This window comes from Stylophora pistillata, chromosome 4, assembly GCF_964205215.1.
Source record: "Stylophora pistillata chromosome 4, jaStyPist1.2, whole genome shotgun sequence".
Classification (NCBI taxonomy): domain Eukaryota; kingdom Metazoa; phylum Cnidaria; class Anthozoa; order Scleractinia; family Pocilloporidae; genus Stylophora; species Stylophora pistillata.
The window spans coordinates 11,114,937-11,259,115 of record NC_142522.1 but is presented as its reverse complement, the minus strand read 5'-3'; the positions used below and the strand labels follow the sequence as shown (position 1 = coordinate 11,259,115).

General features: G+C 38.1%; 9 protein-coding genes, 2 long non-coding RNA genes and 1 pseudogene across 12 annotated transcripts; 6 read left to right on the top strand and 6 right to left on the bottom strand.

Annotated features, from left to right (window-relative positions):
* Positions 1–40,390: 40,390 nt before the first annotated feature.
* LOC148732475 (uncharacterized) lies at positions 40,391–41,870 on the top strand. The gene has a single exon (XM_088758691.1). It carries the CDS (start codon positions 40,521–40,523, stop codon positions 41,868–41,870), a length of 1,350 nt encoding a protein of 449 aa, XP_088614817.1. The 5' UTR covers positions 40,391–40,520.
* Positions 41,871–47,803: 5,933 nt separating this feature from the next.
* LOC111333042 (uncharacterized) lies at positions 47,804–49,219 on the bottom strand. The gene is made up of 2 exons (XM_022938565.2): positions 49,064–49,219; positions 47,804–48,717 (listed from the first exon to the last, which is right to left on the bottom strand). The coding sequence occupies exons 1-2, from the start codon at positions 49,091–49,093 to the stop codon at positions 48,307–48,309; spliced, it is 441 nt and encodes a 146-aa protein (XP_022794300.1). The 5' UTR covers positions 49,094–49,219; the 3' UTR covers positions 47,804–48,306.
* Positions 49,220–50,204: 985 nt separating this feature from the next.
* On the top strand, positions 50,205–56,223 carry LOC111333075 (uncharacterized). Its single transcript, XR_015999695.1, has 3 exons — positions 50,205–50,331; positions 54,850–54,953; positions 55,761–56,223. It is a non-coding gene; the product is annotated as an uncharacterized LOC111333075 (long non-coding RNA).
* On the bottom strand, positions 50,737–61,635 carry LOC111333074 (uncharacterized). The gene is made up of 6 exons (XM_022938595.2): positions 61,183–61,635; positions 59,158–59,294; positions 57,902–58,001; positions 54,312–54,449; positions 53,841–53,972; positions 50,737–51,914 (listed from the first exon to the last, which is right to left on the bottom strand). Exons 1-6 carry the CDS (start codon positions 61,307–61,309, stop codon positions 51,592–51,594), a joined length of 957 nt encoding a protein of 318 aa, XP_022794330.1. The 5' UTR covers positions 61,310–61,635; the 3' UTR covers positions 50,737–51,591.
* On the top strand, positions 59,281–62,899 carry LOC111333076 (uncharacterized). Its single transcript, XR_002695113.2, has 2 exons — positions 59,281–59,467; positions 61,675–62,899. It is a non-coding gene; the product is annotated as an uncharacterized LOC111333076 (long non-coding RNA).
* Positions 62,900–63,592: 693 nt separating this feature from the next.
* Positions 63,593–69,489, bottom strand: LOC111333073 (uncharacterized). The gene is made up of 5 exons (XM_022938594.2): positions 69,330–69,489; positions 69,169–69,253; positions 66,040–66,121; positions 65,380–65,610; positions 63,593–65,099 (listed from the first exon to the last, which is right to left on the bottom strand). Exons 1-5 carry the CDS (start codon positions 69,374–69,376, stop codon positions 65,035–65,037), a joined length of 510 nt encoding a protein of 169 aa, XP_022794329.2. The 5' UTR covers positions 69,377–69,489; the 3' UTR covers positions 63,593–65,034.
* A 980-nt stretch (positions 69,490–70,469) lies between these two features.
* On the top strand, positions 70,470–75,858 carry LOC111333039 (tektin-like protein 1). Its single transcript, XM_022938560.2, has 4 exons — positions 70,470–70,926; positions 73,413–73,850; positions 74,352–74,447; positions 74,854–75,858. The coding sequence occupies exons 1-4, from the start codon at positions 70,558–70,560 to the stop codon at positions 75,154–75,156; spliced, it is 1,206 nt and encodes a 401-aa protein (XP_022794295.1). The 5' UTR covers positions 70,470–70,557; the 3' UTR covers positions 75,157–75,858.
* Positions 75,707–78,061, bottom strand: LOC111333040 (F-box/LRR-repeat protein 8). The gene has a single exon (XM_022938561.2). The coding sequence runs from the start codon at positions 77,966–77,968 to the stop codon at positions 76,838–76,840; it is 1,131 nt and encodes a 376-aa protein (XP_022794296.1). The 5' UTR covers positions 77,969–78,061; the 3' UTR covers positions 75,707–76,837.
* Positions 78,062–78,175: 114 nt separating this feature from the next.
* LOC111333071 (uncharacterized) lies at positions 78,176–97,956 on the bottom strand. Its single transcript, XM_088757851.1, has 8 exons — positions 92,211–97,956; positions 91,963–92,108; positions 83,714–87,500; positions 82,550–83,314; positions 81,733–81,909; positions 80,797–80,949; positions 79,681–79,809; positions 78,176–79,455 (listed from the first exon to the last, which is right to left on the bottom strand). The coding sequence occupies exons 1-8, from the start codon at positions 97,299–97,301 to the stop codon at positions 79,198–79,200; spliced, it is 10,506 nt and encodes a 3,501-aa protein (XP_088613977.1). The 5' UTR covers positions 97,302–97,956; the 3' UTR covers positions 78,176–79,197.
* A 9,176-nt stretch (positions 97,957–107,132) lies between these two features.
* LOC148732474 (melanocyte-stimulating hormone receptor-like) lies at positions 107,133–113,544 on the top strand (annotated as a pseudogene). Its single transcript, XR_015999694.1, has 2 exons — positions 107,133–107,633; positions 112,090–113,544. The product of XR_015999694.1 is annotated as a melanocyte-stimulating hormone receptor-like (transcript).
* A 1,437-nt stretch (positions 113,545–114,981) lies between these two features.
* LOC111333055 (uncharacterized) lies at positions 114,982–116,538 on the bottom strand. Its single transcript, XM_088756049.1, has 2 exons — positions 116,411–116,538; positions 114,982–115,803 (listed from the first exon to the last, which is right to left on the bottom strand). The coding sequence occupies exon 2, from the start codon at positions 115,798–115,800 to the stop codon at positions 115,486–115,488; it is 315 nt and encodes a 104-aa protein (XP_088612175.1). The 5' UTR covers positions 115,801–115,803; positions 116,411–116,538; the 3' UTR covers positions 114,982–115,485.
* Positions 116,539–124,422: 7,884 nt separating this feature from the next.
* On the top strand, positions 124,423–131,409 carry LOC111333070 (uncharacterized). The gene is made up of 3 exons (XM_088758975.1): positions 124,423–128,125; positions 128,579–128,734; positions 128,925–131,409. Exons 1-3 carry the CDS (start codon positions 124,424–124,426, stop codon positions 130,017–130,019), a joined length of 4,953 nt encoding a protein of 1,650 aa, XP_088615101.1. The 5' UTR covers position 124,423; the 3' UTR covers positions 130,020–131,409.
* The last annotated feature ends 12,770 nt before the right edge of the window (positions 131,410–144,179 follow it).

Here is a 144,179-nt window from a genome sequence, read left to right as displayed (position 1 = left end):
CACATTCAAAGCTTCTTTCTTGATAATTCTTATTTCAAGCAGATAGAACCTTAGTTTGTCAAGCGTAAATTCAAATGTAATACAGGATAGTCTCGACCACGGTATGCCATCACGATCATATTCATGCTCTTAAAGCCTAAGGACGGCGCTTTCCCTTGTATCTTACTCTAGATGCAACATCAAGGCTTGTTTTTGATTTTCTACAATGAGGCCATTTAATATCTGACAAGCAAGGTCGAGATTTTCTGTTGTTATGGGCTCAAATAAATAGGATCATAAGCTTAAAATTCATATGAATTAACTTATCTAAGTAAAGACCAAAACTAAGATATCAGAAGACAGTTTAGATGAAGATGCATGATAGATAGAGTGTCAATAATTCTATTTGGGTCCATATCTATAAAAGGATATTTCATAAGTAACTATTTTTGATGTGAACTCTATGAATATGGAAGCGATTGATAGCTTGAAGAAATCTTATTTTTCTAGGCCTTTGAAGAATTTAAGCGTGTCATTTCCAGACAAACAACCTGCGTTGGTTAAACGTCAATCGTGTTTTTCTTAGCTTCAAGTTCGGGCTACTGTAGCCTGACTTTTACCATTCCATCTAACATAGCTATAAAAAGCGGTATTTCCCTAATGCCCTTTCCACGGTTCTACATAATTTCAATGATAGATGTATTGATATATATATATTTTTAGGGAAAGGGTTTCATCTCTTTTCAGAAGGTTTCAGTATTCTTTCACACCCATGAATTGTCTACGAAAATGTTTTTCAAATATTATCAACGATTCAGCAATATACATAACAAACATAGTGCATACAGTAATGCTTATCAGTTATTTCGGTGCACATTAAACTACTTTGATCTCAGTTTGTTAATCTGTGCATATTTTTTCGATCTCTTCAAGTTTGTTACAAATTTCTAGCTTGTTGTTTTAGCTTTATGAGGTTAGGATATAACGAACGCTGTCATCGGTTGAAAGAGCTTGTTTTAGAGTACAAAATACTAAGGCGGATTGAGGCTGTCACGTGATCTCGGCTGCCCATTTGTACACTGTCCCAACATTTTTCGAACTCATCTTTTTAGCATTTCTTTTTTTCCTTAATCTAAAGTGAGATTTTAGAACAAGCGAGCCAGAGACGAAAAGACGAAAGGGATTGTCCGGGTTTTAAAGGTTTTTCCCTCTCAGTTAGATTGTAAGCTTACGTAGGTAAATAAAACTCAAACACCGCTAAAATCCAAAAACAAAACAGAACAAAACTCGACTACGGCTCGTGTTCCCCTACACTGACTTCTTTCGTGCTTTAGCCGCTTCCAGTGTGCTTTAGAACAAGTAAGTTTCAAAAAAGTATGACGTCATAAAGTTACGTATGGAGATTTCATCGAATGGCTTTCCAGCGAGAAGCTGTTTGTAATTTGCTTTTGGCTCAGAGGGGAAAATCCTATTTTGAACTGACGGCATCAATTTAGGCTGATTTTAATTTAAACTGAATTTATTATGATATGCATATCTGTACTTTGTTTACTATGCACAAATGTGGGTGATATTTGTTTAAAGCTCTTTTTCTTTAGGAATTCATACCAATGTTAGAAGGTTGTGACTCTCTAAAGGCAGATAAAGCCTACCTTTTCGAATGAAAATATAATAAAGAGAAAATAAAATGTGATAGTGGTTTCTGTGAAACAGGAGGGTTGAGGTCTTGCTTGCTACGCTTGAAATGAATGGTGCAAAAGTCGTTAGAGATTGTGGTGATATCAGTGAAGACATCGTTTAAGATATGCCCCAGGCTTCAACACGAGATGCATGATTACCGCCTTTTTAACACTTCTAAGATGGACAAAGACACTTGTAATACTGGTTAGGGGTCGAGAGATAATATTCGTAGCGGCAGAAACAAAGCAAAGCAAGGAAGAAATGGCTTGTTATACCCATATATGAAAGGAGAGTCAGAACATCGAGTGTGTTTGCATTAATGCCTCTGCTACTGCAGCAGATCAAATTATGTTGGATAAGGAATTATTAAACCTTTAACCGGCATGTTGTGTGTCATTTTGGTTTACAAGACAAATCCACGATGTTTGAAAAACGGTTTGGAAACAGTAGAAAAACAATATTAATAACCACATACTCCGACATGCTTGTTTAATTTTGCAGTTTTGTGATACTTTAGATGTGGCTCATGGTATCAAACCTATTAAAGGTACATGAACGTTTAGGTTTTTGTTCTATTTCTTCATTAGCTGAACACTTAAGGCCACTCAGGGTTCACTGGTGTTGCCTGATCTTGTAATATTAGCAGATACAGATCAGTTAAAAAAACTGATGGAAAACAATCCTTCTCGGAATATCATGTAAACATGTTTTGAGTATCGCAGAATCTATAGCTTGAAATATAGATCGACTAAGAGTGCTTATAGTTTTGATATTACATCTTTCTTACATTTAGAAATAACATCATTCTATCAAAAAATTCCACTCTGACTGGAACGCCGTTTCAGCGCTGCCTCGAAACTAATTAAAGGCTGTATAAGCTATAAAAGCAGTGCTCAGCTTAACCAGATGTCACTTGCAAGTCTTTGTCAACAAACAAAGAAATAGTTATGACAATGTACAAACTTGCGGTAAGTTGGCTCATACTTAAATCTATACAATGGTTTAGATATGGGAGCTGATTTTTTCTAGATCTAACTTTTTCGTTTTGATTTGTATCTCTCTAAATTTCCGCGAATAACCTTAGATGCATTCAAAGTCAAACGGTTCAGCACATTTTATTCTCTGGTTCAAAATGTATTAAGATTACGTTTCATGGCTGGCCATGTTTAGCAGGTGGTTCTTCGTCCTTCAGAACATGCAAAGTTCTTGAAAATTCTCTTATTTCATTATCACAAAATTTTTCATTGTTTCACAAGCACCCTGATTAAGTGTTCACTTTAACCTGTTGAGCTCTAGATGAGAGGATAATACAACAATGTAGAAAGCTGAGATAATACGGCTTAGAATGTATGAGGTGATCAGCATTAAAGTCTGCAACGCAGAAAGCTTTTTGAAAAGCGGCAGAAAACTGAAACTAGAGCAACTGGAATCACCACTCGAGAGAGGAAGACGTTGATGGAGAACTTCAAATAATACGCGTTAAGAGCAGGTGGTAGTTGAGTAGTTGAATATGTCATGAGTTCCTACAGCCAATCAGAAAGTGAAGTGAACCAACATCAAAGATATCGCCTATTACTTTCGAAACTCACAAGTTATATGGGAATCGCTCTATCGGCGGGGAGTCGGGTTAAACAGTACTGCGACGTTACATTTTGATATTCTGAAGCTTTCCGGCTGAGTATAAAAGCATAGCAATAATACCAACACGTTCCTTTGAGAGCTCAAACTTCTGTTGGATGGGGTAGTAGTTTTAAACTCGGTTTACGTGTCCTTATCATTTTTTTCGAATTTTTAGGTTTTTGTCTTGCTGACATCCTATATGGCTGCATGCAGTTTGCCATGCAGTCAAAATTGGAGCAGCCTTGCCACTTGCCTTAACATGGATTCAAGCAAAAGTTCATCGTGTGACATACTCCGGTTCATTCACCGACGTGGTTATATGATCGTTCCTCCATCCAACCCTCCAAGTCAAAACCGTGGTCGACGTTCCGATACTAAGAGGTCGATTTACTCTGGAAAATGTCCCTTCAAGTACATATTGATAGATTTCATAGACACAGTCCCGAGGTTTGTCGCCAATGCCACATGCAGTGGCTGTGACGTCCGTTGCAAGGCGGTCCCCTACACCGTGCGTCTACTTCGCAAGAAATGCGACGATTATTGGCTATGGGAGGAGCGAGACATTCAAGCTGCATATTCTTTAGAAATGTGAAATGCAGGGACAAAAGTAACGGAACTAGGCAGTAGTTAATGGCTCTAAGGGGTCTGACTTGCTAGTTATCAGGGTAAAACTGTCTTACGACAAACTGTTTCTTGACTGTAATTGAGTTCAGGCTTTCTCATTGTTTAGCCTGTCTCGATAAATAGTGCCTATATAATATTCCTTATCAGAGAAAGGCTTGATACACCTATTGTATTTTGAGCTTTGTTCTTTTTCACTCAAGGTAATATAATCTCTTTATTAATCTTTCAATAAGGATTGCGTTGGATACAGTTTGTCTGTTTGTTTGTTTGTTTGTTGCTAATGTCGCACTTGTGTGTATTAGTTTGGTGTACGTTCTGAATCGCTAGAGCTGGAATCATTGTTGGAGAAAGAGTTTCTTTTCATCACCCTTTGTCTTATAGGATGGCCAGCAAAATATGATTTCAGTCATGATCTGAGTTTCAACGCGATTTTTTAGAGAAATTCTGTAACCTGGGATATTTTTCTAAGCAGTAAGGTTTAGAATCGTAATTCAGCTCATATGAATGCGTAAGAGGAAGTTTATCTCGCTGTTAAAATGATAAATTAAACTGCTTCAAAGTTGTGAAGTTTAGTGCTCTCCACGTGTTATTATTTACATCCAACTCGTTCTAATTTCTAATATGAAATTTAGATCTTTTACACCTGTCCTCAGCAGTGAAAAAAAGGCTTAAATGTAAAAGCAGCAAATTCATTTTCTCACATCAAAATATGCATTTTTTTCGTTTCCAGTGGAACAAAGATTAGGGCGCAAAGTCAAGAAAACCAATTTGGGTTGAAACCGACGTTTTTTTAAGGTACTGAACGGTGAAAGAAGAACAAATATTGAATCATTATCCCCCCCCCCCCCCCCCATCGTGAGATTTTTATGCTTTTCTATAAGTTAGAGGGAAAACATATGAAAATAGTTCAGGAGATGAATTCACATAAGCTTTTATTGGTAAACAATGAAGAGTGGGTTGCATGTTATTGATGCATAGCCTATACAATTTGATCCAATTTTTTTTCAAAAGATCAATCGATAACACATGTTGATGCTAGGTATTCTTTTCAAAACTGGTCATGTTATCTGATGCGAACGACAAATTTTTAAAATGATGACGAAAAAAGTTTGACAATGAAAAACTGCGATAAAATATTATAAAGCATGACACGACGTTTCGACGTTTCCAGAACGTCATTATCAAGTAAACTAAAATAATAAAATCGAGCATACATATAATGAAGCGGTGAATAAATTACAAAACGTTAAAAGCTAAACAAAGAGTTTAGCCCTAATGGAATCGCTCTGGGTGTTTAAATTGGGCCTTATTGTTCTTATGTACAACATTTCATAAACAAGACAATCCCATTTCGTGCTGCATTTTTTAAGCATTCTAAACTGGCTCTCATTGAGTATGTCAATGTTCCCATGGGCATCCCTCAGGTGGCGACCAATGGCAGAGTATCGATGATCAGCAATGCGTTGAAACAGATGGCGCGTCGTATATCCGACGTAATTTGAATCACACAAATCACATTTAAAACAGTAAACAACACTATGCTGATTTACGATGCGTGGCTTGATTTCTTTAAGCTTTAGGTCCTGCTCAAGTTTCTTACTGGTGTAGACTGGTTGTACATCAATGCCAATTTTTGAACTGAGATCGCGCATTTGTCTTTTGGCAATGTTCACTGAGATTTGATCTTTGAAAGGAATACTGACTCTTAAAGTTTCAACAGATTTTGTCTTAGTATCTGGTGTAGAGGAATAATCACATTTGTCGATAATGAAGTTCACTAAAGAACTAGGGTAACCAAGGCGATGAAACATAGATTTTAGATGCCTACACTCATCGACGAGTGCTTGATGCGTAGAGGACAATTCCTTTGCACGATGAACCATTGTTTTGATAAGACACTTCTTGTAGCGCAAATCGGTGTGACTTTGAAAGTGAAGTAAAAGGCCCGTGTTCGTAGGTTTACGATAGACCTGAGTCTCCAGCTTGTTGCCGTTCTTTGTTATCAACGTTCCAATAAAAGGAATTGAATCGTTGTTGGAAAGTTCCATAGTGAAATGAATACTAGGGTGGAGTCCATTGAGTACATTGAGGAAACTTACAGCTACATCGAGTCCAGGCATTATTGCAAGCGTATCGTCGACATAACGCCTGTAATAAGAAAGAATTAAGTCATCGTCAGATAGTCTTTCTTCCAGATGGCACATAATGGCACTTATTAGACGAATAAATAAATCATTGGTGAACGGATGCTGCATAATTTTTAGGCTTTAAGAGCCACTAAGTATGCTTCAGTAAGAGTTCATCTGGTAGACCATAGGGGGGAGTAGGCTGCTTTATCAGTTATCAATTCAAAAGCTATGAAAACACGCCGTATGTATCCGAAACTCAGTTCAGGTTGTTTTTTAAGGCTTGATGGCCGGGAAGGTATAGAGTCTGCGGGTAATAGATGAAGCAATGAAGGCTCTGGAATTCGTCATTCCTTTCTCGAATAGGATGGATGTTTCAATTTGAAAACGAACCATTCGCTCCGACGAAAGGCTAACGCTCGAAACGTCAGCTTTTGTAATCGTTACGGTGGCCAATTTACCATTTCAACTTTGTTGATATATCCAAATTATTTCGTTACTCCCACCGACGCAGCCCCAAACAGTTTCTTTCAAAACTATCAGCCTTTATCAATTACTGTGTTAATCAGACAGCGGTATAACCTCGCTGACCCGAACTCTTAAAGGAAGCAAAATTGGTAGAAACTTCGGGTGGCCTTAGTAGGCTCACAGTTCGCAGCAGGCGGGCTCGGGAATAAAACGAAATATTTATAGATTTTGAGAGGGTATATTTAACAATTATTCCATGAGCGTGCGTTGGATATGAGATGGCGCGTAGCGCCAAGTTGGCTATAATTATCTCGTATCCAACTAGCGCGAGTGGAATAATTGTTTTATTAAAAAAAAACGCCACCAAGATATTAGAAAAATCTTCTCGACTTTATTTTGTAAGGAGAAACCGGCTGTTACAATGTACAGACATTAGATTGTGGTATACTGGCTCATATACCAATAAAAAGTCTTGAATTGCATTATCCAATGATCCAGTTTTTAATAAATGCAATGATCTGGGATAATCACAAAGAAACCTTAGCAACATTCAACAATGATTTAGCTTAAAATGAATGATAAGAAAACGATGAGAAATTTTCTCATTGTTTTCTTATCATTCATTTTACCCGTTGAAGACTGCAGTTCGGGCAGTCGAAAGCTCGTAGTTTTTATTCATTTTAGCCAGAGATCGTTTTTATTTTCAAGTATGTATCATCCTGGCTGCGGCCCTTCGATATTTTCACAGCTATAAGTGTTTGAGCGATAATTTATGCCTATATTGCTTCATTGCTGCCTATATTGTTGTTTTGTTTTGTGTGCTTACAATAACACTTTAGCTCAAAGCATAGAGCCTGTTATCTTTATCACTGGATAAATTTTTTCCGATACAGCCTCGGCAGTTTTGTATATGATCTAAGGTGTAAGCTAATGCTAATTTTATCTGGAGCTGACCAGAGAATGCAAGTAGGAAGGACTAATCACATTCAAATTTTGATTGTAGTTAATTTCAGAGCGACATTAAACAATTTAAGCCTCCTTTGTCAGTATTTTAAGGCAATTTTCTTCCTTTATTTCATAACTTGGCTATCCTTCCTTTCTCTAGACTACGCGCTACCCAATTTGATGTTCAGTGTACTTCTATGTCAATGTTTGATCGTAGAATCCTTTCAGTTACGAAATTGCTTATCTTTAAGTAACGAGGTATTTCATCGACAATTTGTCTAAGAACACCAATAGTTTGATCGAAAAAACTGATGAAACTGTTCTACTTCAAACCAATGAAGCATATCTCGATTTGTCAACGGCGACCATAACTCGTTCCTGAAAAACCAAAATCATTTGCATTATTGTGGCGATCCGAGGATAAACGATTGTTACAATTTTTGTCGAATTTTTATTGTTACCAGCAAAAGATATAAACCAAGACGTTCGATACTTGTAATCAAGTGATCTTTCAAGTTGCTACATTCAATCTTTAAGTGGAGCTACATTTCATTGAAAACCATGTATATAGAATATCAAAGTAAACTTTCTCAATTCGCATATATATGTCACAAAAATACATATCAGTGTATGACAGTCAGTTATCTCCACATTTGAGCTTGTGTTTAAATAAGTTTCAATTTCATTTTTCGTCACTTCTGTAATATATTATCAGGAAATTTGTTTATTCATTTGATATAATCTTTTTAGCAACAGCTAATGGGAAACGCACAATTCAGTCCTGCGTTGCCGTTGTTTGGAAAACAGTTGGTGAAGTCGTGCAGCAGTAGTTTTGCCCTCGATCCACAGCTTTTCCCACATGTATGGTATGATATGATTTTTTGAGCAATAGTGAAAATCAGACCTGAAAAAAATTTCAGGCCTGTACGGGATTCGAACCACTGACCTCTGCGATACTAGTGCAGCGCTCTACCAATTGAGCTAACAAGCCAACTGGGAGCAGGCCATCAAATTAATTCGACATAAACCCGTAGATGATAAATCAAACAACAACAAACATATGAAACATATCGAACAACAACAAACATATGAAACATATGAGTGAACTGCGGTTATGAGACGTATATAAGAACGATCCTTCGCAGTAAAGCACTATTTAAGCAATAGTGGAAATCAGACCTGAAAAAAATTTCAGGCCTGTACGGGATTCGAACCACTGACCTCTGCGATACTAGTGCAGCGCTCTACCAATTGAGCTAACAAGCCAACTGGGAGCAGGCCATCAAATTAATTCGTTATAAACCCGTAGATGATAAATCGAACAACAACAAACATATGAAACATATGAGTGAACTGCGGTTATGAGACGTATATAAGAACGATCCTTCGCAGTAAAGCACTATTTAAGCAATAGTGGAAATCAGACCTGAAAAAAATTTCAGGCCTGTACGGGATTCGAACCACTGACCTCTGCGATACTAGTGCAGCGCTCTACCAATTGAGCTAACAAGCCAACTGGGAGCAGGCCATCAAATTAATTCGTTATAAACCCGTAGATGATAAATCGAACAACAACAAACATATGAAACATATGAGTGAACTGCGGTTATGAGACGTATATAAGAACGATCCTTCGCAGTAAAGCACTATTTAAGCAATAGTGGAAATCAGACCTGAAAAAAATTTCAGGCCTGTACGGGATTCGAACCACTGACCTCTGCGATACTAGTGCAGCGCTCTACCAATTGAGCTAACAAGCCAACTGGGAGCAGGCCATCAAATTAATTCGTTATAAACCCGTAGATGATAAATCGAACAACAACAAACATATGAAACATATGAGTGAACTGCGGTTATGAGACGTATATAAGAACGATCCTTCGCAGTAAAGCACTATTTAAGCAATAGTGGAAATCAGACCTGAAAAAAATTTCAGGCCTGTACGGGATTCGAACCACTGACCTCTGCGATACTAGTGCAGCGCTCTACCAATTGAGCTAACAAGCCAACTGGGAGCAGGCCATCAAATTAATTCGTTATAAACCCGTAGATGATAAATCGAACAACAACAAACATATGAAACATATGAGTGAACTGCGGTTATGAGACGTATATAAGAACGATCCTTCGCAGTAAAGCACTATTTAAGCAATAGTTCACTCATATGTTTCATATGTTTGTTGTTGTTCGATTTATCATCTACGGGTTTATAACGAATTAATTTGATGGCCTGCTCCCAGTTGGCTTGTTAGCTCAATTGGTAGAGCGCTGCACTAGTATCGCAGAGGTCAGTGGTTCGAATCCCGTACAGGCCTGAAATTTTTTTCAGGTCTGATTTCCACTATTGCTTAAATAGTGCTTTACTGCGAAGGATCGTTCTTATATACATATGAAACATATGTATGAACTGCGGTTATGAGACGTATATAAGAACGATCCTTCGCAGTAAAGCACTATTTGAGCAATAGTGAAAATCAGACCTGAAAAAAATTTCAGGCCTGTACGGGATTCGAACCGCTGACCTCTGCGATACTAGTGCAGCGCTCTACCAATTGAGCTAACAAGCCAGCTGGGAGCAGGCCATCAAATTAATTCGACATAAACCCGTAGATGATAAATCAAACAACAACAAACATATGAAACATATGTATGAACTGCGGTTATGAGACGTATATGTGAACGATCCTTCGCAGTAAAGCACTATTTGAGCAATAGTGAAAATCAGACCTGAAAAAAATTTCAGGCCTGTACGGGATTCGAACCACTGACCTCTGCGATACTAGTGCAGCGCTCTACCAATTGAGCTAACAAGCCAACTGGGAGCAGGCCATCAAATTAATTCGACATAAACCCGTAGATGATAAATCAAACAACAACAAACATATGAAACATATGTATGAACTGCGGTTATGAGACGTATATGTGAACGATCCTTCGCAGTAAAGCACTATTTGAGCAATAGTGAAAATCAGACCTGAAAAAAATTTCAGGCCTGTACGGGATTCGAACCACTGACCTCTGCGATACTAGTGCAGCGCTCTACCAATTGAGCTAACAAGCCAACTGGGAGCAGGCCATCAAATTAATTCGACATAAACCCTACGGATTATGTCATCTACGGGTTTATGTCGAATTAATCTGATGGCCTGCTCCCAGTTGGCTTGTTAGCTCAATTGGTAGAGCGCTGCACTAGTATCGCAGAGGTCAGTGGTTCGAATCTCGTACAGACCTGAAATTTTTTTCAGGTCTGATTTTCACTATTGCTCAAATAGTGCTTTACTGCGAAGGATCGTTCACATATACGTCTCATAACCGCAGTTCATACATATGTTTCATATGTTTGTTGTTGTTTGATTTATCATCTACGGGTTTATGTCGAATTAATTTGATGGCCTGCTCCCAGTTGGCTTGTTAGCTCAATTGGTAGAGCGCTGCACTAGTATCGCAGAGGTCAGTGGTTCGAATCCCGTACAGGCCTGAAATTTTTTTCAGGTCTGATTTTCACTATTGCTCAAATAGTGCTTTACTGCGAAGGATCGTTCACATATACGTCTCATAACCGCAGTTCATACATATGTTTCATATGTTTGTTGTTGTATGATATGATTTTGTTGCACACAACTAGAGATCTGATGCTCTCAGTACACGATTGAGATACATTTGTAGGTTTTTGATCGTAAATTTTTGCCTGTATTGCTTTACAAGTAACCTCTCCATTTCCAGGCGAGAACGTAGGTGGGTTGGCAGCCACGAGCTTAATGGAACTAAGTGACAGAGCCAACAACATTGAGAGTGCAAAAGCACAGACGAACTGAAAAAGAGGAAAAAAAAACCGAACTCAAATGTTTTTGATTCACGTCTCATTTTTTGACATGATTTTGCTGGGAGTGTTGCACACAACTAGAAATCTGATGCTCTCAGTACACGACTGAGATACATTTATAGCTGTTTGATTTTCGATTTTTGACTGTTTCGCTTCACAAGTAACCTCTCCATTTCCAGGCGAAAACGTAGCTAGGTTGGCAGCCACGAGCTTAATGGAACTAAGTGCCAGAGCCAACAACATTGAGAGTGCAAAAGCACAGACGTTGGAGAAAAAGAGGGCATTTAAGGAAGGTTGGAATAGATACCGCAATTAAAATAACGTACTTCTTTTTATAACGCAAATAATTTACAGAAACAGCTGCATTGTAAAGACTATTTAGACAGTTAATCTTCTGGAAATGTTCTCTTGTTCAGCCATGCATTTCCTAAGATCAGTGCAAGTGTTAGATGATTAAAGTCAAAACTGAACATTTTCCATCGCAATTTTGATCACTACTCTTCGTTATAAGTAGCTCAGTAAACTTGAAATGTAACATTCCAAGGAAAAAAAAATGTAATAATCGTACCTGTTTTGAGTTTTTGTTCATTTTGTTCTTGTGTTTCTTTAGCTTCTTCTTGCCCACAGGTGTCTTTGAACCTTTCTTCGGGAACTGATGTAGAGCCTTTTCATCATTAGCTCTTATAGATCTTCCATAAACTAACAATATCTAAGTTATTCCGGTTTGGAGAAAATTGAAACCGTTATGTCTCATTACCTCATGATGCAACATCTTGTGACATCAGCACCGTTGGATTGTTTCAGAGGGTGGCATCAGTTAATTCGTTTTTGTTCATCAATTTTTAATGAAGAAATGTGTTTAAAGGAAGAAGTAGCTCTTAATAGACATTTTTGAAATAGGACAGATGTGAGAAAGTGTTCTATGAGTATAAATTTTAAAAAACCTGGTTTCAGTTACATGTTATCATAGTTTACTTCAAATGTACAACGAGATTCTCCTCTACAAGTCATTGGTCTCAGACATGGAAACTATCAATTTAGTGGAAAAAGTAATCTCAAAAGCCAAAGAGTGCTTCCTTTTTTTTTGCACTTAATTCTATTGAGTCAGTGAACCGTGGGAAGTTGAGGCAAATTTGGCATTACTCATAAAGTATATTTCAAGTCATTGGTCTCAGACATGGAAACTACTAATTTTGTGAAAAACGTAATCTCAAAAGTCGAAAAATGCGTCCTGTCTTTTACACTTACTTCTATTCAGTCCAATGCACCATAGGAAAATCGTGGGCAGCTAAGCTAGAATGGTATTACTGATTAAGTACATTTATAGGATGAAACCACTAGTACACATAGCTTTCAGTGCTTAAGCGAAAGAACCTGCTAAAAGCTTAAGTGAGCGTTCAGTGAAGACTTCAAATACGATCCATATCATTTTATTAGCATCGAATAGTGCGACAGTAAGGCATTTGTTTCCTGTAAGAGCTTAAGTATCTAGTTGATAAACTGTGAAATTACAGTAGATGAATGAGGTATTTTAAATTCGAACTGGGGACCGGGAAAATGAATATAATAAATGGAAATCAACAGACTACAACAAGTATAAAGGAGCTAAAACGTTTAAATATTTCTTACAAGAGCATTATTAATCGTAGGTATTAAAGGTATTTGAATCATGGTTATTCATATTAGCTTCCCGTATGACAAAGGAAAGGATTATACTCATGTACGTAAGTCACCTAGGTCAAAGTTTCAATTTCTGAACAGGCTAACTCGGCTATGGATATAAATTGTTGACAACTCTATTCAAGGGTTTTTGTGAATACTCAAGTTGTCTTTTGCAATTCGCACTGCTTTTCAAATGACTACGGAAAGTTTCTAACGACTCGTGCCGAAAAAAAGCTCTACCATAACAGTTTTATTTCGTTTGCCAACGACCGGAAGACAAAAGCATTTTCCGTTCCAAAAATAACGATAACATGAATAAGAACTTCTTGAACACATGCGCCGGAGGGTCGTAATAGAGTGATGGCTTTTAAGGCTAGCTGTTAAAATTTGGCCATTTTACGGCTAACGGTTAATTTCTCTCCGTTGCGTTGAAAGAAAACAAATTTATGATGAACTCTTTTCACGACTAACGGCTAAAAATTTGTACCTTTTTACGCCTAACCACTGAGTTTTTTTTTTTTTTACCGTTTCACGACTGACGGTTAAAGCTCATTGAGACTCTCGTTCCGTTGAATGCATAAAAACGAATGAACTCTGCATATTTGTGAGTGATCATTGATGACAATAGTCGACTTCCTCTCTAAAGTGGCCCAATCTGGAAGGTTTTCATATGGATGGGCCGAAATTACTTTCTTTACATAAGGCAAGTTGGGGAAGAAAGCGTCCAATGGCTACTCGGGTCGATTTAAGTGGGGCTGTTTTTGAAATGTGTCGCCTTGTTTTCTCGTGGACGTGCAAAACGATTAAAGGCAAGAATTCAGTTCTTCAGTTCTTATATGTTCTAAAAGGTCTGAAAAAACTAACTTTCGCTTGTCGAAAATATAATCGCAACGTGTACATAAATCATATTACTCATTTAACAAATAAAAAATGCTTAATTTCTCATTACACACGTTAAAATATTTCATACCGAGTTGTGTTTTTTTCGTTGGTTATGGGGGTCGCATTTTCTATTGTATTTCTGTTATTTCTTTATTTGCAAGCTTCTTTATTTCCATCATTGCTTCACGGCTAGCCTACAGAATTGTTGGTTCCGTTCAGCCAATCAGAAAGCTAGAAATTCAATAACCATGTTTCAATTTTTAATATTTAGGGAAAATTCTCTCTTGAAAATCAAAATTTATTTACTAATTTACTTCACAAAAACTGACGAGTTTAAATTCGGAATAGTAGGGAGGTAATTAAGAATGTATAGATTATTTTCAACCATCTACTCTTCCTCCACACCTCTGAATAAGGTATTGTCACGCCATCAATTTCACCTGTTTCGTCTCATAACGGGAAGTCATTTACCTAAAAAATAAAATCTTCCTGTGAGGTCATAGATACAGGAGCAATTGCCTCGACCAAAAGTGCTTATACGCAACAATCAAATCAGCTCAATAACAAGTATGGGACTGAGATAAGTTCTTTGCTCAAAGTCACCGTAGAAGAATTCAAAGCTGTTAATTTATAACCCATGGCCAAAAGTGAATGCGTATATACTTTGGTCGCTAATCAAGCATTTGATGACTGATTGATTTGATAACTCGAACAAATTGCGGGCTTTTGGAGAGTTATAGAGGATATTTTCTCTAAAAAATGCGCAAGCAAAATATTAGATACTAAACAACAAAAGAATAGGTACAAATTAAAATCAATCAGTAATTATAGAATAATATTACGTTTCACTAAAACAACTAGCTTAAAAATACTTTGTTTTACTCATTTCATTGTCTGCAACGGACAGTGAGAGAATACATTATTTCCACAACCGTTCCTTTTCGAAAGTGTTAGTTGAGGGATACTAAACCATTAACTAAATAATTTACATGTCAGAAATCATTCTCATTCTCATTGAAAAGAAGAAAGGATATATTCCGTGAGGGAAGAGTTCATAAAAGCAGTAACAGAGTTGAGTTTACAAGAACACCTTAAGTGATAAGGGAAATTTTCCGATACCTTTTTGAAAACGGAAGCTAAAGTATTTTTAAGTACAAATTGTTCAACTGGTTGCTGAAGTCATAGTTTACAGAGCTATTAGATCCAGTGGCTTTTTTCTTGTGCTTCACCGTAAATAATCGATACCAATATTTGCGGAATTGATGTCATAATATCTTAGGGTTCCACAGTCAATTCAATTGCTTGGCATCTTTTTTAATTCCGAGCTTCAAGGCTTCAAGACTTCAACATCTCCACTACCATATTTTCACTGGAAACTCTCTTCGTTATTATTTCGCTTCATTAAGTTAGAAATTTGAGAGAAAATTGCTTAAGCTGGACCTAAGTCAGTGTACAAGTTTCTGATACCAACATTTGAAAGGATAACTGGAGAAAGGCGTAGAAATTGTGTTAGGAAACGACATTACGCAATTTTCGGAGAGAATGCAATCGATAATTGTCTTTGGTTGATAAATTAGGTATGTAAAATCATAAACCAAATTGAATCTATTGTCTTCTCCATGGTTGCTTTAGTTCGAACATATGCATGGTTTTACAATCGTTAGGTTGGTGTCCCTTTCACTTAGTAGTATAGATTATTCTGACATATAAAGGGCCATCTGTACCAGTTAAGAAATGGGGTAGTTACATGTACTCTGGCAGCTTCTAATTGATTTCGCAATACGTTGACCACTACACTTTCTATCGAAACCTAATAACACAAATTATACTCTCAATTTTATCCTGGTGTTTTTCTTTTCAACCAATTAGCGGCCTTTATATTATATCATACAATGATATATCAACTTTTTAACGTTTTAAAGTTGCTGGAGGTTTCGGTGATAATTTTAACAGCGACTTTAAATGTTGCGTAATTCGCCTAAGAATTGTTGCTTCTTTTAAGTGCAAACACTGAACGCTAAAACTCCAGAGGAGCCAAATTAGTATTTGCTGCAAGATCTCTTTGAAGAAAATATATATCGATTTGTCAGTGGCGACCATATTGATGGTTTCCCAATGAGGCCATAATTAATTATTACTTCAGTAGTGTCAAAGACGCAATTGTAAAATTAATTATTCAATTACACTCTTGAATGACTATAGCCATCCTTCTCCCTATTTTCGTGCAAAAATATACTTTCTCAAAACCGTGATTTTATTAAAAAAGATATACATGCGAATATCAAAGTAATTTTTTTTTAATTTGTCGTTTATCCTTAGCAAAGTACACTAACATGTCGGCGATGTCCGTCATATCCACATTTAGATCATGCGCATATATTAATAAGTTTTATCTAACTTCTCATCATTTCTGTAATACATCATCAAGAGATTTGTCTATCCATTTTGTATGATCTGTTCAGCAACAGCTAATGGGAAACTTGCAATACAGGCTTTTCTTGCCGTTTTTTGGAAAACAATGGGTAAAGTTGTGCATTGCATACACCGGCAGTAGCCGTCCACTGCTCGTGCGTTTCCTGCAAGTATGGTGTGTTAGAATCTTGTTGCACACAACCAGAGATCGAACACTCCGTCACTATGCGACTTCGGATCAGTCACAGTGATAGATGTTTGAGCGAGGATTTGCGCCTTTATTGCTGCACAAGTAACCTTTCCATTTCCAGGCGAGAAATACGGTGTTTTGGCGTCCACGAGGTTAATAGCACTAAGTGAGAAAACCCACACCATGGCAAAAACAATCTAAAATAAATTAAAAAAAAAAAAAAAACAGAAAACACAGTGGATTAGAAAAATATTTGGCTTTTTGTTTCATGTGTATATATGATGTATTTTGTTTAGGGATGCGTAAAGTTCTGTGCTTAGTAAAGGTCTTCTTATTTAAAATGATGTTCATCTCTGAAACCGATCCGAGAAGGAAACAACATAAAGTAGACCCAATTGATAAAAAAATAAAGGGCGAATTAAGAGTTTCCCCGTATTCTATTTACTGTCTGATTACTGATGAAAGCCACCATATATGTACGGGTTATCTGCCAAGATTCAATAGGTTCCAATCAAAGTCAAAGAAAGAGATTATCATTTTTTTTACTCGCTCATCTTTTTGTGTGAAGCTTCTGCTTAACAAAAAAGAAAAAAGAGAAAAAGTAAGAGGAGAAAATCTTACCTGTCGTATAAACTCGACCATGTTTCTTTTTCTTCGGCCTCTTCTTGTAAGCAGGGACCCTTGCTTTTTTCCTAACTTCTGGTTGTTTCTAATACAAACTCCCCCTTGATAAGCTTTTTGTAATTTTGCTTTGTATCTCCGCTAAAAATACATTTATATATTTTTTCCTTGAAAAGTTTCAACACTCTTTATAAAATTTTGACGTAATTAGTTACTAAAGGTTGCTTTCAGACAACAGCAAGGCTAATTGATTCCATTTTCTCCTGAATGTAGGGAAATCAGTATCTCTGAATGAGTATTTTCGGAACGGATGCGATAAGTGACGATTCGCCATTGTCGCCTCCTAATCGTTGACATTGTTTTACATTTGGTTCTGTATAAAAAAAAAATTTATTTTGTATCTATCAAGACATTTAAAGCATTACATATTGTCCTTTTTATTAAGACGGCGATCGCCCTTGCCCATATCAAATGCAGGAGTTTTTAAGCCAGCATTGGAATAGTAAGAAGAATTCGCGCACTGAAACCATAGACTTTACAGTTCTTTAGCTGGAGGCAATAACTCAATTATATTTAAAATTATAAAAAGAAATTCAAAAATAACTTTTTACGTTATCACAACTTCACCATTTGTAAATTGATTCAGATGTCCATCTCTATTTGATAAACAATTAGTGTTGAACATCATCTTATGAAGGGTTGGGGGAACCCACGAGACAAACTAGCCCTGTTTTTTTCGAGTATTTTGTGTCTGCCACATTAACACTTTGGCTGGAGGCATGAAGCCAGTTATCCTTGACATTACAAGTACAGTATTTAAGATTTATTACTTCCTGTTTTGAAGCGAAACTCTTCATAACAAGTGCATTTTTACAAAAGTGTGGATGAATAGCGTCGCATACCTTTTTAGACTTATGGGAGGAAAAAATGGTCACAAGTGTTTTTTTCCTCTACGTTCTCGACAGTTTTGAGTATGATCTAAGGTATAAGCTATTTTAGCCGAGGCCTGTCTAAACTGGAGATGACTACAAATTGCCGGAAGAAGAAATGAGAAGAAAAGTGTGGAACGAACCATTTTGCTCTTAAAAAATGTGAACCGAAAAAAATGCCTGTGGATTTTAAACCGGGTGTAAGAAAATAAACAACCATCTCAAGCTTTTAAGAGTTTGCTTTGGCCTATCTCAGCAAGTATCAAAATGGAAAAAGGAGATAAAAGTTCATTATTTAAGACAGTTTAAAACCTGATTTTTCATACCTTGATGATTTCAGACAACTCTCACTCGCGTACCTAAAATCTCTGTGCGTTGACTATTACATTGCTCTACAGCCTAAAAAACTCTCACTTTTAATTTTGAATACTGCACCGCATCCCTGGTACAGAACAGAAACCCTAGACTAAATGCTGCCCATAATCATTTCAGTGTACTTAAATGTCATTGGGGATGGTAGATTCCTTTCAGTCGGGTTTTTTCATATGTCAGTAATGAGGTATTTCATAATCTCGAGATGTTAACGGCAACAACGAATGAAACCGTTGTACGTCAAACTAATGAAGCATATCCACTTTAGCTATTTGACTCTATACAATACGTATAAGTCTAAATTTCTGTCGAAAATTCATTAAAAAAAAATCAGATCCAGTTTTGACCAATCTCATCTTGGTGCTTTCCTTTCTCAACCAAAGTTTGACCCGTACTGCTCAGCATGCCAAGGTATATAATCTCTTCAACTTTTTCAAGAGCGCTCAAAACACTGATAATTTTCAGTGCGATTAGTAATGCATCATGATTAACCAAATATTTGTTCCGTCTTTTAAGCGCCGACTATTATAACACTAAATGAGCCATATTAAATTTTGCTTAAAGGTTTTTGTGGAGAACGTATCTCGATTTGTCAGAGGTGATCCTATCGGTATTTACTCAATGCGTCCACGATAAATCACTTATTACTTGACCATTTTATCGTTATCTCTGAGAGAGAATTAATTGATCATTTTATTATTCAAAAGTGACACTCTCTAAGATGATGCTCGAATAAGGTGTAAGGTGCTAGGGACCACGAAAACCTGTTCACAAGAGGCCTTACATTGAAAGCCAGAAAACCCTCGCTTTGGTGGCCAAATGATTGTGAAATGTTCCTCAAAATAGAATGATTGTTAACTAAAAAATGAGTTAATACGAAATTTCGATAGTTAATTGATCTTTATTTGGTACATTCGATCTAAAGTGGAGAAATCGCGGTTATCAAAGCCATCTTTCTGGTAGTTTTCGCGCAGTTGGTAGAGTTAAATGTAAAATAAGGAACAAAGGAAGTTTAAAGTACATTTTCTTAATTCGCTTATTCTTCACAAATTACACTTCCTACTATTACAGTCAGTTTACTCCATTCTTTGATATGTATTTTAAAAAGAATTTGCAATTTCATTCGTCATCATTTATGTTATATATTATCAGTACATTTGTTCATTTCCTTGATATCCCTTTTCTAGCAGCAGGTACTTGGAAATGCGCAGCTAATGACCTTCTTGCTGTTACTTGGAAAACAATCGAAATCGTGCATTACACGCACGGAATTTCCACAGCTTGTATGTTTCTTACAAGTATGGTATGTTACAATTTTGTTGCACACAATAAGAGATCTGATGCTGTCAGTATTCGAGTTGGTATGAGATAAAGCCAGAGGTGTTTGAGCGAGGATTTGTCTCTGTATTGCGTCACAATCGACTTTTCCATTTCCAGGCGAGAAAAAAGGTGGGCTGGCGTCCACGAGATCAATGGAACCAAGTAACAGAGCCAACAAGATGGCGACTGTAAAAGCGTGGACAATCTGGAAATAGAATAATTACACAGGAAAGTACAATATTAATTAAAGTCAAATAAAACCAATTCTCAATTCTTGACTCACTACAAAGTTTACATGTTATTTTGCACGGAGGAGGCTGCAGTAGATGATTTATCTCATCAAAGTTTCATTTCATCTCCTCAGTTGAATAGAAACTTGAAAGGAAACAGCGAGTTAAGAAAAAAATGATAATAACCGCACCTGTTTTGGATTGATGAACATTTTGTATTTTGTGATTCTTTTACGTCTTTTTCCGATGGCAGACAGGTATCTATGAAGGTTTCCTCAGCTACTGACGCATAATCTTCTCCTCATAAGCTCTTATATATCCTCCATAAACTAAAAATATCGAAATTTTCCCTTTCCGTAAACGATGAAATCTGCATCCTCTGGGTCCGTTTCAGATGGTGGCCAAGTTTTCGTCAATCAATTCTCGTGGTTGAATGCTTTTAAGAATGAATGCACCTGAATGCATCTGAGTGCATCTTGATGATGAAAGACATTAATGAAAGGAACATACGTGGGATTGGTATGTAGATAAAAGTAGTCTTTGAGAACGATCTCAAGAATCCTCTTTCTTATCTTATTTTAGTGAAACGTTCTAAACCATACGGAAGATTCGTCTGCATTCCTTAATTGTATCAGCTACGGAAGCGACTTATGATGCGAAAAAGATCATACCAGTTGCAGAAAAATGAGTCGCTGTATTTAGTCAGTGAACCGTAAGTGGTAAGCGAAGGTAAAAAAGGCATCATTGATTCGGATTTTACGATTAAACTACAGATACTTATACATTAGAACACCCAAGCGTGAGGACCTGCAATAGATCCAGTAATATTTCATTGCGGAAGACCTTGCACAAAATCCTTATCATTTAATTTATTTATGTGTGGCATACTATGATACTAACGCACGTGTCTGCGATGGTGACCTGAAGCATCTGTAGTTAAGCTATTGTATTAGAAACTAGTTCTTTTGAAATCGAGGAACGGGCAAATGACTACAATTTAAAGTTTGGCTAGGAAACCAGCGGACTACATCAAATACTAGGAAACTCCTTAGACCATCATCAATCGTGCCCAAGGTATTAGAACAATATTCTTTTTATGAGCTTCCATAGGATAAAAATAAATGGAAAGGCTAACGAACGTAGGTTGCCTCCTATTATTGGTCGTCGTATATTTCGTTTTTGTTTTCTGCCGGTCAGTCAAATTATGAAAGTTAAAAGTTATTCGTAACTGTTGCTGATATTTAGAAATGATTCTCTCTCCAAGATGTCATTTAATGTACCATTCAAGGAGTGAATATCACACAAACTGTCGCAAAGGGAAAAGAGTTTAGGAATTAAGGATGTTAAAAAAAGATTCCAACGACGAAATCCATCTCCACACTACTGAATGAGGTCATTTATTTCACCTGCTCCCTCATTTTCTTTCACCTGTTTCATCTCATAACGGGAAGTAAGTTATTTAAAGATGTATCTTCCTGTAATGCCACGGATAATAAGAAAACTGCCTCGAGCAAAATTTCTGATACGCAACAATTAATGTTCAAAAACAAAATGAGGCTAGTTTCAATTTTCTACCCAACGTCACCGTTAGAGAATTCAAAGTAAATTCATTATCCAAAAGTGGGTGGGCGCTTTCACCTTAAAAATATCGTTTGATGGCTTATTAGGAGTCGGTGGGGTTCAACGACTGAAATATCTAAAACTCGAATAGATTGTACATTTTGGAGAGTTAGAGAAGACACAGTCTTTAAAAGACCCTAAAAACTGCACAAGCAAATGTTTGGAACTCAATTAACAATAAAAAGTGTAGGAACTTTTGAAAATCAGTTAGTGATTATAGAATTACATTAAGTTGTGTATAAACTTCTTAATAAATCCATTTTCTGTAACAGACAGTGATAGATCAATGGCCTGTATACAACTTTTAGAACTGTTCCGTTTCGAAAATGTTTGTTCTGGAATACTATTTTCAAATCGTTTTTCTATCAGAAGTGGATAGCCAATGATTTTTAATACTAATTAAATGTACGAATAATATTTAGCTTTTCAGATAGTTTCACTCCCATTCATAAAGAAGAAAAAGTAGGTTTAGTTTGGGGAGAGTTCTTACAGTTCATATACGTTAAAATTTGGATATATCAACAAAGTTGAAATGGTAAATTGGCCACCGTAACGATTACAAAAGCTGACGTTTCGAGCGTTAGCCCTTCGTCTGAGCCCATTCGCTCCGACGAAAGGCTAACGCTCGAAACGTCAACTTAAGTACATCGGGGGATCGTGAGGAATTCTTGTTAGTGTTGCTTACGTTGTTTTTAATGATTTAGAAATGGGCATTATGACTATCCACTTTATCTTCAAACAAATAGCTACATTTTATTCATTTATCACAGAAAGCTTTGTACGGCAACCATATTAAAAGCAAATCTTTCACACTGCGCATGTTCCGCCGCCATTTCGTATTCGATTTCTCGGCATGTATAGAAGAAGTCGCAGTCGTCATGTAGTTCTTTGATTGCATGCAATTTACCGATGAGAAGTGATAGTTATAGAATTCGTACAATTTGTAAAAGTAAAATTAAATCTTAGTAGGACAATATGGTCAAATACAGGAATTCTGGGGTAGACTGAACTGACCTGACTTAAAGAAGCTAAACTTACAGAATAAACGTAGGATCATTTCAACATCAATTATATTTTCTAATTTTTTTGGTTACTAGAAATAGAGGGTGGGTGGAGAAGACTAAATCAAATGGTCATACGCCAAAGTTATGATAAATCTTCGAATCTTTGCCCATTGTAGGCTATTTTTCTGCAATTAAGGGTACACAACTAGACGTAACTTTATTTCATAGTCGGGAAGAAGTACATTTTTTTGTTATATAATGATATGATTTAAGAAGGATTTCTCGGTCGGCTTGTTGCAGTTGATTAGAACCTAAAAGGTTAAATTTCATAGTCACTAGCCATATGAAGGGAATGAGTTTCTAACAACTGCAAAGGTTTGAAGAGAAGTATTAATTTTAACTTTTTAGGGTGACATTTTTTATCTGAATACTCTTATTTTTATTTTTAGAAAATAAGAATAGCAATTGAATCTTATAGAGTCATCGTCTACGTTTGCAAAATCAATCTATATTCGGTACATTTCTTTTTTTAGTAAAAGCGTTTCACCTTCGAAAATGAAGCGTAGATTTGGCAAATTGATCGCTTCGAGTTATATATATTTAAGATTACGAAAGCTATATCAATAATAATGATAGCAGTTGTGTTATGGATCCAGTAAGACATAGAAACTCTGAAATAGACAATTTGAAGCTCAGTGTAATGGTCGTCAAGTCTTTTCAGTCGTGCCGCTAGAGTGAGACGTTTTTATTATTAAGTACGTCACGGGGTATTTCATCGACATTCTGTTAACGAATGCTAATTTTTTTTTTAACTGAACATAACTGTTTTACGTCAAACTAGTGAAGCATATCCACTTTAGCTTTTTGACTCTTTAAGTTTACATAACGTAGACCACAAAAATTTTTTCACCGAAACCTGATCACAATAAAGTACTAGTTTCGAGCAAAAGTGCTTATGGGCAACAATCAAATCAGCTCAATAACAAGTATAGGGCTGAGGTAAGTTCTCTACTCAACGTCACCTTCGAAGAATTCAAAGCCGTTGGTTTACAGTGCATGGCCAAAAGTGAATGCGTATATACTTTGATCGCTAAGCAGGAATTTGATGATTGATTGATTTAATAACTCGAACAAATTACGGGCTTTTGGAGAGTGATAGAGGATATTTTCTCTAAAAAATACACAAGCAAAATATTAGATACTAAACAACAAAAGAATAGATAATTTTTAAAATCAATCAGTAATTATAGAATAATTGTTTGCAACGAACAGTGAACGAAGAGTGAAAGAATACATAATTTCCACAACCGTTCCTTTTATACTAAACTATTAACTAAATAATTGACATGCCAGAAATGGATTGCAAATTAATACACCATTTTGATGTTAAATAAAATATACGCAAAATATATATAGATAAATAAATAAATCATTCTCACTCTCATTGAAAAGAAGAAAGGATATATTCCGTGAAGGAAGATGTCATAAAAGCAGTAACTGAGTCGGGTTTACTAAAACAAACCTTAAATTATAGAGATACCTTTTTGAAAAAGGAAGCCGACGTATTTTAAGTAGAAATTGTTCAACTGGTTGTTGAAGTCAAGGTTTTCAGTAGCTTTTTCTTTATATATGTTTCACCGAGTATAATCGATACTGATATTTGTAGAATTGATGTCAAAATATCTTAGGGTTCCACACACGTCAGTTGCTTGGCATCCTTTTTAATTCCGAGCTTCAAGGCTTCAAGGCTCGACATCTCCACTGCCATCTTTTCACTGGAAACTCTCTTAGTTATTATTTTATAAAGTTGGAAATTTGATAAAAAATTGCTAAAGGTGGACCTAAGTCTGTGTACAAGTTTCTGATACCAACATTTGAAAGGATAACTGAAGAAAGGCGTGGAAATTGTGTTAGGAAGCAAAAGTACCCAATTTTCGCAGAGAATTCAATCGATAATTGTCATTGGTTGATACATAATGTAGAATCATAAACGAAATTGAATCTATTGTCCCCTTCCCGGTTGCTTTAGGCCGAACGGGATTTTACAATCGTGAATGAACCGTTTTGCCCTTATGTAAAGTAAAAAAATGCATCTAGAAATTAAACCGGGTGTAAATAATATTAAATAAAAAAAAAGCAACCATCTCAAGCTTTTAAGAGTTTGCGGTGGCCTGTCCCAGCAAGTCTCAAAATAGAAAAAGTTCATTACTGAAGACAGTTTCGAACCTCATTAAGTACGCTGATTTTCATACCTCGGTGATTTCAGACAACTCTTACATGCGTAGCTTAAGTCTCTGTGCATTGCTCTGCAGCGTAATAAAGTCTCACTTTTAATTTTGAATACTGCATCGCATCCCTAGTGCAGAATAGAAACCCTAGAATAAATGATGCTATAATCATTTCAGTGTACTTGTACTTAAATGTTATTGGGAATGGTAGATTCCTTTCAGTCGGGCTGCTGGCGTAAGGGATTTTTTCATATATCAGTACGTAATGAGGTATTTCGTCTCCAGATGTTAACGACAGCAGCGAATGAAACTGTTTTACGTCAAACTAATGCAGCATATCCACTTTAGCTCTTTGACTCTTTACAATACTTATAAGTCTAAAGTTCTGTCGAAAGTTCATTACAAAAAAAAAAGTCAGATCCAGTTTTGACCAATCTTATCTTGGTGCTTTTCTTTCTCAACCAAATTCTGAGCCGTACTGCTCAGCATGCCATGGTATATAACTTCTTCAACTTTTTCAAGAGCGCTCAAATCACTGATAATTTTCAGTGCTATTAGTATTGCTTCATGATTAACCAAATATTTGTTCCTTCTTTTAAGCCCCAACTGCTATAACACTAAATGAGCCATATTAAATTTTGCTGAAAGGTTTTTGTGGACAACGTATCTCGATTTGTCAGAGGTGATCCTATCGGTATCTTCTGTGTCCACAATAAATCACTCATTACTTGACCATTTTATGTTTCTCTCAAAGAGAAAATTCAATGATTATTTTATTATTCAAAACTGGCACTCTAAGATGATGCCCGAATATGGTGTAAGGTGCTCAGTAGTGGCCGCGAAAACCTGTACACGAGAGGCCTGACATTGAAAGGTAGAAAACACTCGCTTTGGCGGCCAAATGATTGTTAAATGTTCCTCAAAATAGAATGACTGTTAACTAAAAACTGAGTTAATACAAAATGTCGATAGTTCATTGATCTTTATTTGCTACATTCGATCTAAAGTTTTCGCGCAGTTAGTAGAGTTACATGTAAAACGTCTACAAAGGAAATTTAAAGTACATTTTCTTAATTCGCTAATTCTTCACAAATTACATTTCGTAGTATTACAATCACTTTACCCCATTATTTGATATGTATTTTATAAAAAGTTGCAGTTTTATTTTTCATCATTTCTGTTATATATTATCAGTACTTTTGTTCATTCTTTGATACCCTTTTTTTAGCAGCAGGTACTTGGAAATGCGCAGCTAATGACCCTCTTGCCGTTGTTTGGAAAACAATCGAAATCGTGCATTACACGCACGGAATTTCCACAGCTTGTATGTTTCTTGCAAGTATGGTATGTTACAATTTTGTTGCACACAATAAGAGATCTGATGCTGTCAGTATTCGAGTTGGTATGGGATAAAGCCAGAGGTGTTTGAGCGAGGATTTGTCTCTGTATTGCGTCACAATCGACTTTTCCATTTCCAGGCGAGAAAGAAGGTGGGTTGGCATCCACGAGGTCGAAGAAACAAAGTAACAGAGCCAAAAACATGGCGGCTTTAAAAGCGTGGACAATCTGGAAATAGGAAAATGCACAGGAAAGTGCAATATTAATTGAGGTCGAATAAAACTGTATCAGTTATTGAATCACTATAAAGTCAACATGTTATTTTGCACGGAGAAGGCTACAGTAGATGGTTCCTGTCTTCAAAGTTTCATTTCATCTCCTCAGTTGAGTAGAAACTTGAAAGAAAACAGCGAGTTTAGAAAAAAATGATAATAACCCCACCTGTTTTGGATTGATGAACATTTTGTATTTTGCGATTCTTTTACGTCTTCTCGCGATCGCACACAGGTATCTATGAAGGTTTCCTCAGCTACTGATGTACAGTCTTCTCCTCATAAGCTCTTATATATCCTCCATAAACTAAAAATATCGAAATTTTCCCTTTCTGTAAACGATGAAATCTGCATCCTTTGGGTCCGTTTCAGATGGTGGCCACGTTTTCGTCAATCCGGCAATTTTCGTGGCTGAATGCTTTTGAGAATAAATGCATCTGAATGTAGTGCATCTTGACGTTGATAGACATTAATGAAACGGAGCATAGGTGGGATTGGAATGTAGATAAAAATATTCTTTGAGAACGATCTTAAAAATCCTTTTAAAATCTTATTCTACTTAAGCGTTCTACACCATATGGAAGATCCGTCTCCATTCCACAATTTTATCCGCTACGGAAGCAACTAGTGATGCGAAAAAGATCATACTAGGTGCAGAAAAATTAGTTGCTCTAATTAGTCAGTGAACCGTAAGTGGTAAGCGAAGGTAAAAAATTAAAGGCATCATTGATTCGGATTTTACGATTAAACTACAGATACTTATACATTAGAGTACCCAAGCGTGAGGACCAATATTGGCTCCAGTAATGTTTCATTGCGGAAGACCTTGCACAAAGTCCTTATCATTTAATTTATTTATGTGTGGCATACCATGATCAAAAGCACGTGTCTCCGATAATGACCTGAAGCATCTATGGTTCAGCTATTGAAAAAGAAACTTTTTCTTTTGAAATTGAGGAACGGGCAAAGGACTACAATTAAAAGTTTAGCAAGGAAGCCAGCGGACTACATCACATACAAGGGAGCTCCTTAGACCTTCTTCAATCTTGCCCAAGGTATTAGAGCAATATTATTTTTATGAGCTTCCATAAGACGAAAATAAATGGAAAGGCTAATGAACGTAGGTTGCCTCATATAATTGGTCCTCGTATATTTCGTTTTTGTGTTAAGCCAGTCAGTCGAATTATGAAAGTTAAAAGTTATTCGTAATTAATTGTTGCTGATATTTAGCAAAGAGTCTCTCTCTAAAATCTCATTTAATGTACCATTCAAAGAGTGAATATCGCACAAACTGTCGAAGAGAGGAAAAAGTTTAGGAATTAAGGATATTAAAAAAAATTTCCAACGACTAAACCTATCTCCACACCACTGAATGAGGTAATTTATTTCACCTGTTGCCTCATTTTCTTTCACCTTTCTCGTCTCATAACGGAAAGTAAATCATTTAAAGATGTGTCTTCCTGTAATGCCACGGATAATATGAAAACTGCCTCGAGCAAAAGTGCTGATACGCAACAATTATATGTTCAATACAAAATGAGGCGAGTTTCAGTTTTCTATCGAACGTCACCGTTGGAGAATTCAAAGTAAGTTCATTATCCAAAAGTGAGTGTGTGCTTTTACCTTAAAAATTTTGTTTGATGGTTTATCAGGATTCGGTGGGGTTCAACGACTGAAATATGTTCAACTCCAATAGAGTTAGAGAGGACACAGCCCTTAAAAGACCTTAAAACTGCGCAAGCAAAATCAGTGTGAAACTCAATTAACAATAAAAGGTTTAGAAACTTTTGAAAATCAGTTTGTGATTATAGAGTAACATTTAGTTGTATATAAATGTTTTAAAAATGTAATTGTTTGCAACAGACAGTGAGAGATCAATGACCTGTTTACAACTTTTAGAACTGTTCCGTTTCGAAAATGTTTGTTCAGGGATACTATTTTCATTAAAAGTCGTTTAACTATCAGAAGTGGATGGCCAATGATTTTTAGTACTAATCAAATGTACGAAAAATATTTAGCTTTTCAGATAGTTCCACTCCATTAATAAAGAAGAGAAAATAGGTTTAGTTTGGGGAGAGTTCTTAACAACTTTAGATGAGTTACGCCTAAAACTTCAGGTTATAGGGAAGATTCGATCAATGACGTAATTGACACGGCTTCTGAACCTAAAATTAGTTTATATAACTTAAACTCTATATAGAAGTCGCGGTCGTCATGTAGTTCTTTGATTGCATGTAATTTACCGTTGAGAAGTAATTAGATATATAATTCGTACAATTCGGAAAAGTAAAATTAAAGCTCACTTGGACGATATAGTCAAATACAGGAATTCTGGAGTAGAAACCGACCTGACTTAAAGAAGCTAAGATTACAGAATAAACACAGGATCATTTTAACATCAAAATTACACGTATAATAATATTTTCTTATTTTTTAGCAACTCAAATGGACAGTAGGGGGTAAGACTCATACAAATGATCATACGCCAAAGCTATGATAAATCTTCGAATCGAAACCTATTGTAGGCTTTTATTCTGCAAATAACGGTACACATCTAGACGTAATTGAATTCATAGCCGGGATGAAATACATTTTTTGTTATGTAATGATATGGTATTAGCAATGATTTTTTTCAAAATGAACTCACGGTAAGTCAGTCGGCTTGTTGCAGTTGATTAGTACATAAGAGTTTACATTTCGTAATTGCTAGCCATATGGAAGAAACGTGTTTCCAGTAACTGTAAAGGTTTGAGGAGAAGTGTTTATTCTAACTGTTAAGCATGGCATTGTTCATCTGAATACTCTTATATTTATTTGTAGAAAATAAGAATGGTAATTGAATCTTACAGGGCCCTCATCTAAGTTTGCAAAATCAATTTATATACCCTACATTTCTTTTATTAGCATAGCGAGTCAGGTATTGGTGAGATACATTACCCTCGAAAATGAAGCGTAGATTCGGCAAGTTGGTCGTTTCGCGTTGTATGTATTTATGAATACGAAAACTATATCAATAATAATGATTGCAGTTGTGTTATGGATTCAGTAAAACATAGAAACTCTGAAATAGACAATTTGAAGCTCAGTCTAGTTATTACATGTGTATGTCATTGATGGCGGTCGAATCTTTTCAGCAGCGTCTTTGGAGTGAGACGTTTTTATCTTTAAGTCATGGGGTATTCCATTGACGATATTTTAACGAAAGCTGATTTTTTGTTTTCTTAATGAACGTAACTGTTCAAAGTCAAACCAATGAAGCATATCCACTTTAGCTTTCGGACTCTTAAATTTTATATCACGTAGACCATAAAATTTTTTTACCGAAAACTAATCACAAGAAAATATCTAGTTTCTCTCAATTTTACCCTGATGTTTTTCTTTTCCAACCATTCACTGATCTGTATTTTTCATCATGCCATGGTACACAATCTCTCCAACGATCTCAAGAGCGTTCAAACTGTTTGGCGTCTCAACAACAATTTTCACAGCGGCTTGCAATGCTTCATGATTAGCCAAAGGTTTGTTGCGTGATTCAAGCGCCAAACACTGATACTCTTGATGTGCCATTTTAGATTTGCTAAAAGATTTTTTACAAAAAAATTATTTCTCGATTGTCAGTAGCAACGTCATTGGTAGCTTTTAAAAGTAATGATTAAGAACATTAAATAATTGAGTAGTCATGCGGGCAATTTCTGAATTTTAAATCATCTAATTGATTGATAATGACACTCTGGAATAAGGTATAGGGTACTAATGGCTTCGAAAACCTGTTCCTGAAAATTCCAAATCATTTGCAGTACTCTGTCTGTGATTGGAAGAATGCTTGTTATAGTTTTTGTCAAATATCTTTTGTTACCTGTTAACGATTTAATGCAAAACGTTGTATAATCAGTAAATCTTTATTTGCTACATTCGATCTTCAATGGTGGAGAAATAGCAGTTATTTAAGCCAACTTTCTGCCGATTGTTGTTCAGTTGTTAGACTTTCTCTTTACATTTTATTGAAAAACATTTACATCTGATTCGCATACCCACGTCACAAAATACATTTTCAAGTATTACAGTCAGTTATCTCCACCTTTTAACATTTCAATTTCATTTTTTATAGTTTCTGTAATATATCTTTTGATATAATCTTTTAGCAACAGCTAACGTTAAACGCGCACTCTATTACTTCGTTGCCTTTGGTTGGAAAACAATCATGGTTTAACTTGTGGGATACAACTGCCCTCGACAGCCCCCCACATCCTTTACTTTCCTTACAACTATGGCGTGTTATGATTTTATTGCACACAACAAGAGATCTAACGCTCTCAGTGTTCGAGCTCGTTTGAGATATATCTATAGGTGTTTAAGCACGGATTTGTGCCCGTATTGCTTTACAAGTGACTTTTGCATTTCCAGGCAAGAAAGACGGTGGTTTGGTGTCAACGAGGTTAATGGCACTAAAAGACAGTGCTAGCACCATTGAGAATGTAAAAGCATAGCTAATCAGAAACAAATCATGAGGGAAAATTGAAGTGAGTTCAAATGCAGATGTTAAGGTTGTTGACTCGCAATAAAATCTAAATACTATTTTTCTTGGAGCATCTTTTAGCTTCCATCTTAAAAGAAAAACTAAATCTGTGTCGCTTTTAAATTTCACCCTGTGATACTTGGAGAACAAAAGGGCAAGCTGGAGATAAACTGAGGGTCATCTTATGTGCAATAAATACTAAATTGAATTTTCCCACACGTTTTTTAATCCAATTTACAATTTTTAATATTAGGAAGACTACTTATTGTCGACAGATGTTCTTGTTTCTTCTTGATATTTCCTGATATCAACGCAACTTTGAGATGATTATTGTCGAAATTGAACATTTTCCATCAAAATTTTGTTCACACCTCCTCAGCCTGGTAGCTCAATAAATTAAAAAAAAAAGCATTGAGTGTAAAAGAAAAAAGATAAAAATATAATAATCACAACTGTTTTGCATTGTTGACCATTTTGTTTTGTTGTTTCTTTTACTTCTTCCTGCACACAGGTATCTTTGATATGTATCCTCCATAAGCTAAAAGTTTCTAAATGTTTCCGGTTTGGAGAAGATTGAAACCGTTATTTATCGTCGCCACGCGACTGATGTAAGTTCTTGTGACATCAGCATCCTCTGGGTTTGTTTCAGAGGGTAGAAAAATCAATTTTAAAGAACGAAGTATCTCGTGACAGACATTTTTGAAACGGAAAAGATGCAGGAGTAGTTTGTAAGTCAATATGTTATGTGAGGACAAACTTTTAAAAATCCTTTCCTTATGTTATCATAGCTAAACTTCAAATGAATAACGGGGTTTTCCTCTGCATGTCTCATTAATATCAGCCACGATAAAAAATGATTCGGTGCAAAAGAAAAACATACTAAAAGCCGAAAAATGTGTCATTTCTTTCACTCTTTGGTCTATACAGTCAGTAAACCGTGCGAAAATCGTGGGAAGTCGAGCCAGACTGGACATCACTGATTAAGTATGTTTTTAGAATGAAACCACTGATGCGCATAAGTTTGAGTACGCGAGCGTAAGGACCTACTAAAAGCTTAAATGAGTGTTCACTGAAGACCTCAAGTAAGATTCTGATCATTTTATTAGTGCATCAAAGATTGTAGCATTAAAGAACTTATTTCTAGTAATGACCTGGAGCATTCAGTTGATAAAATGTAAAATTACAGTAGATGAGGTATTTTCAAATACAATTGAAAATGATGTACGGAAATCAGCGGATTACAGCAAATTTAGAGGGGTCAAAACATTCAAATTACGCATCCCCCCCAGGACCATCATTACTCGGCCCGAGATATTGGAATAATTAATCCTATTAGCTTCCTTAACGACAAAGGAAAAGGAAATAACTCATCAACGCATGTCGCGTAGGTTAAACCTTCGGTTTAAACGGGCTAACTTGATGGCTGCAAATTGTTTTAATTCTGTACACGGTTTCTTGTGAAGATTAGATGATATGAACGAACTTTTTATAAAAGCAAGATGTTATTTTGAAATTCGCACTGATATTGAAATGTTAGGAAATCTAATAAAAACTCCTTCAATTGATCCGTTTTTAGCCCCGTCAGTGAATGTTCAGAGCTACTTTGAATCGTTGCTAACATTTATTAAGGGTTCCCTCTCCAAGATCAAAGTTTATGCACCTTTCAAAAAGTAGATAATTATATACCATTGCAAGATAATTGTCAACTTTAATTTACAGTTGGAATCATTTTGGGTGGTAAGGATGCTTAGATACTTCCAACAAATAAACCTCCCTTCCCTGACCTCTAAATAGGATCATGTGACGCCATCTATTTTACCTGTTCTCTTGTTTTTTTTTTTTTTTCCACCTGTCTCGTTTCATAACAGGAAGTCAATAATCTCAAAATAAATCTTCTTGCAATTCACGGATAATGAAGCAACTGCCTCGAGCAAAAGTCCTGATACGCAACAACCCGATGCTCCAAAACAAGTTCGGGCTAATTTAATATAAGGTCTCCACTCAACGTCACCGTCAAAGAATTCAAAGTAAGTTTATAATTCAAAAGTGAATATGTGTGCTTTCACCTGAAAGATTTTTTTTGATGGATGATCAGGAATTTGACGAGGTTTGAAGACTGATTGATTTTATACCTCGAATAAATTTCGGATAGTTAAAAATTGTGAAAAGTTAAAAAAGATCTTTTCTCTTAGAAATGCACATAGAAAATGTTAGAAAACCCATCAGCAAAAAGTGTAATACATATATTTTATTAGACGTTCTGTTGTGTAGTATCGCTGAGTATTTTTACGAGTTGTGCCGTATTTTGACGAGCCCGTAGGGCGAGTCAAAATACAAATAACGAGTATAACTTTTTTTTTCGTAACTACAATCTAATTCTTCGCTTGCGCGATGCGAGAAAACCTGTTTAACCGGTACTACAGTAGACGAGTACAAATACCGCGTGATATTTGTAGTCGTCTATGGCGTTATTTGTACTCGTCTAGGTGTAGTTGGATAATAATTTCGAAAATTAATTAGTAATTATTATTCTTTAATATATGGCAAGGAAGTTTTGAGGTATATCCGACACTTCTGATTGGTTCTTACTTGGTCAGCATCTGCCATTCGAAACCGTGCATTTTTTTTCTCGAAAGCCGGAAAGTTAAACAGAAACAACTACCGCTTGCTCGAATCGCACTGACAAATATTGGCCCTTGGTCTGTACTGCCACGACCTCGGACCAATATTCCCAGTACGGCCCACGCGCTCGGTTGTTGAAAGTTAATTAGTGTTAAAAATAAGCCTCTTGCTAAGTTAAAGCTTTGCAGCAGATAGTAAGAGAACAATGACCTGCATTCAAATTTCATTAAAATTGTGTAACTATCTCATGTGGATAAAAAATAAAGAAATCAACTTAAATGGTTGAATATGCGCGAAATACAACAACGTTTGATTAGGGTCACTCTCTTTCACAAAGGACAAAGGAAACTTAGTTTAGGAAGTGTTCTGAGCCTGAAATGAGCTGGACCTATGCCAAAAACTTAAAGTTAAAAGGACCAATTTCAAAGACAAACTCTTGAAAGAGGGAACTGAAGAGTTCCAAAGGACAAATTGCTCAACTCTTTGCCGAAGTATATTTTTTTGTTACTTTTAGGTGAACAGATCAGGCCTTTTCCGATGGAGAGGCTCGGATGCATATTAATTTCTGATCTGCTGGCTGGAAACTTGTTGATCAAAATAATTGATATTTCGAAAATACTGTTCAATTATGTTTCATTGTTCAATTAAAAAAACATATCTTAATGAAATAATTTGAATATATCAACAAAGTTGAAATGTTAAATTGGCCACCGTTACGGTTATAAAAGCTGACGTTTCGAGCGTTAGCCCTTCGTCGGAGCCCTTCGTCTTTCGCTCCGACGAAGGGCTAACGCTCGAAACGTCAGCTTTTATAACCGTAACGGTGGCCAATTTACCATTTCAACTTTGTTGATATATTCAAATTATTTCGTTACCCCCACCGACCCAGCGCCAAACACTTTCTTTAGAAACTATCAGCCTTTATATCTTAATGAAGTTTGGAAATCAAGTTTCCATGCATATGTGAATCCACACATATCTTCAGGATTCCGTAAATATGCACCAACACCAAGCACATACAAGCCTCTCTGATTTATAGTACATGTGCAGAAAGAACTTACTCATCGACATTACATAACTGCCGAAAAAATCAAAGTTTTACAGGTAATTGTGAAAACTACTACATTTTAAAGCTCTATTCTATGACTAATAAATCCTTACAATTAAAATATCTTTTTTTCAGCTGAAACAACTTTTAGCGTAATAGAAAAATCCGAGCCCCAGATGGGACTTGAACCCACGACCCTCCGTGATCTAGTCGGATGCTCTAACCACTGAGCTACTGGAGACTCTATGGTGAGCAGGTGTCAATTTGTGGGCCTCAACTGGAACCGCATCGCGCGGCTACACAGCCAAGTATTGGTAAGCACCTGTGAAACTCACTAACAGCATCACGCTGTCACATTAAGGCATATCAAGATGCGGCCAACCAACCTCCAAAGTGAGCATGTAAAGATGAAATAAATTTTAGTGTAATAGAAAAATCCGAGCCCCAGATGGGACTTGAACCCACGACCCTCCGTGATCTAGTCGGATGCTCTAACCACTTAGCTACTGGAGACTCTATGGTGAGCAAGGGTCAATTTGTGGGCCTCAACTGGAACCGCATCGCGCGGCTACACAGCCAAGTATTGGTAAGCACCTGTGAAACTCACTAACAGCATCACGCTGTCACATTAAGGCATATCAAGATGCGGCCAACCAACCTCCAAAGTGAGCATGTAAAGATGAAACAATTTTTTTCAGCTAAGTTAAAAAAAAAAGTTTTACATATATTAAAGTAGTTTTTAACCCACTTGATGTATGTAGTTCTTTAAAAAAAAAATTGCGAGAAAAACGCCGTCTAAGCCCCAAAGACAAGGTTATAGTTGTTTATTTGTGTATTCAAGACGTTTAAAATTTACTTTAAGTCAATTCTATGATACATCATCAGGGCATTTTCAGTAATTTCCACTTGATCAAGTTCTTTTTAGCAACAGCTTATGGGAAATCCGCATACTGGTTTTTCCATGACTTCTTTTGGAAAACAGCCCGAAAAGTCGTACATTGCTTTCTGCTCCATTCTGGGTTTCCTACAAGTATGGTATGTTATAATTTTGTTGCACACAGCAAGAGATCTGACGCTCTCAGTATACGACTTCGGATCAACTATAGCTATAGGTGTTTGATCAAAGATTTGTTTCTCTATTGTTGAACAATTGATCGGCTCTCCGCTTCCAGCTGCGAAAGACGGCGGTCTGGCATCAGCGTAATCTATTGCACCAGGTGAAAGAGCCAACAACACGACCGCAGTAAAAGCATGAACGATCTAAATCAACCAGGGAGATCGAGTAAAGAAAATGAGAAGTTTTATTTTCTGAGTCATAACGGTACCTGTTTCATGCAAGAAGGGTCTATCCTTTTTGACCCCCTATTCCTGATAACATTTCTTAGATCTTATATAAAGGAAGAAAGCAACAAGCAAGCAAAGAAAGTGCAATTATTGACGACATGATAACAATGATATCGTTTGCGATGATTTATCGATTTTGAATGCTGTCGTAGCTAAAGATTTTGTTCATTTTTGACGTAGATTCCTCATGCAGGCCATGGTAGAGGCCACATGACTTGCGTCAAGATTAAAACTTGTAAATCAAATTAACAATTTTCTCTATTCAGGGCAGCTGCATGCATAGCTTTGAAAAAAACGAAGGATAGCCACAGATCGTACCTGTCTTACAAAGTTGACCATTTTGTTTTTTGTTGTTCTTCAGCTTCTTCCAGCAAACGGATATTTTGAATCTTCGCACACCGACAGGTGCTTTTTATTGCAAATCGTTCTCGCCGTAGCCGTTTATATACTCTACATGAACCAAAAATATCTCATCTTTTCTTGTTTCTAAGAGATTGCAACCGGTAGTTTCAGCGCCTCAGTGATACATTTTGACGTAATCGAATTGTATTTTCTTCTGGGTCTCTTCTAAGTGTTTTAGGGGGAATTTTCTCTTAAGAAACCCTCTCGAAACGAAACAGTTATGGGAATAGAATGGGATTTATGTCATGATTTTATCAATGTTCCTTCCTTGCAGACCTCTTGTGAAATGGTCTATGAGTAAGATACGATTCAGTATTTAATGAGTTCGTCTAAATATAATCTTTGCTTAGCTAACATCTAATAAAAAATGGTTTAATAAAAAGGATTCTCTCAAACTCCATAAATGCACAAGCTGTTTTCCGTTTTCTGTTATACAGTCGATCAACCGTATGAGAGCGTGGGCAAGGCAAACCGTATCAATCTCTGGAACGGTAAACAAATTCGTTTAAGCTGAAACCGCAGGCTATTATTTCAACCATTTAATGGACTTTATACCCCGCGGCAGTAACTTAATTACCCGTGCTTAAAGTGCCCCTGAGATCAAAATTTTCGTACATCATTTTTTTTCCATTTTGGTTTTCAGTGTGTCTCCTTCACCTACTCTGCCAAATTTTAGTTTAGACCGAGCACCAGAAATATCTTTTTTCGGGCCGTTAAATTCACGATTTCGCGTCCGCCATTATTTGATCATGTTCCGGAAGTTGATCGCAGGACTCAGAGGAAGTGACGTCAAAGGCTTAACGCGAAAATCTCACATGGCAAAATGTCAAGCAAACATAACAGAGTGCTTTACTCTATTCTTACAAAAACGTAATTCAAAGCTGAAGTAATCGTGCAGACCGTGCTGCAGGTATTTCTCTGCATCGGAGCCTTGCAAATAGATCAGAGCGGGAAAAACGGATACGATTTGTGCGACCTCGCCGAGTAAACTTCAATCCTACAGAAATATTTGTGATCTACTTCGAACACTTTTCGGAGGGCTGTTTCGAGAGACCTGTGTACTTTGAAGGATCTGGGCGAAGAATTCTGTCGGGTTCAGTGCCTACCGTTCAAGAAGAGGAGGGACAAGAAAAACCATTCTCAGTGCGATCTCGACGCCGGAAAGCGAAGTCTACGAACCTCCATGGATTTTGTTACCTTTACATATGAGCTGATCAATATCCATCTTTAACAACTCTCTGGCAGGATACCTTACACAAAGGAAAGTACTCGGTGAACACTGTAAATAAGAATGATAAAATAGCCGAATTGAGGAATGAGATTTCTGACCTCAAAGAGCTCACTTTTATACAAAAGAGATGAAAAATATAATTGTGTGTTCTGATTCTAAAAAAAGCTGGCTTTAATATCAGCGAAAGCAGAACAAACAGCATAAGACACAGAGCGTAAAAACACTAGTACTTTAAAATGTAGGCTTGCAGCTAAAAAAACCGAGAAAATGAAAATTTCTTTAAAAACCTGTCAAACCATCAACCATCTGACAGCCACCATCCCAACGCCCGTGACAAACGAATTTAAAATCAGGCCAACTTTTGCGAGATTTATTCGCAAGACGAATGCGCCTCCGTTACACCTTTCACGGACAAAACAAAGAACCACTTCTGTTTCATATCAAACTAAATGCCACCAGTTCAGTCTTCTATCGCCCTTCAGAGCTACTTGGAAAATTGTCATAACGCTACTTGCAGACTGCATCTAAGCCAAAAAATACTTTGTAACTCAATGAGGTCATGGTTCTAAAAGAGTTGAAACAAACTCTGCTTTAAACCTCACCGATAGTCATCAACAATAGTCATCATGAATAAGACAGAAAAGACAAAAGAGGCCACTCAAAAACAGAGTTCACTTCAAACCTCTCAAAGCACCGATAATAAAAAACATGTAGGAAAGGGTTAATGAGATTATTGACCAAATGCATCGGGGAAAACACATTGAATTGGCTTAGAAATGGCTTTCACAAACTCCCAATATCCGCCTTCGGATACGCAATTAGCCATTGCCGAAAATTATTTTTACTAATCACCCGATCATTTCTTACAAAAAAGGAAATTCGCTTACGAATAAGGTATTATCACTTCCTTTAGGAAGAAGTGAATGCATAATTTATCCGTCATTTCTTTATAACTCATATGTATCTTCTAAATGTAACATTTCTATCTGACTCATTTTTATCTAACTCCCTTTGACTTGTACGAAGGATGTAGTTTCCCTTCAGAAATAAACCTGGGACTAATGTCTTACTAAAGAGTGATTTATTAATGCAAAGATTGCAAAAACCGATGCAGATATTTGTTAGCTGTGTATTTCATTGGAGAGTTAGCAACCAACGAGGCATGGAAATATGGTGACGAGAGTTTCGAAGCCGCATTAGTTAAAAAAAAAATCGCATGTTTTTGGTTTAAACCGCCTAAAGCAAGCCACACCGAGCTCGTAACAGGCGGTTTTCGTCTGGCATCTTGTTAAAATTCTCCATACGAGGTAGTCTTGTCTCTCATATTGAAGATACGTCAAATGTACTTTCCAAACTTACTTCATCGAAGGTGTTTTAGTCATTACTTTGGCAAAACTTTGGCATAGACTTCCATCTATATGCTGATGACACTCAACTATACACCACCTTCAGTTGCGATGATAAGAATGACCTTACCACTACAATTTCCCGGATTGAAAGCTGTCTTGTTGATATCACCAACTGGATGACTACTAACAAACTGAAACTAAATACTGATAACCGAACTTCTTATTCTCCATTCTAAGTTCAGACCGCCCCCAGGGCTACCTTCCATTAAAATAGGAACTGATATCATCAAGCCTACAAAAATAAGGCGCGTAATATCGGCGTCATCCTCGATAACACCGTAATGATGTCTTTTCATATTAACAACAAAGATAAAGGGGCATTCCACCACCTAAGAAATATAGCTAAGATTCGTAAATATATCAATGTCACAACAGCTAAAGTTCTTGTACACGCATTTGTAAATTCGAAGCTGGATCTATGCAACTCACTCTTGTAAGGTCTTCCCAAGTATGAAATTAACAAACTGCAATGTGTCCAAAATGCTGCAGCACGTGTGATTGCCTGCTTAAGTAAGTTTGATCACATAAGCGATACTCTAAAGGAGCTGCACTGGCTGCCGGTGGAGCAAAGAATAATCTTTAAGATCAATCTTATTTGTTTTAAGATACTCAACAATTTAGCTCCTGATTATTTGGTTGACCTAATTCATGTTTATGAACCTACGAGGTACCTTCGCTCATCTTCAGACAAGTGGCGTCTTATTATCAAACCCTATTACTTAAATACATATGGTTTAAGGGCTTTCTCAGTTATTGCCCCTATACTTTGGAACAGGTACAGAGCCACTACGGGCCTGTACCTGATCAATGCATTGGAACGAAAAATCGTCCAGGGTGTGTGGGGTTTTGTTGAAGTGTATCGCTACTTCACAAGTTGCTTTGTTTGTGAGCATAGTAGATTTGTGATTTCGAAACCTCACTTTAAAGTCGGTGGTAGTAGATCCCACGTATTTCAGGCGACATTTCTTACAGGAAGCCAAGTAAATCACTCGCCAAGTAAATGCTCGCCGCATTGCTTCTTTGCAATTGATTACGCCACTCATATTAACATATTTAGTATTCCTATCTCTTAGTATTTAGGGTTTGTTTCTTGTATTTTGTCCATTGCTTTCTTTGTAATTAGGTTTTTTGTTTATTAGCACCAGTTCATTAGTCGTTATCTTTAATTACGTAATCATTAGCACTTCGATCCTATTTAATGCTCTTTTTTTATTTCAAAAGTTGTAAATAACTGAAGAAGGTCTCTGACCGAAACGTTTTTTATTAAAATTTTTTATATTTTTTACGTCAGAAGTTGTTCATCCTCGCAATTCTTTAAACTTTATATATATATATATATATATATATATATATATATATAGGAAGTCTGCAAGTCGATTTTCGCGTGGAACAGTGCTCAATACGTTGAAGCAGAGCAGAATAAATATTGTGAATATTTCTCACAATAACTCTCACAATATTTATATTGTGACGATACCACAAAGGTTGGGTCGTTTGGGGTGACCGTCTCGGTTCTCCCCCATCCTAGCATTAGCACTGCACTGATGAGGCCCAGAAGGCCGAAACAGTAAAAAGCTTCTCGGCCTCTTGAGTTAAAAGGCTTATGAAAAGTTTATTTTTCTTGCTTTTGCAGCAATTGGTCAACATGGACAGCCAGGAAAGTGAAAATATCAGCCAGTTTACTACCGATAACTCGACAGCGAATCCAGGAGACGTCGTAGACGCAAGCGTGGTAGAAGGTTCACAGTCCTGGGACGCAGACGTGGAAATCGAAATCCCTGAGGTACTGAAAAATCTGGAAAATAAGGGTGTGAAATTTAAGGCCGTGCCTTTTTTGAATGCTCCTAGTCAAAGTAAAATCACGAAGGATCGCTCTATTTATTTTAGCGTTGATACAATCGTCACATCGCAAATAATTCTCGAAGCTTTTGACGCGGCAGAAATCGATATTGACGCTATCACCGGAATCCAGAGAAAGGCGTCCAATAGATCTTGGATCGTGACTTTTAAGAGCCGTGCAGCTAAAGAAGCCGCTCTTGAAACACCTTTTGTCGTGATTGCCGGTCTCAAAGTGTTCTTGGGCGACTGCGAAAATCGTTTGGTCCTCGTCAAGATCCATGAAGCCCCCGCTGAACTACCCGACACTGCCGTGATTGGCCGACTCAGCCACTACGGTCGTGTCCTTTCATTTCGGCGCGACAAAATTGCACAACATATCGAGAATGGAGTAAGAACGGCTCGAATGGCGCTACATCGAACTATCCCTGCCAACATCAACATAGCTGGTGAACCTATTAAAATATGGTACCCAAATCAGCCAAAAGCTTGCCGGAATTGTGGAGCTACTGACCACATGGCCAAAGACTGCTCTGCAGTCCGTTGTCTTAATTGTGAATGCCCTGGGCATCGAGCTCAAGAATGTAAAGACTCGCCAAGATGTTCCGTTTGTTTAGCGGACAACCATTCCATGCCTCAATGCCCCTTCCTGCTCTTCAGCGCGAACGTCGATAGTGAGCCAACGCCACCTAAAACTGAAGAGGAAAAGAAACAAGAGCGAGCCCAGCGCGCCAAGGAAAGAGAAGAAAGGCAGAAAAAACTACAACAACAGAGAGAACAACAGCGACAACAACAAGAACAACAGAAATTACTAGAAAAGCAGAAACAGCAAGAACAACAGAAACAACAAGATCAAGAGAAACAACGAGAACAACAACGCGACGAAGGTAGAAGAGAACGACCAAGAGAACGAAGAGACGAGCGAGGGAGGGACGATCGAGAAGAACGAAGAGATGACCGGAGAGACGACAGAAGAGAGAGAGATAGAAACGATCGAGATTATTATCGCGGCCGCGATGACCGCGATAGATCTTCCCGCCGTGACTACTCTGGCTCCGAAACTGATGATGATGGATGGGAGAGAGCTAAACCTAGGAGAAGGCGGTACAGATATTAATTTTTTATTTATATTCAATGAGTAAGCTTAAAATAATTTCTCTAAATGTGCGAGGACTCGGGTCCTCCAGTAAAAGTCGAAAAATTATTCAAGAATTAAATTATTCAAACTGTGACATAATCCTTTTACAAGAAACACATGTCTCATGCAAAAAACAAGCGGAGGAATTCGAAATACTCTGGCGCGGCAAATGTCTGTGGTCCTTCGGGACTGGCAGGTCTGCCGGTGTTGCCATCCTCTTTTCTCTAAACTTCCCAGGCAAAATTATCCGTTTTTTGACCGATTCCGAAGGAAGAATATTGAGCTTACTCATTGACTACTATAATTCTAAACTAAATTTAGTAAACATTTACTCTCCCAATACTATTTCGGATCGTAAAAGTTTTTTCTCTTGTCTGCACAATTACTTTCTCCCCCAAGGGGATCTAGTGATCGGGGGAGACTTTAATTGTGTAGACAATGTCCTAGATAAATTAAATTGTTCCGCCATCCTATTGTCTGATCAAAAACTTCTCCGATCCCTTTGTGCTGACTTCTCACTTACAGACATTTGGCGCAAAAACAACCCGCGCAAAGTAACTTTCACCTGGTCTAACAAAGACCATACCCAGGCATCTAGAATTGACCGCTTTCTCGTCGCTAAAGGCCTAACCCTAGTAACGAAATGTAATATTCTTCCATGCGTATACGACCTATCCGATCATGACTTTGTAAAAATTGAACTAACGACTAACCCTTCTAATCACGGTCCTGGAATTTGGAAGTTCAACAGCTCTTTACTCTCAGATGTAGAATTTAAAAACATTATGTCAAAATCGATTAACAACTTTAAGCTTAAAATCCCCGAATTCGCCTCCCTTCGCGAATGGTGGGATGCTCTAAAAATTGAAATCCGCAAAACAAGTATTTCATACTGTATCCGTAAACAGAGAACAGCAAATGCCAAAAGAATCCTAATTACTAAGCAATTAACCCATGCTAAAAACGCTTTACATTCTAATCGCTTAAATAACCCAGGTGTAATTAGCGATTTGGAAAGCCAATTGTCCTCTCTAATCTCGAAAGAAGCCGAAGGAGCTAAAGTCCGCTCCCGAGCACAATGGTTCGAAGAAGGCGAGAAACCAACACGCTATTTCTTCCGTCTGGAGAAAAAACGAGCTGACATGAATAGTTTTGAATCTTTTTTTGACGAGAACGGTGTTCTCAGAAATTCTCAAAATGATCTTGAAAGAATTTTAACCAATTTCTACAAGAATTTATTCACCAAAGATCCTCTTGATATGCGAATTCAAACTGAAATAATTGACGACCTCGAATTTTCACTGACTGATTATGAGCGCAATCTATGTGAAGGCCCTTTTTCTAATAAAGAATTACTTACTGCATTGGAAGGCCTTCAGACCGGCAAGTCACCCGGTTCTGATGGTCTCCCAACAGAATTTTACTCGTGTTTTTGGAACGATTTGAGCGAATCTCTCCTTTCTGTTTTGAACGAGGCCTTTCTTGCTGGCTCCCTCGCGGATAGCCAGTACGAGGGCCTCCTACGACTCATCCACAAAAAAGATGATCGACGCCTCGCAAAAAATTGGCGCCCAATTTCCTTGTTAAACACTGACTACAAGTTAGCATCTAAAATCATCACTGAACGATTGAAAAAAGTCATGAACTCCATCGTGCATTCAGACCAAACGTGCGGCGTGGTCGGCCGCACTATCTTCTCAAATTTGGCCTTACTTCGTGATGCCCTTGACATGATTGACAAAACTAATGAACCAGGTATTCTCATTTCCTTAGATCAAGAAAAAGCTTTTGACCGAGTTGACCACGAATTCATGATGAGAGTATTGCGTAAATTTGGTTTCGGCCCCTCCTTTTGTGGGTGGGTCGAACTATTTTATTCTAAAGCCTTCTCTAGAATCATTGTTAATGGCTCCCTGTCCCCCCCTGTCCACTTAAGAAGAGGGGTGAGACAAGGATGCCCATTATCTCCTCTCCTTTATGTGCTAGTTTCAGAAGTATTATCAACGCAAATCCGTAATTGTAAAGATATTGAAGGTTTCCTGCTCCCCGGAGCAGGGGGCCTTCAATATAAAATATCCCAGTACGCTGACGATGCTACTTGCATCTTAAAATCCGAAAGATCTCTTTCTTCACTTCTCCGAGTCGTATCAAAATATGAACAAGGATCTGGCGCTAAACTGAACACGTCCAAATCTGAAGCAACGTGGTTAGGAAAATGGCGAACTAGAATTGAATCTCCCTATGGCCTCAAATGGGTCACTAAAATGAGAGTGCTTGGTGTTTACTTCTCAAATGGCCTCGTCAATGTCGACGACGACAATTGGCGGGCCAAATTAGACAAACTAAGTTCGGTTCTAAATCTTTGGAAACAAAGAGACCTGTCTTTTATCGGTAGAACCTTAATTGTAAACGCTTTAGGCGCAAGCCGTTTATGGCACGTTGCTAAAGTCATCCCCCCACCCCGTTGGGTGCACGATAGCTTTAAGTCGATCATTTGGCCTTTTATCTGGAAAGGAAAAATGGAAAATGTAGTCGCGATCGCTGTTGTGCGCCCCCATCCTCTGGGGGCCTCAACGTCGTTAATTTTAAAGCTAAGTGCGCTAGCCTGCGCCTTTCTGTTTTTTCCAGTTTAAGAGATGACTTTGGCACATCCAAATGGCATTACCTAGCTCGATATTTTTTAGGACATAAGCTAACTATTCTAGATCCCCGTTTTTCTTTTCCCACAAATTCTGGCCCCTCTTCCTTCCTTCCTTCCTTCCTTCCAATTACTACCGGCTTTGTTTAGATAATTTCCGTACCTTGCATCAGAAAACTGGTGCCTTACCTGATTTACTCACCAGTAAGAATTTATATCTTTTGTTGCTTGACCCCGTCTGCGTTGCACCCCGGTGCTCCGGTTTTTGGGCGTCTGCTATGGACCGCCCCATCAATCGTTGGGCCTGGGTGTGGCGCAAGTCTCGCCTAAAGCTAATTGAGAACAAGAAGAACGATCTAATTTGGCTATTGATCCATAGAATGATCCGCGTAAGATATCTCCTAAAGTCTTGGGGATACATCAATAATGACAAATGCGCGATCTGCGGTAAAACAGAAACTATTGAACACTGTTTCTTGGGATGTCCCAGAGTTGTGAAAGTCTGGGACCATTTCTCTCCCCTTTTTCGTGTTCTACTCGACTCCCCCTTCTCTATCTCCCCTACCTCTATCTATTACCCCTTTTCCCTAGACCAATCTACCACCAGTATATCCTTATCTAACTTTCTCAAGGCAACCATCATATATTGGTGTTGGCTTGCCAGAAATAAAGCTACCTTCGAAGGTTCTCTTTTGAGCTCCAACGCGATTATCGACTTAATTAAAAAAGATGTCCAACTCAGAATTCTTAGCAGCGACACTGATACCTTAAGGAATTTTTGGTCTTTTAAAAACGAATTTTGTTCGGCCGATGCTGGTAAACCTGTCTTCTTTCCCTCTCTTGCTCCCCCCTGAACCTTTGTATATAATAAAACTTGTTAAACCTCGCCCATGAGGGGTCCTTACTCCGGGCTACAGGCCCGCGCGCTGTTTGCGCCCCACATGGTCGGGACAAAACTCTTTGTAAATAGTAAATAGAACTTTATAAATAGAAAACTTGTAAATAGAACTTTGTTAGCTCTTACAGGTGGGCGCTTACTCCGGGCTGTTATAGCCCGTGCGCTGTTCGTGCCGCCTGTAAGAGAAAATGTCATTAGTTAATGGAGACCTGTAAATACTTAAGTAACTCATAATTTAATTCGAATACTTTAATCAATTAGAATTGTAAATAGATATCATTGACGAAATAAAACCGCCTGGTCTCCAGGCTTTTATATTTTAAAAAAAAAAAAGTACTGTCTGCAGTTAGATATAGCTCTTTGGCATACAAAGCTTTGCTTTCATGTCCAAATTGAGCACTCTATCTAGGATGAGTCATTGCCGTTGCAATTGCGCATGCTCGCTGGTTTACTCTAGTTTGAGCACTCTGGCATGGCTTAGACGATACCACAAAGGTTGGGTCGTTTGGGGTGACCGTCTCGGTTCTCCCCCATCCTAGCATTAGCACTGCACTGATGAGGCCCAGAAGGCCGAAACAGTACTGTCTGCAGTTAGTTATATATATATGTATGTATAGGATTTTAGTCCTTTTTGAAGCATTGTAAAGCGCTTAGCACTGAAAAGGATAGGCGCTATATAAATATTTTTATTATTTTATTGTTATTATAAAGCTTTATTACGTCAGTCAAATTAGCTAATTTTTCATTAATTATGCACTTGAAATGTTGTGTGAGCCGCAATAGTCTGATCTCCTTTTGAAAGAAAGAAAGCGAGTAAAGGTAAAAAACTTGCTCAATTAAGAAATAAAATTATTCAGAGATTAAAGTGAATTTGGAAAGATTTATTGTTTATAGTGAGTGTCAATAAAAGGCAAGATCGAACCATTTATTGGCTAACAATGCAAGTCATTAACGACGATATCATGAAAAAAATGTTTATGTGCCTAAACAAGTTCAAAACAAGTTTAAAAAACGCTTGTTAAAACATGGTTCATGATTAAAACATTCACAATTATAAAAAATCCAGAGCGGGGCATTAATGATGCAGAGGTCATCTTGCCACAAATAAAGCGTATCCCCATGTCCTTTGAAAAATTAGCATTTTCTTGTTTAAGTTTGCATGTGGCTAGCATACATTTCGTCAATAAATATGCTTCACGTGTTGGACGCAAAGAAAGCTCTTGATCTCGTCTCCAATCATGTTTTCTTTTTATGTATCTGTTCGTTTATAAAAACAACACAGTACGTTAGTACTTTTGGCGAGATAATATCGTATGTTCACGTCATATTGGCTTAACTACTTAGCTTAGTGTCATGGGTTAGTGTTCCACTAAATTTCTACGATATCCTGAACTATTCACGCATTTTGATTGGTTCTTACTTGTGGTCTATTGGCGGACAGACGAATACAACAGTAGATGACGTTACCATCGACAACAGTTTGCTCTTATTTCATCATATGAAACAAATAGATTCTATGCTGTAGCGGGTCAATACAGTATCGCGTAAGAGGTCCGAGTGTGGTATGAACGTTAGTGACACTTTCGTCTGCGTTGCGTAGGTCACTTTTTTGTTCTCACCACATTTGGACGTCATCTATGATCTATTTCTGAAAAGACGCATGGCATAAAATATTTTTGTTAAACTGAAATCGAAACTGGACTTGAACTGAATTTCAGTAAATTTTTTTCCTAGTATGCTGCGTTTGCTGTGCATTACTTCAAATACACAGTCTCGAAAGGAGTCTTAAAAATAATCGGATTATTCTGTCGAACCCTGGATTCGTCGTGAACATTAGATCCATTCAATACATGTAAATGTATCTTTCATTTATAGTAAACAGAGAAAATGACCACCGATACGCCTAAGTTACACAAGCGCCCAGTGTTCTTTCAACAAATTAAACAAACAACAGAGACAAGGGTACTTAGCGATATATTTCAACGATCAAAATATATGTTCCCGGTCATTTGAATTTTAGAGATGAATGATATGCTACGCGCGTTGTTATCGGATTGAAATATGCAAACACGGTCAAATGTCTCTAAAAAGGAATTGAGGGCCTCTTAAGTGATCACTTAGCCATGATCTTATGCAATCTATCACTTGCATGACTGTCTCGGATTTTCCCATTCCCTGTTTTCAGATTAACTGAAAAAAAGGTCCTCTGTAGGTTGCAAGTCACTTTTTTAGACAAATATTCCCGCGTACGTAAGCGATTCGTCTTCCTGCGAACAAGCCTCTGATTTCATAATTTGAAGAAGTTGCATCATCATATTTTAGCAGACTGAAGCAATTAATGACGTACGTAGCTTCTTTAAATGGTGTGTAATTCTGTCTTTTAAGTTTCGCTTTCGCTTCTTTCATTTGATGTTTTTTCGCTTTCACTTTTTCGTCTTATGATGCAGTTGCTTCTACTGAAAGAGCTTGTTGGATACGAAACTAAAATATTCGGTCTGAAAAAAAGTTACACGTATTTATATTTGTGGAAAAACTTTTAATAGTTCATTGCAGCTCGCAGTTTCGAAATAAGTGTTTATGTGAGTGCAGATCACATTTGCAACGAACAACATAACTCAGTTTCCTATTTACAATAATTCTGCAAGTTTCATGCCCAACTCCTTTGAAATAAATACAAATGGCATTTTTTTAATTCTCTGTTTAACAAGGTCGGTGTACTTTTTTATGTAATATTCCATTTCTTTTAATTTGTACTTTTATTAACTCAGCTCATCTTGATCATTCATATTTAAAAGAATTTTCTTTTGATATTAAGAGTAACTTCCTTTTCATATTATTATGAAAATTTTCCAAGGATCTTATTCCTACAATAGGGTCCATTATTTGAAACAGTCGTAAACCATTGATAGGGTTTTGCCATTTGAGAAACTTACAAACCTAAATTTTTCTTTACACCCTTTCTTGCAATGTGGTATGGCAAAAAAATAATTATAAATGAGGCGCTGATCATATTTCTTTATGCACTCGTTGTCTTTAGTACTCTTTGGAAAACTTGTCTTGAACTGTTCAGCAGTGGCGTGTTCTTCTTGGATCACTGAAGTTGAGTCTGTGGTTTTTTCCTTCTCTGATTTTGCGCTGCGAATCTCACGCTGTTCTTGTCTCGTATTGATGTTATTTTTTTCCGAAGAATTTATCATCCCATGGAGTAGAGAGACTGAAGGAACCTTAGGTCTTGCTTCCACTTGTATACTACAGTTCATGATTAATACGCCCAGCGCCATGAAGACTAACTGAACAAACGTTGAAAGAACAAAAACAGTCATATGAATAACAATTCTACTAGTTTGAAAATCTATTTTCGGCAAACTGAAGGACGTGAAAATTGAATAATTGATCGTGTGAGTAACTACCGGGATAATGACTGAAGAAATGTTTGAGGGGAAAGCTAGCTCATTTAAAAGCAATCATCAATTCAAATGAAATGGTCATACCCATGATTTAAAGCAAAACGAAAATAGAAAGACTTCGGCGTTCTTTTCATCAATACGGTACCAATGTGTGAGAAATGTGTAAAAAATGTGGTCGAATCATGCTAAAACAAAACTATGTATAATTAACCAAGAAGTCAGCCTTTACCTGAATTGTTAGTGAGGCAGACATATTCATCCTTTCTTGGTTCGACCGCGCTGAAGATTTACGAATTAATATATATCAACAACTGATGACTGAGGTCTGAAGTTAGTTCTCCGTTCCTCCCCTTTAATACTATTCCGTTTGATTTAGACGACTAAAAATACCTTTTATTCGTTTCAGTGACGTTTCTATTGTTTAGGAGTGTAGGTGTAGCTTTAAGTCAGTTCCGCGCGACCGAGCAAGAAAGGGAAGCAGTTACATCCAGTTGGGCAAAGGGGGAAAAAATCCCTTTAGTCTCTGACGTTGAGTGAAATCACGCCGTAATTTTCCGTCCCCTGTTTTACTTCAATTCTTATTACAAAAACTTTTCAAAATTTTGGTTCCTTTTTCTTTAATGCCAAAGGAAATAATATACCAAAGGTTACGTGCTCAACCTTATTAAGTTAAAAGAAAAATGTGTTCATTCGTTTCTTTTATTTGATCGTCCTAAACAATTATACTTCTTGTAGAATTGTAGACCTTTTCTTATGTTTAAGGACTTTTTTGAATTTCTCCAACTTTCATCAGGTTATATCCTTGCTGTAGTTTCTTCCGGAAAAGCGAAAGTCAAAATGGTGTCACCCGGCACTGACTGACATTACACTGGCACTGACTGACATGACATGTTAGACATTCAAACAAGAAACCACAATACAAATGAACTGTTTCATACATTTTTATCTCCAATAAACAAAGCAATCCAAAATGCGTTTGAGGCAGAAACCGTGAGAGAAATTTGATAAAAGCACAATTTTCTGTGCGGTCGTTTCGAAACGGCCCAAAAATAAACTTTAAAGTTAATCATTCTTACGTAATGATGTAGATGAAGTCTGCTTCAATGTTGAAACTTAACTTAGATCGAAAGTAACTTAACAAGGGAAAGTTTTCCTTCTCAAACTAGGAGATGAGGCATTAATCCCTCTCTCTTGCATCATTTCTCTCCCTTAATTTTTTGAACCAAAAAAAAAAAGATGGAAATTTTTTTTAATTAATATATTCTTTAGTTCCATTGTATAATTTTTTATAAATGGCCTGTGCATGATTTGTCCGGCACGTCAAGCGTGAATGAATTACCATATTCTTGTCTTTAAATCGCTGTTATCAAGGTTAGTAAACATACAGTCGATTCATCGACTGTATCGTTTTCGTGGATACATATATTGTATGGTTTGGGCCGAAAATGTCGATAATGGGGGAAAAATATATTACTGCAGTACCAATAATAAAGCCAGGTAGGTGGAAATAGTTCACATGCAGCTATTTTTTCAAACTCACATGTGCCAAAATTATTCATTAAGTTCTTAAATTACGCACGAGTGATTTGTACACGGAAAAGCCTAAAGAGGCTTCTGTCTACCTAAAAAGGCGCTTGTAACAGGTAGCAGACAGGGTTGGGTCGAAATAGAAACGAAAGAACATGTCCTTTGTCGCGCCTGTTATTGGTACCCTGGTTTATTTTGACAGTTTTGGAAACGCCTATTAATAGAGGTCTGGACGCGTGAACGCTTCTGAGTTCTACCACGGTTGACTCTATACATAATGATTTCTATCCAGAATTTTTTAATTGAAAGGTCTCGCTATCGACTGGCCAACCATAATCTTCGCTTGGAGAACAGTTCTCTATTAGCATAGTTCCATTTTCAAAGGAAGAAACATTTTTAATTGATGAAGAACTTCGAAACTATTTTAAAGTGATAATCTACTTGCTTAAACCAACCAGCCATTTTAGCGGATTTTACCCCTTAATGAGATCACGACGATGTCGAAACCTTTGTGCGCTTTTAAAATGTGCTTTATTCTCAAATTTAGCTTTACTTGTTAAAATGCAAAAGTTTCTTGTCATAATTTAAATAGGCTCGGCTTCTACCGCTGTCACGAAGTACTTTCTATCTACTTGAAAAGATAGTGCTAAGGTAACTTTAACGTTCACAAGCGTGGTTTATATGAAAGCCCTCTACATGAAGTGTGCTTTAAACGTAACCACTAGCAACAAAATTATGGAGCAGGTTTTATGGCAAGTATTCTGCTTAAAATAGATCTCAGCAAATTATTACAAATCTACATTTAGAATTAATATCTTACTACTTCAAATCTCAGGGTACTGTTGCCTTGTTATTAGGAACTTTAAGAAAACTACGACGGCGACGGCAAAGAGAACTTAACGAAACGAAAGATATAAGAAGCAAAACAATAGTGAAACACGTGCGTTTTAAACCTTTGTACATTCTTAGCCTCCCATACAGAACAAAAACGTGAATCACCAACTTTTACGTCCTGTTAGCGAGGAAACCTCGGGAGCAATTTAGTGACGCTTTTACTTTGAACTCAGCACTTCATTCACATGTTTTGCCGAAGTGAAGATGTCGCACCGTCAGAAACGGTTAGCGCATCGAGCTAGTAACAAATATCTTAGAGGAAAATAAGCTATGTTTTTTCGGAAACGTTTTACCACACGACGCCGTAGTGACATCTTAAACTCCCTATTGTTTTTTTCAAGGTGTCCTTCTCTGAGGACAAGAATTATTCTTCCTATTCGCTCTCACGTACTGTTTACCATTTTTACTCCACTCAAGTGCGGTCGAAAAATTGTCCAAGTATAGCAGGCGTCTCCGCTTGTCTTCCTTCCCCAGGAGCAAGTACACCTTGTTGACCTTTAGACTATTGCAGCTGCAGGTTATTTCCTGTCCTCTTTTGTCCAACAACTGATGTTTGCTGTTGATCTTGACTCTTCCTTGTTTGTACAAGCGCATTATGCGGACTCGTAGACGAGGCAAGCCATTTTTTGATATCTCAGATTCCATTCGGGCTTTGATCACTGACAAGCAAAGATGTATGAATAAGACTGTGATTAGGTGTACGCACAGATTGTGTCTGTATTGATTAACGACTCGTATTCGTGTTGAGTTAGTACTGAATTATAAGTTGAGATCCACTGAATGGGTTCGTCATTTACCTTGCCTCGGTTCGAAGTGAGTGATACCTGCTGTGTCGAAAAGTGATTTACGTATGGGAATTAAAATATCGTGCCTTCAGGTTCACAAATGCTAAAAAACACTTTGACAATACTTCAAACGCGAATGATATCAAACTAATGCGTCGATCAATTCGAAGCATCAACATCCCTCAAGGCAAATCTCCCAAGTATTTCAACTTTAGAAGATTGGCTAGTTCAGATTCCCCACCCAAGTGCCGGGTTTTATGGTAATTTTGTTTTTGTTTGTTTGTTTGTTTGTTTGTTTTTTTTTTGATTTGAGGCAGAATGGCCAAGCTTTAAAACCTAGACCTTGTAGACCTTTTCTTCTGAGCTATTTACTCGCAATAGTTGACTTTTTACCTGTAAACAACTCCATATGTAATATAAAACACTTTCCCAATTTCCCAACCCAAGCCAGACAAGGTTCAAATTGCAACCCACCCCCCCTCCCCCCTCGGCACGGGTGCGGTTGCCTTAGAAGGGAGATGTCGAAGCTTTAAATCAAGCGATGCATAAGAAGCAACATGGTCAGGTGAACACAGGCCAATCACATGGACAGAATACTACAGAGCCTGATAAAGGAGGATTAGTCAGGTATCCCACAATTCCACGCTTCGAACTATATTATCAATTCGCTCTAGTCACGTAATCACTCAGTCGAGATGGAGGTAGTTGTGATCAACAGCGAAGTGCTCTCGCGTTCGCCACTAATTTATGTCAACTGCTTGGATTTGGATAGTCAGACTTACATCAAACTTTCCAATTTCGCTTGTTGTCCGAGACTTCCAGGCTTCTCAATGTGATATTCTTTCAATTTACCGAAACAGCTAAGGGATGAAAGCGAAGATCGAAGACGTTCAGTGCTTATAATCTTAGACTTCGATAGCGTCGAAAATCGGTCTCTTGCCGCTTCGGATATTCGACCATATGACGAATATGAAGGAGACAACAATATCCCAGAAATGCCCTGGCTAGACTTACAAGTCTCAAATTGTAATTGCAGTAGCTACCCGACGAAAGGAAAAATCGCCGTGAAAAGCCAGTCTTCTGAAGAAGTGGCAAGCGACTCGAGTTACCAAAAGAAATAAAGAGAGCACTCCATCACAAGCTACTAATCTTAATTCAGAAGCAAACCTTTACACAGATGTACTAAAAGGGGCATTTAATACAGGTAGCAAAGGCTATTGATCGATCAAAAGCGGGCCGGGTGATATACCAGTCGAGGAAAAACGTCAAAATTTTGGCGCCAAATTTAAGCAATTTTCAACGGCCACATATTCCTACAAAATTTGGGGACTTAAGGGGACCTTCGCTAATATTGAAAAGCGTTATCATTCAGGCACCACCGGGCGGAATAATATGCTTAAGTACCCACCAATAATAGCACAACAGGCAAATATCGATCAAGCGTTAAAGTAAAGCGCATAAACAAAGCCACTCAGTCGTGCATACCACTCATAACAAAGCCATTTTTTTTCATTTAGAGAAGAGCAAGTTCAAGTACTAAACTACTAAAGTCAACTGTTACAAGAACAGGTAAAACCGTTCAAATCACCTTCCGTGCTCCTGAATAAGGACAAACAGCCGTTTAAAATTCAGTCGACTTTCCAGCGCGTGCACGCGAATTCGATGCAATGTGACACCTTCTCATCGATAATAACGCGCAAGGGCTAATGGGATACCCGGCTAATCCTCTCTTGAACCTGATCAAGCTTCCGTGAGGGTGATTCAGGGAATTTAGCTTCAAGTACCAATGACAAAACTTACCAAAATCACTCAAACAAAACCTTCTCATGACATGTCTCTTGTTGCACCTTTTATTACAAATCTGTGGAGGAGGAAGTGTTGAGCCTCCTTGTTCTGAGGAATTCCGCCCTCGGTTAATTCGGTCTTGCTTGTCTAGAGCAAATATGGGACTACAAAGATTAGGAAATTGATACTTTTACTGGCTATTCCTGTAAATGACATGTGCTAAGTATATAAACCTATCTTGAAGGGTTTCCTTTTATTTGAAAAAGGCTCATTCATGTGATACACTCGTCCATTCTTTTTCTTTTGTCTTTCTCGATTCAGGTCTTACCTCTTTCCAAATTCACTATAAACTGAGTAATGCACTTGTTTTTTCTTTTTTTAGTTCTTTCGAAACCTTCATTTCCCTCTTTAGTTGTGTCTTTTAGCATTCTTTCCTTTATGCGTGAATTTTTTCATTCATCCCTTCTTTTTTTTTTGCGTACTTACCAGCCACGCAGTGGCGCCTCAGAGTGAGGCTCAGTGGACCCCATATCTTGCTTCCGGCCACCGCAGCAAAGCTGATGTTGATAGTTAGCATGGCCTCCCCTGTAACCCTCCCAGTGCATGGGAATTTCACCCTGAAAACTGAAGGCAGAAGAAAAGTATTACGCTAAATGGCTGACTTAGTTCTGTGCCCACAGAGGAATCATACCCCTGATTAGACTATCGTTAGTGAAGAGTAAGACATTTCGTGTTGGGGAAAATGGCCGTTGCGAAGTCAACTTTAATGACGCAGATAGCGTTGTAAATGGATTACGTTTATTTTAAACGTCCCTCTTTAAAAGAAAAAAAACCTTTGAAATCCTTAATCTTGTTTAATAGTGGTCTAGGCCATGTCATTTCTTAATAGCACGCGAAAATTCACTTTACAATCAAATTATCTTATCTCCATATGCTTCGGCGAATATTTTTAGTAAGCTTTATTTTAGGCTAATGCGATGTGCAGTTCTGCATAGGAATAATCTCTTAACTCTTGACCTTGCAGATTTGGCGAATCATAATGTAAAAAGGACACGTGTCAAGGTGTTTTTGACCCTCCGTGCTTGAAGACCACGGTGATATCACTTGTTTCTTTGGATACATAATCTGGTAAGAAGTAGTCTCGAGAAATCCTCTCTATCTTATTCGATTTAAGGTAAAAGTAAATGGGTTTTGATCCATCACCGGATTTTTTAATGGAAAGGGAGCGTCCATGTATAAGATAGAATACTCATACTAATAATTTGAATCTTTGCTAAGGTTGTTAAACAGAGGATTAGCGTTAATTATAACAGAAAAAGTGAATCCTCTTAATCTCTTATCGATCCGGTGCCAAAGTCAAAGTTTGAGATGCCAGGTCAGCGGGCTAATGAAATCAACGTATTTTCTGATTTGTATAAATTCTGTTTGATATAAATAATCCGCTCTCTTACGCTCATGAAAAAAAAACAACGTGATTGAGTAACTTTGTGTGCCCCAGTCAAAAGATATATGGAATTATGATAATATTCATGAAACGTGGTCGGCCTGAAATTCTGTATGTTTTCTCTCCTCAACGTTTCGTACCAAAGGGGTCAGTTTTTTTCCCTCGCATCCCTCCAGTGCCTTCAGTCGGCCAATAGAACTTAAAAGGCGCAGGCAGTCTCCTTTGCAACATGACTTCCTTCTTAAAGTGACCTTTACCAAGGTTATGAAACGGTTGAAAAACAGAAAGTATGCAGTATACGAGTCTGCACGGAGTTAGGTCTCATGACCACAGTCATCTACATTCATGGCCAATATAAACCTCCCTTCAAGGAAGCTTAACTCTCCATTCCCTCCCCTCCCCACCTTCCCTTCCTTAGAAAAATTAGAGCAATCATAAAGCACTAGAACGAATAAAACTTTAAAACTCACCCATGGCATTTTTGTCTTAAGCGCTAGCGATGACAAGGGGAGGGCGTGGTCGACACGTTTTGACTAGAACTGCAATACCTATCCTTGCAATTGACCACCACGAGACACCGACAAAAAGATCAGCCTACGAGAGTCAATAATTAAGTACCACCTTATGTTGAGGCTCTACAGGAATTAGATCTACAGCCCAAGTGACGAAGCTTGCGAAGTGTCTGGCATGCCAGAGCCCCGCAGAAACCAAAAGGATTCGCAGTTATGTCGCAACCCTAGTGAAAGCCTGCTCATGCTCGCAGGCAAGTCAATAACAGAATTTGCTTGTTGAGCAAAAGGCGATCTTTACTAGTTGAAAAGCAAATTTACGAAAAAAAAGTCTTTTTAATTTGCTTCTGTAGACAGAACAACAAAATTAGGCTTAAATTTGAAACCAGAGGAACAAGTAATAAAATGAAAAAAAAAAAAAAAAAAAAAAAAAAAAAAGAAAACGCGTCCATCGCTTAGATAACAATATTCTTTGATTCTTCTTTGTTATTGCATAGCTACTTTACTTTACTTTTTATCTTCTTATCTTCTTTATTCTTATTTTATTATCATCTGTACAAATATATTTTTATTTCATCGCGAGACAGATACCGGAGATCCACAGCATATATTATGTAACATGAAAATCGACTGAAACTCCCGCAACTGAAATTAATATTGTATCATGCTCTGCCAAGAGAGGATAAAATGCCCTTTTGGTTCTGCACAATTAATCAGCAACCTTTATTTATATTATCATTTACACCCCGAAAACACGTTTTGTTCATCAGCTATACGAAATGACCTTAGAGCAGGCATCTAAGACAAGAAATCGAGATAGCATATGGATTGGATTTATTCTAAATATAACAAGATGTCCACAATTAAATCGTATCTCTCAAGCTTATGTTAACCATGTTGCTTTGTAATGGTTTTTCGCTGTGATTGTCTCCTTCCTAAAATATATCGATTCGTCATGTGGGAGTCTATACTGTCTCGGATTTTGTGATAGTTTCAAATAAATCTCTTGTCTACCAAAAAAGGAACCTTCACTCCTACATCACAAGACTAGTATTCATTCATCAATCGCTGGAACCCTCACGTCATGTTCTGAGTCTCAGTAAACAGTTCTCAAGACTTTCTAAAATTAGCCCATGCGCCTCGAATGCTATTACTCCACTCAGACTTATTGGTAGATGACCTGCGCTGTCAGTATTTCTTTAGCAGATCGGTGAACAATTCGACGCCTAAAAACAATGACTGTGATTTTTTGAGAAACGTTTTCGACCGTTACAGCTTCGATTAAAAAATATTAAGAAATTTCTAGTCGAACTTATGAAATCAAGTAAACATGTTCAATACTCAGTCAGACGAACTCATTTTACGCGCAAGATATAAAGATGTAAATCCAGCCACAGAAAACAGCATCTTTCCATTTTTTTTTCTTTAATTTTCATCGAGATCTTTTCATCTTGTACACTTTATATACTTGGAAATTGAATGACATAATCCGTTTCATATAGGTGAAATAATGGTGTTGTAGACTTCCAAGCTTGGATTAACGCCTAGATGGAATTACTAGAAGCTGATTCAACTTTTTTCCGCATAATGAAAGCCCATTTTGTGCGTTGATGACTGCGTTGATTTATTGGCATCCACCAAAAATTCCCTTTAAGGTCCCCCAGACAGTCCGATTATTTCCATTTGCAAATCTTTATCAAGACGAATTGACAGCTTGAAAAACTCTATTTTAGCCTGCAAACTGTTGCATTACCGTGACCTCTTCCGTTGACCAGACTAGAGGCCGTGAGTACGTTTATATATTTTTGAAAATCATATCATCAAACGATGCCTAGAAATGGAGAAAGAGGCCTTTCTACATGCCCTTCTGTGTTCTTATTTAATCGTTACGTCTTGCTTGCGATTTTTTGGCCCAGCCATCGTTTTAAGTCTGTTAGCCAACTTTCTAAAATATTCTTATATGTCACAGTATCGTGTTTCTCCTTTTGTCTTAAATCAGGTATAGAAAGGTGAAAGTATATTCTGTCTTGAAAGCTCCATCAAGTGTCCTTTCCCGTTCTTTTCGAGAAGGGCCTTTTAGAACTGTAGGAGTATGTCCTTGAAGCAATCACAAATATTCTTACCTTTAGTTTTTCTGGGTACCAGTCCCGTCAAACGGATGTTAGTCATAGGATGCCTCATGATGGTTTCGTTGCTCGATTGGAAGTTCAAAGAATACTGAACCTGGAAGAATAAGTGTCCCCGGTCATACCGCAAACAGTCACTTAACACTGTTCCATGTTGAGTTAATAAAAGCTTCTGAAACACGACTGAGACTTCGTTCTCGGCTTATCTCGGTTAAGATAAGGGGAACGAGCGAGTTCGTGGCGAGTTTCATTTGCCATCAAAATTGTATTTTTCTGTTTAAAAATGGATGTAAGGCGGTGGCTATTTCTCTGATTTATTTAGAAAAGACAGATAACATCGTGAAGTATTTTATTGTGAGGGAATTGAAATTAATCGTAACTTTAAAGGGTGCCCACTGGTTTGGACGGAAATTGATTTTTTATATAGTAACAGATATAGAAATTGGAAGTTTGTAGCCATTCTCCGAACAAACATTGCACGAATTCCACTCTCTCAAGCTTGAAACCCGACGTTTTTTCGTGCCAGAAAGTTCTGCCTCACTCTAAGACTCTTGTTTTCTCTCGGGATTTTTACTTTATCAATTCAGAAACCAACTAATTTTATCATTGCCATGGAAAATTGCCAGAAACATTTCGATACAGATCGTTCATTTTTTTTTTATTCACTGATCTCGTTGTTAGCCGATAATTGCTTAACAGTACCACTAATCCCATCATTTCGTTGATTTACGATTACACTTGCACTCCTCCGTTGTGCTTAGCTAGGCGTGGGAAAATTTCTTTTCTTGGGTTATTTTTGCTTTTCACATAAGAGGTAAAAGAAAAAAAATAGTGATCAACTTTCAAGACTGGGAAATAGATACAAGCCATTTTCCTTAGCTCGTTTGATTTGCTTTCTCATCCAAATGTGTCGATTTTCAAACAAAAACAAACTTTACGTTTAATCACTTCCCTTTTAAATCCGTATCCATTTTATTTTCTAGCCATGATATTGATGTAAGAAGTTTCAGTTGTCCAGTGCTCTCGAATTTTACTTTACTTCACTTCTGTCTTTTTTTTAATTTAGGGAGACTACCGTCATCCTCACTGAATAGAACAATTGGAAAACGTGCTGTAAGAGATAAAGAAATTGAAGAACAACTGGAACATAGACTTTTTACGACACTATTAATGATTCTATCCACAATCTTTCTTCAGTTTTACCCATTTATCCCTAAAAAAGAGAGAGTGCTTTACTTAATTGTACCTCTTACCTTTCCAGTGCCATTGAACCGAAATTTGAGGTCTTTGATTTTGTGGTCAATTGGAGGAATCATGCTGGACAATATCGGTGTCTTCAGTATGGGGGCCACAACACCATCTTGGACGAGGTACAAGTTCGTTTTTAAATCTGATGACATAGAAGTAAACATTAGACTCTCTTCGTACCAGTTATTTCTTCGTGGAAACTGGTTCATGCCGGCTTTTAAAGCTTTACAACCAGAGTTGAAGAAATCATGGACATAGAGGACCACTTTTTTTAAAAATAGTGGTGCGTGGTCTTACATGACGGAGCTTAGTAAGGTGAAGTTCTATAATCTAATTTTAAAAATGTGTCATGACGTTCATTTAGGAAGATATATGACGCAATCTATGTTAGGTTTTCGTCTTGAACAGGGGGTACCCAAATTAGGGGATTTTCTTAATCAGGGTCAGGGTCTAAAGGCCTTGGCGGCCTACAACCGAATCAAACGTTCTTGAAAGCCCCCTCCCCCCTTTCTTCCCCCCTTTCTTCCCCCCTTTCTTCCCCCCTTTCCTCCCCCCTTTATTCCCCCCTTTCTTTCCCCCCCTTTCTCTGAAAGAAAAATTATGATAACATCGCTACATTCTAAAAAAAAATAATGATAATAAAAGAAGCTTATCAGAGGACATTAATTTTGTGATCGCCGGGCATTGCTTCATAAAATCACAGGGGAAGCCATTCATCAAGTTTTTATCTATATCAATAAGCCTTAAAGGTGCGCGATTTTGATTGATAACAACTCGCTAGTGGCTGGAGTCAATACTAGTTTGAAACCAAGGGTGTTTACATGTCCTTGCATAATACAAAGTTGTACTCATAACAGCATGTTTTCCTAGCAGCTGAACTATTTAAAAAAAAAAAGAAATCTGCAAATCATAAATAGACGTCAAATGTTTTTGTGTGGTCTGCCGTTAAAAACATGCCTCAAGATGAGTAACTGAATTAAGCTTAAAACCTATTCTTTTATCATTAATATTGTTTACGATAAAGTTACTGCGAAAAGCCCATCAAATCAATTAATACAATAACAAGCGGCACACGCACACAAAAAGAAAAAAAAAAGAAGAAGAAGAAAAAAAAAAAAAAAAAAGGCCAAAGCATCATGCACACCAAATCATCAAAAAGTGGGCAAGTTTTCAGTAATGAGACGTGGCTTCTTTCAAAATTATTTCTCGTTATCGGATTGCTCTCATTTCCTTTGGAATGAAAATGAAAAATATGTTAAACGTTTGTCCGGCGTTTGTGCACAAGGACACCAATATACTCCAGTTTTCACCTTTCCTTTGCATGCCAGACAAATCAAGGAAGAGTCAAATGACTTTGTGGTCCAAATTACCACGACAAATAGTCGATGTCTCCTCCGATGACACAGCATGCAAGGATAAATTCCTTGTGGTCTTCTTGCACAATCAGAGCCACTTTAAAAAGGAATCAAGTCTTAATAGAGAGCTATTTGGCCCTGTTGGGGAATTATTGACAATGCTGCAGGTGACTCTATCGAAATTTTACTGAGAGCATGAAAGAATTGCTTATTGAGAAAGAATGCCGAAAACTGTCCTCTTTTGCTGTTTATCCGGATTTCTCCGTGACTCTACCCGACTAAGCCGTGGAACGAAAATAACTCTGAGACACCAAAACGCGATAACAGACGTCATGTTGCTCTGAAGAGCTGACGAAAGTTGTAGATTGTACTCAAAGTGGTGGCTTTTCATCTAAACTAATAAAACCAACAATGGAGAACGCATGACGCCATCGTTATGAGAGACTCCAGGATGGCCATTCCTAGGTTGAATATTTGCTATGAAATTTCTACAACGGTGTATTTGGTTGCAACATTTCCATTCAAAAAAATGCAAAGGATGCCTAGATTTGTCTTTGTGGTCACTGATTAAATCAATGCTCAGACATCAGTTTCGGGGTGAAAATAAACTATGTAGAATCTGGATTTATGCAAAAGAAAGTCGCTGTTTGCAAGATTTGTGCTTTATTTACTTACCATAAAGAAAACGCGATACCTCTTTTGCCTCCAGGAAAACGTTCAGCTTTGCAGAGCAGTTGTAAAAGAAGAGCAAAGAAAACAAGATGAAGGCTTTGAGAAAGTGGCGTGTTTGTAGCCCGGCCATAGCTCTTGGGAGGGGGTTTGCGCTCCTCTGTCTAAGCGTTCGTGATAGTTAGTTGAACTGTTTAAAATCAATGCTGTCACAGCTTTCGCTTATAAAGACAACATCATTATTAATTACGGTAATTAAAGTCCGCAAATGAAACCCAATGACAGATTGGTTAAGCTTGTCATCTGATTTAGCCACAAAGTAAACAGTTGTTAAAGCAATATCGTGAGTTGTGAATAGAGCTGACAATTCTGCAAGCCAAGACTTTCCTTTGATGCACAATACGCCACTGGCGCACATGTCATCTGTGGCGTCTGACTTATGAACCGCGACGTGAGTTTATTTTGAAGATTATTTCTGAGACGATTTTCTCTCTTTAGGGAAAACAACAAGGGGTGGAAGATGAATGACTTGTGGATAAACTGAAACAGGTGAAAAAGAGGGCCACAGCTGTACAAATTAGGAAAGCAGTCGAGAACAATTAACGCAAATTCCTTTTCGAGGCCACTGTCGTTAATTTTGATTCACTGATAGTGAATTTCCGGACCCTCTACATTCCTGCTGATCCTGGGTTTGATTCAAGCTGTTCCTCTGCAGGACAAGAATTTTTAGAAAAAAAAAAAAAAAACAGCTACAACAACAACGAGTGTTCCCATAATGCATCCCTTCCATCTGTCTTCGTAGTCGAGGAGAAAAACATATTGCATGGATGTTTTAGGGTCAAAATGGGATGTTTCACAAAACGTCAGAACCCTTGTCCCATGTATTTACACTCAAAGATTATTTAAAGAAATGTTATTCGTCGTAAAAGGAAGCTGTTTACAAAAAGGAATCACTGTAACCAGAAACGATGCGCGCCGATCTAGTTTGTTTTCGACCGCAGTAAAAGAGGACTATAGTTTTAAGCTTTCCTTCTCAGAAGGTAATCTTAAGCTTCGCTCCAATGGACGTCAATTTTACGTATAGAACGATAACGTTGTTGGCAAGTGAATAAAGCCAGTCTTTGTTCCATTGGTAGTAACCGTTAAAGCTTGCTAGATAATAACAACCATTTCAGAACTCATCTATTCGGAAGGAATTATCAACACAGTACAGAACTCATCAATTCAATTTGAACTCATCAATTTCATTTAAACCAGCTATTTGCTGAACTGGGCTACCCTGTCTAAATATTCGAAACAGATAAATAAATAAATAAATAAATAAATGGAAGGAAGATTCTGTTTACAATGGCTTTCAGTAGTTAAGTAACGCTGCCAAGTTGGGACAGATTTCTAACTTGATAAGAAAGCCGGACTGGCGCCAAACTTTGCCTCATGTATCAAGGTAAACCAGGAAAGCCTACCTTCCGTCTTAACTAGTATCGTCAAAACAACCAAAGAAAGGTCGAAACCATTAAAAGTAGATATCTTTTACTGATACTTGTACTTGATTTGATATAGAATTGATTAACAACCACAGTTAGCCATAATGCAACCACAGGTTACAAAGCTTCATTTGGGTGGCGAATTTCTTTTTTTATTTTAAATCATCGTCTTGAAGTTCCAGAAAATCAACATCCCTGCTGAGAACTTGATTTACATTAAAGATATTTGTGGACTTTGAGGTTGTGGCCACTGATCCGGAAACCTACGACGTTAAAGTGATTTTTTTTTTGTCTCAATATGCTTACAACAAATCACTTTACAAAATTCACATAAAGTGATCAATCCTTATTCGATTAAGACGCAGTTTTGAGCTCAGAGCTTTCTTCTTGATACACTATCATTTGACGAGACAAAACGGAAGCAGAAGAATTTTAAAGGCGCTCGAGCGATGGGGGCAAGCGTATCGAGATGACTGCCGATAAATTTCGTTAATGACGTTTTAACTCCATTTACGTCCATTACGATCACATTGATGAGCCTGTGGAGGATTTCTATCCGCGGAATTGGCAGATAAATACAAATCAATCAATGATGTTCGTCACAAAAGGATGTTCAAAATGTAGCGAATCAGGTTACAACATCAATCACAAGCGCAATCATCAATCACACAGGACTGCACTTGTCACAAAGGAAGGTTTAGTATATGGGAAGCTGCATGACGGAATTAAATTCTGCTCAGGGTAAAGTAAACAGTAACCTTTACAAAAGTAGTAGAGGGCCTCTTGATATTTCCTGGATCAGGGTTTTGCTGTTTTTGGTATCCGTCCAGAGGAAATCGTTCTTGTATTGTCCCCGTATTGAGAGCGAGGCCCAGGGTACCCTAAAGCGTCTAAGTGTAAGTTGAATTTGTTTAGGAGTGGAAGTAAAAACATTTGGTCAAGTTTGATCTTTAATAATAACAGGAAAAAGTATCTTAACTCTAGCAATCAAGTAGCATTAATATTATTCTCTTGGTACAATTTTTGTCAACGATCATCGCATACAACTCGCGTGCTCTCGCTGCTTGTTTGCCGATCTCGAAAAAATCGCATTGACTACAACCAACAAGGTGTATCAGGATTGTAGCCGTTTTTATACCATTTTAGTCATTTGTCGCTCGCATGCGATGATCATAAATTAAGCAAAAATCGTACCTTGGAGTTTAGCCCTTTCTATGTTAACTAGCGTGCACTCGCCGTTTACGGTAAGCCGAGCTTCCTGATATGATGTCACGTGAAGAGGATTTCCACGTACTTTACCATTTTAAAACACAAATAGAATAAGAAAACATCAACCGATTAGTATTCTGAATTGTTTTTGATATGATTCCGGAAATCCCATTTTATTCTAGAGTAAACGACCTCGTCCACTTGCAGTCTGCTTTTCGTATGATGCACGATCCTCGCAGTAGATAGCGCTATTTAAGCAATAGCGAAAATTCTCGCTATTGCTTAAATAGCGCCATCTACTGCGAGGATCGTGCATCATACGTATCTAATACCGCAGTTCAAAATATATGAACTTCATATATTTCATTGTATCTGAGTCTGCTTTTCGTTTCTTCTCCTATTACGAGCCCACGCGCGAGGAGGGAAAATAAATGTGTCATTGACGTCTGAACGGGAAGGGTACTGTCTTATTCCTACATTTAATCCTCCTAATCTCTTCTCATATAAAGCTGTCGCTCCCTCACCCCATAATGAAAGAAAAACAGATTCTGAACACTGAAGGGGTGAATCTAGTCGGGGGTTCGAGAGTCCGGAACACACCTCCCTCCCTCCGTCCCTATAGACCACAACTTCTGAAACGACAGGATCGCAATTTACTACTCAATGTAAGGTACTTCAAAATCCATTCGTCTTGAAATAATTCTCAGATTACTTAAGCTATAGAGTAAAGAGTAAATCTTGCTTTTTCTGATTCAAAGTTTTGACCCCCCTCCCATCAAAGATGGTTGGATCCACCCCTGTGGTGAAGCAGGCTCTGAAAGGGGGCCGGAGGATAAGCAGAAAGAGGTTTCTTTTTTCTGAGTGTGATCTCATTTCTTTCCCCAACTCGTTCGCTTACCCCATTTGATCGAAAGCATGGAACAATTTGCAATTCTGCTACAATTACAGTCCATGCAAGCTTCTATGCATGTATTAACATGCTTTGTTTCCTTGGTATATGAGAACTTATACTTCTATTAATACCTATTTTCATTTTTTCTTGGCATACAAAATATTGCTGAATTTATGTATATCATAATGCACGATTCAACAGTACACCGATGAAACGTTCCTTCAATCGCAACAGTGATCAGACCATGCGACCAACCAGCTGATTAGAACATGATCAGGGAAAAAACCTTTTGCCCAGCCCAAGGAAGGTTTTGTCTGAGCCAAACGTGGTCGTACCCTCTGAAAAGTGAGGAATAAAATGATCAGTGACCTGAAAGAACCAGACTTTACACCTTTTGTTAACTTGCGTAACAGTCTTCTCTGTTTCCTTTCAGCAAAGAACAGAGAAGTTTGAGCTAAGCGGAAGTCACGCAAAAGCGTGAGACAATGGCAAGTCTATTTTAGCGTGACTACCCCTCACCGCGTCACGCTTTTCTCGTTTTTCCTGAACAGAACAGAAAAGACTGTTACACAGGCTGGCGAGACATAAAATTCCCAACTGCTTGGCTGAAGAACTTACTCTTTGGTGGTGGCTTCTCCATATACCAGTACATATGTCCCTCTTTAGCCCTGGCATTTACCGATGTCCTCAACAGTTTGGGAGGCAGGGGTCGTGGCTTGTGATAGTCTCCTGGCAAATTACCGTGTAGCTCTTTGACGAGAATGTCGCTGAAATTGGGCCCACCAATACGCGTTAGGGTCCCGTCAATTTCGTGTCGGAACTTTAGGAGTTTTTTCTCTGACTTCTTGTCTTAATTAGAGAGAAAAGGATCATAATTTTCTTTCCTTTAAACAAGACAGCGAACTTACCTCTCGGACTTCGTGCGAATAAATCTTATCTTGTCGCTTTTGCACTGCAAGTTTTTATACGTGAGCTAGGCGGAGCACACTAAAATTGCACGTAGCATGAAGCGATTCCTGAGGACCATTATTATTACCTATGGATAGACTTGTCCATCGCAAGTTACCGACAGCATCAGTTTCACCGGATTCCCTAACAATTTACATCTACTGGTCGGAGAGGCACTGAAAGGAAAGTGTCTTGCCCAACTGAATCCGAAGTTCGATGGACTAACCATCAGACCACGTTGTCACCTTCATTTCTTCGGAAAGCCCCACCTTACAATACTTGCAATAATTCGATGAGTCAAAAACGATTACGAAACTTGTTCATATTTACCTGGATGTTGCTCGTGCCGCATTCGATCCCCGTGGAAAGTCTTTACTTCTCCTCTGGTGTCTCGAATGGAAAATGTGGCAACCTTAGGGCAGAGAAAAAGAATTTGGAAAATCACGCATTGGTCACGAAAGTGTTGTATACGGCTTCGATATAAAATAATACTGTTTAATCATGCAGTCAGATCGTCCTTGAGTGAGGAGTTTTTCTTGACGTTTCGACAACCTGAGCAGAAGTCATCATCAGAGTCAAGTGAAGAGTGTTGTCAGTCGATTGTTGTAATTAAGTTCGGTATTGACCATCCATGCGATTGAAATTGAACATGACAGTAATACCAAAGTATTTACAGCAGAATTAAAAAGAAAAAAAGGCTCAACAGGATACTGAGTGGGAGATTTGCGACACCAGTTAGTATACAGTAAATAGTTTTAACCCGGGGGTAACATGTGATCGTGTTGTGGGGATATTCCACAACCATAGAAGGACAGTTGTCGGACGTTTCGACAACCTGAGTGGAAGTCACTCATCATCAGTCAAGTGAAGGGTTGTTCTTGTTAACTAATTTGCTATTCTTTTTTTTTTTAACATAGTTATATCGTATATATGTATGTATATATATAATTTTCCATTTTAATAGTTTTAATAGTTTTATATTTGCTGCACATGTATTAATACCAGCGGTTCCTTATGGAATTGCCGACACATTTTTTGCAGGGTAAATAAAGATTATTATTATTATTATTATTATTATTATTATTATTATGCAGTATACACGTTTGGATGCTAGTGAGCTAAGCAAGATAGGGCGAAAATTCGTAGCCTATCTGCATGACAGGACTGTTAACTATAATAATATCTAATACTACTTAAATATAAATGATCAATATAAAACGATAAAAGTGTCAATTGGCCCAATACTAAGATGTTTTTTTTTTAGATGTTCATGATTTACTGTTCGGTTCTTAAAATATCCTTAACTTAAAATGTTCATAAAATCCTGTTCATAAAAACCAAATCATAATGTCCTTAAAATTCTTACGCTGTAACCAGTTTAAATGTTCTTGCAATGTTCAGAGTGCTACTTAATACAGCTTTCTGCATTCTCAGCAATATTTCTTTGTATCTTGTACCAAAGAAGCCCTTCATTTCAGTTTCCATAGCTTTAGACCATCCTCCAAGTACATCTATAATGACGTTTACTTGTGATGACGTGATGTGTTTACTTATAATGACGTTTACTTATTATTATTATTATCATTATTATTATTATTATTATTATTATTATTATTATGTCGCAGAGAAATCAACTGAATGCTACATTCTAATCAGGCAGCACAGGGCGAAAACCGTAACCTGTGAGCCATGGAGTAAAAAATAAATGTACATTAACTAATCCTGAAAAGCTTTTCCGTTGTGTCTACGGTCCTCCTTCTAACAGGAATTCAAACTGCCACCTTGAAATTCCGGGCAATATTCAGCGTGCCCGAGAGCACTGCCTTCTGCATCTTTCGCAGGACGTCTGTGCTTCTGCCTCCCACCAGCTCGCGCATCATGACATCCAGCTCCCGTGACCACCCCCCGTGGGCATCCATAATGATGTTATATTGCTTCACCTTATTATGTATATATATATATATATATATATATATATATATATATATATATATATATACATGCTCGCTGGTTTACTCTTGTTTGAGCACTCTGGCATGGCTTAGACGATACCACAAAGGTTGGGTCGTTTGGGGTGACCGTCTCGGTTCTCCCCCATCCTAGCATTAGCACTGCACTGATGAGGCCCAGAAGGCCGAAACAGTACTGTCTGCAGTTAGTTATATATATATATATATATATATATATATATATATATAATTATTATTATTATCATTATTATTATCATTATTACTAGCTATAAGACTCAAGTGGCGTAAGTCGGTAGTCATTACCACCGACTTACACCACTAGTCACTATTACCGTTAAAAATTTCTCAGGATTATCGTCACCGGGACAATCAGACTACACGACAACCAATACAACACTATAACAACAAACACATGAAACATATGTGTGAACTGCGGTTATGAGACGTATATGAGAACGATCCTTCGCAGTAAAGCACTATTTGAGCAATAGTGAAAATCAGACCTGAAAAAAATTTCAGGCCTGTACGGGATTCGAACCACTGACCTCTGCGATACTAGTGCAGCGCTCTACCAATTGAGCTAACAAGCCAACTGGGAGCAGGCCATCAAATTAATTCGATATAAACCCGTAGATGATAAATCAAACAACAACAAACATATGAAACATATGTGTGAACTGCGGTTATGAGACGTATATGAGAACGATCCTTCGCAGTAAAGCACTATTTGAGCAATAGTGAAAATCAGACCTGAAAAAAATTTCAGGCCTGTACGGGATTCGAACCACTGACCTCTGCGATACTAGTGCAGCGCTCTACCAATTGAGCTAACAAGCCAACTGGGAGCAGGCCATCAAATTAATTCGATATAAACCCGTAGATGATAAATCAAACAACAACAAACATATGAAACATATGTGTGAACTGCGGTTATGAGACGTATATGAGAACGATCCTTCGCAGTAAAGCACTATTTGAGCAATAGTGAAAATCAGACCTGAAAAAAATTTCAGGCCTGTACGGGATTCGAACCACTGACCTCTGCGATACTAGTGCAGCGCTCTACCAATTGAGCTAACAAGCCAACTGGGAGCAGGCCATCAAACGTTTCAACGTCGTAACAATATATTGTTGTCTACCTTTGGTAATCAAGCTACCGGTATACAGCTGCTTTCGAATCGAAAGTCAGTAGAATTTCATGCGTGACATTTCTTGGGAATCGTTCCCGTCAGTTTGTCAACAACCCAGTCGGAAAGTTTGTCCATCTTTAAATAATTTACACTCCTTGTGAGTTACCGCTTTCTCACAGAGTTCTGCTTCAGAGAGAAAACTAGGAAATTAACTGACTAACAGAAACCGAAGCATGGAAACCATCGCCATATGCCTGACAACCAATCATACCGTTGTGTATGCAATATAGAGCTCGCATTAGGAAAAATAGTTAACTTATAACAATCTACCGCAGTCAAACTGTATTCTTTAGGTCTACCTTATGTTTCATCTTTGCCCAGTGATCCGTATTCCCTGCCATGAATCTGTGCTTCGCGGGTTCCTTTTGTGCCCAGTGCGACAAACTGTAAACAAACAGAAAGAGTCAGAGTTGTTATCTCTCTTCGTTGTCCATCGTCCAGTCTTGAGTCGATCACTCACTAGGGCAGGCTTCCCGTGTTATCGCGATATAATTGTATATCAGTCATGTTAGGCTTTAGGGGTGACTTGACTAAGCCGGTGACATAATAATTTGAAGACTCCTTCGGCGAGCATTTGTTCGCGGCTGCCCGTGTATTGTGTTACTTGGTTTAATTTGTATTGAAATAATTGCAGGGTGACGCAGAAGTCATAATGCGCTGTCATGTGACTTGAATGACCCGCTCCACAGTTCAGTGGAGACGGAAGAATGGCGGGCGAGGAACGAACATTTTTCTTTTCCTTTTCTATTCGCACACGTTTCCCACTCAAAAAAAGGTGAAACGCACGAAAAAATAAAACTTGCTAAAAAAAGAATTAAATTGTCTGCAAGTTCGTTGACTTTGATGATGACTTCCGCTCGCAGTGCTGCAGTTGTCGAAACGTGAGTAATCAGTATTGCTGAGGTTTCAGAAATACTTTAGTACCTTCACCCGAACAATCATACTCGACGATCAAACAATTTGGGGATTGCAGATCCTGTTTACCTCGTTCAAAATTTTTATTTGAACGAGGTAAACAGGATATATCCCATATCTTTCGTTCTTATTCCCAACTGAAGAAAAACAAAACAAAACAAAGCAAATCTGAAGAAACAAACAAAATACACTTTCTAATACCATCATGGATTTTTTTGCTCGGCAAAATTGCCGGTATTATATTTTAGGGACAAATTATGCTACAATTCCGGTGGAAACTTACTGGACCTAGTCTTTTAGTGGGGGCTTTAGATATTGTAGTCTTGAATTTGATAAAAAAAAAAAAGTGGGATAAATTTGATTAGAAAAACCAGGAGTTTGACAACAAACAATCGTGCGATCTTGTGTGCCCTACCATAAGTCGGCAATTAAATGGAGTTTTGTGGACCTTCTTGTCACGCAACCGTGACGTTGAGTGCGACCTAAGAAATAAGGGCAATATTTTGTAAACAATTATGGAGTTCTTCCTTTGTAAATGAATGCATCTTTATGTTCTTCTTGTGAACACTGCTCTCTTTTGTGATGCTTTTTTAATTATTCACATTTTTAATCCGGGAATTCACATGCAGTATTTATCTTCGTTTACTGAAAGTTAATGCGAAAACGAGGCTAATTAGTTGCCATAGTTACGTGTAGCTTCTCGCGCGGTTTGCACACAACAGAAAGCTGCGCCGCATTCTTCGCACAGACAGGGGCAAAATTTTCACAACGAAATGGAAGTTACAAAAGCTACTATAGGCTCTGATGCGTGGAAAAATGCAAGTATAAGAAACATAAGGCTTTCTCAGACAGTTCTCAACCGCAGCGACAAAGCCTGTGAGCTGGGACAGCAGTTAGACCCCTTGCCATCGCTAAGAGACACTAGTATACAACAGAGCAATGCCAGAATACATGCCTATGTTCGAGCGACAAGGGCCGTCTTAGTGAAGCTCCGAGAAAGTTTGTTGGACACGAATGAAGAGATAAAATCTCTGCTGAGAGGAAAGGAGGATTTAGAAAAGACCCTGGAACATATTCGGAAAGATATTATCTTAAACACACGATCTACAATGCAACGACAGACGAGACCGCCACGAGAAAAGGTAACCGAAGCCCTAACTGCTATGTAATATTTTATTTTTCTTCCGTGCGCCTTCACGATCGTTAGTCCGAGAATTCCGTTTTGAGATACTAAGGAATGTCAAACACTTAGGTTAAATTAATCTGAGCTGTATTGTGATCTGCATAAGTTCAATATATTACTCATTTCCCTAATTGATGTCTTCCTCGTCCCGTTGTTCTATTGTAATACTTTGATACTTTGAAATAAGTAAATATTCAACCTCAGTATTGCTCTTCAATGAAAGCTGATAGCTGAAAAATGCGATGTCGCTTTCCTAATAACATTTGCAAATAGTACAAACAATTTTTTTCAGTTACACTCCCTCGCTAATGAAAGAAGGAAATTAAAAAATAAAATGTCTGAATTCCTTTTTCCGTGTTTCAGTTACCATTTAACCTTCTGCTGAACATTGTGGACTTATATTGACTAACGTGTTTTCGTTCAATCAGCACATTGATTGGACAATCCAAAATGTAGAATTTTAAAAATTTACCTCATATGATTACTTTAAGAGGTAACCATGCAAAACGAATCGACAATAGTTATTTATTTTTACACAAACTTCACACGAGGATGTTAGTGTAACAATATAAGCTTGCGGGGATTGTGCAAGTGATACTGTTTTTAACTATTTCTTAAACCCAGCAGGTGTTAATGGCAGGAAAAATCTTCTGAGAGATATCGGTTGCTTATCTTTGTTACAAGTTATTTTAAAATCATTCTTAGGGCTATTCCACGTGAGACATGAAAATTTGACAGATTTTCAAATTCAAAATATGAGAGCCAAACTTACTTTTAATGAAAGGTTATACATAGTTCTATAAGAATCCAAATCTAGATTGGCAGTAGTGGTCACGCCCAGGTTGTGTGATGCCATTGTTTTTGAGGGTTTTTATTTACCAAATAAGCCATTTTACATACCAATATCTAAATTGCTACATCTCAAAGAAATTGATTGCCATGAATCAGATTTTGAGATCTTAACTACCCACTAGGATGAGCCTTTCAATGCCAAAAGAAAAAAATTCTTAAACATTTAATGCCTCAGACGTACAAATTAAGACATAAAAAGTGTTGCGGACGTGACCTTCAGGGTATGATTCAGAGCAACATTTATTTAATTTCTTTGTAGGTTCTCAACTGTTTCAGGTCTTATTTATACTGCTCTTATTGTTAAGTATTATGATAATTTTGACACCCCAGCTTGCTCAAATTTGTTAACTATTTTAGAGATATCGGGTTGCGGACGTGACCATTACGGACATGAGACATTTGTAAAAACCCAGAAAACCTCAGAAAATTTTCAAACATGAGAAGATATGTTGATATTTAATGACACAAATGATAATTATAGACATATTATGATATATGTAAAGCTATCACTTTTTTTAAAATTTTCCTAAAATATATAAATGCCCTTTGACGTACAAAGTGACCTAGCTCATCAAAGTTTTTATATTTTATTTGTTATTTATTTCCCAATTTACAGATAAAAGCAATAAAAACAGCATTTTTACTTCAGTGGCATTACTCCGAATGTTATTAGTGGTGAATGAAAAGCTCTTTCTTGAACATCCCCAAAATGTCACCTCTGCAACAAATTTTGGTCATGTCCACAACACAAAATTTTTGTTCTTTATATATATTATTTGTTATTTAGTTCCCAATTTACAGATAAAAGCTATAAAAATGCATTTTTACTTCAGTGGCATATTACTCTGAACGTTATTAGGGGTGAATGAAAAGCTCTTTCCTGAACAGCCCCAAAATATCACGTCCGCAACAAATTTTGGTCACGCCCGCAACACAACATTTTTGTTAATAAATCCATGGTAACAAGTAATTTCTATAATATCTTTTCAGATTTATGAAGCACAATTACTATTGCATTTAGTTAGTATATGCAGTTTTTTTTAAAAGGTTTTCAATTCACAGGAAATTTGAAATAACCAAAAGCAATTCAAATCAATGTTTGTTTTAGGAGTCACATCCACAACACACTTTGAAAAATTATTTTCTCTGGATATCTAAGAGATAGTCAAAATGTTTTCTGGCAAAATAAAAGGTACTTCAGGGGTAATTTTATGACATGACTCATTTCAATTCAAATAGTGTGGATCTGGCTTTAGGAGACATTTGAATACCTAAATTTTGCCTCTAAATGTCATGTCTACAACGTGGAATTGACCCTTACAAGAATGTTGAGTTAGTACGATTGTGCAAAGGGATGATACTGTAGACAAAGAGACTATCTATGACAAGCCTCATTATAGAAGGGTTGTGCTTCTATTCTAAAAGAAAATACATGAAATGTGAAGTTTACAGTTGTGCTTACAAACTGGACCCTAAACTAAAGTGAATGAGAGCATGTACTATTTGTTCTAATTAAAAGGGGTTTTTTTTCCCTAACATCTATGTGTTCATTGTTTTTCTCATGAAATGATGATATTTATCTGACTTTTAAAGGACTTTGATGGGGCAGATGACCTCCTTGCAGCTGAGCGCAAACATTTACTAAAGCTTAAGCGAATTCTGGAGGCCCAGCTTCGCTCCGTTCAGAAACAGCTTCAAGTACTTGATGGAGCCAGGAAAAGACTCACTGCCTCCTTACAAGAGAGATCAAGGGTACTAGACCTTATATGCCATGCTGTCTCTGCAGTTCGTGGTGCAGGCATCAAGGATCAGGCAGAAAAGCCTGTCACACCATCAGTGGAACCACTGGGTCCTTACACTCCCGAGTGTGCAAGAGTGATTTCAACTGCGGCAGAGGCACGGCAGAGGTCTACTAATTTGCGCAAGGAAGTGGCGGAAGCCATTGAGCAGACAGTTAAGCTACAGAAGGCAGCTCATCAGTCTGTGAATGATGGACTGACACAGAAAGTTGCTGAGACAGTTACCATGAAGGTTGGTTGTAAAAAAGATGAGCAGTATCCCAGTTTAAATCTATGTAATAAGCATTCTCTGGTTAAGGTAGGCTCTTAAATCAGAAGGTGTTTGCCTATGAGGAAATGGAAATGAGAACTGCATCTATATTCAAAATCTTAAAATGTATTTAAAGCACTGAAATAACTCAGCCCACACTTGAGACAATAACCTTAATATTGTCTTTGTTGTTGCCAAGATAACTAGTACAAATAACTTGTGAATTCAAAAATCATTGGAATCCTGGTTCATTATAAATACTGGTGGAGCAAACAATAATTACGTGTAGCTGTTGCTTAATGATATTACATTTTTTTAATACAGTCTGTATTAATTTTCTGCTCTTTATTATTTGATCAATTTCCAATTTGTTTGTATGTTTACTCTCTAATGATCTTAGCTGGCCTAAAATATTTTTGATAAGACAAAACTTTTGTCCAATAGTTGTATTTAGTTTTAAAATTTTTTTTTTCATGATAACAGCAACATCTTTTGGTTGGTGCGGGTGAAACTCGTATGGCTATTCATCGAAGTCATCGCTGGTATGATGCCACAGAAATGGCACTTGGATATACACTGGTATGCCAGATTTAATAAAGCTTAACTTAAATAGAATTATTGCATTATAATTGTGTTAGCTGTAAGATACTGTATGATTTATGCACACCATGAACAGTTAGCTTAGGGCCACTTACAAAATCATTCATACATGTCCTTTTTTTCTCCTTCCCCATCCCATCACGGTAATAGCTGTTACTTTTAAGAAATGGTCTGCAATTTTTCAAAGCTTAGAGTCAATGGCTTACAAACCTGATCTTAGTTCCCAATCATTGGTTTTGAAAGCCGTGGTCATCAACAGCAAAACAAAATGAAGATGTCTTTATTTTTTGTATGAAACTGAGGATCCTGGAAAGACCACTTGTTTGAACCTGCCTTAACTCATACTACTTCACTTGTGTCAAGCTGATGTTTCCTTTTATTACAGGGACCTGTTGCCTATTCTGATCTTACCACTCGTGAACGTTTGGACCGCCCAGCAGCGCAAGTCTACCAACGTCATCCTGGTAACCAACTGCCTGAAGCACGTGAGATTGTCAAGGGAGGACAGGGTCTGCAGGAGTCTTTGAATGCCACAGCTCGCAATGTTGGTCTCTTGAGACTTACCAAGAAGAGGGTTGATGATGATGCAAGGGATAAACATCATGCTGCCTTGATTGATGCTAGCATCACCCGCACACGCAGACGTTTAGGAAATCACCGTTGGGTGATCAATGGTGTTGGATGTTAACTCCTGGTGGCCAAATTTAGTCTCTGTATAGAAAACTTTGTGGTTGGGATTGACAACAAGCTTTTTACTGGTTACTAAATTAAATCCAATTATCTCCTAAAACAACTTTTGTCTCTACTGAAACTTTTCCCCTACTGATTTTACTATGAAAATACCTTTTTCACTGCAGTGATTAAACGCGTGGTTAAGTTGGTTTGATTTGCAAGAAATATTAATAATATATATGAATAAGAATTCATTGGAAATTTATCTTGAAATTTGGCATTCAATGTTTGGTTGCACTATGAATAAGCTGAATGAGATGTAACCAGATTTATCACCCTTACCATTATTGGCATGGAAATGTGACTATTAAGGAAATAAATATGTTTCCTTTAAGGCTTGATTTGTAAATAATATTCACCGAGTGTCTCTAAGATTAGTTATTTATGATGATGATGGTTGACAAAGTACCACATATCAGATTAGTTTATTCCAATTTACACTTTAAGGGCTAATATGAAATAACTAATTTCCAATTGATGCCTCTTCGGTGGGGGGGGGGGGGGAGGTGAGGCTGCTAGAGTAAAAGTAATTTATCTAGCTGTAGATAATCTTACAACTTGATTTATCTCAACAACACTACTTTTGGTTTGCCTGGTGTAGTAAGAAAATGATACTGATGAGAGTGAAACTGTGTCAATAAAATTTGTTCTTAGTGAGTTTTGTTGTCAGTGAGTTACCTGCACTGTTATTTTGGGGAAATATGTTTGCACTCAAAGCCAACCCCATTATGTGGCTTGGTACTAATTATCAGAGGGGAACATCCACTATAAACTGATGATGGTAGAGTAAAGGAGATAGCTCGTGATAATAAGGTGTTTAACAAACTTTATCTCTGAGCGCTTTGGGTATAATTGTCTTAAAAATAAGTACATCGAATGAGTGAGCTACTGAGGTTATTATCAGCACAACATTGACACGAAACAGTGAGATTCTAATTTCCAACATGAAATTAAGGATCTGGTGAAAACCTATTGCTTGGACCTCATTTAGCACGATTTGAAAACAGCTCATTAAACCACAAAATAGAACAATTAATATTTTGACCTATTAGTTACAATGTGTAACTTACAACCCCACTCAACATTGCCACGTGGTAAATAGAGCTCAAAAACAGGAGAAACCTTAGTATTTCACCATCCTCTTACTACTGAAGAGATTCTATATTTGAAGCCATTTTTCCAACCCAATTCAATACCCCTGAGTCAGAAGGGGACGACACTCCCTGACTATGTGACTGGGCGTGTACTGTTGGGTTCTGACACCCTTTTGCCTTTCTTGAACTTGTCTCTTTTTAGACTACAAGCATAAACATCCAACCCAAAAGCAGGAATGATGTTTGAAAGTTAAAGAAATCCTTTCATAGCACAGTCTTGACAAATAGCCTCGATATCCGTACATTGCCGAGCAGAAAGGCGAAAACATCATCAAGTGAACTTTGTTTGATTTGAATTCCAAATCTTAGCGAAAGAGTTTTAAGAAATGAGAATAAAGAGAACATAAATCGAGATCTTGGGAGTGAAAGAGTCAAATCTGAACTGATAACTATCAGAGAAATTCGATAATATCTGAATTTTTTAAAATTATTTTGTTACGAAAAGAGCTCTACCTCCAGTTCGGCCGGAACTCGCAGTTCTGCTTAATTCGTTGGCTGCTGCTTACTCTTGATATAGTATTTTTGCAGTTGAGGGCGAAGTTCCAGAATCTTTTGTTTCGTGTCTTGCGAAATGTAACACTGAAACACAAAAAGCTCTTTTAGTCTCTCACACCTCGTGACAAGGTATAACAACGCCTTTTCGAGTTCCTCGCTGCTTGTAGTGCTAATCGATAAATTTTCCAAAGTTTTACTGTAGTTCATCGCAGCAAAATACACTTGGTCAATAACTTCGGACATGACTTCCAGGCGAAGATTTTTCACCGGAACTTCGGGCTTTAAAATCATATCTACCTTGTACATCGGACAGGAAGTGTCGAAAGCTAGCGTGACACGCAAGTTCGGAATCTTCCTCCTAACGACTTCCCACGTTTCTGATGTTATGTCTTTTCCAAATTTTTCCTCTCGTCTACAGTCGATAGAGAGGTGACTGAGGGGAGCCCGGTTCTCTTCAGTGAGAGATAACAATATTTCTTCCGTGACGCTGGTATGATGAAGCGCGAGGGACTTTATCTTCCGACACCTCTTAAGAACATTCTCTATACAACCGGAAGTGACTTTGCAAACAAGAGCCGCATTTTGAATATTCAGTGACTCTAAGTCGCGATTATTTTCCACCAAGCAGTTAATTAAATTGTCGCTGTAGGCGATCGGAAGTTTGCTTAGATCCACGGACTTCAAAGTCGAGAGCACTTTGACATCCTCGCTGGGTTTGTCGAACAAAACTCGTAAACACTCGATGAATTCTTGTCCTGCGTAGAACAAAGGATTCTCTCCCAGAAACTTGACAGTAAACCTTTCGAGCCTTCGCTCTTTCATGCCGCTTAACATAAGGATAAGTGTACAAGCACTTTCTCTGTTGATTTTATCCTCTTGCTTACAATGAATCTCCACGGTTCTTAGATAATGACCATGGTTCTCCAGGCATTTTGTATACTTGAACTCCTTTAAATCAAAGAATTTGAAATGGAACGTATGCCATAACACCGGGGAACCGAAACATTCTCGCCACTGTTTACACGCGAGCGAAGCGGTTAACCTGTCGGAAAGTCCCAGAAAAGACAAGATCCCTACTACTATGTGATCGGGAAGATTTTCCCATTTCTTCTCATCCATCGATCAAACTCGGGCGACAAACAGCTGAATCGCCTGATGTATGCGGCGTTGTTGTTTGAACAAATATCGAAATTTGCAGAGGGTTATAAATATTCAAGTCGCTGTGACCTCCACAGGAAACCCAGTAAGTAGGACATATGTTAAATATTCCTTCATCACGACGAAAGTACAAACAAAGGCAAATATCAAGTACAACACACCAAAATGTAACCATAAAAATTTAAATTTTTAATATTTCATTTATGTAGCTTAGAGTCCCAACTAGCCGACAGATCTGTGACGAGCAACCAGACAAGCGAACTGAAGTAGGGTGACCTCAGTGACAAGATTCAGTCCCCAGAAGGTCGCATCTCTTAAAATCCAAGTAACTAGGACAACCTTGGGATATATAAATCTAAAGAATAATAGAGCCCGTCTTTACTCATCAGCCAGTATTCTGTTTCGATACAATGCAATTTCATTTCTTAAATATCAAAACTTTTTATAAACATTTTGATCTTGAAATAAACAACAACAAGAAATCCCCAGCTTTTTTAGGACCGTTAGCAACCGCGAGAAGCTAGAAGCAAGCCCCTACAAGTCTTCTGACGCGTTATCCATCGTTTGCCCGAGTTTTCGATCAACTTCGTTCCCACGGAGTTTCTCTTGGAATCATGGGGGCTGGCCTGACCCTAAACAGATCACTTTGTAGATCACATTGCGAAAACCTTTGCATGAAAATAAAATTAACGAGACGCAGGATTTTCCCTTTTTGTCGGTTTAAGGCGAATTCCCACAGCATGACTAAGTGTGAAGTTTCGCTTCCATGTATTGTTTGTGCTAAATGCTTTCTCTGAGTCTGGATACTTTCGCATCTTCCATGAAAAAAATATGAAATATGAAAGTGATAACTCTACGAAGCCAATATCTTCCAAGTATTTTGTACACTTCTCTATTAAGGGTGCAATAACCACGATTTGTTGAGTTTCTCACTAAATCAGTGCATTGACACATTTCCAGTCTGAAAATATTAATATAAAAACCTGTATGAAGTTTACGATACATTTTCCCGATACGATGATACAAAATCATTGAACAACCCAATGGAAAAATGACTTTTTTCTGCGTTTGTTTCTTAATTAGAAACGAAAGAGTGTCCTAAAGTTTCAGTGACAAAACCAGTCAAAAGTGTGCGGATCAACTCTTCGCTTTTGGCTCTCATACCCATTTAAAACTCTCTAACTAATCCTTTATAAAGAAACGTCCTTATCGAGCTCCAATACTAAGTAAGATTGATGCCGCAGCGCATCTTTTTCCACTTGTCCATTAAGCTTGTCGACGAGATTTTGCAAAAGGATCTTTTTGCGCTGAAGTTTCTCTTGAGAACGCGACGCTGCCTTGAGCTTTCCCTCTAGATTCAGGTTTTGCTGTGTAAGATCGTTGTTTTCACCATATAATCTGTGTATTATTTTCTCGCAAGTTTTCAACTGATTATCTGCAGTTTCCATCTGCGGAATAACAATTTAAAAAAATTTATGTGAACACATTTTAAAGTGTCAATGACTATGACGACTTTGACGATAAGACGTACTCATTACAACGATCACGATCACGATCACAATAAGGATCACGACACGATCAGAGTTATAATCGATAATCGGTTATTCTTCTTTTTCTTGTGATAGAGATCTTGATTAGATTTTTGGTTGTCTATGATGTGTAAATGATCTTACCTGTGCTTTCAATTGGATTGCGTAATCCTGAGCTATAGTGCCATCGATTTTAGAAGAATATCTTTCTTTATCCAGCTTCACCGAGACAGGGGTCACAAATTCTTTAGTGTTTTTGTGATCAAACTCCGCCTGTGGAAAAAGGTACCACAAAGGCATAAAAAAAAACAACAACAACAACACATGAAAATGAAATAAATTCCTGGTCTGCGTGACATACATCCCTTTGAAACGCGTGACATTTGAAGGTGATCTTGGTACCAGGATAACTCTGCCTTCTAAAATCCGGAACCTTTTGAAGGTGAGTGTCCTGCCTTTGCCGCAACAAGGCGGCCGAAGCAGACCTCGCATGGAAGGATTTTTTTAATCTTCGTGGCAAAGGACAGTCCATTCGTTTATTCTGAGACAGAATTTCTCTCAAACTCTCAAGTTTTCTGATGTTTGAGAAAGAGAATGTGAAAGGAGGCTGAATTGAATGCAAGAAGGAAGAGGATATTTCGCACAATGACAAGGAAAATTCTTCTGAAGTTAGTGTGTTGACTACAAATATTCTTGGTCCATTTTATTAGTTTGATTGAATGATTTACGTTCAGAAATCTCTTCCGCGAGCTATCTACTTTCTTTATTTAAATGGTAAGCTTTTCTTTGATACGCATAAGAATCACGACAAATTGTTTTACACAATAATAAGTAAGCTCTTCAGATCATGCTTCATTTGTACTGCTGCTGACGCTCAGCACAATTTCCAAGCATGAAGCATCCAGAGATGTCGCTAGCGACTGCTCAGTTCTCTAAGTGATGTAAGCTTATCTAGTTTCCTCGGCATTTTCCCAGCTTTTCCCCTTTAGTTACTTTTCAAAGCAGTCATTTCACAAGCTTGTGATCTTATCCAGATCTTATCACAATGACCTAATGGGGTGCTTGGGTGTTTCTGTGATGAGGAGGTATAAGAAAACTCCTCCCCCCCACAAAAAAACAACTCTTAAAGCTTTCATTGAGCTTTTAAAGTATCCCTTCAATGTAAATTAACAAAAAAAATACTTTCTAACCCTGAAAGCTTTGATAAATCATGAACCCAAATGAACCATAACCTGAAAGTGTGTGCTGAATTTTTGGTACCTTTTCTTTTAGGTTTGAAATTTGCCTTTCAATTTCTTCCATAATTTCCTTGCTGCTATGTTCACCAGTCATGAGGAAATAAGAGAGCCTCTGATAAAACACTTGGAGGGTGTCATCCTGTCTGTCACCTTGGAAACCATGAAATGACTGGCTCTGTGGCAAGATGGAAATTTTAAGGTGAATGTTAGTATATGTATTCTTAAAATTATTCCCAATAAGTTATACCTGATGTTAGATGGTTTGTGAAAAACAGAGCTGATTCCTAGCAGAATGTGGATGTCACAGGTAACCAACTTTTTTGCTTAGGCAACTTGCCTAATTTTTCTCTTATGAGAGCTTCTAAGAGCTGGGCACTCCAAACTTTTGGGCATTAGCCCTCAGGCACTAAGGATTTCTCGAGTAAGACAGCATTAAAGTAACAAATTTTCATACTTTGATCATGAAACCCACAGTTAAAATTTGCAAGAAGTGGGGAATATTGACTATTGTGTCATAGAGAAGTATATTTTAATTCAAGATCTATTAGGCTATTTTTGCATCAATTTAAGGACTACAAATACTTTCCAATTCACAATCCTTGAAAATAAGATTAAACTCATTTCCATGATGGAAGATAACTTGTATACAGTAGACTTGATAATTTTCCATTCCGTATTTCACCTCAAGCTCTATTGGAGACTACATGGATATTTTTGTATCATTTAATGGACTTCAAATACTCTCCCATTTTCAATCCAGAATTATGTGAATGTCTTCACTTCTGTTCACTTCGAAAATTTTTAATAACAGAACTTAGAACTTGGCATTCCATAAAAACAGTACCCACAACAGGTGTACATGTAATTTAACAAAATAAATGTCTTCCCATAGAATTTGAACAAGAGAAAATATACTGAATTCTGTTAAATGTGATAATTAGTAATCAACTAATTGTACCTTTTCACTTAAAGTGCTTATTTCCCGTCGGTGGGCTATTTCCTGAAGCTCCACTTTTTGTTTCATGTTTTCAAGCTGCCACTCTAGTAGACCCACTTTCTGTTCTAATTCAAGCTTTTGCTGTTGTAGTTGTCGAATTTGATCCTGGTATTCTTGAATTAAAGTATCTTTCTCATCCTAAACATTTAAAGGGAGGAATTATTAATTTATTCAGAAGTTTTCTTAGGGTCAGACTTGAGGATCTATCTAATTAACAGCAGCTTTTTTAGGCTTCTATATTAATTAAGAGCAAATTTTGCCTAAGTGAATAATAACTTGTTTTCATTTAACAAGACTTGTGAAAGACTTCTGCTCCTGCAAAAGATGACAATTGAGTGCTGAACTTGTTGGCAACTGCTTGGTTGATTCTCAGATGTTTAAAATTGAATTTAAAATTCTCAGAATTTATATCTTGAAACTACTTAGGATATTTAAGTGCAGTAATTGTTTAAGTGTATTATCAGGGTAAGATTTTGTCGTGTGAGCTTTGTCACCACCAGTCAAGACCGTGTGAATTTATAATCCCTTGAAACAAAATAGGTATTTGCAAATGAGACATGCACTAATTCCTGGTCAAATTTAGAATGTAGAGTGTCAAGGATAGAGCGTGGAGAAAAACCTTACAGCAAAGATGAGGACCAATAACATACCTAACTCACGGCTTAATAACCTAGCCCACAGTTAAACAAACTTAACCCAAAGTAGACGCCTTCAGCTGTCATGCAGGGTCGATCCTTATGCCCATACATGTGTTAGTATATATGGCTCAGTCTGTTACCTCGGTCGTAGATCTTGTGGTGTTACGACACAGATCAGTGTCAACTTCAACAGTATGTACGTTTGTCAGCTTTACATCCAAATCAGCTGTAGCGTATCCTCGATGCACTGTTTCCAGAACAGTTCGTCTGTTCTCCAGACTTGTCACTTCTGCCTGCAGTCTCGTCAGCTGTATTCTCATATCATAGAGTTGGCTTTCTAACTCGTTCCTCTCCCGTCTCAAGGAGACCACGGTGTTGTCTTCCTTGATGGAGTCTTCGTGGAGTGTAGAACTGTTTGGATTTGTCGACAGAGTCTCCGATGGAAGACCACGTTGTGGGTGATTGATGTGGAAATATGAATTATTGATGGAAGTACTGGAATTATTAGAGGTCATCTGATAACTATCTGATGATGAGAATTGAGTTCTTTGATGTGATACCTGCTGTTGCGAAGTATGATAGTTTTGTGAATTTTCAACCTCACTTTTGACGTCGTGGTCCGTAGAAAATCTATGATTATCCGGTTGGCGATCGCTTGTGATAGCCACCTCTACTTCTGTTCGATCTGGTGCGTTTCTCAGTTCTTGTCTCTCGCATCTCGAATACAGCCCATCCATTTCAAGACCCTGTTTTTTGATTTCCAAATCGTAAATGTACATCTCCATGTCTGATTTCTGCTGTCGAAGCTTCAGTAAGTCGTCTTCTTCGTTGGTTTTGAGAGTTTGGATCTTTGAAATTTCTGACCGCAGATCTTGTTTTTGTTTTAGCCAGTCTTTTAGTTCTTCCTGAAAATAATGAAATTCGATATTCTTATCATCCTCGCCTTAAGCCAAAACTTAACTTTTAGAAAAAAACACAGTTTGGGTTTCCTGAGCCGTTGACACATATTTCAAAGAATCGCAAGGGGCCGAGTGTCTAGGGCCAAATATTGGAAAATTTACAGAGGGGTGTGGCTTGCTTATGCTTACTCGCAAAGAGTGGACGTTTGGTGTCCATTAGCACAACGGAGAATGAACTCTTTTAGATTGGCCATATCTGACAAATCAAAAGCATCCAAAAAATTGGATCATGAGTCCATGATAATTTGTGAAATATCGCTGAATTCCCGTTCCACTCCATACAAATTGAAATTTAAACTATGAGAAAGGTTAACAAGAAAGACAAGCTCCCTTTATTTTTCTCACCTGTGTAGTGAGAACGTCATTAGCCTTTGATCCCAAATACCCTTCTTTAGTATACGTTCCATGCTTTGGCCCGTGCTCTTGATCTTGTGCGTTAGGTTCCGTCCTCAACACGGACAACTGAAACTCAATTTCGGACTTTTCTCTGCGAAGCTGTTGCGTCTCTCTTTCCTCTTGATCTCTTGTCGCTTTAATCTTTACTATCTCTGATTGCAAATCTTTTTTTCGCCTCACCAAAGTTTCTAGATTAGTAGTTATGTCCTGGACATTTGTCTGCAGTCCATTTGTTGCAATGGTCTTTCTTCTCCATGCATCGTCGCCTACTGAAATATTCGTCTCAAGTTGCTGTTGCTGGCTTTGTAAAGTAAATACATCTCTCTCCAATTCAGCTTTTTCCCTGCGTAGTCTATCAACCTCGCTCTCATTCTTGTCTCGTTCATCTTTCATCACGGAGCATTCAGCTCTCAGCCGTGTGATTTGGCTTTCTAGTGCTGTGACTTGTAGCTCCAGATCCTTCTTCTCTTTTCGTAAATTATTGACGTCATTCTCCCCTTGCCTTGCAGCCTCCTGAACCACAATGATGCCAGCTTCCACTTCGGCCTTATTTCTTTTCGATAGAGTTATTTCTTTCTCTAGCTCCTTGCGAATCTTAGTTAGCTCTGAAACTTCTTTCTCGTCAGTGCGTAGGGCTTCTTTAGAGAAGTAAAGATTATTTGTGACTGTTTCTGATTGAAGCTGCACGAGTTGCATTTTCAAGTCATCCCTCTCTTGTTGCAGGTCAGTAATCTTTTGATCTATGTTGTTGCCTTCCTGAGCTCTATCAGTCTTGGATCGAGGGATTCCAGAAGGCACTTTTCTCCTCCCATCTACTTCTCGTTTGTCTTTCTTAATAACGTCAATCGTTTTTTGAATGTTTTGTCTCTCGTGGTTCAATGCTTTGATTTCCAGCTCCATCTTTGCCTTGTCATCCTTTAACTCGTTCAGTCTCCCTTCCAAACTTGACGCCTCTATCTGATACTGGGAAACCTCACTTTCTAGTTTATCTTGTTCTTTCTTTAAGGAGGATATCATCCTCTCTAAGTCGTCTTTTTGTCTGTGTAACACCCAACTGTTCTCTTTGGTATCTTCCTGTAAAGAGCTTTCGTTAGGCTGATGCAGTACACTTCTTCGGTACTCCAGCTTTACTTTTAAATCCTTCTCAAGGTCAGACTTTTCCTGGCTTAATCTTCCAATGGCGCTCTCTAAGTCATTTTGTTGCCTTAGCAAGTCCGACACTTTCTTTTGCAATTTACCAGCGTCTCCATTAAGATCAGAACCACGGTCATCATTATTTGAGTTAAAGCTGTCATGCGACTGAAACGAAATCTCTCTCGTAGCGCTCGGCATTATTTTATCTTGCGTAACGTGATCGCGATCGCGGTGCACGGTACGGGATTTCTCTTGTTCATCGCTGAACTGTCTGTGAACCTCAATCTCCATCGTCGAGTTATTTCGTTTTAGGATAGAGATCTCATGTTCAAGTTCTGCCTTTTCTCTTTTTATCATGGACATGGTGTCTTCGACCTCCCCTTGCTTTCTCTTTAGATTGGTTAAAAGGTCTTCAAGATCTGCTTTGTCTCTTTTCAGTGATGCCAGTTGATTATCAGATTCAGCTTTGTCTCGTTTCAAAGCAGAGATTTCATCTTCAACATCCAACTTTTTGCGCCTCAGTGTTGCAATTTCATCCTCTAGTTCTTCATTTTTGCGCTGTATGGACGACAGTCGACTCTCAAGATCATACTTGTCTCTCTGCAATGAGCTTACCTCGCCTTCCTTTCTTCTCAAACTTTCCTCTAAAGAAGCTTTTCCACTTTCATTGCTTCCGAATTTCGCGTCAAACAGCTCGGTCGAGTTAGGCAATCGCCGCTTTAAACTGGCTATCTCGTCTTGCAGGTCATTCGTTTCACGTCTCATGGCCGACAGACTTAATTCGTGTTTCTGATTCTCGTACTTAACAGCAGCCAGTTCATTGTCCTTTTCACGGATTATTTCCTTCAGTTTAGCGCTACCGGCGTCCCAGCCCTCTGCGTTCGAAATCCGTCCATCGTTCATATCCGTCAAACGCACCTCCTTGCTTCTCAGATTTTCTTCAAGCCTTGCCCGGTCTCGTATCAACATATCTCGTTCCTGGGTCAGTGCTGACATCTGCTGCTCAAGATGATCGCAATTAGCTTTAAGTAACATTGCACTTCTTTCGTTCTGCTGGAAGATATCGCCCTGAGACGACTTTTCCAGCATCAACTTCTGTGATAATTCATTTTCAATTCGAATACGCACCTCCTCCGTTTCGATATTAATCTTTCGTCGCATATCTTCCCTCTCCATCTCCAACTGCCTTCGAAGTTCTTCTCGCCTCTCGGCGTATGTGATTTCCATCTGCGCATTCTCTTGCTTTAGAAGCGTGATTTCCTCGCTCATTTCTTGAATCGTTTCTTCTAATCCCCCCTTTTCTCTGACAAGTCCAAGCTGGTATCTCTCTTCAAGTTTCAGTTTCAAGGCTCGTTTTTCTTCCGAGTACCTCTGCTCTATTTCCGATATTTCCTCTTCGAACCTTTCTTCAAGCTTTCGTCGTTCTTCTTTACCCTTCTTCTCCATATCTTTTCTTTCTTTCTCCATGAATTCCAAGTCTTCCTTCAGCTTAACGTTGATGTTTTTGAGAAGTGAAGTTTCATTTTCAAGACGCATCATAAACTCTGCCTCGAAATTAGCCTTTAAGGAGCTTCTCTGCTCTAGAAAAGCTTGCTCCATTTCTTTGATCTCTCTCTCGAACTTGGTCATAATTATTTCTTTTTCTTGACTCAAATTATCGTTCAGCTCCTTTAGCTGTAACGTTAACTTCGAAATATCGGTCTGTAGGTCGGAAATGTTTTCTTCGTACTTCTCTCTTTGTTTCTCTAGGTCACTACAATGCTTTTCGTCCATTTTTCGTCGCGTATCTTGAAGCATCTGCAAGTACTTTTTCTCGATTTCGTTTTTATCCCTTTCCGAATTCATTTCCCATTTCTCCTTCTCGTGTCGGAGGTAGTTTTCAGCTTCTCTCTTTTGCCAATGCAACTCAGAAACAGTTGTCTTCATCTCGGCTATAGTTGCCTCGTATTTCATTTTTTCCTGTTGCAACTGACGTTGATACTCTTCCTCCAGTTTTCGCTTAAGCTCACGTTTTTCTAATTGGAAGTTCCTCTCAATTGACTCCCTTTCCCTCTCATATTTATCCTCCAAGTCTAACTCTGGATGTATCTGGCTGGTCAAAGGACCGTTATTTATTCGTAGATATACCTCCGCGATTTCGCGTATTAAATTGGAATCCACTTCATAAATATCATGGCCCCCACTAGACACAGGTTGAAAGCTTCCCAACCGCTGTGCGCCTGCTAAACTCTCCGCGCCGGAAAACAAACGAATTTGACCGGTGTCGTGAGAAACTGTATCCGAGGCGGCGAAAGCGACACCGTTCGCTACGGATTCTGTTATTCTTGAAGCCTCCATCATTTGGTCCTTGTCCATTTCCAGCTGATGCAGAAGTTGTCTTCTTTCCAGATCAAAACTGTTTTTCATCCGACGTATTTCCTCCTCATGGCTCTGGGCCAAAATGTCTTTCTCAATGATAAATCCTCTCACTATGTCCTCTATTTCGTGTCGATAATTCTCTTGCGTGTGTGTTTCATGGCTATCAGTTGTCGTTTCTAGTTGAACTTCCGGATTTTCTACACTCTGATGTGAACTCTCCATCGTGTTCGTCTTTACCCCATAGCTTCTACGCAAAAATGAGAAAATAGATTTTAAATATTCAGTGGCATCTTCGTACCACAGCCACGATGAATGTGTAGTGTTCCATGCAAAGTTTCAATCAGAGCAGCAAAATACAATTAGGTCAACTGTGCAAACTCTAAAATACCATATATGGGAGAATACTTTTTAAGGCTGTTTTATCCTCGCATAATATCCATATGCTTGCACCGCTCTTTACCTATGTAAATTTTTTTTCGCATTTTGGCGTTTGTATATCATTGTTAAGAGGCTATTCGGTCACTATGGAAACATTAACCTGTAATTATAATCATCCTTTTGATACTGAACCGAATTGGAAAAGATTTCCGTAACTTATGTTAATGCGCGCTCTAAAGGAGTTACCGTGAAACAATATTGCAACACACGTATTTATGATAAGTCATTTTCTTGATACAATGATTCTTTTTATTCCCCACGCCACTGACTAGAAATGTGTTTTTCGTTTGATTGCCTTTAATTTCACATCGTTGCGCTAAAATTTAAACTTTTAATCAATTTCCTCGCGATTTTTGGAAATTATGCGAAGTCTCACTCACCTAGATTATTTAAAACGATTTGGTATTCATCATTTTTGCCGTGCAGCCGAAGGTTTAGTAAAATTTGAATAATTATTATTTTCAATTATCTAAAATGATATGACGATTAAACAGCGTATAAATCAAAACGTGCTTCTATAAACAAAGGAGCACTGACAACAGGACTGAGATCTGAGTTTGTTATTCTCCAGTGGATATTAAAATTTACAAGGATGAAGAAGAAAAGAATTGGTCATGTCCCAATTTGAAATGGTGACTGTAAGTAGTTTTCCTTATAAAATGCCATGCTTTTTTATGGTAGGTGGACACCAGCGTCAGAGGCAAATCACAGTACGACACTTACGGAGCCTTAGTGATATTTGAACAGATTCTTTAAAAAATGTGTGTGATCGAAATCATTTAATAAGAGTTTGGAAAATATTTAAATTTTAATTGGTCAGTTTTATTGGATAAATGAATAGACATTGTGATTTTCAACCCAGGAAGATATTTTCCTTGCAGCGGTTGACAGAAATCTGCTGTTTCAAAATAACAGTTCAAAGGCATCGATCGGCAAATACACAAATTAAACCAAAAGTGTTGAAAAATGACACAAATTCTAAGAGATTCAGCTTTGCAAACACAGAGTGGCCCGACCGACCTCGCTTTCATGCGAACCTGTTACCAGGCTTCCCAAGCAAATTTTCATTATGCATAGCGTGTATATAGCATGTACGCCTGTAGTGTTTTGAATGGTTTTTCAGACAATTCATGGCTATAGTATCTAAGAGAGATTGTAATAAGAGAGGGGAGGGTGAAGGTTATAATATTGCCCTAGCGAAAGGAACCCTTATTAATTATTGACGCGCAAGTCTTGCCATCACATCCGTTTACAGAGAGAGCGATGGATTATCTCCTTACTTTACTCCTAATTTTTAGTTACAGCAACCCTAAGAAAATCATGAACTTTGTAAAAGAAATATAAATTTACTCCTAATAATACTTATTTAAAATAATAGTCTTAGAGCCATAAACAAGTTTACCGAAAAGGTAAGATCATACCGAGCTGAGTACAAGATGTCACTAGACTACTCTTGTTTATCAGTTACATAGAAACGTTAAGCAAACGAACTTGATACAGTAAAATTGTTTTAGTTGATTGGCTGGAATAAGATGGTATCTATCTCATTCACAACATTTGCTCTGGCTGTTTAACCACTAAAATGTGCCTTTTCAGATGAACGACATCAAAACTTAGTACTCATGGTAATATGTTGTGATATGGATGGCGAAAAGCTTTTGTGAAAGCCCGACCTGGTTAAATTTATTTTTCCGTCTCAGTAGTGTTTATATCGTTTATTTTCCAGTCATTCTCTCGAATGATTTATCTGTGTTGTGTCGCTAATGGTTCGCCAGTGCGGTTTAGTTGGTGTCAAACAAAGTAAACCATGCATTGGCGTCGCAGTCGACCACAGCGTCTGTTTATTATTTGGGACCATTCTGCTCTTCAATAAAGAGTAGGAATCATTCTCCAATCGGGAAAATTAAACATTTTCGTTCTGTTGTTATTTACCAGAGTAAGGATATTGATTCGGTCAGAGAAGAGAATTTTGTATTGTGAGATTTATCTGTATTCCTGTAACAAATGCACTATTAAAGGAATTTTACAGTTTCTTTAGCCGTTTCATGTCTGCACTACTTTCGTGGAAAAGCGCAACTTTGTTTTACATGAGCTTTTAACGGAAACAAATGAATGTTTCACTCAAGTGTGTGTCTGTCTTGTGTTGCTAGGTTCATCATTTAGATGATGTGTATGCGTCCAACAAGACAGAAATGTGAATTTTTTTCAGTGGTAGATAGCCAGCTTCCCTTCCCACAGAAAGGTGAGAATGGGAACTTATTGATTGTGCAGAAACGCTTTCAAAAGCGGTAATGATGGGTGAAGAAAAATCGTTAGGTAGCTACAATAGAATGCCAAAATGAATGTTATCATCCTTTACTTACTTGTCTCGCTGCAACTCCAACTCGTTTTGTTAATAACAATTCTTTCGCAGCAATTTAAAACAGTAAACCATTTAAAAATGCAAACCGAAAGACACATTCTTTTTTATTTTGTATTCGATATTTCCCTTATTGACCTATAAGTTGGGAAATATCTGTTGAATAGCAGGTGGCAAGCTGCAGACCAATGTTATTGGCCCGCTCAAAACCCCAAATATTCCATGAATATTTCTGATCAGCGTCATCGAGCAGAAACGCTTTGGATCGGGTTGTTACTATTGAAATACACAAAGCTCAGAAAGATGTGTGACAAAACTTATCAGTAATAATTTGTGACAAAGTTAATATAATTGCATGCATGCTATTCGCGCAAAAACGATTCCACCTTAAAACGCTTTAAAATTTTGTCTAGGGCCATAACGAATGGAAAGAATACTTAGCTATTTGACTCTAGTCGCAATTAGTGCTTCTACAAGATTACTTGGTAGATAAGCCGAGATTAAGTGTATTCATAAATGATTTTCTCTGCCAAAATGTGCGTTTTGCTTGCAGAAAGCTGTCTAGGTTTTCGTTTGTGTGCTTAACAGCAATTATTGAGGGATTAATGTTTGCAGCGTTGCTAACATCGGCCAAATCTAGCTCAACACGAAATAAAGGCACACATTCCTTTTTAAGATTCCGATTGTACCTTAGAAATTCAATCGCAATTGCTCCTAGTTTATTTTGTAAATATGCTTGAATTAGTAAATGATGGCACCTACTAAGGTATATAAAGAAAGAGAATGATAGCACAAAGGGGAGAGTAATTGTATTTATCTTTGGTAGGACTCCCTAAGTAATGGATGTAAAATCTACCGTTAGGGTTTAACTTATTCAATGTTCCAATTCTTTCTTTACGATTATCAGGTTTCTTACCTCTCCTTACACAAGTGCGCCCCCTTTGATTCAATTGCCATCTCTTTTAAATCACATTTATTTGATAGCCAAAAACACGGATGACGAGGGTAAAATAGAAATCATCGAGTGGGGAATCAAACAGGTTACATCATATTTACGAAATGTAATCCTAAATTTGTTAGCTTTTGAAATGATCTTGAACAGAAATGTGGAGAAAAATAATAACGCCATGCTTAAAAGGCATAAACTAAGATGCACAAACTGATCTTTCACTGAGCGTCCAGCTCATCGTATCATGCTTCCACAATATGTAAGAGAAGTGCAGGAAAAACGGGAACTCACATGATGAAAACAGCAAATAACTAGATCAGCAAGAATTTATTCCTCCTTGAGACAAAATACACTGTATTAACTCGCCCTAAGATATACTTCTCTTACAATTCTTAGTTTACTACAAAATGATCATCTTATATAATGGTTCTATTCATACCAAACGATTCCGAAAGAATCTTTTAAAACAGCTTCTGAATATTGTGCAGAGCATTGTACGTGTAGATGCATTCGTATGCAGTAACACGTCTGCGTGGATCTCCTACATTGTGTCCTTGGATCAGGCAATCCATGTCTTTTTTTGTTATGATTTTTTAGGTTTTTTTTTTTAGGTATTTTTATTTTCCTTCATCACTTAAAATTGACTACTTGCTGCTACCAATACTTTTTCGTCTAGGAAAAGAAAACTTATTACGAATACCTGTCTATAGAAAAAGGTTTCAGTTTGTACAGCTTCTAAAAGTTTAAACCTATGAGATTGTCTCCAATGTTGACCAGTGTAATACCTAAAGGCAGGCTTAAAAAAATGAACATAATGTTCCCTTTGTAGCGTTCCTCATTCATTTCTGTTTGTGTCTATTAAGGAATTTTGTCCAAACAAGCAATTCATAACCTTTTACCAATGGGGTATAGAGGCCAACAAATAATCACTCAAGTACTGTCAAGTACGTTACACTTTTCTACAGTTCCCCAGTCGAAGACAACAGGTCATTATGTTGTTGACTCCGTAAATCCTCACTGTGCTGCATTCTGGAGGTATTTCTATCGGTGTGGTAAAATTCTCTTTCTCGCAGATCACGTGAACGTCTCTCAAAGTGAGCTGATCGCTGAAGAAATAACAGCAACATACAATTATTATCAGGTTGTGAAACGTGGGATATCATGTTTTATGGCATTGTAATGAAGTATGGCAAGAACAATGCACTTACTCTTTGTGACCCCCCAGGTTGTATCGTTGCAATAAAGCTCATCCTTGTCCGCCATTCGTTCCTTTCTTTTTCGAACTGTTCTTCCATCTCTTCTCTTTCCCTTTCAAATTCTGCTTTGACTTTACTTTTTTCTTGGCGAGCTTTGGTCTTCATTTGGGAAAGATCAATATGGAGCTTTTCGATCTCCTCTTCCATTTCTCTCATTCTGCCTTCGTGATGTTCTTTTTCTCTTCGTATCTGCTCTTGATATTCATTGTCCAGCTTCGCTAAGACTTGTGCATTATTTTCCGGTGATAGCGGGACACTGACGTTTGCGCGACTATCTCTGTTAGACATTTGACTTTGTAGTTGTTTCCTGTGCTCTTGCAGCCGTGCTATCTCCTGGCGAAGACCTTGTAGCGTGCTTTCAATGTTTTCCTTTTCCTTTTGGAGTTTACGCCTATAATCCTCTTCTAGAGCGGCCTCCATGTCCTTCTTAGCTTCTGCAAGAGAGTTAGCCTCAGATGTAGCGTTTGCCAGTCGTTTCTCAAGCTCTGCCTTTTCCGCTTTAAACTTCAGTTTCATTTGTTTCAGCCTTGCTTCAAAATCTCCTCGTTGTTCTTCTCTTGAAAGTTCAGATTTTGCATTTTCACTCCTCAGTTTTTCTATCCATTCCTCTTCGATTTGATTGATTGTCTCAAGTTTACACTTTTCCCATATCTGCCTCATCTCTCTCTTTTCATTTTCAAAAGCTTCCTCCATTTCTGCTTTGTCTTTCTTCTGTTTCTTTTTCAGATCCTTCTTTTCCTGTTTCGCTTTTTCAAGCTCTTTAGTCAATGCCTGTATCGTGGCCTCCAATACGTTCTTTTCTCTTTCGAATCTTCTCTTCATTTCATTCCTTTCATTCTGCATTTCTTTTACCCTAGTTTTCATCTGTGCAAGTGCCGTGTTGTATTTTTCTTCCGTTTTCTTTGCGATTTCTTTCTGCTCTTGTACTTTCTGAGAGACGAGATCCTGAATTTTGTTCTCGAGACTTGTGCTCCTAGAAGACAGATTATTCGAAAAATCTTGTTTCATTTTCTCTTCTAGGTCTTTTTTCTCCTTTTTAAATCTGTGAGCAAGTTCTGCCTCCTCTTTGTCATGTTTTCGTCGGATAGCGTCCATGAGGTCTTCATAATACTTCTTGTTTTCTTCCATTCTTCTTTTGAAATCCTCTTTCAGTACCTCCTCAAGCTTCTGTTTTTCCTCCCGGTGTCCATTTTCTAAAGCAGTTTTTTGTTTTTCGTACTGCTTATGAATTTGAGCTAGTTTTTGCTCAAGTTTCTGGTTCTCGTTTTGAAGATATCTTATCTTGTCATTTGCCTCGCCAATGTCACTGGTGACATCATTTTCTTCCTCACCATCACCTTTCTGTGGTTGGTGGTTATAGGAGAAGTCTACTTGTGGATCTTGATAACTACTAAGGCCGTCTAGTGGTGATCTTGCATTTCTTTCAATTTCTGTAATTCGTTGTTCCAACTTGGCTTTTTCTTTCTCGAATCGAGACTTCATGGCCTCTTTTTGGCACTGAAACTCATCTGCCAATTTCCTTCTTTCGTCTTCATTCTTCTGAAGGTCATCTTCGTATCTGGACACAGCATTTCGGAGCATCTGTTCCCATTCCTCAGTTACTTTACGAACAGCCCCAGCGTTGTTGTTCAATTCATCCTGCAGTTGTCGGTACCTTTCTCGTTCGTTAGCCAGCTCCAAATTATGCCTTTCGACGAGTTCCTTCGTGTCGTTTACATATTTCTCCTCTGCTGCCCTTTTTGCATCTTTAAGAGTCCTTATATCGCATTGGAGATCTTCTATTTCACTGTCCAGTTTCTTGCCTCTTGCCTTTTGTTCTTCCAGACGTCGCTCAGTTTCATCAATCGCATTTTTCTTGTCTTGTTCCAAAGAGGATACTAATTTGGACTTCTCCTCGGCAAATTCTTCCTCCATTGTTTTGATCTTCTTTGTTAGCCGTTCAACTTCGTCGCTGAGAAAGGCATTATTCCCTTCTACTTTGTTCAGCTTTTTGGTACTATCATCGATTTCTTCAAACATATCGTCCAGTTTTTTTTGTATTTCGCTTCGCTTCTTTGTGTGTCGAACAATTTCTTCTCGTAGCTCTTCATTTTTATCCTCGAGTTCTCTCATCTTAGTCACATCTCTACCTACCCGTTCTATTTTTTCCTTCAAATTGATGTTCTCCTCCTCTATCTCTTTATTTCTTTGCTGCATAATGCTGTTGTATTTTGTTACTTCTAAGACTTTCTTCTGCAGTTTGTTGGTGTGACTGCTGTTATCGTCTGCGAGTGTGTCACTATTCCATGACCGCTCTTCGCTTTTAGCGCGACCTTCATTCATGTCTGTAACAATGTTATCCCTCTCTGGCTCATTATACTGCTCTTCTCGTATTGTGCTCTCTAGTAGACCTTCTGGTTCCATGTCACTGATAACACCCTCGAAAATACCTGACTCCGTCGTACTTTCCATTACAGATGCGATCGTTTCTCTTGGTATATCTGCCATTCTTCTTATTAGCTGTTCATTTCTTTTCCTCTCCTCGTCTAGTTCAGCCTTCAGTCGCCGGTTTTCGCTCTCACGTCCTTCCATTATTCTTGCTTTCTCAGTTTCAAGCGATTCTCTTAACATTTCTTTTTCTCTGGCGTGCTTCTCCGAATCTTCAAGCATTTTACTTTTCAGCTGCATTAAGTCCTGAAGTAGAGCTTCAACATTTCGACTGAGCTTGTTTTTTTCCTCCGTTTCTTTATTCAAGCGTTCCTGAAAGTCCTCCAATTTCCTGCGAGTTTTGGCTTCCACCTCCAGTTCTTGTTTTTGTAGTTTTTCCACTCGATTATTCATGTCTTCAATCTCTTTTTCAAAGCTGTTGTTGCGCTTCTTTAGATTGACAATAGCCGACTCAAGTTTTTCTTTCTTGAAAACTTCTTGTTCTAACTTAGTCTCAAGCTTGTTTACTTTCTCTGTACATTTAGTTTTGATGTCCACCATCTTAATGTCATTCTCAGTCAATAGTTTGGCTTTCTCTTTGTTTTTATTTTCAGCCTTTTTCAGGTTGTCCTTCAGGATTTGTATTTCTTCCTCTAAATCAAATTTCATCTCTTCCATCAATCTCTCTTGATCCTTCAGCATCCGTTCTTTCTCCCTCAGTGCTGTTTCTAACTTTAGCTTTTCCTTTTCTAGCCTTAGGTATTCTTCCTTGGGAGCGTATTTGTCCAAATTGTCAACGAGGTCGTTGAATGGATCACTCTTGGGGGCGTCCTGCAGGTGGTCTATTATTTCACTTAATTTCTCATTTTCTTTTGCTAAGATGGCGATATCTAGAGCATAGCCATTTTGCCCGGGAAAGCGGCGATTGTTATGATCATTTAGGGAAGTAACTCCAGCTTCTTTTGTGTTTTCAAATTTCTTTACTCCAACGCTTGGAGTCGTTCCCTTTCCCTGGGTATTTCCTCGTTTAAGCCGTTGGTTTTCCTGTTTTAAGTTCCTTATTTCGTCCTCGAGTTGAGAGGACTTTAAATTGAATTTTTCTTCAAGGAAATCCTTCTCCATTTTGTCCTGCCTATATCTTCGCTCAAAGATAGCTTTTTCTCTCTCAATCTGTCGCATTTTTGCCTGGCTATCCCTCTTCTCTCGTAACATCTCGTTGATCCTTGCGTCGCTTAGGTCTTTGTCCGCCATCCACTTGCTGGTCTGCAATTTATGGTCGGTACCGGTTCCGTACGGGTACGAATGAAAATCATCAAATTCATCTGAAGTTTCGCTGACGGTGTCGGTGAATCCATCGGGGTTATCGTTCCTGAGTTGCATCATGGCCTCTTTCAGGATCCTGTTTTCTTGAAGTACGTTTGACATGTCGCGATCGTCATCGGAAAATATCGATGACAGGTCATCGTCACCATAGAAACTGCCCGAAACTCTATCGTTTGCAAGGAAGTCGTCTTCCAAATTAGATTCGTAAGCGGCCCTTTCCTCTAATTGTCTATCGTGTACCTCATCTCGCGAAAGAGCGCCTTCATTGTTGTGTATTTCAGAATTTAATGAAACATCGTCCATTTCCGACCGTTTCTCTTCATCTTGTTCAACTGCTTCTGGTAGTGATCGGGTTTCCTCGTTGTCAAAATTCTCGTTTCCTTCCTGTAAACCACTTTCTCGGCCGCCTACGTCGTCAAAGTGTTCTGTGTTCTCTTCGCTTCCCTGGCTATCAGTATGTGAAGATATATTCTCCACTTCTTTAGTATTGTTTACCTGGGCGATCGGTTCGAAATTGTTGTCATGTTGTTTCAAATACCTGTCAAGATTATCGGTTTCAATCTCCTCGTCGGCTTTGCTATGGTCTTCATTCTCCTCGTCATCCTCCTGGCCGTCATGGAAGTTTGAATCTTTTGTTTCTAAGGCGCTGTCTTCCACGATTGTGGAGGTTTCAGATTTTTGAGATTCATCCATACTTTTATCCAACTCTCTTTGCATTACCAAGACACATGCATCTTCTTGTTGGTTTTTGTCTGCTTCATAATCATCCTCAGTTTGTAAATAGGTGTTCTGTGGGTCCCTGCCTAAAGCAGAAGGCAAATCATCCTCAAATCCAGGACCCTGGGGTTCAGATTCAAGCTCATTTGACGATTCTGGGTCAGTTGTACCAAATATTTCTTCTTCCACTGATATTCTGTCTGTTTCTTGTCTTGTATATTTATCATCTCCATCGATCTCCGCTGCTGACATTTCATGGTCGAGCGAGCCACCGATGGTAAAACTAGCATCATTTTCTGCAAACACTGTCGCTACATCATCCTCGAAACTTGTTATGGTCTCGTGATCTCCGCCTCTGGTTTTTTCTAATTGTGCGCTATCTGTTTTCTGCTCTCCCTCTTCAGGTTCATTCTCATTTTCTAATTCATTAGGTTTCTTGAGAACGGATTCGTTTTCTTCTGACAACGCTTCGTTAACTTCCTTACCTGAGCTTGCATCATCTCCATCGCCCTCTGCAATTTTGGTTTTTTCTATCGTACCTGAATTAGAAGCTTTATCCTCGTTTTCAATAAATCCTTCTTCGGCTTGTTCATCCATTTAATCGAAGGTAGACGTGTGGGTCAAAATTATACTAATATCCCGAAAATGGAATGCTTAAAATTCGCAGTTTAGTTACCCGTAAGTTTGTGTGGTATATCGGTATATCGCGGAAAAGATACTTCAGTTTCTTTTGTCTCAATGTTATTTGCTTCGCGGCACAGAACCAGTAAATGGTGATAATCTGTGCTTGAGAACTTGCTCAAACTTCTGTTTAGTCCAGAAATTTCGAGCGCTGTTTCCCATATCTTCGATTTGTATACAACCCAAAAATGCCTTTATGTTGATGATGTGCCAAGCTCTTTGAAAAGGATTTCAAATAATTTATTCCTTCGCAATGAAAAGTATTCTTCTACATAATCCGCGAAGTAGTGCCAAACGTGTCATAAAAACTGAGTTCATGGGATATTATTCAGAAATAACAATTTCTTGAATGATAAGTATAAACAATGAAAACAGCCACCAGATGAGTAAACACCTCCTTTGGCAAACGTTTGCATGTCAAATATATCGTTATTCTTCGTAACCAAATCCGAGTGTATTCCACAATGTAGAATTGAGTTAAAAGTATCTAATCTTGAAGTGGTTACCAGTCGAATTCCATTTTGGGCCCATGCAGAAAAAGTATCTTTGCGTCCATCCTTGGACTTTTTTTTTGCGTTTTTACACAGCAAGCCAAATTCTTGAAACCTCAAAACCACAATTTTTCATTTGTATGCATTTGTAATTTGTATGCACCAACCAGTGAAAATGAAACCTGTTGTTTTTTCAGAAAAACTGTATTTCTTTAATTAAGTATTTTTCTAAAGTAAAATATATGCTTGGTGAATTTCCAAGCTGATGCCGCTGAAGCCTTTGCCAGGGCTTCATTCGAACTTTCGAAAGCACTAGCACACACTTTTAGTCACTTTTTGACGAGAAGATTGTTTTTAATGACAAGAAATCATTTCTTATTGCTGGTGGCAAAATCCTCATCGATATCATAATGTGGTACAGATAAGAAAACTGTTTGAGAACATTCCTAGTTACTCAAACCAAAACCCAGTAAAATTTCATGTTGGTTTATTTCTTATGACTGATGTAACTTGTAGTGAAGCTTTCGTAGTTCATCAGTCTAGTGAATCTCAGTACCTCTCTCCTAAAGAAAATCTCTATTGAATTAACGAGGAAAATATTTATTCTTGAGAATGATCACGGCAATAGTCCTAAGGTGGAAAAAACAGAACATTGATATCGTCTTCTTGGTCTTCGTTTCTATCTCCTGCATTCACAGTGGCCGCTCAACACATAAAATACACGCTCTTAGGTAAACTTCTCACAAAAGTTGAAAAAAATCCTCGCGCCGCCATCTCTGTTTTTAATTTTAATCTCGCGCTTGTTTCGCACGTTTCTCTCGCGCGTGACGCAAGAGTTATCTGTTCCCCGCGCGAGGAAACTAATACGAGCCACCTTAAATTTGATCATTATCATTTTCACTCGAGACTGAGATATATTTCTAGCTCTAATAAGAGCAAAGTCACATGCTTTGGACTCTTTGCACTTTTAATTTATTCTTAGGTTGAGTGGGGATTTCTCACTTAATTTTTTTTTTGGAATAAGGGTGATTTAGTTTAATTTTATACACCTTTTCAGAAAAAAAATGAGATAACATAAATTATTTAAATTGTGTTTTTAGCAGAGCCCCATACCCATGGAATATGGTCAACCTTTTTTCGTTTGGTTGTCACGTGACTGACCGAGCGTACGTACATGCCTTCAGATTGCACGGGTAGGGTAGAGGAGACTATCAAAACGAAGGGAGGGGTGTCTCAGGCGAGTCTTGGCAAATGCACATCTTTTATGTTATCATTAATGTTACGAACTTGGGAGCTCCGCTTTTAGGCTTGGCTAAATCTATAATATTATGTTATTACTGCTACAGACACAAAACTTACTTTTGTTTCCGGCTGACTCTGAAACTAAAGGTGTATAACCCAAGCGTCGTTGCTTGTAAACTTGAGCGTGATTGATTAGAGAATTACTCATTTTGAAGTCGACACGGTTTATTGGTCACTATATTTAAATTTAAGGAGGAAACTTTATTCAAGAATCAATCAGAAACCAAAACCTCCTTTCTTGAAAAGTGAAATCCAAGATATCTTGTTCTTGCCATGTCAAAGATTTTTTACCGTGCTATTAAAATAGCTTTCATGTAGTCGAGTGCTAATGCTTATACTGCTTTTCCTCTACGCTTAAAAATGTCAAAATAATACCTAGATGACGTTTCAATAAGAATGGCATCATAGAAATTTCCCTTGTTTCTTACTCTTTCATTAATTTACACCAATACATACTGAATATGCCTCGGACATTTATTTTTATTTACGTAATAAAAACATAGACATTGAATGTGGTGTGCGTGGATCTTGCTTCAAGTAACTTTCTAAGTGATTCTGTAAATTACGCCGTGGAATTGGTAACCGATTTTCACGCAGGTGCACCGGAACAGGCCACTTAAGGATGTGAGTTTTGCAGTCTTCGAAACTTGTCATTCGTCCTGAATTGTGTTGTGTGAAGATAGTATGTTTGAACGCAACGTTTCTATCAGTGGTAACTACGCAAACATTAAAGTAAACGTTATGATAGACCACTTAGCAAGAGTCACTTCTTATGGCGTCCCATCGGGGCCAAAATTAAACATTGCGATTGGACATTGTGCTTTTAGTATTCTTCCTTATTTCACGATTGGACATTCAAGTTTTTATTCCTTATGAAACTTTTTCCGATTCAACATTGTCTTTTTTACAATTAAACTTCCAAGTTTCGAGTATTAAACATTGTACTTCTCGTAATTCCACTTTGTAGTTGTGGCAATGCAGTATTGTTGTACTTATGGTATTGATATATTCAACATGCAGTTCTTCGCGCTATTCAACATTCAACTTTCCATCATCCAACCGCAACCCAGCTATTAACGAAGGAGCGCAGGCTCACTAAGGTCAAGTACCTCATGTAAGCCTCATAACTTCGTACGAGGTTATCTTGTGAGATGAAAAATGAACGATATCTCGTATTTGCTGGACTGTGTTCATAATATCCTAGCTTAAACAATAGTACACAATACTATGTACCTGACACACTTAGTTCATATGACATCATTCTTCTCTTAACTGTTCTGCAACTTACTTTAAGCATAGTTGCAATCTCTTGCAATTTAAAACCTTGTTCAATTAAATATGAGAGCTGTTCTTTGCTTATTACGTACGAGGGTCGTCCACATCTACTATCTTGTTGTACGCAAGCGCTATAACTTCCATAAGAATTCTCAGTTCTTTCGATTTCTACCAGCAAACTATGAGCTCTACCCATGGTTTCTGTTATGAAATCATCGATGTCTAGATTTACCAACATCCTTTGCAAAAAATCTACTTTACCAACAAGAAGCTGAACATTTCCCTGACTGTTATGTACGCCTTGAACATTATTTAAAATGTCTAGGATATTATGAACACAGTCAGGCAAATACGAGATATCGTCCATTTTTCATCTCACAAGATAACCTCGTACGAAGTTATGAGGCTTACATGAGGTACTTGACCTTAGTGAGCCTGCACTCCTTCGTTAATAGCTGGGTTGCGGTTGGATGATGGAAAGTTGAATGTTGAATAGCGCGAAGTACTGCATGTTGAATATATCAATACCATAAGTACAACAATATTGCATTGCCACAACTACAAAGTGGAATTACGAGAAGTACAATGTTTAATACTCGAAACTTGGAAGTATAATTGTAAAAAAGACAATGTTGAATCGGAAAAAGTTTCATAAGGAATAAAAACTTGAATGTCTAATCGTGAAATAAGGAAGAATACTAAAAGTACAATGTCCAATCGCAATGTTGAATTTTGGCCCCGATGGGACGCCATAACTTCTCGCGTGTTCTGTATTCACGCCTGGCTCAGCGTGATCCTAATTAAATTTTTCCATAGTTGACATCCTGATAATCAGGAATTCTTTACACTCTAAACGTAAAAAAAAAGATATAGTTAAAACAGAAAGCAGAAAAAACGTCTAAAAACGGTGCAAGTTTTGATAGCAAGTTGCTGTTAAACGTTGGCCATGAAATTTGCTCCGCAGCGAATGATTAATTTATGATGACGTCTAGTCACCATTTGGTGATAGGTATAGTGATGTATTGCTCTGTGTGTATGAAAAATTGTCTGCATCCCTAACTTAACCACGCCTACAAAAACCATCGAAAAGGCCTTTGAAGTTGAGCAGAAAAGCTTTCCAGAGGGCAACCAAACTGTGGTAAATTCAGTTTGCACTAAAAAGGTTGACCAAAGCATACTCAGCAGGTTTATACGCCTTATTTAACAATTGGTTCATACGTCAACGTGCGTTCATCGAGATATGAGGCACCACAGGTGGCCCAAGCTCTGCCACAGGCTCTTTCACAGTGGATTATTAAAGAGTTTGTTTAGTGGTTTAGTTGGACTTGCTTTTGAGCTCCGTAAATGTAAAGTTGTGTGAAATAATCAAAGAAATAAAGTCTTAACTTCATACTCTTCTCACATACCAAGGTATCCCGGGTAAGAGGATATTTGTGAAAGTCCATTGAAAATAGTGAAGATGGACAGTATCGACGATCTAGTCAAGTCGACGAGTTTACCCGGGGTACCTTAGTATGTGAGAAGAGTTGGTGTTAGAAGACTATGGAGAGGACCCGTTGAGAGAGATTTGACTAGGGTCCAGGTTGACCGCGCATTAACGGTCTCAGCTGCACAACATGTTCCTTCCACGCATTAGAAGAATTTAGAACGGCCGTTAATTTGAAATTCTTGCTGGATTGGTTGCTCGACAAACCAACTTTTCTGGGATTTTTTTCCGTGAACTTAAAGGGAAACTATTTCGCTTTCGTGCTGCCAAGGTTTAATTCGAGGGAATGTATTTAAGTGTTGTTTTCGAGCGATTTTGGCGAGCATGTGTAAACAGAAGTTTCCGACCTTCCCGTATCTTGTGCACGGTGACTCGGTGGCGATTAGCGCGTCAAGCTAAAACTCATCAAAACGTCCACAAATCGCGAGGAGAACAACACAGACTACTCTCTATGAAGGTAAGACTTTATTTCATTGACTATTTCACGCAACTTTACATTTACGGAGTTCAAAAGAAAGTCCAACTAAACCACTATACAAACTCTTTAATAATCCACTGCGAAAGAACCTGTGGCAGAGCTTGGGCCACCTGTGGAAGCACGCGGGAAGTTTGGAGAGCACGAAAGATGCGTAAGAGTTGCTCGAGGCGTAGCCGAGAGAAACTCTAGCTTCTTGAGTTGTACTTGAGAAGTACATGCTACAGTCTCGTGGGTGCTACTTGCTTGCTCTCTAGCAATTTTCCTCTTCGTGTAAGTTTAATCTGGATCAGGATCGACTATCGCGTCTTTTAACCCCGATTTGATATAGTCATCAACCCTGGAGAAAATTTTTCGAATACGAGTGTATTTTACTCAGATATCGAAACCAAACTATATTTAACTCGCTCAACATAAGAAGTTTAGATTACTACTTATTTGGCTAACGATCGTTGCATTTAAACCTACCGTTTTAATAGCTGAGCCTTTGTTTTCAGCCCTTTGCATTTATCTCCCCTACATTTTAGCCAAAACCTCATGGCATCGTTGTTGTGCTCTGCTGGGTTTCTTCCCTCTAAAGACGCTCCGTCTTGACTCAAATTAACTTCAAAACTCGCCGTCATTTTTGCAACAGAACATTCGCCAAGGTCTTCAAACTAAGTTACATCATCTGATCCTCAATTTAACTAAAGTGTTAACAATCAATAATTCCACAAACCTTCGAACAAAACTTACAGCTTCATCACATCGAGCGATGCTTCATAAGCCTCGTTTTGGTGAACTCGGCTTAGGTCTCAACCGCGCGTCCGCCATTTATGATTAAGGCGTATGAAATTCCATATTAAGCACGTTGCAGGTAGTTAAATTTCATCGTATAGGAACAGCAAAGCACTAGGAATACTTTTACTAAATGAAAAATTGTCAGTTACTGTAGTAATTATATTTCTGAGGGCAGGTCAAATTAGCTCCTTCGTGATCGTTATGAAATGCATGGTTACACTCTGATAATTTCAAAGAGGAAAAGTTGGAACATGTATATCTCTACTTATATTTACTGTATACTGTATTATTCTTGGTTGTAAAAGCAATTTGGTGGTCAATTACTTATTCTAAATCGTTGTGTTAAATATGGGTTAGTGCAATCTATTTTTTCTACTTGATATCAATCCTGTGGCTGGCAACCCTTCATTTTAACTATAACCTACAAAGATAAAAAAAAGAAGTGAATAATCAGGGCCAGATAGGTCTTTGGGTAACTTACCCAAAGTACGAGGATGTAGAGGAAATGCCAAGAAAGGGCAGGGTAGCATTCAGTTATGGTGAAGTTTTGCTTATTACATAGTTCACGCACATGCATACAAACTTATGTAACGACTACCCGGTAAAAACTTATGTGCAACATGTGTGCTTAGACTGTTTTCTCATTCCATTATCTTGGTGCCCTCTGTATTTGATAACCATATCAAGAGAGGATTTTAAAAAAGTGGCCCACGAGCTGAAAAATGTTATGCCTGATGCTTTACACTTGATACTTGACAAGTGGTTGAAAGAGCAAGCCATACGAAGGCATTATGACCACAAAAGAAAACTGTTATTTGTTTATAATAGAGATCTTGACAGTATTCTTGCTAAAGTTTCTCTACTACATCCCTCCATTACTGGTAACACCAATTAACAATTGGTTCATGCTTTAGCGTGCACTATCGAGTTATGGAGCACGTGGGAAGTTTAGAGAGCACGGAAGAAGCCTAAGAGTTGCCCGCGGCAATAGCCGAGAGCAACTCTAGCGTCTTGAGTGCTCTCCAAACTTCCCACGTGCTCCATAACTCGATAGTGCACAGCTAAAAGCATATGAACGAATTGTTTTATAACATAGCCGGTGGAATTGTGCATCAAATCCGACGCAAAAAACGGACAACAATATCAGAAGTGATTGTCCGCGGTAAACGAAATATTAAGCAAAATAGGAATTGGTTTTATTTCATATTTGCTGTTGAAAGCTCGAGACAATTTTAAAACGGAAAAATTTAAGCTTACCTTTGAAGGTTGAAACAGACCAGTTTGTCATTTGTTTGGTTTTACCAGAGTGTCATTCTGTCAAAATTTGTTGCATTTCACCTTCGCATATTGAAGCGAATCGTGACGACGCTGATGCCAAGTCTTTCTTTCCGTTGTTTTTCTCTTTCTCTGCCTCATTTAAGAACTCTAGCCTAAGGGAAAAGGTCGGAAAATTGTCTTCGTTTTGGGACTGGTGTGCCGAGTCACTGTTTGTATCCATTATTGTCTCGAAATATATTATTTTTCCCGCGCTAACAATAGCCGCTCGCGCGAAAAAAAAATGGCGAAGCGATTTGCTCCCGCTATCAGCGTGCACTATCAGGATTTTGAGCACGCTTACGTACACTGAATTTGATTGCGCGGCTCAGCTAGCTATGTTATAACACTCAATAGAGAAACAAGTGCTCAAACAAATAGATAAACAAATCCATAAGTCAATAAGAATATTTGATTTGTCCTGCTTCACCAGATATTCAAAAGCATTATTACCTGATAATAAAATTAATTTAACCTTAGTTCAGATTTATTTTCTCTGATCATATTTTCGGGAGGCACATTCAAGTACATTTTATCAGTTTATGGGTTCAACTCAAAGAAAAATTTGCATCATGAACACATATAATGTAATCTATATATAAATGGATATTTATTCTGCCAATAATCAATAACTGGTATGACAGTGATTGATATTTGTACTTTAGAAGACTCTTACTAAAATCCTTTTTAGAATCTGAGTTAAAACCTTATAGAAATCAGACCACCTGGCTCATCAGATTTACAATAAATATGGCCATGCGAACATGCAAACTATATGATCACACTGCTTAATTACTTGTTACTGTAAACCTCAGAAAACCAAAAACACTTTGATTTGACTCTCACAGGACAGCTGTGAAGTGTCCGACACAAAATTCAGGAGTGAGCAAACTCCCCCTATTCCTGCTGTTTAATTATCTTGCCCATGGCTTTTTCCTTGGAATGCCTGGACTTTACACAAGTACATTTGTTTCTGGAGTTCACAGTTTCTAGTTGTCACGGTAACAGTGTAGACAAAATACTTTATTTCCTGAGAATTACAGGAGTCCTACTTTGTTCTGGTTTTTTTCCGAACACAAAAAGCTGTACAAAGACGAGTTCAAAGTAAGGTGTAATAATTGAAACACAGTTCATAGAAACCAACAGGCTATTGATCGTCTTCGAAGCCGTGGTAAACCACAGTTTCGTGAGGGAAAGCGTTGGATAACGGCCTAAAGGCATAGCATGACAAAGGGAACAGATTTGAACTTGCAGCAAAATAAGAACAAGGGTAAACTGCCTGGAAGAGTACTGCTCGAAGACACCTTTATACAATAAAGATAGCCTTTCAAGAGATATTTTTGTCCTGCCACAAAAGCTTAACCAAGAATATTTAAGCTAAACTTTGTATGATACACTTCACCAGCTGTAAGCCGCTCTTGAAGCTCTAGCTCCCTCACTTCTTCACAAACCACGTTTAAACGTTTTCCTCGTAAGCGACAACCTCTTTCTCGTTTGCACGTGGTTCTACTTCTTCGTCGTGCGGAGCTTGAAATATCCAATATTTTTCCTAAACACTACAACAATCATCCATGGACCCCCTCATCGAAAGAAACAAAACTATTACTTAGTTCTTATTATATGGCTGTCTCACAAGGACTGGAAACAACCGAATTCACGAATTTGATTGGCTGAAATCAATATTGAAAGCGGTCTAGATTTTCCCATCTAGACCGGTCTAGAAAAAAAGGTACATATATTAACCAAGCGCGAGGGCCGTACTGGGAGAATGTCGGTCCGAGGTCTTGAAAGTACGGACCGAGCGCAGCGAGGTCCGTACAAAAAAGACCGAGGGCCGATATTCTTCCAGTACGGTCCCGAGCAAGCTTGGTTAATGAGAGATTTATTATACGACTGAAGTTCAAAGGGATACAAGTGCAGTATCATTCGGGACCATTCGGGACAGTGCCCGGTCCAATACTTAGAGAATATTGACCGGCAATAGAGCATTTTGATTGGTTGATTTTAGTTATTGACCCTCTGACTGCCCGCGTCGTGTAATAAAAAGAATATAAAAAATTGGCATATTAGACACAGCCATATAATAAACATCTTATTAACCGAGCTAGGTCGGTCTGTATGGGAGAATCTTGACCTCGGTCGCTGGTACAGACCTCACTCCGTTCGGTCTGTACTGGCGACCTCGGTCAAGATTCTCCCATACAGACCTTCCGCTCGGTTAGTAACTTGATGTTTATTATATGGCTGTGTTTTATATGCCAATTTTGTATATTCTTTGGAACCTTTTTTTTTCTAGACCGGTCTAGCTGCCGGTCTAGATGCCGGTCTAGATGGGAAAATCTAGACCGCTTTCAATATTGATTTCAGCCAATCAAATTCGTGAATTCGGTAGTTCCCAGTTATTGTGAGACACAGCCCTATAATAAAGTCGGTTAAAATGAAGAACGGCGACGTTTTTCGAGCAAGATCGATACATTTCTTCATGTACTTCGAGAGAGCTTCGACGAAAGGGCTAATATGATGCCACAATGGAGAAAGATGCTGAAAAATATTGTTGGCTCAGTATTTATGCTGCCTCTTGTTTTGCATAATCTCAATAATTAGAATTATTATTTTACTAATGTGTGAAATAAACTCATCCTAGATCTTTAATTCTTTGTATTTGATGTACTTTTGTTTTTACGGCCATTCTTTGTAGCTAGATTTCGATGCTACAGTCATTTCTATAACCTTGCATTTATAATGTGCTGATGTTCTGTGTGTTTTGCACTTTTTACTTTACTTTTAAACCAGCCCATATTTAAATTTTCGCCAAATAGACAGCTCTTTCCTATTTCGGTTCATTTTTGCGTTACCTTGTAAAAACCCTTTCGTGACGTGGCATCTAAATTACAAACGCTAAATATTAAACTGTAGAGGAAATCCTCGTCAACATCTGAATATGCTTGTTATGTTTGTTGATCTGGCCGAGTTTCATTTAACTACTTAATACTTATGGCGAAAAAACATTATTTCAACTTTAAAAAATGTGCAGGCTTGCTCGGTTTGAATACTCTTAATGCTTTTGTTTTTAAGGGTTCAGCCAAGAGAAGTTACACTGAACGATCCATTTGGCTTCATCTGGTGTAAGTGTTCTTTTTCTAATTACCTTTTTTGTTCATTTTATTCATTTTTTCTTATAAGAATGTAGAATTGGAACGGCACAAGTGAGAGGTTTCCTCAATATTAAGAACCAATCAAGTGTATCTCGTGTGAGCAGCCCTAAAAACAACAATGAAAACAACCGAGCGGGTAAAAAAACTTATCAGCCTGAAGAAAGCATGATTTTCCCACAGGAACAACAGTACAACTCGTTTAAAGAGAGAACTAATTTAAAGTTACATAAATGAGGAACTTGCAAAGCCAATCTTGTCTGTTTTCTTTTTATTAAAGATGACAAACAAAACAAAACTACGCTCAAGGTAGTACTCCTCAAAAAGTTTTCAAAAGAGAATCAGACCATCTTTAGAAATCACTCAACTTCGTTGATTTGCTTTGAAAAATCCAAAAATCAACTATAACGCTTGTATCTTAGAGAAATGAATTTCTCTGGAAAATGCAAGCAGTACCTGAACTGAACAATCTTTCCTCGAAATTAGAAAAAATCACAGGTAAATACTTTATTTGACTTACCTTTTTGCTCCGTACACAATTTTGAGATTGATCACGGTGTTATATTGAGTTTTACAAATTTTGCACTCTCAGGGCTAGCACCCAAACGTCTTACTTTTTGGGTGCATAAAAGGAGATTCATGCCTGAAAGTAATATTTTCACGTTTCAAACACAACCACCCTGATAGGGAACTTATCGATTATCAGCTCCGTTGAGTGACAGTCAAAGTAGTCATTGAATCTCTACTTGTTGTGTACCGAAAGTAAAAACCTAAATTGAATTATGGTTCATAATCTTTGTTGATACGTGTGGTTGATGTTTACGCTCATACGCGGTATTTGAATCGCTGAAAGGAATGATATCTTTCCGCCTTGTAAAGCTTCTTCTTAATTTCGGCAATCCCGGATCAAATTTACATATATTTGTACGCATCTGTTTCTGATCGATTAGTATCCCACTGTTTTCGATTTAAACTCAATTGCAATCATGATAATAGTGCCATGGGCATGATCAGCTAACGACAAATACTCATTGCAGTATCATCAGGAGGTTTCTAACAAAGCTAGGTGGAACTCTGGCGCCAGTGTAAGATGTGGCACTCAAAATGGTTTGTCCTTTTAGATATTGGTTTGAAATTAGTCTCAACATTTGAAACAAACTCATTTGAAGCACCTAACATGTTCAAGGAGTTAATTACGAGTTTTTGTGAATCGTACTGCTAAATGTTTCAGCAGGTGCAGTTAGCTATGTCGTTGCTATGTACGAAAAACTGTTGGGATATATCTTGGGTGAGAAACTGCAACACAACGATGTCTTCACTTACACCTGTTACACATTTAACCCTCAGAACTACAAGTTTGTAAGAAAGATGTATTCGTCAAACATCTTCGCCTATTTTCCGAAAGCCAAGATTAAAATGATGGGAGAGAGTTGTACAGAACCGTCTCGGGTCAATGCAAGTGAAGTCTAATTAGAAACGATGAAAAGATATGATTTATATTAGGAATGATCTCTCTAATTTCCTTGACCGGTTGAGCCAGATTTTAAAAATAGGAAAGTTGTCTATTGTGATATTTCCTAAATCATACGGAGGTCTTATGGGATAAATTATGTAGGACGCGACCCGACAAAAAGTCTCTATATGTTTGGAATAATTGGAGAATCCTTCAACTTTTCAATGCTATCGATTGCATCTCTTCCAAAATGAGCTTTCTTCGCAACGTTTCTTTAGGCATGGGCCGCGCTTAAATTGTTCTGACCGCGTTCATGATGTGGATTTGACGAAAGTTTTTTCCTTCATCTAGTGTGTGAGAAACACAATGCTTAAATTTTCTGCCGTACTTGTTACTACTAAATGCAAACATAGCATTGTGCCTTTCCTTCAATTTCAAGTTTTTTTTTTTTTTTTTTTTTGCATCATGACACCATATCTTGTTTCAAATTTGCATGTGCGACAAAGCCATTTGTAAATTTTCTTTTGGAAGAAGCTATTGTCTAACGTAATTGTATCACTGTTGGAAAGAACAGTCTGATGGTCTCGGCGGGAGGCTTTGTTTTTTTAACCTTTTTGATGAAATGTTTCGAACTATATGCCAGATTAAAAAGAAAATGATAAAACAAAAAGTTTTGCATAACAATCAGAAGTGTTCAATCTTTGAAGACGAGATGTTAACGGGAAAAAGACGGTTATGGGATTGAGTGACCAGACTTAAATTCAGATATTCATTTAGTAATTTTTCTTATATCAAAAGTTGTCTAAGAGTCACGAAAATTTTTCCTTAACACATATTCCTTTCCATTTATCTTAAAGGTTACAAACAAGATGTGTTAAAGAATATTTCTCTTTACTTTCACTTTTTTGAAAGCATTTAGAACACTTTACGGTGGCTCGTACCGGTTTTCATCTTTTTTGATGGTTTGTAACTTTGAAAGAATACAACAGAAAGACTGACCAAGGCCAGTTGAACACTTTTACGGGGTTGAATTATATAATCGTTGGTTATCCAAAAATAGGTGTCATTTCGTCATTAGCAGTTTCCATGGCAACGCTTTCATAGGCTTATTCAGACGCATTCTTTAGCTTGTGGCTTAAATAATTCGAAAACTAACCCGCTGACCCCGTGATTTTTTTCAGTGATTGCTTTTGGCACTTGAAAAGGAAAATGCACAAAGATTTTTAAAAAATTCTACGGAGCGGAATTTCAGAAAATCTACTAAAAAGGCAATTTTCACACATCGCAAATTTCCTTCCGTAGAATTATCTAGTTTTTTTCCTGATGATTCCTTTCGACGTTATTATCATATTGGAACAGTAAAAAGAAGGGGTCACCGGACTTGCCTTTCATGCAATAGCTTTCGTGAGTTAAGCAATTTCCACGCGCGTTCTTGCGCATTTAAAAATCTGGATTCTATAAGATCGGCATTTGCTCATGATCTGTTTTAGCTATCGCTGGCAATTGCGTGTGCTCACGCGAGCGCCTACGATCTGATGTTTACAGACGTTTACTGCTAAGAAAATCATTAAACAGCTGTCAAAGACAGCCTCCCGGGCTCATCTTAAAAATCCTACACACGACTTTTGGCTATATCATATTATCTTCCTTGAGGTTTCAAAGTCCTCTTCCACTTTAGGTAGATTATCCTTCACTTGAGTTCTTCTTTTTTCGCCGTCGCAAGATTTCATATCGGTTGAATATTTCTTTTAAATGTGAAGTGAAGCAACCTTTACTTCTCCGAAAATCGTCTTCGTTATCTTAGTTTCTATCTCCTGCATTCACACTGGCCGCTCAACACATCAATTACAAGCTCTTAGGTAAACTTCTCACATAAGTAGAAAAAAATCCACGCGCCGCCATCTTTGTTTTAAATTTTCGTCTTTTAATCTCGCGCTTCTTTCGCACGTTTCTCTCGCGCGTGACGCAAGAGTTATCTGTTCCCCGCGCGAGGAAAGTAGTACGAGCCACCTTAAGTGGATTATCGTTGCCAATCACTCGCACGCAAACATTTCCATCAAAATTTGTGCAGTGACCTTGCGGGATTTATTTTTGTCCTTGGCATGTTTATGTTTCTTCGGCTTCAGATTTGAATTTTTTTTTATGGATCAAGTTATTGAAATTTTGTTTTATGTAGTGCGTGCTTTATATTCTTTCGAATGTGCGACTTTTTGTACGTCTGTGACAGATTATTGCACGCGCTCATACGCTTTTTAAAACTGCGAATTTTATCAAAGGTTAACCTGCTCCTCAATCCTTTGATAGTTCAGGCGAGTTCTCACAATCTGTTCCGCGGCAACAGACCGCCTCCTTTGGCAACTTTTGTAGTTTATCGAACAACCGGGAACAGTATACATTTGAACAGATTGCTTGCTAACGTACATTTAGATATTTACATTGCGAGAAAAATATTTCAACCTACTATTTGCGACTACCTCTTTTCAGTATCGAGTAAGAGACGTCGACAAGGGCTAAATGATTGAAGTTATAATTGCAAGATATTTTTGGAGGGAAGATCACTGCACAGCGATACAGATTCTGTTATTAGAATACTGAAGTGTCACAAACAACATCTCATTTTTCTTCCTTACCTTCAACGTTGTTGGAAAATCCCACCTGCCCAAAACTATTTGATGAATCAGCTTGTTTTAAGACGTTTGACATTCCACTTGTTTATTTAAGAAAACGCAAGGCATTAAGGGTGCAAATTACTCCGTCCTTCTCGCTTTAATCACATTGGATGTTTTTGGCCACTCTCTTGGTGGGCTATATGTTAGTGTTTTCCTGCTTGAAGAGGAAGAATTCTTAAGTTTCTACCTCAAAGCAACGGCGAACTCATATTCTGCACCTAGCAGCGTGCTATGAGTCGAACTAATAAGCGCGAAGTAACGAATCAACTGATCGCAGACTCAATTTCGTGTTTATGGTTTCTCTCAGTAGGTTTTTCCGTCACCACATTATCAGCTTCCGCCGTGCTTGTTAAAAGCTTTAAAGGACTCCTAGTCCAAGCAGAACATCTTCAACATGACCGGGATCAACAGTGTTATTAAAATCAAAAACTGTTCTTTTATGGTCGACAGCGCCGATCGACGGAAGTATCTTGCTTCGACAGCATCGCTGTAATCGTATTGAACTCCGTTTTCTCTCTGATAGCCACGTTTCAAAATCTTCCAGTGATTTACGCGATTGTGCGAACACCGTCCTTGCACAATCCTCCCTGCATCCTCTTGTGCTCGTTGGCTTCTACGGATCTTCTCGTCGGATTTATCATTCAACCTTTGTACATCGCGCACAATGCCATTCTCCTAAGCGGACACCAATTCAACTGCAGTCTGTGGATGACGGAGACATTGTTACTGTTGTTTATGTTTGTATCTATCTCGACGCTGGTCTTAATAAGCACGGAGCGTTGGCTTGTGCTCCATTTTCACCTCAGATACCGTGAAATTGTCACAATGTTGCGGACGTTCATATCGATTGGCTCAACTTGGTTCTTTTGTACTGTGTCAATCATTGCGTGGTCCGCAGGGCTCCCCAGTTACATCTTCACAGTAATTGGAATCACTGTCATAACGATAGCGGAAATTTTGCTTCTTTACACGTACATCAAAATATTTTTGGGGCTCCGTCGGCATCAAGCTCTTATTGACAACCAAACCAAGCTTCACCCTCAATCAGTCAGCATAGGGAAACATAGGAAATCTTCCGCCACCATGCTGTACGTGGTGGATTTGTTCTTTATTTTCTACACGCCGACGTTCTATGCTATGAGTCACTATTTAGATTCTAAAGAAAAAACGTACAGCGTGGAGCAGACAATTTTATGGGAGGTGGCTAAGACGGTGGCGTTGATGAACGCTTCCGCAAACTCGGTAATGTACTACTGGAAAATGCAGGAATTGCGACGCGCCGTCCGAAACGTGTTCGGCTTTACGTCCGCAACACGGGTTCATGTGGGAGATGTTATCACCCCCGGATCAGAGAGCATGGAGAATGAGTATAGAAGCAGAACAGAACACCAGCGGCAAGGGTCGTTTTCGGTTAGACCGCGAGTGAGCTGGTCGAACACTGCTCTTTCTAAACCGGATCGTCGCGAGGATCAAAGCTGCACACACACGAAATTAAACCACCGCAGAAAAAGGTGTTTCTCTTGCCGAGATATCTCGAGCCTGGCCCAAGCTTTGGAGGGCAAGTTCCGTTAAACGGCAATGAATAGAAAGCCTTCTATAGCAGAAGGGGTCAATTGTGTAGTTTTTTTAAGTGTTCGCGATTACTTGTGAGGACGTTAGGGTAAGAAACCGTACATTAAATTTAAAGTAGACTTGCAATGAGGGTTTTTATCTCAATAAAAACATTTGGAGGGTTCCATTTGAAACGCTGTTCTTCCTTTGAGTCTCATTGACATTCAGGTTAAACGTATCATAAATACGTTGAATTTTTTTATGTCTTTCCACAGACTATGAAATTATTATTTTCGTCATTTGAGGCAAGATCTTTCAATTTCCCTCGTCATTTCCATCAACTATTATGTTCAAGAAACTTTGTAAATGAAAATAAACGCTTTTAGCTTTGTATTAAATTATGTCATCTGGTACTACATGTTTCTAGTTGAAATTCTGAAGGCTTTTTCCGTTGGCTCTAACATTATATTGACTATTGACAATTTTTTTATTTAGGAAATAAGAGTGATGTTTTGTTTACAAGAGCCCCTGAATAGCTTTGTGAAAGAATTACAGGGCTATATACTGACGATGAATTTTATTTTATGGTAATTTTGACCAGACAATTTCTCAAGGGAAACCGACATTAGATAACAATCTGACGTGCTTACATTTTGCTTTTCTTTTTTAACTTTGTTTTTTGGGCAACGCAACAAACTCAGCTAGCCTTGATTTGCTGTGAAGGTCATTCTTTTTTCGTTATTAAAACAACGTATCGCCGATAATTTTCTCGATTTTTTTCAGAAAGCAACCTCATATTCTGTCGTCATAATGCCGGACGGCAATTAAGCAGTGAAATGGCCCAGTAAAAAATCCTTTCGACTTAAATGGAAGCATCTTATTATATTACGGAAATGTTTGCCCAGAACAACCCGATGTGTAAAGGAAAAAAACTTCAAATAAATTAAAAACATAGCCCTGAATGTCCAATGTTGGTGCAATACTAGATCATAACCAATCGAATTACAGAGCACATCTAATTAAAATCGAAAAGAATGTGCTACTTCTACGGCTTGTTTAATCTTTCAGTTTAGATTATAAAAATGTTTTTAAAACTCTGCAGCGCCCATATGAATTATTCGCTTTGTATTAGACCAGTTAATGTTCGGTAATTTTCTGTGGCTTATATTTTTTTTGTGTGTTATTAAAAAAATACAGCAACTTTTATTACCCAGTTGTAAGAAATATTGGTTATGGTTAAAAATGTGTCGTCTAAGCTAAACAGGAAAAATTTCGGATCTACGGCTTTATATGATACGTGACATTTTATTAAGTACCAAGTACATAACAGATATTTCTCGTAACAAATGGGGGTGCCTTTTGAAAGTGTGTTTCCTTTTTTTTTTCCCTTTTGTTCTGCATTAATGGTCTCTTTCGCTTGCGTTGTAGAAGGGCTAGGGGCCTTCTTTGGCTTCTTTGATTAAAATCTTCAAGAGACGATTACCGTTTGAAAACAAAATGTAGAGGTGTTGCAACTAGGATCAGTGTAAGTGTACAAGATTGCTTAATTTTGAATTATTTTCATTTCAAATTCGAATTCACCTTTCCTGCACGCACGGGAAAAATCCTTTTTTACGCCGTTAAAACGATACATTTGACTTCAGTCAAGCTCGATACATTCCTTTTAATGAACAAATTGTGTTGAACTACGAGTATCTTAACTGATAGCCTGGCACTCCAGCAGTTGATTGCATTGCAGAAAATTATGCGTTTATTAAAACAAATAGTACCTTAGTCAAAATGATTTGCAGGTGAGAAATATTATAAACGCCATCCATGACTTCAGAATCCTATCTGAGTAGAATTTTTAGTTTGCTTTACGCTCCTAGCAAAAAATTTCTGAGGTACATTCTAAGAGGTTAATGCTCGCACGAGGAAAATCCTTCTAATGACTATTTGAGTAAAACAGTTGAACGAGCGTATATACCAAACCTCACACATATTCTAGGATAACCACCCTCAGTCTCTACTTTGAAAAATTAAATTCACTTTTTTTACCTCTGTTCGAAATAATGGTGAAATAGCAGAAAAAAAAAAGGAAGGTAGAAATGTTAATTAATTGTAAGATCGATTGGCTATTATGCCGTTGTGCTAATCAATAGAATTGTGTTCATTAAAAAAAGGACGAGAGCGCACTTTTGGCGGCGTTTGCAGCATCTCCAGCAACCTCTTTAGCAGCGTCTGCTGGTTTTTCTTCCTCTTTGGATCCATCACCCAACACACCGCCAAGACCACCTGGTACCTTAGCTAACAGGTCCTCCTTCTTGTCTCCTGCCAGCTTCAAGACCTGCTCCAATTTTTGCCTTAATTCATCGCATTGTTCTTGCAGACCAATTACTTCGGCAGCTTTCTGTGATAGCTCTTCTTTTAAAGTGGCTGCCTCGGCAGTTTTCTCTTCTAGCTGTTTCTTAATTTCTTCTTCTGCCATTTTCTGAATTGAACGAAAAGTATAATTAAGTCACCTAGAGGCTTGAGGCTTGTAATTAGCCTTGAAGCTTTCATAAAGCTTTCACTTCTCTATGCATTATCGTTTTATTTGTGCATTTTTAAAATTCGGGTTTAAATTGAGATTCAGCATTATCCTTCTTTAATTCCTGTACTCTGGTTTCCCCCTTGTCAGGTAAATAGTATGTGTCAACATCATGAAAACTCTAAAATTGAAAGTTAAGAACGTGGAACATGGTTCTGTCGCGTCAAGTGTAAAATAACATTTCTAGTCGTATAACAACGGCTTTGAAACTTTTCTGCGGTATGCACTCGCACACAAAAAAAAATTATTTTGCTTTGTTGGCTTCAAACCCTGTTTTTCAGGTTGAAAAATTGCATAATTGCAGTTAAGATTACAAATACATAAGATAGTCAGTATTTACTTTAGTAACTGGTAAAGTTTTGTGTTTTCACCAAAGAAACTGATTACAACTGGAAAAGTCCTTTTAAAAGCGACGAGTGTTTTTCCACAAGGAGCTTTTACTCGGTTCGCTGCTATCGGTCTATTTTTCTAGTAAAATTGAGGAAAATATTGTACCCAACCTACCAACCTTGTACTATTTCCCGGCCTCTTCGTCCGTGGAACAAAGTAGCGAAGTCTCGTAAGCTGACTGATAACTTTGGCGCAGGTTGAGGCTTTAAGAAGCTGCTTTAGGCACCCTGGGCGAGAATTATCCATGAATTATAAATTAACAACAAGTAGTTCAAGAGTTTAAAATGCGTAAAGCCAAACGTCTTCAATTTCATGCCAGGTTTCGTGGTTTAAAGGCCTGTAACCACATACCCGAAGAGTCTATCCATCTATTTGGAAAACGCGGTGTGCTATTCCTTTTCCCATGCCAATCGACCAACTTTTCTCAGCTTTGCCTATGTGGACTGTTTGTTTAACCACACTTTACTAGAGATTTTAACATTTTGAAATTTTCTACGAAGAAAAAAAAAAAGAAAAAAATTTCTTAACGAGATGTTTTTACAAGTTAAATAATTCCAACTACCCGTGCATTCACCGTCAATTAAATGTCCAGGGGTGATCGAAACTGTTACCCTCCCTTGAGATATTCTCCTGCTCTATTTCAAACATTGAGGAGAGTTACGGAAACTAGTCATACTGCCTTTCTTGCAGAAATTTGAAAAAAGAAGGAATAAAATAGTAGAAGGACAACGGGACATCATCAGATAAAACTCTTCGCATTGGAGTTTTTGCATCTTCAATTATCACTTTAGTACAAATTACTCGCTATCCTGCAGGCAAACAATCAACATTTTCCGATTCATAATTTAGCGGCGGTTTGCGTCTGTGAAACCCACAGCGTCCCTTCGTGGTGTTCATGAGTATTTATTAAAACAATAAACATCTTGTCAAAGGCAAAAATTCAAAAGAATAAAAGGCAGAATAGGAAAGGTAAAATTATTAAGAACATAATAGTTGACAATTGTAACAATAGTTAGAAACCTGCTCAAACATGTAACCACTAGACTCGTCGTAAATTATGCTGTAATTAAAGAAGAATTGGCCCGAAACCGAAAAGCAGAAGCCACCCTTTGTTACCACTTACATGTTGACGTTGCATTTTGACTTCCTTCAGCATTTGCGTGTTTCGTTCTTATAACCTGCACTTGTTAAGAATTAAAAAAAAAAAAAATCGCCTTGACGTAAGGAACTGTATTTTTAATTTTAGACTCATTAAAATTAGAAAAGGTAGTTTACTCCCAGTTGCGATCTGGCTTTTTTTTTCTGAGGTGAGGCTTTTTTCTACAAATCCTGTGAGAAGGAATATTCACCATGTTTACTGAAAAAATAATGTATTTTCGAAAGTTCAAGTAATCAACGGTGATTGATAATTCTACTGGTAGACCAGTGATCTAACTGTTCTACTGTACAAAAAAGCAACTACAACAAATAATATCTTATATTCAGAAGTCGATGCGAAGCATTGTGGTCTAAAAATTTTTATATCATATTACTGCTAGCCAACCAGCCTTCTTTCGGCGCAACGAAGACTGTAGTGATACCTATACAATACGGGAAACAACACCGAATATTCGAATGTAGCATCACATAAAGACCGATTCTTATGATTCCGAGGGGGGGCTGCAAGCTCTTGGCAAGACCTGCGAAGGATTCAATCACGGATGTCTATTAGCCAATCACGTAGCACGAACCAAAATCTTTTAGAGAGGAGTTTGTCACGTGGTATTGTCATTGTGTTTACCACCAAAACATCCTACCGCTCACTACGTCGCGTTCTTTGCCACGAAGGAATTCAGACAAAGTTAAAACAAAGTCGTTTCTTGAAAGCTACTGGGATTTCAGATTGTCATGCCGAACCCAGATCAAGATACTTCTAGTTTCCATTTACATTTTTTTTCGTCTCGTTCCCCACGCAAGACACTTTGGACTTTGCCGAACCTCGCAATAAGTAGGATTCGTTTTCACTTATGGAATTGGCAAAATTCCTTGTTCACGAGAAATTCGTGGGAGCCACACCTGTGTATTGGAGCTCTGGCCTCTTAAACGGCAAATTAATCTTTGTTTAATTTTAAAAAAACTTTAAGTAAACCTTCGCTGTGTTGTAGAATTTAGATCCCAAGGTCAGTTCAAAAAAACTTTTGAGGAGGATGACTTTTCAATGTACGTGATTCGATACAGATTTTTTGAATCGAATGTAGAAAAGCCGAAGAAAGTGTTAAGGATTTGAAAATAAAATATTTCAAATAGTGGTAAAATAATGTCAATTTACTTTTGTTAACAAACAAACAGCTTCTTTTTCTAAGTCGTGAAAAGAAAAACTGTGATATTCGGGTTGGGCCGATGTTTTTTGGCATATTCTGTTACAGGCCTCTTGAAGATCTTTCTTGAATTAGAAAAAAAAACGTGGCAGCTTTGTTTGACTCAACCAAACTGCAAAAACCTCTTCAACATAGAAGAATTTTGTAAAAAGTACGAGTCTGTAAATTTCATATTTACCTAAGCAAAACCTAAAAATTGGTCTAGGTTTTTGTTTCAGTTATGAGACTTGACGTACGGCATGACGTCATTTTAAAGCTTCCGTCACAAAGTAATTACACAATGCCTTCAGTTTATCTTTTGCAACGTTCATTGGAAGCAAACTAAGACAGCACTATTGATTCAGGCACATGGCTGACAAAACATGTATCTTACACACATAAGGAAACCTGACACAGTCTATTTTACTCTACTTTTGTTTCATTTGGATACGGTTTCATTGACATAATATATTTGTTCCAATTTAAAACATCAATGTTTTCTTTGGCGCTCTATCTATAGATCGCCTTTATTTAATTATGTTTGGTTTTTCGTTCGTTTTGTAGTTTTGAAAATAAACATGGGATTTGAATCAAACTATTTATTTTACTTGAACTGAATTAAGTACGTTAATTTTTCGTAAATTATGCGAGGAAATGCGAATGGTATTCATCGCTGCCTGAAACTGCAAATGACCTGGGACGAGTTGTTTAACGGGCAGATAACTAACTATATAACTATGACTATAAATCGTTATTCAGTGGATAAGTGTTAACAAAACGTACTGCGCTCTCCACCGAATAGAGATTTGTCCAGTGGATGGCGCTATTTAACAATTGGTTCATGGTTTAGGGTGCACTATCGAGTTATGGAGCACGCGAGAAGTTTGGAGAGCACGAAAGAAGCGTTAGAGTTGCCCGAGGCAATAGCCGAGGGCAACTCTAGCTTCTTGAGTGCACAGCACATAGTGCACAGCTAAAAGCATGAACCAATTGTTTTATAACATAGCCGGTGGAATTGTGCATCAAATCCGACACGAAAAACGGACAACAGTATCAGAAGTGATTGTTCGCGATAAGCGAAATATTCGTTTTTGTTCAGTTGTCCTACCCTCATGTTTTCCATCGGAGTTTGTATTTGTTTCTCGTTACACCAAGCCACAATAAAAACAAATTTTCTTTGAGTTTAAAAAGAAACCATTTAAAAGTTATTTTCGTGAAGGAAAACCAGACAGAAAGACTGTTATCGCTACATCTGTAATTCGATGTAATTAAATGTGGTAATGACTTTTGCAGACAATTTTTCCTTAAGTTTTACTATTTCCGAGAACAACTGTAAATATATATTTAACAATTTTGAAGTGGAAAAATTTAAGTTTACCTTTGAAGGTTGAAACAGACCAGTTTGTCATTTGTTTGGTTTTACCAGGGTGTCTTTCTGTCAAAATTTGTTGCATTTCACCCTCGGACAAGTGAAGCGAATCGTGACGGCGCTGATGCCGTCTCCTTTTCCGTTGTTTTTCTCGTTTTCTGCCTCATTTAAGAACTCTAGCCCAAGGGAAAAGGTCGGAAAATTGTCTTCGTTTTGAGACTGGTGGGCCGAGTCTCTGTTTGTATCCATTATTGTCGCGAAATATATTATTTTTCCCGGCGCTAGCAATGGCCGGTCGCGCGAAAAAAAATTTTATCTGGCGAAGCGATTTGCTCACACTATCAGCGTGCACTATCAAGATTTTGAGCACGCTTACGTATATTGGATTTCATTGCGCGGCTCTGCTAGCTATGTTATAATTAGCATTTGATCAACTGGGGCCTGTATTTTGAACACGCATTTCTTTTGCAAGATTTTGATAACTCATCTAATAAATATTGTAAGACTTGGCCAATCAGTGTCGCTCTCTTGGTTTATTTTTAGAATATTTGCTGTTATACCTCTTGCGGTTATAGTCCTCCACTTCAGAAAGTTAATTGTTCAAGCACTGTTCTATACTAAAATGTTACCAGATTATACTAGATATTTCAAGTCATGTTTTACTTAAGACAAGGCAATTATTCGCTGAAGACTTGTTCTTTAATAGAGGTAACACTATTTTCTTTTTGTTCTTTGAGTTTGGCTGAGTGGGAATCCATCAGGGCAAGGTCAAATCAAGGAACCTCGCCATTTTGGTTAAAAAATCTCATTCTACCAAATACACTGAAACAGTGAATAATTGGGGTGTTGGGGAGAATTCCCTCTTGAGAGCTTACTTTAGAGAGAGAATTCGATTCAAAGATCGAGGAAGCGAAGCAAACTAGCTAATTTAAATTTCAAATGTTCTTCTTAAATTATGGTGACAAGAAGGAAGCTACATGCTACATGAAATGTAGAGTTGGTAGCCCTTCACTGCTAGGGTGTCTATAATTTTGAGAAGCAGAGAAAGATTGGCCCTCTGTTTTCACGTTGGTGGTGATTTCAATTCTAGGATTTTACATTATTCATGTAAATACCCGTGTGATTTATATGGAAATGTTTTACCCAATAAACATTCACTGTGATAAATCCTTGGGATTTACCTTATATTACCCTAGTCAGCAGTATTAGAATCAATCTTATAAGATACTAAACTTTTCACGGATTTGAAATTTTTTGGACGCGTACCTTCTCAGTTCTTGCAAACGTATGACCTTCGACCATGAGAATTTGCATGTACGTATGGTTTCTTGTAGTTTTCCTTTTTTTGCTATGTCAATATTACGAAAACACTAACCTGACCTTAAGTACAGTTCTTGAACGAAAAATTTTTAGTTGGTTCATTTGCGACCTTCGAGGGTCTAAGTGGTCCTAATACCATTAATTGCACAATATCTTGTGGTCCGTACGTTGTCACGTCTAAAAGCTATGGGATAATATTCCAAGAAACAGAGGACACAAATTTGTCTTGTATCATTGCTTTTGATTACGAGAAGAACTTAATTGTGTTTAAAATAATTCTGTTTTACCTAAGAAACATCACGAAATTGTGCAGAAGCCGTTTTAAAAATGGTTGCTTCGCTAGTACAATCGCTTTGCGTTGGATGATTATACTATGCTACGAGTTTTTCCCCATTAATCTGAACGCACATTTCTATATTCTCTAAAATTAATTGCACTGATTATAAAAGGAATTCAGAAAAGGGATAGGCATAGCTCGAGCAATTCGTTCTCAATAACAAGAGAGCGTGCCGTAAAATCTGGAATACTAACAAGAGTTGTACAACCGTTTTGTAATACTGGGTAAATTTCCATCAGATATTAAGACTGTAGAGTAAGAGTTTCATCAATTATTTCGATTCTCTTTTCCACATAAAAATATGGAGCATCCAATGAAATAAATCACAAGAAAGAATCATACCCCGGATTATGAGGATCTATTTAGTTATCTGAGTTCCTGGCAAGGACACGTAGCAAAGGTGTGAAGCATTCTTAAGCTATTTTACGTTCTTTTAATCGTCGAAAACGCAAAAGAGCTGCAATTATGCCATGATACCATCTTCAAACTTACTTAGTTGTGGGATTTATCTAATTAGATTTGATGCTGAAATTCAAACGTAATTGACTGAACGAATCCCAATCATGCATACTTGAGCAACATTTTACTTGAATTAACGATACCAATTGTGACCACATAAAAAATGGAACATCCTAAGAAATACAAATGAATAAAGGCTGATAGTTTCGAAAGAAACTGTTTGGGGCTGCGTCGGTGGGAGTAACGAAATAATTTGGATATATCAACAAAGTTGAAGTGGTGAATTGGCCACCGTAACAATTACAAAAGCTGACGTTTCGAGCGTTAGCCCTTCGTCGGAGCTCCGACGAAGGGCTAACGCTGGAAACGTCAGCTTTTGTAATCGTTACGGTGGCCAATTTACCACTTCAACTTTGTTGATATATCCAAATTAATCCTAAGAAATAGATCACAAGAAAGAATCATACCCCGGATTGTTTAGAGGATCTATTTAGTTATCTGAGTTGCTGGCGAGGAATCCCAATATGCATCCTTGAGCCACATTTTACTAGAATTATCGATGCCAAGTGCGACCACAGAGTGTTTCTGGTGTTCCTCATTAGGAAACTCTTTGATCTCATTGTCTTTACAGGATCTAATGATTTGATTTTTATAGGCCAACACGACAGAACTCGAGGCTGTAAATATTGCAAAAGTTTTACATTGCGGTAATTACATTTTTAAACTGTGTTTGCCTATTTTTTCTGCTCTATATTTACTCTGCTCCTCTCCTATCATCTCTGCTCTGCTCCTCTCCTATCATCTTCTGGAGGTTTTATTTATAACAACCATCGCTGGCGTTTTGGGACTGATTTCAAACCACATAGGTCTTAAGAGCCCAAGTGTGGGACTCGAGGACAAACAGCGAATTTATAACTTTTTCCTTTTCTGTCCGTGTGTTTTGATTTAACATTCTGAGTATCCAATAGAAACACTTGCTTTTACCCACAACCAGTATATCTCATAAAGTCTGGATTATTCTCTACATCGAGTTTAAATTCAGCGTCCATCTCAGGATTTTGCTCATCCCAGTGATTCGTCCTTTTGGGAGATTCATTCGCCTTAACTCGTGAAGTTTGAGGCATTCACTTCAACTCGGGAAGGACTCCACACCTGCATCAGGTTCTTAAGAACGGCTGCTGGTTTCATAGCAGGTACGTGTGAATTGCATGCAGTTATATCAAAATCATTCCAGTGTTTACATGATGGGGAAAATAAATATATACTAAAACTCGGGACTTTTCACAATCTCTAGTTTTGTTGAGAAATTCTTCATCCGTATACAAAATCGGAGTACAAGAAGTCTAAGTGGAGAATAAAATAGCATTTATGAATTTGGCTTTGCCGAAGTTCATTCGCATTGCAGCGAACAATGATCAGTTTGGAGCAGATTTAAGGTGCTAATTGAATATGAAAGACTACTGTGTTTGGAGGGCAAATCTGATTTTCGTCAGGCAATGCAAATGATTTACCCGTATGATTTGAATGACTGTATCTGACTTGAATATTTCTCTGTTAGCGTACTCTTTTAACCATTTTAAATTAAAATTGTCGAAAAAAATGTAGATTGGTCTCCAGTGTTTTGATTGGTAGCGTTTGGCTTATATCTGATAACGTGTGGAAGATAATCTAAAATTTTTTCGAAACCTATATATTTGGAGTAGCAAGATAATACGTATTGCAACAAAGTGCGCTGAATATTTGGAAACGGCAATAAAGATTTAAAAAGTCGCAAAAATCCATGGATCGAAATGAAACAGTCGTTGCTACAAACGTTGCTACGGTGGCAAAGTGATAAGGGTTAAGTTGCTTTAAAAGAATTAAGGTGTCTTGAAGTCTCCTCTAAACCATCAGTGTCCCATTACTGAGTGACGACAACGGTCGCAAACCATTAGTTACTCTTTACCAAAATTATATTCGCCCAATAGGCGAAACACAAGGGCTTTGTTGAACGTGTGGTTTATCGCGAATAGTAGAAGGAAGACATTACACAATATTCGAAAGTGTTTTATTCGTTTGGAGCCAACAATTTTTTCCTAATTTGTGTACGATGCAAGTGTCACTCACTATTGCAGCTTTAGTTTCCAACAAAAAGTTGAAGTTTATTATAATAATTTGGAACAGCCGGAGGTGGATAACATAATGCCAAAATTATTTACAGACGTTTTCTTTTTTTTTAAGAATAGAAAGTCGAACCATATTCATGCCTTGTTATTTTGCGATATTCAATTTCAATTCAGCACTTTTTTTTTTTATCGAAACCTCTTAGCGATGGACTCAATTGAGCAAGAGTCGGAACCGGCTTTTAGAGAGTTGGCGGCTGAGAGTTACCTGGACTCTGAAACAGATCCACCCCTTGACTTTGACGCGACTTTCCATGAGAGTAAGTACCAACAGCTTCTTAGGGATCGTGATGAGCTGCGTTTTCGATACAAGCGTGAAAAGAGGGACAGAGAATCTCTTGAGATAAAGTTACATCAAGAATTTGACCAAAAGATACATTTTGAAGAAAAGTTATCCGAAGTTTCGAGAAACCTGGCGAGTTACGAGGAAGAGCTTCAGTCACTGCGCCTTGAGAATAGCCATCTGAAAGCGCAGTTTAGCCAACTAAGAACAGCCATCCAGACAAGAGTGAATTTGGGCACCGCAGCGGTGATGCAAAGTGGATCGGAGAGGGCATCTTTAGGTACTGGCGGCGGCATCTTTCTGTCTAGTTCCTCTGCTGAAGGTTCCTTCTCGGTGAGCAATGAGATGTATAAGCAAGAAGTAGCCTTACTGGCCCACGAAAACGAGCTTTTTAAGCAAATTATCGATGTAATAGATAAACAGGACTACAGCAAAGCTATACTTGAGGATAGACTTTCTGGAAATCACAACGAGAAGCAGAGGTTGCTCGAGGAGGAAGTAATAAGGCTAGAAAGGGAGAAGTTGCTGCTGGAAGATCGCGTGAGGGAACTGGAAAGATTCACTCAGGAACAGGAGCGTCATCTAGAGGAAGCAAACAACAAGGCCGAAAGTGATTTAAGGTTATGCAAGAGAGAGAATAAGGTGTTAGAAAATGAGCTTTACTCGAAGTCTACTGTTGTGGAAGACTACGAATTTCAAATGTCACAGATGAAGCAGGCGTATGAAGAAGAAATTCATCAGGTCGAGATCAAGCTTGAAATGGAGATCAGCAGCAACAAACAACTTCAGGAACAAACTCATCAATTAGAGGAAAATATCCGTAAAATTGAGGAAGAAAGAAAGGAAATTCTCCTTAAAATCGAAGAAGCCTACAAAAGTGAAAATGATATTATTGACGAAAGAAATACCCTTCAGGAGACTTACTCACGAGATGTCAATGAGTTGCGTATGAATATTGAAGAAGAAATCCAAACGAAAGCGGAATTGTCGATGGAAATAGAACGACTAATGGCAGAATTACTAGAATCTGACAGACAAAGAAAGGAAATGGAGGACAGATTCTTTCGTGAAGCTCAAGAACTTAAACTTCGGTTTGAGAAGGAAAGAGAAGAAATTGTCTCTTACGTCAATGGATCAGCTGTCAATCAGTTTATGATTCCAACAAACTTGTTACAGCAAACGCACACCGCATCATCTCAACTTGTTTCCGGTGGACAGGGACAACTTTCAACGCAAGAAGATGGAAAACAGAAACTCGAAGAAGAAATTCGAAAGAAAGAGAGGCTCGAAAAAGAAAACAAGAAACTCCTGTACCAGATTAATGAATTGCTTGAGCAAAACGTCACTAATGGAATGTCTACAACTCGTCTAAAGGACAGGATGACCGCAACGTCTCAGACGTCGGGTAGCAAGCAAAATTTGAAAGAGCTGATGGACGAAATAGAAGAACTGAGAGAAACCTGCCAAATATTGGAACAAGAAGTTAAGAAAAAGAAGGAAGTAGAAAATAAAAACATGGAACTGTCAGAGAAGATCGAAGAGCTAACGTCTAAACAAGATGAAATGATCCGTAAGCAGAGAGAATTAGTGAAGGAGCTGGACAATTCGTTGTCATCTGTGCGGCAGGTAGAGGATAAGAACAAGCGACTGACAGACGACGTAGGGAGTCTCTCGAGGAAAATAAGAGAAATGGAGGAAAACTTTAGAAATGAAAAGGAAGACTGGATAAGAAATTTCAGTAAGGACAAGACGTCACAAATAAACGATATCTTGAGTGAAAAGGAAATACTCGAGAAAAAGCATAACGAGCAGGTGAAAGTTAACAGAAACATGGAGGCCGAGATCAATTCCCTGGAGACGAGGATTTATGACTTAGAGAGGAATAACAAACGTCTAGAGAGGAAGAAGAGTGAAATAACGGCTCAGCTAACGGAGGAAATCAATTTTGAGAGAAACAGAGCTAAAAGTGTTAAAGAGGAGCTCGACAAGAGCGTTGAGATATTTAAGAAGCAGACGGAGCAACTGGAGAGCACTTTGTATGACAGGAAGAAGAAATATGATGAGGAGATCAGGACCTTGGAGGAAGAGAAACAGCGAATCCGAAACGAGTTTGACAATGAAAAGGAGATGTACAGGCGGCGCTTTGAAGAGGAGAGAAAAACGATGGAAAGAAGAATAAATGAAATAGAGGAGAGATTGAGGCAACAAAACGCGTCTCGCAACGAATTTGTAGCAAATCAGGTTTCTTTGACTTCTGACGAGTTTCTTGTCACCAACACCGTTAATCAACCTGGAGTAGGTACAGCTTCTCAGCAAACAATAATCGAGTTAAAGAAAAAGATAGATACTCTTACATCTGAGAAAAAAGAATTGCAAGAGAACCTTTATGATACAGAGAGGAGGTACAGTCGAAAATTTGATGATATGGAATGCGACAGTGATCAGAAGATTAAGAAATTGAGGAGTGAGATTGAAGAAGAGTATAGAATAAAATTACATGACTATGAAAGACAAGTCGACAATCTTAGGAAGAGCGATTCGTGTCAAAGAGATTCAAAAGATCAGTTGGCATATCAAGATGGAGTTGGAAGTATGGCTGATCTGGTTAAAGATCACAAAGATCAGATGGACGAGTTGAGAAGGCAAATCAAGATTCAATTGGACGCCTTTGAAAGTGAGAAACAAATCTTTAAATTGGAGCTACTAAACACTACGCGAATTAAGGATGGCGAGCACAAATGTCTTCAAAACAACGTCCAAAAACTGACAGAAGAAGTGAAGAAGCTGAGACACGAAAAAGAGACCCTACTGAACAAACTTAGAAAGGAGAGAGGAAGCAACAACAGCAGAATCAAAGAGCTGTCAGAGGCCGTGACGAAAGTTCGTGAAGAGTGCGATGTAAGACTTCGAAAAGAAAGAGAAAGTACCCAGAAGTCCATGAACGAACTTAGGAGGAAGCTCTCTGTTTCTGAAAACAAAACACGAAGCCTAGAGGAAAAGCATCTGAGAGAATTACATCAACTGGAGGTTAAATTCGAGTATAAGAAATCAGAGTTGGAACAGGATACGACGAGCATGGAAGGTCAGTTAAGGGAAAGTCTCCAGATGGAATATCGAGTTGCTCTGGACAAAGAAAGGGAGAAATACGAGGAGACTTTGCGCGTATTGAGAAAAGAGATTACATTCCTGCAGGAGCAGCGAAAGCAGATTCAGCTCAAGCTTTCTGAACAGGGAATACATAGCACCTACAGCCTACTTCTCACCAAAGACATTCCTGCGAATAAGGGGTCACTTTTTAAAACCGAGTGGGATTTGGAAATGAGAGCTTCACGTGGAAAGATGGAAGTCACAATCCAGGATCTCGAGCGAGAGATAGAATTCTTGCGAAAAGAGAAATACGATTTAAAAACGAATTACAAACAAGAAAGAGCCCAGATGCAGGAGGAATTTGATAGAGAAAGGGATCGCCTGGAGGAGAAATACAAAAGACAAATTGAAGATCTTAAAAGAAAACTACAGACAACTACTTTACATATGAAATCGACGATGTTCGTGGACAAAAAAATGGTGAGTTTAGCATTACGCGTGCTGTTTTTTGGAGAAGAACGATTAATTGAATATCATTACTGTGGTATTTCAAGTATCACTGAAATCATATTTTTTACTTTATTCATGCCTTATTTATTCATCCTCTCTCAGCAAGTGCAGCCCACCTCTAGTGTCCATGTTTTGAGAATCCTGTTGTTTCCACTATGTCTTCTTAAACAGGAAAACTTTCCTCTGCGAGCTAAAAAAAAATCAATAATTTTGTATTTAATTTCAGAGCAACGGATTCGCGAATGTCTCAGATTGTACTCCTCCCTTACGTTTAACCCACTTACTTCTCGTGAATATTATACAGGCAGCTGAAATAAGACGATCTTCCCAGACGGCTTAACTCTTTTTGAAGGCTTCAGTGAACATTCTGACTATTTTTCTTAGGAAAATATCTGAAATGTATCCTTTTGGTTCCTTTGTCAGCGATACTCTACCAGTGTAACTGAATCTCTACATGACAAGAACTTAACCTTAGATGCGAAGAGAAGTTCGTTAGAGAGCCAGATGAATTTTCTTAAGGGGAGAATGGATGACATTGAAGAACGTCAAACGCGAGCCCTCCAATCAAAATCAAGGAAGGTTAGTGTTACGAATTCTTGGTGATACTTTCTTTAGGTATTTTTTGCTACCTTACCTCGCTCTTTTTTCTTTAACCAGAATCTTTTCTGTTTACGATTAGTACTGCTCGTGAGGTGTTACACTTTTCTGGCTTTCGTCACTGGCGTAAGTAGTAAATCATTCATTTAAGTTGCCGCTTGTCCTTCTCCAGGCCACCAATGTGAGGTTTTCCACAAGTCTGGAGAGAGGCCGTGATCTTGGCCGTCAGTCTAAAAGGCTCTCGTCATCAATGTTAGACCTGAGCTCGAGTTCTTTACAGCAAAGGGAAAAATCTGGAACTCCCAGAATTGTCTCCGGTTCTCAAAAAACAGCAAGGTCGAATCGAGAGACTAAAGATAGCAGGTCCTTTTTGAGCCAACCACTACATGACGTGCGAACTTTAGGGCAGGGTTCTTATACAAGAGGTGATCAGTACCTAGCCAGTCGTGGTCATGGTATTGGAGGTTCTTCTTCCACAGTATCAACTCTCCAAGGTGGTCGTAAGTCTCGCGCACCTTCCTCGTTTTTTCATGCGAGATCATTGAGTAGTGGGTTTGACGCTACACGCAGTAGCAGTCTTTTACAGCCAGAAAGTACTTTTCGCCGTGACCAGTTGTTTCTACCGTCCGTTGGAATCTTAGGTGGCCTCTCCCAAGCAAGGGAATTTGGGGCACTCGGGGGATCAACGTTTGATGGCTTTGGCAGTGTGAGTGGATTGAATTTAAGATTTGGTTTTCAACGGGTGATGTCAGGTCCATCTGTTTATGGCCTAGGTGTAGCATCTGGCTTTTATGGCGGCTTGCATCATTCCGCCAGTCTTGGCAACCTTCATCAGCAACTCTCATCACAAACTACAGAAAGTTCGTCGCGACAAGCGCCCATGGAGATTAGTGGTAAGGTTGACGATAAAAAGGCGTCCGATGACACTCCGCGTCAAGTTGTATCTTCTGAGGAAGCCAAGGCGTTTGAAGAAAGAAACACCTCTCATTCAACGGCTGTGCCCGAGAATGACTCAGGTAATGGGCACTCGCAGGAAATCCCATGCGTAAATGAATCAGCTGATGGCGAATCAACCGCTCTCCCTGAGAATGACTTAGCCATTGACCAGCCGCAGGAAATGCCATGTGTACTTCAACCCGCTGAGGACCAAGAAGCTGCCCAACAACAAGTGACCGGGTCACTTATTCCACAAGCTGAAGAAAATTCTCCAGAAAACAAAGGTGCTGAAAATTATCAGGAGCTATCAGAGCAGTCAGAGCAAGCCTGATGAAACAGTCTAAAAAACACCTTAATGGAAGTTCAGCACAACCAAGATCGACACAATTCTTGAATAAGAAATGACATTACCTTTGTTAATATTGGAAAGGTCATTGTGATAAACGAAATCGGTGATGGAGGACTATTATTTGTAATTTTAGTTCAACCTTGCCGCAATCAATAAGCCAATCAAATGGCATCGATAATTTTGGAAGATTAGTCTTCAGATAGAGAGGAACCTGTCACTTTGTTTTAGTTTGAGGGAAATGTTGTCAAACTTTTTTTTTACAAAGAATAATACTTCTGATTTTTAAGATAATGTTTTACAATTCAATCCCCAAACTTGTTAACTATTTCAAGCTAGAATTTAATCCAAGTCAAAACATTTGAACGTACTTGAAGAATAATACGATTCGAAATAATGTTTTGATGCAAGAGACCCATTCTGCTAAAGTTTTTGAAACAATAATGATCTAAACAAACGATAAAACAAAAATGATATAATGCTTGTTTGCAAGAAATTCGATCATCATATCCACACGAATGTTACGGATTATGAGTCTTCCGGTATGTACCATATTTTGATTTACTACTGTCTTGAAGGTTTTGTGATTGATTGAGTATTGGGATTCACTGAGTTGGGGAAATGTTTCCTCTGCGTCTTTTTTGTTGAATTATCTGTGTACGGTTTACGTTACCTGCACTTTTCCTTGACAACGAGTTGATGGAATTGCACATTACTGTTTTTCTTTTTTTTTTAATTTTCTAACATAGATGGCTTGTTGAGGGCACCCACTGAGGCAATTATAGGGAGGAAAAGGTAAATTCTATTTTACTTGTGAGCAAGTTTTGTGACTTGGATTTAACCAGACTGACACTCATTGTAACTTAAGGCATTCAATATCTTAAGTTATCCTTGTTGGTGTTAAAAGAGCATTTCATGTTGCATTTCGTATCAAGTGAAGGAGGCATGAAATTAATTTCAAATCGTTATTATCAGGTAAAATGGACAAAGTTTTTAGAAGTAAGAGTGTTGCAGATTTCAAATGGTGTTTTTCATCAAGTTATTCCCACTATTTTTAAAGGGCCGGTAATTTGTTTTCTATTAAGGGTAAGTTGGGTATTAAAAATGTAATTTTAAATGATATTTTTCTTTAAGCGAAGGCATGTAAGGAATTCCGCACTATTATTATTGGGTAACTTGGGTGGTGGTTTTCGAAAAAAGGGTTTATTTATCAAGTGAAGATACCAGATTAAGACATGAAAAGAATGTCACACATGATAATTACTGTGTAATTTTAGCTATAGCTCTTGATGGATGAGTAATCATTTTCTCTTGACGATACAAAAAGAATTGCATATTTAACATGCTTGTTGGCAAATAAAAAATGAAGTTTCTTCTTTGTTTAAAAAAATATAGAATATAAATAACGTGTCACAGGACCTGTGACCAGTCAAACCGCTTCTTTTTGTTTCCATTCTCAAGCCTTAATCTATAATTCGATATTTTTGACACACTTAAGACCGTAGCTTTATCATGAGTTTGTAATCTACGTTTAATACAAACTCAATGACCGGTTTTTTCGTGAAACGTTCTACCAGCAATAGTGTTTTCCCACTTTAACGCCAAAGATCTGATTATGAATTCTCCCCTCTAGCTGCTACACATTTCCTTGTAAGTAAGTTACAAGAATTTGGTATTGGATGAAGACAACAACTTCTACCTGATATGTTTTGAGTATTCACATTACCTGTTTACCGCATAAGTACTCAAAGAGTTTCCAAGATCGTTAACTTGACCACAAAGGTTTACGGCTGAAAAAATTGTGGTAGACTCAGAAAAGTTTATACTTCAAATAAAAATTCTGACTGCTCCTTAATTTGCCTCTCCGTCCGTATTTGAAGAGGCCTGATTCAGAGCTTAAATGATTCTGAAGTTTGATTGATTCTTTTAAAGCGATTTATAATACTCCGGTAGAGACATTGATTAAAGCAGTTTTAATGGTAAGTGCTTTTTTGTTACATACATTGTTTAAATTTCCGCTTCTTTTAATGACCTTCATCCCAGCAGTCTCTGCTTTTACCGAATTCGCGACCTAGGCCTAGAAAAGTGTTCGATCTCTGACATGTACTGTGATGCAGTAATCACGGCGGTGACGTAAGTCGAACCACAAAATATTTCGCGACATATTCCGATTCTAACGGAAGCGGTAACAAATAGTTTTGCCCATATAACTTTCAAACCCCCGTGAACCCATTATTGTTGACCGAAAAAAACGTTCTTTCCATTCGTGCTTTCCCATGCAAAAGCGGCGAAATGTCTTTGGGCTGAATACAATCCAATATATTTCCAAGCTAACCTGCGAGTATTAATTTGAAAAAAAATGAGGTGAAATTATTTCCTCTCTTAAATTATATAATTAACAGGCATTTTCACTTCAAGGGACGCCCGCCTGAAAACGACATTTCTTTCACTCTAATTAATTTCAATCAATCATCGTAGACCCATTATCAAACTATTTCCAATCAAAAAAGGGGAAAGTTTCTAAAGAGGTTGTGGTGCTGCGTCGGTGGAGGAAAATAGCAAGGTAATTTTCGTTTTATCAACTAGTTTATAGTGTAAATTGGCAACCGTAAAGAGTTTCAAAGCTGACATTTCTGCGCATCTGTTTTTTGAAATGAATCCTCTGTTGTGATTGTCTTCTCTGAGCAGGAGAAATGGAGGCTTTTTGTCTGCTTGAGATTCATGGGTTGGAGGAAACAAGGTCTCAGAACCCGCTTACTTGTAAAGACTGTGGCAAGAGCGTTCGAAGTAATCAAAATGCAATCTTGTGTTCTGATTGCAATTACTGCGTGTTTCACATAAAATGCCTTCAAATGTCACCATTAATCTTCAAGTTCTATTTAGATAACACAAGCTTAGACTGGACATGTTCCTTTTGTGCACTACCAATTGCAAATTTAAGCGATTCATTCTTCGCTGACGAAATGGACCTCATTGACCAAACGAATCGATTTCTGAGAGAGGGAAATTATGCTAATTAGTCCATGGCGGACAATGATACCTATAACAAGCATATGCAAATCCAGATAACCCTCTACGACAAGAACCCAGTTATGTGATTAGCTCATCGCATATTCCAGTACATATCACCATGCGAAATGTCAAGAGTTTGTGTCGCTACGATCAAACGAGCCACAACCCTCTAAACTGTTTTAAACAGAAACAGAGGGAACGAAATCGTCTCTTACCCTTTGCACTATGAATGTCCGATCGATTGAGAACAAGTCTGCTGAATTCGTTGATTATGTTTTGACGTGTAAATCTGATTTATTCGCTATTAGAGAGACATGGCTGACAGAGAATGATGCGGCTCACAGGGCTGAAATTACACCAACTGGGTTCAAGCTTGTTGATCATTCACGTCAAAATCGTCGAGTTGGAGGAAAAACAGTTCCCTTCAAAGAGTATTTAAATGTTCAAACAATTGCAGGAAGGGACCTTCGTTCATTCGAGTATTTAGAGCTGATAGTTTCCTCCGGTGGACTCAAATTTCGACTCGTTGTTCTCTACCGTCTGCCTTATTCAACTAGGAATCCGGTAACTACCAACTCCTTTTTTATGGAATTTACGGAACTTTTGGAAACTTTAATCATTTCCAATGAACCTTTGGTCATAACTGGTGATTTTAACATTCACTCCGACAACTCTCATGACCCCCGATGCAAATAGACCACTTTCATAAATGGCTGCCCGATTAACATTCTTTTGTTTAAATTTAAAGTAGCCCTAATGGCCTCGTTCTCCAATACAAAATTCAAAAGAATACATTATCTCAAGCGAGGCCAGTAGGGCTAATTTAAATTTAAACAAAAGAATATTTATACGGCAGCCATTTATGAAAGTGGTCAATAGATTGTTGGATCTCTTTGAGTCGATGGGCCTTTGCCAACACGTTGATGAATCAACACATGAGCATGGTCACTCACTTGACTTAATGATTACTCGTGCATCAGATTCTATTATCTGGGGATCACCTGTTATTGAAGTTGAATTTGAAGTTCATTTATTTGTTTAAGCAGGTTAATTTATTTGGCAGCTGTAATAGCTGATATGGACCTGCTGTCCTAACCCACCCATCCCACCCCAGGGGAGGACATCCATCATACAGTAATCTCGTGTGTGGGAAATTAACGTCTCCTGCCCCAACCCTGCAGGAAACGGGACCTCCATTTATTCGTCCCTATCCGAGAAGACTAGAATATCTGACCATTTCTTGATGTTATAGAAAGGTAGCAAATTCTTCTCAATTATTTTAAGACCTTGAGTGTTGGTCCGGCCGGGGCTCGAACCCTCGACCTCCCGCACTACAGTCATCATCATCATCATCATCATCATCATAGTTTATTTAATAAAGCAGGTTGAAGGATAGGCAAGACATTACGTCCTGATGTGGACCTGCATCAATTAAACTATCAACTAATAAATACCTAATTAGTGAAAAGACCGAAAATGGTATGTAAATAATGGCAATTAAAAGAAATAAATATTAACAACAATACGGAGTAAATGTTAAAAGTATTTAAAGTCAACAGATTTGTAGGAAACGCTGCAGGAAGCTTTAGCAAAACTTATAGATTTCAAAATTCTCTTATTTTCCCTGAGTTTTCTCTTGAAGGAAGTTAAGTTTGAACTGTTCTTCATGTCTTCGGGAAGGAGGTTCCAGGATAGTGCAGCTCTGTGCTTAAACGAAGATCTTCCCATTTCTGTTCTTGGTCTATGAACCTTAACTTTTAGGGACTTTCTTAAGTCATAAGGGGTCTCGGATTTCACTATTAAGTCATTTAGAGGCTCGATGCTATTTCCATGATAGATATTGTACGTAATAACTAAAAGTCTCCTGATGTAAAGTGAAACAATAGAGTTCCAGTGTGGAGCGTTCATGATGTCATCACTGTGGATGCTATGGGGTAGGTTGTAAATAATTCTAGTAGCTCTTAAATGAATTCGATCAATATCATCCGTCAAGGTTGAAGAACAAGACCCCCAGACTACAATGCCATACAAAACGTTAGGGATAATAGTTTTATAATAGATGTTTTCTAAGGTTGGTATCGGTAAAAACTTTATCCGATTCAGTACTGCGACTTTGTTGCTGAATGACTTACAAACGTTCTTTATGTGCTCCTGCCATGATAGCTTGCTGTCAATTGTCACCCCAAGACAAGTCCAGCGCTGTCTCCATTGCCCATCTTTTTTCGGATCATTCCTCTGTCATAACAACTCTCCAAATGGTCAAAACAGAAATTACATCAAAGGAAAGAGTTTACAGGAAAAATAATTCAATTGGTGTAGACTCGTTTTGCGAAGATTTAACGGCTTCTGAACTTTGCCAAAACACCCCGAGAGTGTTGGATGAACTTGTAAATTGCTACAACAACACATTGGGGGTTATTCTAGCTAAACATGCACCGCTTCAAATAAAGATAATTGCCACAAGACCTCGTGTACCTTGGTATAATGATGATATTTTAGCCGGAGGCAAAGCGAATAAGGAGGAAAGCAGAAAGGAAATGGCGCCGCACGAAATCTTTGGATGACTTGATACGATATAAATCTGCACGTAATTTCGCTACTGACTTAGTGAGAAAGGCGCGCTTCGATTTTTATCAAGGCTTTATCCAAGAAAAAAGTGGAAATCGCCCTTCCCTCCTCATAAAAACAGATCTATGTCGGTAAATGAGATGGGAAACTTCTTTGTTCAAAAGATTAGCAATATTAGACCTAAATTCAAGGAATGTACCATTCAAGATTGTGAGAGCTGTCAGCCACCAGAGAACTCACATTTATGTTAGTCGTCATTTAATTGTTTTGAAGCTCTCACACAAAGCGAGGTTTACAACATCATCATGGGAATGGCCAAGAAATCATGCGCTCTCGATCCAATTCCGACACCTTTACTTGTTAAATCTATCGATGTTCTTTTACCAGTTACAACTAAAACAATCAATCTTTCACTTCAAAGCGGTTATTTTCCTCCAGTATGGAAAGAAGCTCTTGTTCTACCAATTCTGAAAAAAGCCAATCTTGCTCTTGTTTATAAGAATTACCGGCCTGTGAGTAATCTTTCGTTCATCTCAAAAGTAATCGAACGAGCTGTGTTTCTACAAGTTGATAATTATATGAAGAGGAACGATCTTTATCCGTCTATACAATCTGCCTGTTGGAGGAACCACAGCACGGAAACAGCTCTTCTAAAAGTGAAAAATGATATTCTACTTGACATGAATTCTCAGCAAACAGTCCTTCTCGTGTTATTAGACTTAAGTGCCGCTTTCGACACAGTTGATTACAATGTACGTGTACGTAAGCTTCAATTTTCGTTTGGAATTACTGGTACACCACTTGAATGGTTCTCTTCTTATCTGACGGCACGTCGACAACGCATTTCCATCTGTGGTACCTTATCTGATAGTTTCGGTCTGGACTGGGCGTTCCGCAAGGTTCCCGTCTTGGTCCTTTATTGTACATAATTTATTCTTCGACGTTTTTTAAATTGTCGAACAACATCTCCCGGAAGCTCACTGTTATGCAGATGACTCACAACTATGCCTTTCTTTTAAACCTGATTAGGTGACAAGCCAACGAGATGCTATTATCATCATGCAAAATTGCATAGATGATATCCGCTTATGGATGGAGCACGATAAACTCCTTTTTAACGATGAAAAAACGGAGTTTCTTTTTATGGGGACCCGGCAACAACTGTCAAAAATTAACATCTCTTCGATTATTGTTGGAATATCCCAGGTTGAAAGATCATCTGTTGTCAAAAACCTTAGTACTTTTCTTGACGACAAACTATCTATGAATGCTCATATAAACAAAGTTTGTAATATATCATTTTATTATATTAATTCATAATATCTGGCGCATTAGGAAGTATATATTGCCAAACTCTACAGAGACTTTGATCTACGCTTTTATTACCAGCAGATTGGATTACTGTAACAGCTTACTTTATGGTACACTTCAAGTACAAATTGACAAGCTACAAAGGGTTCAAAATGCAGCCGCTAGGCTAATCTTTAAACAACCTAAGTTTAGCCATATTACACCACTGTTGTGCCAGCTTCACTGATTACCAATTAGGTACCGTATAGAATTTAAGATTCTTTTATTGTGTTTTAAGGCAATGCACGGTATGGCACCCGGCTATATTTGTAAGCTTATTAGCTTTAAAATTCCCACTAAATATGAGCTAAGGTGGAATCAAAAACTTCTGCTCAAGTTCCCAAGTGGTGAGATGTTACCCACATTGGGAGCGAGGGCATTCTACTATGCTGCAGCACGTCTCTGGAATGACTTACCAAGTAACATCACTGGCCTTCACTCCTTCTCTAGTTTTAAACATAACCTTAAAACCTACCTTTTTACCCGGGCTTTACATACTTCGTTCTTACGTTCTGTGCCCGCATCTGTCTTTCTTACAAAGAGTTGAAACAGAGCAAAGCATGGATTTCTTTCTTATCCTCAAAAACGCATTAGAACATGACCAGTATCACGTGCAGCCTACTTGACAGATGTGAGAGGGAGAAAAATGTTGGATAAGTGTAAAGAGATTAGGAAACGTTTTGATTGGGCATGCGGTTTGCTTTAGAGGTTCGATCCCTCCTTCCATTTCATATTATTGTTCTGGTCCTATGTTGCAGCATTTCAGTGAACTACAAATCGTAAATATTGATGTGAGTGTCTGATTCTTGGCTATAGCTATATTTACAACAAGAAGGTAACCTGTTTCAAGCGTTAAATTGGTAATTATATAAGGTGCGAAAGTAGATGCCAGCATAAGGAGACACATATCAGGTAGCTTTACGCCCTAACGCGCCCAGTTTAAAAACTCGACGCCTGGAGCGAGCTTAAGATCTCAAATGATTTTACCAAACATGTCACAAACACCCCTCTACATTTAGGTACAAACTGGGTCAGAAAAAAATTAACTTACCCAGCATTTTTCATGATAATGCTGAGCTTGCATTCGGGGATCGATTCCATTCTTTTCAGTTTGAACGCAATCTCGTTATCATAATCGGTATTGGAATTAAAAAAACTTATTTGCGTTGAATCACAGTTGTCATTCTTCAACCACGGGCACACGGTCAGCGAAGACAGCTGAAGATCTGCTATCGTCTCTTTCATAATGTAACTCCCAGTTGATTTGGGAGCGAACTCTAAATCGAAATCCTCCTCCGGCACTAAATCAGAACAAATAAGGCTGTATTCATTTCTTCTTCAAGCCAATTATTCCTAAGTGAGAGTCGTATCATCAAACGTTAGCGACAGCTACAACAGTCTATCAAAACAAACATTAGCAAACACAATATTCCAATCACATCGTTTAACATATTCGCGAACTTTTCGCTCGGGGTGAAAAACGTCGATGATTAGATTCCGTTTGGTTGTGGTTTTTGTGTCTTATTGACCTAAACGCTTGACTTGGCCACAGGCTTCATGCTCTAACGCAAAGCCTCAAGAGTGAAACCTTCATTTCTCATGATCTTCCTACATTAGTCAATGGTGACAATGATAAAAATAATAATGTGAATGTGAGACTGAAATAGTAATCTGTGTCACTTTCATTAAGAAAGCAGATCTTACTCTCTTCTAATAATTGAAACAGGAAGGAAGGACAACTTTCCTCCAATGAATAACTCTTAGTGACGTGAAAAAATTCCTCAAACCTCCATCACTGTACAACAGTGTTGCAAAATTCGATGCGGCCCTCTTGTAATATTTAGAGGTTCTCCCATACTATATCCTTCTTAAAGTCATTTCGTAGGGTTTAGGGTGAAGAAGGATAATATCCTCCCAGGAAGGTTTTGTAAAAGTTACTGGTACAAGATAAAGGAAAGTGGAACTTTTCTGTCCAAAGTGGTCGGTATAAAAAGGCAAGGGTTTGAACTTTCCCCTCAATTTTAGGATTTTAATTGAAATATCAGTCTATGTAAGAACATATGATGGGTGTTTGCTAACCAACATTCGGCTGTGTGACTGAGGATGGAGCTTCCTGGTGAACACCGCCGACTGATGTCTCGTTCTTCACTTCACTCCAGTTAAGCAACGGAGAATGGAATTTTTCGCATCTCTTTTTTGAGATAACACTTTGATGCTATTATCCGAAAGGCAAGACGACCACATCTGTAAGCATGTCATTCTTCCCACAAACGGATTTTGCATTTGAGCTACAATCTTTTTCCAACCGAGGACTAACGAACCCCCGCCTGGAATCGTGAGGAGAGTCGTAAAAAGATATTGTGACCCCGCCAGGATTCCGCTAACCACTTTCGTGCCATTTATTAAGAAGCTGTAGGTGCCCGGGTCGTTTTTCCATGCTAGACATAAAGGATTCCCAAAGCCGCTTTTACGTTGGGGTATGGAAAACTGTATATTTCCTCTGAAATATAAGTGGACGATCGAGAGGTTCGTCAGGGATCTAGCCAGACCCATTGCAGAACGACCTATCGCCAGCTCGCTGGGCTCAAAGCCTCAGAATTTCTCACGAGCGCAAAAAGACATCGAGGAAGTGGAGGACTTTGTATATCTTGGCAGTAACATCAGCAAGGATGGCGGTTCTGATCGAGACATACAAGTGAGGATCGGGAAGGCAAGAACTGCTTTCACAACTCTACGTCCTTTGTGGAACTCTAAAACAATTTCCAGAAAGATCAAACTACTGATATTTAAAACCAACGTGAAATCCGTCCTCCTGTATGGGTCAGAGACATGGAGGGTAACAAAAGCAACCTCCAACAAACTGCAGTCCTTTGCAAATAAATGCTTACAGTCCATCATGGACATACATTGGCCTGAGGTCATACGGAATGAAGATTTGTGGGCAAGAACTGAACAGGAATGAATTGACAACTAGATTAGAAGGCGCAAATTGGGTTGGATAGGGCACACCCTCAGAAAACCGAACAGCAATGTGACCAGGCATGCACTGAGGTGGAACCCACAAGGGAAGAGAAAACAAGGCCGTCCTAGAAACAGCTGGAGGAAAACCGTGGACAAGGAGGCGGCCAAGGCAGGCTACACCTGGAATGAAATAGAGAAGATGGCCCGGGATAGAAGGAGATGACGTGAGGTTTCCTTGCACCTATGCTCCACAGGGAGTGAAAAGGGTTAAGCAGAAATGCTCGTCCTGTGGTGACAATAATATAGGGGTCTGCCCGCAGGCTCATGATAAAAAGACAGGGACCTCGTTAAGAAGACAGTTACCGAACTTGCGTGACGCGCAATTTGTAGCGGACTCGCTTTGAAATTTCGTAAGCAAGTTATGGGTGCCATTTTCGCTTGTGCGAGTTTCAGTTTTTGAGTCGCAATTTTTCGAGGTTGTTGATGTTTTTTTCTGAGTCTACCGTGTTACCGTTTCACCGTTTTTCACTCGAATAAACGTGCCTGCTTACACAACTCCTTTGATTAAGAGATTTCCGTTTCCGCATCCGAACAGGCCCAGTTGTATTAAAGGCGAAAAAGGCTATCTAACAGATAAATTGCTATCCACAGGATGAGTGATACTGAGGAAAACCTAATGCAATATCCATCGGTTAGGGGTTTATCCACTACATAGGTTTTATCCAACCTTTGAACGACCGCAGCAAGGTAGTCTGTCTAATTGTTCCCAACTTCGAGAATTTTTGACTTTACTCAAATAGGATTATCGTGTGTCAGTAATAAAAACCACTCTTGGAAATTAGTTGATTTTTTTTTCTGGAGTTAGATTACACGTTTAATTAAGACTGCTGCATGCGTAAAGCTTCATCATCGAGAGTTCAAATCCGGCCGGACCAACACTCATGATCTTTAAATAACTGAGTAGAAAGTGCTGCCTTTGTAATAATATCTGTAAACGGTTAGACTTTCTAGTCTTCTCGGATAGGGACGATAAATGGAGGTCCCGTCTCACAAGCCCTTATATGTGATTTAAATTTGTGGGACGTTAAAGAACCTACACACTCCTCGAAAAGAGTAGGGCACGTAGTGCCCGATCTTGCGTTCTATCTTTCTGCAGTGTCTATCCAGGGTAAATTGGGGGGAGGGGTGGTGCCTAGCCTGGACCTTGTGTTCCGTTCGTACTAACCCTTCCGGGTCTGGTCACACCCGGTAAAGTCGTTAAAACAAAACAAAACAAAACAAAGTAGTAATATTAAGTGTGAATTGAATTCGATTGATCAAGTAAGTAACTAAATTTCTTAAACAACTGAGATATTACGCGCCGTCGTTTAGAACAAACCCAAGTTGAATGGGTTCGTGAAATTTGTTAGTCTGAAAAAATCTACACGAGCTTATACCCAGTTAAACCAGAAATCATATGCTTACCAGTATCAATCCGTACCTAGATGAAGCCTTCATTGTGTAAAGTTTTAGGTGTAGTTAAAAGAAGTTTGTATTTCTCTCATATAAGAGGGTGTGATTTTTTCCATATTTTCTAGGCAGGCCATTTAATATACGCATCAGACTTGAAAGCTTCCGATGCAACAGTTGTTTAAAGAATTGGAGGCATTGTTGAGCAGTTAAGCTTTCTAGCAATTTGTTTCTATTGCATTTATTCGTTGACCAAAGCTACGATGAAACAACGCCAAAGGTCTCCTTCCTTATTGGAACTGTGCAGCATTGTCAAAAATAGGCAATAGCTCGCAAGGAACTCGATCCTCTCTGGTTCAGAACTTGAAGGAAGTTTACTTGGTTTGAATAACCAACGTACCAAACAAACAGCGGTCAATGGACGACAAAACCTTGCTTTTGAAGTTCTGGAAGTGGACAGAGAATCTCAATCGCATTCGACACCAAACCAGTATTTAAACGGTGCCTATGGCTCGCGAATTTCTGATTTTCAAAGCCAAATGGAACGAAACATTCATTAAACAGTTCCGGCTGTCTGCGAGAGCGCAGTCCTTGAGGGATCTTCTCGGCCGTTTTTTTTTCTGTACCCTGCTCCCTCTTACCTCATAGAAAGAACTCTGGAATGAAAGCAAGGGACTCTCAGTCCACCAAACCTTACAAGCCACTTTGTGAGGAAATAAGCCAGCTAGATATAGATGAGAGAGGAATAAAAGGTAAAAGTGACCTACTAGTGAAAGGAATGAGCGATCGAGAATGTCGTTCCTGTTTTCAGGCAAGCTATTCACACGAGCAAGCAAGTACACAAAACCTCGCTGCATATTCACAATTTCAAACAAGAAGCAAAGATAAGATTCGAGGTAGCCAAGTCGTATGGTCGCCCGAACAAACACAGACCAATTTGCAACAAAATGAAACAGTCCTACGCTCACCCACACAACGTGGCCAGAGGTCTACCATCGCTGCCACAACACTTATTCCCGGCTCTAAACAGCAGTATTATGTACCCGGAACATAGCTTCCCGTGCCAATGTCAGTACTTCAGGACGGATCAGAAACCAAATGATCCCTTCTCCAGGACACTCACGACAGAGCCTTCAACGATATGAAAGAAACACAGTCAGGAGGCAGGGAAAAGAGCAACAGCACTAGCATGATTGGACTGCCACCGTTACTGAACTACACCAGAGAGAAGCCATTCCGCACTTGCCAGAACGAAACTACACATCATCGCCGCAGTCACTGAAGTGGTTCAAATATGCTCCTTGAAGAAACAGGAGAACTACGGTATTCTGAATATCCAAGGAACAGAAGAATCTCCGTATGCCTAGAGACAGACACTACTCGTCGACACCGAATATTTTCGAGAGTGTTACAGAAACGTTTCTAAGCTTGTCACGAGAAACAGGAAACAGGAAAGAACAGCTTTGTAAATGCAGGTTATTCTCTTCGTTTTTGCATTTTGTTCGTTTCCTTTTCTACAATTCTTTTAAATCTGTATATTACTTTACATACAAAAAATTTTGAAGCAGTAATCTGTAAGGTGGCTGGGATCACCTATAATGAAAAAATTGGCAAGACCAGAAATAGAAATCACATCGGTTGATCGCGGTTGGTTAAAAAATAAATGAGTTAATTATGAAAGAACTATCGGCTCGTGTATATTTTCAAATGAAAAATTTGATTCACTGTTTAAAGAGTTACAAATTTGGGTCTTGCAAAAAACACAAAATTTCTTAACCGTTGTTCGTCCACAAGTTAGATATTGAGAGTGACATTTTCTGAGATCTCTTTTTTCACCAATTTTCTTTGTGGTTTGCCGGTCAGTCTGAATGAGATTCTCCAATTCTTCATTATATGCTCTCATTTTAGTTTCTAAATATATCTGTTTTTTAAGTGTTTGCCTCTAAGCTACCTCGTTCAAACTACTAGAATCTGTTTATCTCAGATCCAGTTAAAATCGATTCTCACCGTGCAGAAGAAGATTCAATTCCATAATCATAATACAAATTAATATTTACCTGGCTCCTCAAATTATTCAATTGATTACAATACAACCTTTTTTCCAGTCAACACTCTTACACTGACTTCAAAAGTTAAATTACACTGAGCGCTGTGAGGCTAAATTAACCAGGTTTTTATTTTTTTCCTGTTTTTGTTGTTCTCTGCGTATAATTTGAGTTTGGAAAGATTTAGATGAAAGAAAAGGAAGTAATAGAAGGAGAAATTTAGTACTTTATGTTATGTTATCTTGTTAAGTTCTAGGGAAACTACTTCGTTCTTTTTTGGGAAAGCTGACAGCCTTTCATTTAATCAGAAAATAGAAATTCGCTTGACTCTATACCAAGATCGGGATCGATTGATTATTTATCCAGATCATTAGTTCTTACAATGAGCTTGTATAGATTTTATGTATAGCTGTGTATCATGTTTTGTACCTTTGCATAATATTTTAGCAAATAACACTGATCTTGCATTTTGGTCAAAATTATACATTTTATCAAGTTACTGAGTAATTTCAAATATATATATATTCCTCTTCTAAGAGCTACGTTCACTTATATGAAGTTATCGCTCTGAATTCTTGAATAGGACAAGGAAAATGATTAGTGTTTGAATTTTTTACAGACTTAAGCAGTGTGTTCCAGGTGTTTGCGTTTTCAATGTAAAGTCGATGTTGCACGAGTGTTGGGACGTTTTGAATTGAGGGTTTTTCTCGGCAGCTCATTCGCTGTACTCACGATTGAAGTAACTGGTTTATACTTAACT

Excerpts from the sequence above, each read along its gene's own strand:
- LOC148732475 (XM_088758691.1), top strand. The coding sequence starts at position 40,521 with ATGAAAAGTTTATTTTTCTTGCTTTTGCAGCAATTGGTCAACATGGAC.
- LOC111333042 (XM_022938565.2), bottom strand. The coding sequence starts at position 49,093 with ATGAATATGTCTGCCTCACTAACAATTCAG. Across the intron at positions 48,718-49,063 it reads CTGCCTCACTAACAATTCAG|TTAGTCTTCATGGCGCTGGG; the intron begins GTAAAGGCTGAC and ends ACGTTTGTTCAG.
- LOC111333074 (XM_022938595.2), bottom strand. The coding sequence starts at position 61,309 with ATGGCCGGGCTACAAACACGCCACTTTCTCAAAGCCTTCATCTTGTTT. Across the intron at positions 59,295-61,182 it reads GGTATCGCGTTTTCTTTATG|ATTTAAAAACGAACTTGTAC; the intron begins GTAAGTAAATAA and ends CTATGTCATCAG. Across the intron at positions 58,002-59,157 it reads GGTTCAATGGCACTGGAAAG|GTTCAGTATTCTTTGAACTT; the intron begins GTAAGAGGTACA and ends TTATTCTTCCAG.
- LOC111333073 (XM_022938594.2), bottom strand. The coding sequence starts at position 69,376 with ATGACTGATATACAATTATATCGCGATAACACGGGAAGCCTGCCCTA. Across the intron at positions 69,254-69,329 it reads AACACGGGAAGCCTGCCCTA|TTTGTCGCACTGGGCACAAA; the intron begins GTGAGTGATCGA and ends GTTTGTTTACAG. Across the intron at positions 65,100-65,379 it reads GGAGAAGCCACCACCAAAGA|AGGGTACGACCACGTTTGGC; the intron begins GTAAGTTCTTCA and ends CTCACTTTTCAG.
- LOC111333039 (XM_022938560.2), top strand. The coding sequence starts at position 70,558 with ATGGAAGTTACAAAAGCTACTATAGGCTCTGATGCGTGGAAAAATGCA. Across the intron at positions 70,927-73,412 it reads CGAGACCGCCACGAGAAAAG|GACTTTGATGGGGCAGATGA; the intron begins GTAACCGAAGCC and ends TGACTTTTAAAG. Across the intron at positions 73,851-74,351 it reads CTGAGACAGTTACCATGAAG|CAACATCTTTTGGTTGGTGC; the intron begins GTTGGTTGTAAA and ends TCATGATAACAG.
- LOC111333040 (XM_022938561.2), bottom strand. The coding sequence starts at position 77,968 with ATGGATGAGAAGAAATGGGAAAATCTTCCCGATCACATAGTAGTAGGG.
- LOC111333071 (XM_088757851.1), bottom strand. The coding sequence starts at position 97,301 with ATGGATGAACAAGCCGAAGAAGGATTTATTGAAAACGAGGATAAAGCT. Across the intron at positions 92,109-92,210 it reads AACCTGGGGGGTCACAAAGA|CGATCAGCTCACTTTGAGAG; the intron begins GTAAGTGCATTG and ends TTATTTCTTCAG. Across the intron at positions 83,315-83,713 it reads ATGACGTTCTCACTACACAG|GAAGAACTAAAAGACTGGCT; the intron begins GTGAGAAAAATA and ends CATTATTTTCAG.
- LOC111333055 (XM_088756049.1), bottom strand. The coding sequence starts at position 115,800 with ATGGCAGAAGAAGAAATTAAGAAACAGCTAGAAGAGAAAACTGCCGAG.
- LOC111333070 (XM_088758975.1), top strand. The coding sequence starts at position 124,424 with ATGGACTCAATTGAGCAAGAGTCGGAACCGGCTTTTAGAGAGTTGGCG. Across the intron at positions 128,126-128,578 it reads TGTTCGTGGACAAAAAAATG|CGATACTCTACCAGTGTAAC; the intron begins GTGAGTTTAGCA and ends TTCCTTTGTCAG. Across the intron at positions 128,735-128,924 it reads TCCAATCAAAATCAAGGAAG|GCCACCAATGTGAGGTTTTC; the intron begins GTTAGTGTTACG and ends GTCCTTCTCCAG.